This window comes from Procambarus clarkii, chromosome 54 (assembly GCF_040958095.1).
Source record: "Procambarus clarkii isolate CNS0578487 chromosome 54, FALCON_Pclarkii_2.0, whole genome shotgun sequence".
Lineage (NCBI taxonomy): Eukaryota > Metazoa > Arthropoda > Malacostraca > Decapoda > Cambaridae > Procambarus > Procambarus clarkii.
The window spans coordinates 20,552,150-20,693,867 of NC_091203.1; the positions used below are offsets into that span (position 1 = coordinate 20,552,150).

Consider the following 141,718-nt stretch of genomic DNA (forward strand, 5'->3'; position numbering starts at 1 on the left):
ACATATAATCTCTTCCCACAAACAAACCATCACCAGAGAAATCTTAGCAAACAACACAGAAATCATCGATAGATACAGCGATAGCAGGTGGCTTGACGTCTGCGAGGCACTACACATCAAGAAGTCAACACCAGCAGTCAACAGCCAATTAATGCACAACTATATTTTACCCACTTCAAGACTCCGCTCCAATATAGAAGCATCAAGAAATATGGACCAATAGGCTTTCTACAATTACTTCCATTCAATACCCATTGTTTCGTGTTCTGTCTTGTGTTGGAATTTAATACCCATTCAATACCCATTGTTGAAAGTTCGTTTTCACCTCATCCACCTCACCCAAATATAGATATAAACTCGAAAGATGTGTAAGCTCTATTTAGTTTCAGTTGTGTGTTTGTAAACTAAAGCCTTTGAAAATGTAATAAGTTTTACGAAACGCGCTCAAGTGTCGCGTCAGTCTAGAAATAAAAATTTAATTTTGGAGAATTGATCTTTGAATTACCATCAACAGTGAAAAGAACGTAAGAATGATAGAGAAAATTCGTGTTAGAATTATTAATCTTACTTTTTCGGTCATATTTAATAACATATGTCTACAGGAATGACTGCTACCAAAATATACTAATATATATATATAAATGTATATATATATATATATATATATATATATATATATATATATATATATATATATATATATATATATATATATTGTGACGGTAACGCGTTGGTGTTCGGCTGTTTAAGGCTAGGGGTATGGCCTCGTCACATAGTTATAAAAAAAAATAGAAAAACTGGAACTTCGTCTGTGGTAAGGTAAGGAGAAGACACACAAAACACAAGTAAACTTTAACAATGAAATTTTAATTACGTTAAATAAATCAAAACATGAAAATAATGCACAAACAAATTCTTATAATAAAATCAATGAATCAAAATAATAAGAATACTTAAATGACAAAATGAAAAGTTACGTTAAGGCAAAATAACAAGTGCAATACAAAAGTTAAGTGGGAGGTGCTGGAATATTGGCTTAAAGCCACCACCTCTCTCAGTACACGCTAGAGTCTAGCTGGGAGGTGTGATGGCCACGAAAGCACTGAACATTCTCAGGACTGATGTTGGGGCGACCCCAGACATCAGGTAGTATTGGGGGGGGCGAGGCAGGTGCAGCCAGACCGGCGACCAATCAGCGGAGCCGTAGCGATCAACGGGTAGTTTGGTGGTTGGAGTTCGAACAGGTGGCTGGCTGCATACGTTTTGCTCACCCTGGCAAGCCTTGCTGGTGTTGTTGTCGTTGTTGGACATTTCTTCCATAGTCTTTTTATATAATTGTGAAGACGTAATTATGGAGGGAAGAGCAGGCTCAATCTCTTGAAGGAGATTATCGTCACAACTCTCCCCCGAAGCCTGCGGTTCTGGAAGAAGTACGTCGTTATGTGGTGGAGTATTAGATGGAGTTGCTTCTACTTCATAAACTCTGGAGAGATCATGGGCTAAGATGTTGTCAGACTCTTGGTATAGCGTGTCTCCAGGTTGAATTTCTGCAGTTAGCAAGCCCATAGTAGAAGACGTTGAGATGAGAAGTGGGCGTGCTGCAGGAGGTGTAGGGTGGTGTGGTCCGTATTGATGGTGGACCGAGCACTTTTCAGGTGTGGAGTGAAGTGCTGAAGCTTCAGGATGAGGAAGAGTAGCTCCTTGCCAATTGTTCCGTCGTTCCTTGTAGCAGTAGTCGCTGACAGGTGTATTCTTCTCGCCTCGTTGCTGCATCACGACACCACCATCGTCGGTACCATTGGCGTCGACATGGAGGATGTAGGGCTTATCTGACGAGGTGAGAGTGGAATTAGAAGAGGGCATAGGAGCACGAGTATTATCCTGAAAGCATTTGGGAAGATCATTAAGGATTTTGGAATTAGAAAGCGCCGACTCCTTGTCAGTGCTTTCGGGAGAAGAAGCCGGGATGGTCTCACTGTGGATGTAGGGTTCTGTGAAGGTAGAACAATTAATCAAGACAGTGGGAGGAGTACCATTATATTGCTTCAGGAGGTTGACGTGTCACAGCTGGGTCTTCCGCCGCCTATCTGGAGTCTCTATGACGTATGTGTTGTTGCTTCTGCACTCTTTGACGCAGTAGGGTCCTGAAAATCTGTTTTGTAAAGGTGAACCTGGGATAGGGAAATAAGCAAGGACGAAGTCTCCCGGCTTGAATTTTCTTACTTTGCTGGTCTGGTCGTAATGAGTCTTCATTCTCACCTGGGCTTTCAATAGATTATCATGGGCAAAGCGGTGGACTCTCTCTAGAATGTGTTGAAGGTTTTGAAGAAACTGGGGCACATTCTGATGCTCACTGAAGGTGGCATCTCTGAGAGAGTCTTTGAAAGCCTTAAGGGGAGTACGGCACTTACGGCCGTAGAGCATCTCATAAGGAGATACTCCTAGGGACTCATTGGGGAGACTTCTGAAAATACACATTATTAGGTCAATCTGCTTATCCCAATCCTTTGAGGTTTCACTACAAAACTTTTTCAAGAGTGCTTTGATGGTCTGATGACTACGTTCAAGAGAACCCTGTGAAGCAGGATGATAGGGGCTGGACAATACCTGTTTGATGTTGAACTCCTCCAGTGTCCTTTTGAAGAGATCACTGGTGAAGTTGGTGCCACAGTCACTTTGAATCTCCCTGGGAAATCCGTATTGAGTGAAGATCTTCAGTAGATGTTTGATAACCGTAGCAGCCGTGATGTTCTTCACTGGAACTGCTATGGGAAATCTGGTGGTAGGACACAGGATGGTTAGGATGTAGGCGTTACCTGAACTGGTCCGAGGTAAAGGACCAACACAGTCTATTATGAGTCTGTGGAAAGGTTCCGCAGGCACCTGTATGGGAATCAGTGGTGCTCTGGGAATGGAGACGTTCGGTTTGCCTGCCATCTGACATGTATGACACTGTTTTACGTACTGTTTGACGTTGTTTACCATACCTGGCCAGTAGTAGTCTTGGCGAATCCCATGGTAAGTCTTGTTGAAGCCGTAGTGGGAGAATGCTCCGTGGGCCAGGTGTAGAATAGTGGGCCGCAGGCTGGTGGGAATCACAAGTTGTTCGGTGTTGGCCCAATCGTCCTCCTCCTTCAGTTTACTGGGTCTATATCTGCGGTAGAGCAAGTCGTTCTCTAGGAAGAACCCAGGAATACTGTCGGGTTGAGTCTCAGCCTGGAAAAACAATGGTGTTAAAGTAAGATCTTCCCTCTGCAACTTACGGAACTCCAACTTGGTCAGATGCGGGGGTAGTTTCTGAGGGTCTTGAGGGACAGCGGTAGCAGTAGAGTCAGCTGGCTGTGGACGTGCGGCTTGTGCACGGGTGGTCACGAGAACCGGAGGAGAAACTTCATCACTCTCTTGAACCTCTGCTGGAACATACTCAAGAATAGGATTTATTGGCACAGTGTTACACACCTGGGGTTTGTCCATGACGATCAGGTTGGTCGGTTGCAGGTCTTCTGCCAAGTCGTTGCCTAGGAGAAGTTGCACTCCAGGCATGGGAAAAGGCTTTTCCCTGACGGCGACTTGGACTTCCCCGTTCACGTAGGGACAATCCAGGTGGACTCTGGCGAGAGGGTATGGAGTGGTAGCAGTGAGGTCAGTGATGAAGACTGTTTCCCCGGTGTAGACTATGTTGGGCACAGCCGACTTCAAGATGATCGATTGTAGAGCCGCTGTGTCCCTCAAGATCTTCAATTTGAAACGTCCCTCCGGATTTGAACCGTTGGCAGAGACAGTTCCAGTATACAGGTGGTTACTGAAAAGAGAAAGATCATTAACATCAACACCAACATTCATCACAGGCTTACCGGACTTAGGAGGAGTTGGTTTGGGTCTTTGTTGGTCAGTGGTTCCCTTGTATTGAGACTTACCACATTTGTCTATGGTATGTCCATAGAGTCTACAATATTTGCAGTACAGTTGTGAACCAGCTTGATCGGGGCTCACCTTCTCGTAACTGTACCACGACTTCTTACTGGAGGATGGTTCAGGTGTCAGCCGGTGGATGAGGCTGTAAGTGTCAGCCGACTTAGCACACTTCAGGTAGTCGGTTTCTTCTTTATCTGCTAAGTAGAGGCGGACAGGAGGCGGCACACGTCTCAAGAATTCTTCAACAAGCATCAGGTTGACGAGTTCTGTAAAAGTAGAGACATGTGCTGCTTCCAGCCATTTCATGAAATACCTCCGTTTCGTGTTAGCAAACTCGAGGAAGGTAGTGGTACTTGCCTTCAGGTGGTCACGGAATTTCCTTCTATAACTTTCAGTAGAGAGGAGGTAGGCGTCCAACACTGCTTGTTTCAGAGTGTAGTAGTCATTCTCAGACGCCAAAGTACTGAGTGTGACTGCAGCTCTACCTGTAAGATGGACTCTGAGAAGTGTGGCCCATTGGTCGACAGGCCAACTGAGTTGATTAGCAAGGGTTTCAAAGGTGGTGAAAAAAACATCAACTTCTGCTTCTACAAAGGATGGCATTAACTTACTTGCATGTGATATATTAAAACTGACGGGAAGATTGGCAGTAGCTTGCTGGCGTTGAGCGAGGTGTGAAGTTTCCAACGTGTATTCCCGTTGACGACACTCAAGAGCCAGAGTCGCTTGTTGCTTGTCATGTTCGCGTTGTATTTCCAACTCGCGTTGTTTGGTTTCAAGCTGTAAGCGTTCCCGCTCCTGGAGTGTTTCAAGCTGTACTCGTTCACGTTCACGGAGCATTGCCAACTCACGTTCCTTGAGGGCGATCTCTTCCCTTCGTATGTCAGCTGCTTCCCTTTGCTGTTCACGGGCTTCCCTTTGCTGCTCACGTTCAATCTTGGCCAGCTCTAGTTTGAGTTTCAGCGTTGCCAAATCAGTTTTATCTGCAATATAGTAAGTTTCATGAGTTTCAGAGTCTATCTTACCTTGCTCTAAATAGTAATCCAGCAACAGGTTGTGTAGGTCATTTTTGTTGGCTTGGTAGGGAACTTCTAGTTGATACTCATGTGCAAGAGTTTGTAGTTCAGTCCTCTTGGCACGACTTAAAGTCCCTATTTCACCTGCTGGATTTGCACGGAAAGTTTGGAGACGAAACATGGTGAAATTAGCAAATAAAGGTACACGAATATTCAATAATGAAATGTCAGAAACAGGACAACGTGGCAACTGGTACCTATCCTGTGGGATCTTTAACAATTAACGTTAAGTGAAAGATATTAAATGATTAAATTAAATCAAGGGCGCAGGAAATCTTGTACCCGGTACTCATGTAAGAGAATAAGGGCAAGAAAATCCTACTAACAAATGAAACAAAGTTTCGAAAACAAATGAAACAGTTAAATGCTTCAAAAGTAAAATTGGTAGTCCAAGGATGTAGGCATACCTTGCCAAGTCTCTATAGGACATAAAGCAAGTTTTTCCTACTGAATTTAATATGATACTTACAGAATTAGCGAATTTTTGTGCTCTGAAAAAATAAGCTAATTCCCTACCGTTGTATGTATCATCATCTCTGACTGACGTGTAGGGGTGCGAGGTGTCAACTGGTGACGAGAACTGCTGCTGAGGTCCCAATTCAGCAACTAAAGTTCGAGCTAGAGGAACTATGGCCCTCTTTGTCCTCCTACAGTCAGATTGCAGAAGATTGGGTACTCTTGACCCGGGGCAGACCACAGTACCAGGGTACCAATATGATGATCTGTCAGAATGAGAAATATTCAAGGGACATAGATGGTAAATACGAGTAATAACATGGAGGGAGAGATGACCAATTAAGAGTATGACTGAGGCCTACAGTCACCACGTAATCCAAAGTTGTCTCACCTTCACTAATGTTACTCTCGTAATGCACAATACACCGCACCTTATAAAAAATGAAATTGAATGAAAAATAGTAAAGCTACGTTAACAAAGTTAAATACGCTTACCATAAATTACCACTTGGCACCAGTACCTGAGTGAAGCTCCTAGGACAGGCCCCCATATAACTTGTGACGGTAACGCGTTGGTGTTCGGCTGTTTAAGGCTAGGGGTATGGCCTCGTCACATAGTTATAAAAAAAAATAGAAAAACTGGAACTTCGTCTGTGGTAAGGTAAGGAGAAGACACACAAAACACAAGTAAAACTTTAACAATGAAATTTTAATTACGTTAAATAAATCAAAACATGAAAATATGGACAGACAAATTCTTATAATAAAATCAATCAATCAAAATAATAAGAATACTTAAATGACACAATGAAAAGTTACGTTAAGGCAAAATAACAAGTGCAATACAAAAGTTAAGTGGGAGGTGCTGGAATATTGGCTTAAAGCCACCACCTCTCTCAGTACACGCTAACGTCTAGCTGGGAGGAGTGCTGGCTACGAAAGCACTGAACATTCTGAGGACTGATGTTGGGGCGACCCCAGACATCAGGTAGTATTGGGGGGGGGCGAGGCAGGTGCAGCCAGACCGGCGACCAATCAGCGGAGCCGTAGCGATCAACGGGTAGTTTGGTGGTTGGAGTTCGAACAGGTGGCTGGCTGCATACGTTTTGCTCACCCTGGCAAGCCTTGCTGGTGTTGTTGTCGTTGTTGGACATTTCTTCCATAGTCTTTTTATATAATTGTGAAGACGTAATTATGGAGGGAAGAGCAGGCTCAATCTCTTGAAGGAGATTATCGTCACAATATATATAACTGAAAACTCACACCCCAGAAGTGACTCGAACCCATACTCCCAGAAGCAACGCAACTGGTATGTACAAGACGCCTTAATCCACTTGACCATCACGACCGGACATAATGAGGTGAGAGCCGAGGCTATTTGAACCACCCCACCGCCGGCACTCGGATAGTAATCTTGGGCATAGCATTTTACCAAATCACCTCATTCTTTGGGGCACACGTGAGGAACACAAATGCGAACAAGCCTGAATGGTCCCCAGGACAATATGCAACTGAAAACTCACACCCCAGAAGTGACTCGAACCCATACTCCCAGAAGCAACGCAACTGGTATGTACAAGACGCCTTAATCCACTTGACCATCACGACCGGACATAATGAGGTGATAGCCGAGGCTATTTGAACCACCCCACCGCCGGCACTCGGATAGTAATCTTGGGCATAGCATTTTACCAAATCACCTCATTCTTTGGGGCACACGTGAGGAACACAAATGCGAACAAGCCTGAATGGTCCCCAGGACAATATGCAACTGAAAACTCACACCCCAGAAGTGACTCGAACCCATACTCCCAGAAGCAACGCAACGGGTATGTACAAGACGCCTTAATCCACTTGACCATCACGACCGGACATAATGAGGTGATAGCCGAGGCTATTTGAACCACCCCACCGCCGGCACTCGGATAGTAATCTTGGGCATAGCATTTTACCAAATCACCTCATTCTTTGGGGCACACGTGAGGAACACAAATGCGAACAAGCCTGAATGGTCCCCAGGACAATATGCAACTGAAAACTCACACCCCAGAAGTGACTCGAACCCATACTCCCAGAAGCAACGCAACTGGTATGTACAAGACGCCTTAATCCACTTGACCATCACGACCGGACATACCAGTTGCGTTGCTTCTGGGAGTATGGGTTCGAGTCACTTCTGGGGTGTGAGTTTTCAGTTGCATATTGTCCTGGGGACCATTCAGGCTTGTTCGCATTTGTGTTCCTCACATGTGCCCCAAAGAATGAGGTGATTTGGTAAAATGCTATGCCCAAGATTACTATCCGAGTGCCGGCGGTGGGGTGGTTCAAATAGCCTCGGCTATCACCTCATTATGTCCGGTCGTGATGGTCAAGTGGATTAAGGCGTCTTGTACATACCAGTTGCGTTGCTTCTGGGAGTATGGGTTCGAGTCACTTCTGGGGTGTGAGTTTTCAGTTGCATATTGTCCTGGGGACCATTCAGGCTTGTTCGCATTTGTGTTCCTCACGTGTGCCCCAAAGAATGAGGTGATTTGGTAAAATGCTATGCCCAAGATTACTATCCGAGTGCCGGCGGTGGGGTGGTTCAAATAGCCTCGGCTATCACCTCATTATGTCCGGTCGTGATGGTCAAGTGGATTAAGGCGTCTTGTACATACCAGTTGCGTTGCTTCTGGGAGTATGGGTTCGAGTCACTTCTGGGGTGTGAGTTTTCAGTTGCATATTGTCCTGGGGACCATTCAGGCTTGTTCGCATTAGTGTTCCTCACGTGTGCCCCAAAGAATGAGGTGATTTGGTAAAATGCTATGCCCAAGATTACTATCCGAGTGCCGGCGGTGGGGTGGTTCAAATAGCCTCGGCTATCACCTCATTATGTCCGGTCGTGATGGTCAAGTGGATTAAGGCGTCTTGTACATACCAGTTGCGTTGCTTCTGGGAGTATGGGTTCGAGTCACTTCTGGGGTGTGAGTTTTCAGTTGCATATTGTCCTGGGGACCATTCAGGCTTGTTCGCATATATATATATGTCGTACCTAGTAGCCAGAACTCACTTCTCAGCCTACTATGCATGGCCAGATTTGCCTAATAAGCCTAGTTTTCATGAATTAATGTTTTTTCGACAACCTAACCTACCTAACCTAACCTAACCTAACGTTTTCGGCTACCTAACCTAACCTAACCTATAAAGATAGGTTAGGTTAGGTTAAGTAGGGTTGGTTAGGTTCGGTCATATATCTACGTTAATTTTAACTCCAATAAAAAAAAATTGACCTCATACATAATGAAATGGGTAGCTTTATCATTTCATAAGAAAAAAATTAGAGAAAATATATTAATTCAGTAAAACTTGGCTTATTAGGCAAATCGGGCCTCGCATAGTAGGCTGAGAAGTGAGTTCTGGCTACTAGGTACGACATATATATATATATATATATATATATATATATATATATATATATATATATATATATATATATATATATATATATTAGTATATTTTGGTAGCAGTCTTTCCTGTAGACATATATTATTAAATATGACCGAAAAAGTAAGATTAATAATTCTAACACGAATTTTCTCAATCTTTCCTACATTACGCTTCACTGTTGGAGGTAAATAAAAAATCACTTCTCCAAAATTAATTTTTATTTCTAGTCTGACGCGACACGGGCGCGTTTCGTAAAACTTATTACATTTTCAAAGACTTCACAAATACACAACTGATTAGAACTTACGTATCTCTGATTTTATATCTACATTTGAGTGAGGTGGGAGGGGTGATGTGGCATTAACACAAGACAGAACAAGAGGGGATATTAATAGGGTATTAAAAGTATCAACACAAGACAGAACAGAAACAATGGGTATTGAATAGAAGTGTTTGTAGAAAGCCTATTGGTCCATATTTCTTGATGCTTCTATATTGGAGCGGAGTCTTGAGGTGGGTAGAATATAGTTGTGCAATAATTGGCTGTTGATTGCTGGTGTTGACTTCTTGATGTGTAGTGCCTCGCAAACGTCAAGCCGCCTGCTATCGCTGTATCTATCGATGATTTCTGTGTTGTTTACTAGGATTTCTCTGGCGATGGTTTGGTTATGGGAAGAGATTATATGTTCCTTAATGGAGCCCTGTTGCTTATGCATCGTTAAACGCCTAGAAAGAGATGTTGTTGTCTTGCCTATATACTGGGTTTTTTGGAGCTTACAGTCCCCAAGTGGGCATTTGAAGGCATAGACGACGTTAGTCTCTTTTAAAGCGTTCTGTTTTGTGTCTGGAGAGTTTCTCATGAGTAGGCTGGCCGTTTTTCTGGTTTTATAGTAAATCGTCAGTTGTATCCTCGGATTTTTGTCTGTAGGGATAACGTTTCAATTAACAATATCTTTCAGGACCCTATCCTCCGTTTTATGAGCTGTGGAAAAGAAGTTCCTGTAAAATAGTCTAATAGGGGGTATAGGTGTTGTGTTAGTTGTCTCTTCAGAGGTTGCATGGCTTTTCACTTTCCTTCTTATGATGTCTTCGATGAAACCATTGGAGAAGCCGTTATTGACTAGGACCTGCCTTACCCTACAGGGTAAGGCAGGTCCTACTGCCTTACCCTGGTTTTTCTGGTTTTACTATAAAACCAGAAAAACGGCCAGCCTACTCATGAGAAACTCTCCAGACACAAAACAGAACGCTTTAAAAGAGACTAACGTCGTCTATGCCTTCAAATGCCCACTTGGGGACTGTAAGCTCCAAAAAACCCAGTATATAGGCAAGACAACAACATCTCTTTCTAGGCGTTTAACGATGCATAAGCAACAGGGCTCCATTAAGGAACATATAATCTCTTCCCATAACCAAACCATCGCCAGAGAAATCCTAGTAAACAACACATAAATCATCGATAGATACAGCGATAGCAGGCGGCTTGACGTTTGCGAGGCACTACACATCAAGAAGTCAACACCAGCAATCAACAGCCAATTATTGCACAACTATATTCTACCCACCTCAAGACTCCGCTCCAATATAGAAGCATCAAGAAATATGGACCAATAGGCTTTCTACAAACACTTCTATTCAATACCCATTGTTTCTGTTCTGTCTTGTGTTGATACTTTTAATACCCTATTAATATCCCCTCTTGTTCTGTCTTGTGTTAATGCCACATCACCCCTCCCACCTCACTCAAATGTAGATATAAAATCAGAGATACGTAAGTTCTAATCAGTTGTGTATTTGTGAAGTCTTTGAAAATGTAATAATTTTTACGAAACGCGCCAGTGTCGCGTCAGACTAGAAATAAAAATGAATTTTGGAGAAGTGATTTTTGAATTACCTCCAACAGTGAAGCGTAATGTATGAAAGATTGAGAAAATTCGTGTTAGAATTATTAATCTTACTTTTTCGGTCATATTTAATAATATATATATATATATATATATATATATATATGTCGTACTTAGTAGCCAGAACGCACTTCTCAGCCTACTATGCAAGGCCCGATTTGCCTAATAAGCCAGGTTTTCATGAATTAATAGTTTTTCGACTACCTAACCTACCTAACCTAACCTAACTTTTTAAGCTACCTAACTTAACCTAACCTATAAAGATAGGTTAGGTTTGGTTAGGTAGGGTTGGTTAGGTGTGGTCATATATCTATGTTAATTTTAACTCCAATAAAAAATATTTACCTCGTACATAATAAAATGGGTAGTTTTATCATTTCATAAGAAAAAAATTAGAGAAAATATATTAATTCAGGAAAACTTGGCTTATTAGGCAAATCGGGCCTTGCATAGTAGGCTGAAAAGTGCGTTCTGGCTACTAGGTACGACATATATATATATATATATATATATATATATATATATATATATATATATATATATATATATATATATATATATATATATATATCACTTTATTTTTAAATTTTATTCTTCAAAAAGGGTTACAACATTGGTCACATGAAGGGTACAAAGCTACTTATCACAAGTTGTAGAGCTCCTCTAGCTCCTCAGATGGTGGGCAGGAACTATAGATGCAGTGAGCATTTCTTCTCTGGATTGCCATACTAAGGCTCCGAAAGTGGAAACTGGCGGCTCTAGGGTTTCTAGTTGTTTTAATTAGCTTGGAACCCAGCTCCTTTAAAAAAACTAGCAGCACTTTTACCCCAGACACGAAGTGTCTCTGAGGCAATGGGGACAGAATTGTAGTGGTGATCAAGATATCTGTATTTATGTGACTTAGCTGCTTCCCGGTGATTGGCAGTACCACCTGCCTGTGCAGCATTGAAGTCAACATAGGTTTTGGCTAAAGTTGAAACGCAAGTGTATTCCCACACCAACTGTCTATGGGGCTTTCTCTCTGCTGGACAACCGGCTGTGGTAAGGTTTCTCTTCATAATGTCATAATCCTCGCTGTGTCTTTTCATGCCATCGTCCTGTCATTTTGCAGATAAGGCCGTACATCTGTATTCGGTGTGGTTTGGGGCAGCCAGGCGGGGAGAGCCACAACAATTCGAAGGGCCTGCGGTGTGAGACGGGTGCAGGTTGCTGACATTGGGGTTGCTAATAGGAAGTCACCTGCATGGGGAGCTGCTACAGCTCTAAGTCGGGAAGTGTCATGTAATGTTGTCACAGCTTCTAGGCATGTCGCAGCTTCTTTGTCGATAATGGGGCGATCCCAGCTGGATCGAGGGCTTCAGAAGGTGGTAGTTGTGGTGCTGGTCCTGCGAGAGAGACCCATTTGGTTGTGCAGACCGTACAGCTGGAATCATGTACCCCTGTCTGTTGAACTAGGTGATCAGGTAAGATTTCCCTCACCAGGTTGTCAGATGCCATTAAAGAGGACAGGAACGCTGGTACAACAATTTGTTTTTCTGTGCGAACGCCGAGGCCCCGGAGTCTGACAAGAAGGAAGGCATGTTTCCACTGTGAGTTGCTGAGAGAAAGGTTGAGGACTTTTTCTTGCATTGACTTCAGCAGGCTGTCATACTCTTGTAATTTAATATTAATGAAAGATTTCGAACATCTAAGAAAGTAGGTCAGCCTAGGCAGGGACAAGCATCTGGTGATGAAGTAAAGTGCATCATGAGCATCGATGTCTTCAATCTTCTCATTCGTCCTCTTCAGGTCAGAGATCTTCTTACCAAGGATCTCGTCGATGACATTTCCTCCAAGAGAAACTCCTAGAAGTGTGCTGTACTCAGCGTTGGTTATATGAATATCAGGCAAAACAACCTTTATTTGCTCTATTATGTGCTCGTTGGTGGAAGTTATTTCGCACTTGGAAGAGTTCAGGGTGAGGCCTAAACTGGCTCCTTGCTCCAGAATTATTCTTATGTCATCCAGGAGGGAGTCTGGGAAGCCAGCTAGAGAACCATCGTCCAAAAACCAAATGTTAAGCTCACTGGACAGGTTATCAGTGACTTTCTTGATGATTAGGCAGAAATGAAAAGGAGCATGGGGTTACCCTGTTGGACACCTTGTGATTCAATTTCATGTTCCCAACATTTCTAACCAGTTCGACGAATTCTTGTTCTAAACTGACTTCACCCATTCTTAACCTTTTTTGTACCAAGCTCTCTCTCTACCTATAAGGTTCTTCAGATCCTTTGTTATCCATTTCGGGTCATTATTATCGCGATCTTTTCAAGTTGTATAGTATATTAATCAGTATAATTAGTATACTGCTAGATGGAGTTGAGATTGCGAAGTCGGATTGTGAAAGGGATCTGGGAGTTATGATTAGTAAGAATTTAAAAAACTCTAAAAAATCAAATGAGACCAGAAGGCATGGCAGGATGTGCAGAATACCCCCCTTTGAAAAGCAGAGGTGCAACAGGTACTCTGAGAGAGAACTCTATCAGCATCAGAGTCGCGAGACTGTTCAACACCTTTCCACTACACATAAGAGGCATAACTGGCTAACCCCTGACAGTTTTCAGGAGAGAGAACTCGATAAGCACCTCCAAAGGATACCTGATCAACCAGGCTGGGATTCATACGTCAGGCTGCGAGCACCTGCATCAAACAGCCTGGTTGACCAGTCCAGCAATCGACCAGGTCACGGAAACACCTCAAGGTAAGGTACTACGTTCATGTGCTTTGCTTAGAATATTTTTAAATAAGTTATCTTGTGAATCCACATTGAAATCCCTTTTTACATCACCCATCGCTGGGTTCATGTCTCGTTGCAAGACCGCCCCCCAAAAAAATTTAGGCCCCTAAAATCAGCTTTTCCAAAATTTGTCACATTAACAGATTTTTCTCCTACAAATCTATTCCATTCTATACTAAATCTGATTTCTTTTTGATTACGCTTCCCTAGTTCACTCACTATTTCAATGTTATGGGCCAATTCCTATTACTGTCTCCTCTACTACACTTTGCTCCTCACCTCTCTCTAGCCTATTTATTGCCTACATCTAATTCCTCATCACAATCGACTTGAGAATGGTCCAGGACGGACCGAAACGTCGTCGTCCCTTCACCTTCTAGTGTGTGGTCTGGTCAACTTCAATGTCATTAATTTGCATTTCCCTGTTACATAAAACTTGGTCTAAAATATTATTTTCACGCATTGGTTCCTTAGTGTGTTGTTTAAGAAAACAATCGTCAATTAATTCTAGAAAATCTTTTTCTTCATTATTCCCTGTTGTGTTAGGCAGTTTATTCAACTAAAATTAAAGTCACCAATGACACGAATACTGTTTGACTTAGATGCTCTAGATATTTCATCTCATAGAGGCTTTGCTTCCATTCTGTATAAGTTTAGTGACCGGTATATAAATCCAATTATAAGATGTTTAGAGTTTTCGTTTAATTCTAGACAAAAAGTTTCTGTGTGTGGCTGTGTTCTGATTTTATCTTTGAGACTATATTTCAAATTTTCCTTAACATATATGGCTACTCACTCGTCTAAAATATCTATCTATGTGAAATAATTTAAATCCGTTTATATGTCCGTAAACACAATCACAGGTTTGTGTTCAAGGGATCTTCCGGCGTTAAGTGGTATACTTATTACTCGTGTGCATCTGTAGACCTATTAGTTCATTATTTGGACTTATGCTTTCAAGATCACAACCCTCTGCACGTTTGCTCATGCAAACATTTACAAAGCTCAATTGTGCAGATGTACACATGCGAGTACCGGCGAAGGCGTCCGACTTATTGCTTGATCACTATCAATGTCAGTGACTTACTGACACTGATAGTGATCAAGCAAAAGACCTTGCAAAAGGCAAAGTTTTGGAACGCCAATTTGCTTCCGAGCACCACGACTCCCTCCAACCTGCCAATCTTCATCCCGCACCTCCATTGAAGTCATCACGAAGGATGTAACATTTTTTTCGTGAACGAAAAGTAACTGAATCGTTGGCCAGTCCCTGCCGACACCTTGGAAAGCACCAACGAACGGAATTTTGCCTCTTGTGTTCAAAGCTGAGTTCAGCAAGAACGATCAAACTCGGATTCTGAATAAACGGACATCATGCAAGCATGCACAAAATATGCCTCAACTCTCAAGTAAGAAGAGAACCGGACCCTGGCACTGCTTGTGGTCAAAGATAAAATCAGGAAGAACAACGGATATTAATGTCTTACACAAAGTGCGACATTCTCTAACGTTACGGAAACAACTACATGCAGACCGGATCACATCACATTACACGGGAGCATACTTGTTAATTTCAGGCGCTGTCCAATTTAATAATATGTCAAAGTATTGGAGAATATGTACCCCTTTTATTTTCAGGGAAACCTGTTTGGTTTTTAATTGCATATTTGAGCATACAGACATTCATACAAGCCCCCAGAAAACTGCCTTAGCTCTCAAGAAAGAAAAAAGCTTTGAAACTAGCGGTCCCAAGGGAGATACACCTCTTACGCCACAGTCACACGAAGAGACTCCAAAACACTCATCACACCTAGTACTGAGGAGAAACCCCATCCCTCGCCATGGCTACGCATTTATGACAACATAGGCGGAACAGCTCTTTCAAGCGCTCTCTTTCACATCACCTGGTGGATACGCTAAGTTGGCTACCACTCAGTAAACAATCCTTGGTTCGCCGACCACATCTGTGAGGAGCGGTGAAGGCAAACGACATTCTGCTCCACACCATCAATATCGGTGCGAACTCATCCATACAATCAACAAAGCTTTGGAACAACTATTTTGCTCTAGAGCCCGTCGACGCCCTGCAACCAGCTGACCTTGCCCTCATCCCCCCAACGACGGTATCCGGGAGGGTGCAACATTTTCGTCAGGCACACCATCATCTTCATCATTGCCCAGCTTTCTCCGACATCTTGGTAGGCACCAATGGCTGGAACCCGACCCTGCTTGTGGTCAAAGCTGAATTCAGCAAGAACGACGAAATCCAATATACAACAGCAAGGGCAACATTCTCTTCCACAACGGAATCAACCACATGCATACCAGATTGCGACAAATTGGTCCCCTTTCAAGGGCTATATTCAATTACTAACATTTCCAAGTATATGAAAATTCTGTACCTTTTCCATTTTCAGGGAAAACTGTTTTGTTTTTAATGGTAGAGTTTGAATATATGGACATTCATGGAAGCCCGCAGAAAAATGCTTCAACTCTCAAGTAAGGAAAATGCTTACAAACCAGTTATACTTCTCTCTCCATGCGAACATAAACGAACATAAGCCCAGTCACATAAGGGGACTCCACATTCGCGTCACACCTGGTATTGAGGATACTTCACATCCCTCATCATGGCTACGCATTAAGAACAGCAAAGGGGACCTTCTCCACGACTCTCCCAAAGACGCTACGATCCGTGGAGAATCGTCAACTGAGTCACGGAGACTACAAACTTCAAGCGCTCTCTCCTTCAGACTTGTAGACACCCTAATGTTGGCCGCCACTCGAGAAACATCCACGATACGTTACAAATCCTTTGTCATTTACCGCCTGACCTACAAAGTCTGGGCGAGGAGTAGGTCGCTAAAAGAGCAACGCATAAAATATCCCCCTCAGGTAGAGGTCATTCAAGTCACTATTCTCATTTTGGAGCCGTGTTCTGACTGCATTGCAGAATAGGGGATTACACGACAGTTGTTCTGCTGGTGGGGGGAACCTCTGCAGGAACCCCCCATCGTGTAACCCACCTTACTATAATGTCTCATCTGGTCGTCGCTTTCTTCAAATCTCAACTCCCTTAGCTGGGCCTGCGCCTCTGCGTTATTCTTATAGACACCTCCTTTTGGACAGTAATTGGCAACTCTTATTTTACACAACAAGCCTAGACTCATTTATCGTTTCCACTGTTATACAACGTTTGTTTCAACTTAGGATTATTGTAAAATCATATTGTAAAATCATGTAAACATTAGCGTATTGAATTCTCACACGTTTTATATCACTTACAATTATTATTGCTAGCAAGGTTTTATTTTACACTACAAGCGTATGTTGTAATCCACAAGTTTGTTGGGATTATTAGCTAGAGGATCATTACTACAACACCTAACGAATGAGGATTGGAAGTACATGTTAAGTATACAGACAACGGTCACACATCCAGAAAAGGTCAAGGGATTAAGACAGCAGCTGCTTGGCCAAACTCATAATTCCTGGGAAGAGGACTCAGGCTTCTAGGAACAAGGTTACCGCTTCTAGGAACAAGGTTAATCGGATTATACCTTCCTTGAGAGGCGGGGTGAAATGTTTGAGGCTATGGCTGGCTGAAGACAGTCTGGTTGTGGGAGTGGAACTGGCAAGTTCTCCGGGTCTTCGTCTGTGGCAGCAACGAAGTGTAGCAGACAGCTATGCGGGAGCCTGATGTGATCTTAGTGACCAAGTTAAGCCTGCAGTATGTGAGTATTGAATGTAAGACTAACGGGGTATGGAGCGTTGTAGTAATCATTCAGTATTAGGGACTTAGGCGGAAGTTACGAGTGCAGGTGGTGACCGCGGAGGTCAAGTGGGTTATGGATATTTGGTGTTTATTTAACTAAATAGAGTATGTTAATATGTTATTATTTGTAAGAGTCTATTCTTTGTAATTAAATGAGAAAACCCGACGGCCTTTAAATACCTTTCATATGTTCCCTCATTGTGTTCCTGTACAAACCTAGGGTACACCTCAAGGGTCTGGTGTGTGTAGAAGTACACGGTAGTAGAAACGGTTGCTGAGGCAAGGTGTTATGTGTGGTGTAACCGCAGAGTTCGGAATGAACCGGGGTTCAGTGTCACGACACTTATACTTATTTATTATATTCACTGTTATTCAACGTTTGTTTCAACTTAAGATTTATTTTTATTACTAATTTCATATTGTTAAATCATGTAAATATTAGAGCCATGTGTGTCACACGATTTTGTATCATACAATTATTATTGTTAGCAAGGAAAACTAAAATAAAATGTAATAAAATATACAAACCCATTTTAGGCTTTTGCTCAAACCTCCAAAAATATTAATTTAAGCCCACAGTGTTATTTCTCAATATGTAAGTGTAAGTAAGTAAGTAATTATCAAAAGAAGGCACCAAACCGGGAAGGCTATGTAGCACCATCAAATACGCAAAATAATCAGAGGGCGCTAAATATCACCAAGGATGCCAATACGAGAACAAAAACGCATAAGGCGAACGATATCAAAAGTATCCGAGTCACCAAGAATTCTATCGAGGGACAGGTGACCGCGAGGGGCGGTCGGAAAGCAAGACACACGCTCGTCCTGGAAGTCAGGACATTCAAGAAGGACATGCACGACCGTAAGAAGGACAATGCAACTAGGACAATAAGGAGCAGGGCGGCGCTCCATCAAGTGACCATGGGTTAAGCGAGTATGGCCAATACGCAACCTCGCTAGAGCTGTTTCCCACCGCCGGTTACGGTGGAAGGAGGACGGCCACGAGGAAACACAACATTTAAGAGTACGTAGCTTGTTACCAGTAACAGACAACCAAGAAGCCTGCCAACGGGTAAGGACTGAGGAATGGATAACCGGGTAAAAGTCGGAATACGGAATGCCTTTACGAGAGATGGGACAAGAGCGGACAGCTTCCTTAGCGGCAGCATCCGCACGCTCATTTAAAGACACGCCAATATGGCTGGGAACCCAACAAAACTCAACCGACTTAAATTTACTGTGAACGAGAAACAGCCAATGCTGGATCTCGACAACTACCGGATGAACTGGATTAAAGCACCCGAGAGCCATGAGGGCACTACGAGAGTCAACAACAACCACAAAGGAAGACTGACAACGAGAAAGCAGGAGACGAAGAGCATAGAGAATAGCATAAAGTTCCGCTGTAAAGATGCTAGTCTCCGGAGGCAAGCGACACATATAAGTGCGATCAGGAAAAACAACAGAGTAGCCAACACCGTCTGCTGACTTAGACCCATCGGTGAAGACAGAAACGGAGCGGGAGTGAGAAGAAAAGTGCTCGAGGAAAAGGCGTTTTAGAACTGTAGGAGGGGTAAAAGCTTTAGTGATACGAGTCAAGGATGTACAAAACCGCGGAAGAGGGACCCTCCACGGGGGCAAAGAAGGAACAACACGAGGAGAAACATCAGAAATACGAACGGAAAGAGAATCCTGTAGGCGAGATAACCGGACAGAAAGAGGGAGGTGGTGAAGAGGAACAGGAACCGCAGGAGGGGTAAAAGTTAAAGCACGACAGAGACGAGAGGAAGGATGTTGCAAGGACCGCGCAAGATAGCGAAGACAGTAGCGATCACGGCGGTCCTGGAGGGACAGGAAGCCAGTGTCAACATACAAGCTAAGGACGGGAACCGAACGAAAGGCACCAGAACTGAGGCGCAACCCAGTATGGTGCAAAGCATCAAGACGGCGAAGAGTAGAAGGAGAAGCAGACGAGTAAGCAGGGCAACCATAATCGAGCTTAGACAGGACGAGAGAGGAATGTAAAGCAAGGAGAGTGCGCCTATCTGCCCCCCAAGAAGTATGGGACAAGACCCGAAGGAGGGTAAGGGACTTAGAGCACTCAACACGGAGGTAAGAGATATGGGGAGACCAAGACAAACGAGTGTCAAGGAATAACCCCAAAAGCTTCGCGGAATCTTTGTATTCAAGGGGATGACCATAAAGTGACAAAGAGGGACGAAGAACAACCCGTTTCCGCGTAAAAGTCATGGCACAAGTCTTAGAAGTAGAGAACTTGAAGCCATGACCTGTGGCCCAAGACGATACGGCATCAATCGCAAGTTGAAGCCGGCGTTGAAGGAGAGGCGAATCATCACCCTGACAACAAAGGGTAAGATCATCGACATAGAGAGCGGAGAAGACACCAGAAGGAAGAGAGGAAAGAAGACCATTGAGGGCAACCAGAAAAAGAGTAGTGCTCAGAACACTACCCTGGGGCACACCTTCGTATTGCTGAAAAGAGGGAGAGAGAGCGGTACCAAGGCGCACCCGAAAGGAACGACGAGAGAGGAAGCTGCGGAGAAAGAGAGGGAGATGACCACGAAGGCCAAAAGAATGAAGTTGAGATAGGATATGATAACGCCAAGTGGTGTCGTAAGCCTTTTCTAGGTCAAAAAGGACGGCAACAACGGAGGTCTTCGCAGCAAAAGCAGTACGTATATAGACCTCCAAGTTCACCAGGACATCTGTCGTGCTGCGGCACTTGCGGAAACCAAATTGAGAAGGGGAGAGGAGGTGATGGTGTTCCAGGAACCACATCAGACGAACGTTAACCATACGTTCAAAGAGTTTGCAGACACAACTTGTGAGAGCAATAGGGCGAAAGTCCTTGGGGGAAGTACCCAGAGACCCCGGTTTGCGAACAGGGAGGACAACGGCATCGAGCCAGTCCTCAGGGACTGACGACGACTCCCAGATCCGATTATACAGACTCAGTAAATACTGAGACGTGCTCGGAGGGAGATGGCGAAGCATCTCATAATGAATACCATCGGAGCCCGCCGCCGTAGAACCGCAGAGGGCCAGGGCAGAACGAAGTTCAGAGAGAGAGAAGGGATCATTATAGGGAAGCTGAAGATGAGTGCAGAAATCTAAAGGACGAGACTCAAGGACAGGTTTACGAAGAAGGAAAGATTGGGGAAGATGAAGACCAGAGCTAACAGAAGAAAAGTGGGAACCCAGTTCGGAAGCGACCTGCAACGGGTCCGCCACAAGAGTATCATGGAGGTGAAGGACCGGTGAAACATCGGGAACGAACTTACCCGCTATCTTGCGGATACGCTTCCAGATCTGGGCCAGAGGGGTTTCGGACGTAATTGTCGAGACATAAGATGCCCAACATTCACGTTTAGCCGTACGGATGGCCCTACGGGCCACCGCACTCGCTTTCCGAAAGAAAAGAAAAGAATCGGTCGTCTGCCTACGGCGGTGCTTCTTCCAGGCTGCACGCTTACAGCGGACAGCCCGAGCACAGTCCGCATTCCACCAGGGAACACACTTCCGTGGACCCCGAGAGGAAGAGCGAGGAATAGAGCGGAGGGCAGCGTCGAAGACAGTGTCATGAAAAAGGAGGAGAGCGCGAGAGAGGGGCAGAAGGGAGAGGTCAGAGAGAGTAGCACTGAGGGAAAATAGGGTCCAGTCCGCCTTAGCAAACTGCCACCTAGGGAAAGAGAGGGAAGGGCGAAAAGAGAAAAAGGAAACAAGGATGGGGAAATGATCACTTCCATGGAGGTCATCAAGAACCTGCCATGTGAAATCTAAGTAAAGAGAAGAAGAGCAGAGAGAAAGATCAAGACAAGAAAGGGTGCGAGTTCGAGAGTCCAAATGAGTGGGCTCACCAGAATTCAGAAGAGACAGGGAAGAAGAGAGGAGAAACGGCTCAAGGAGGCGACCCCGGGTATTCGTCAGAACGTCACCCCAAAGAGAATGACGACAATTGAAGTCACCCAGCAGGAGCACAGGCTCCGGCAAGGAGTCTAGGAGGTGTTTCAAATCAGGAAGAGAGAGCGGGACACTCGGGGGGAGATAAATGGAACAAACTGTGTACCATTTCCCCACAAAGATACGAGCAGCAGAACAATGGAGAGGCGAAGGAAAAAGTAAAGGAACAAAGGGAACATCAGCCCGAATCAAGAGAGCAGAAGAATTAGAAGCCCCAGCAATGGCTGGGGGGGGGGAGAGAAAGGAATAGCCACGAAAACGACCAGGACGAGCACCAAGCATCGGCTCCTGGAGACAGACACAAAGGGGCGAAAACCGCGAAACCAGAAGTTGGAGTTCGAGGAAATTGGCGTAATAACCTCGAACGTTCCATTGAAGAATGGACAACGACGAGAAGAGAAAGGACAAAAACAGAGAACAAGGAAGAAACAAAGGCGAAAGACCAACAGAGCACATTAAAGAATATCAGGGTCGGGATCAGGGTCAGCAAAGTCAGGGTTAGGGGGCATGGGTAAACTGAGCAAAGACGGAGGGAAGGAAACGGGAGAACAGATCAGAGGTGGGCGGGCAGGGTCCGGAGGAGGAGGAGGAGGAGGAGGAGGAGGAGGAGGAGACAACGGAGAGGAGCAGTCAAGGACAGCAGCAGGAAGAGGGGGAGTAGAAAGAGAGGAGCGCACCCCAGCAAGAGCAGCAACCGAAAGGGAAGCAGGGGCCAAAGAAACCTCCATAGCAGGAACAGGGGGCGCAAGCACTGAAACGGGAGGGGAAGGAGCAACAGAGCCAGAAGGAGGAGCTGAGGAAGAAAGCGAAGCCTTCTTACCCGCCGGGGAAGAGGAAGGAGAGGAGCCAGGCTTACGCTTCTGACTTAAAGAGACCGGTGTCCCAGCAACTACGTACCGGGCAACGGATTCCAGTGTCTCAACAGGAGAAGCCGAACGAGAGCACACACGACGGCCGTTAGGAGAGCGATGGACATCCGCCCGCACCGACAGGCGGCGGGGAGAGCCGATAGATGGAGGAAGAGGATGGAAAGGAAGATCGGAGGGGGACGAGGAAGGAGACACAGAAGACACGACAGACCGGGTAGAAGGAAGGGGAACCCCAGACAGAGGACCAGGAGGAGGATCCTTCGGGAGAGAACCCAAAGGGACAGAGGAGGGGGCAGTGGGCGCATCAGGGTCCAAGGCCTGGAAACGGTTGTGAGTCTGAGGAAGGCGGGAAGGACGAGGAGAGGAAGAGCGCAACACGAGAGCATAAGAGATATTAGCATAAGGCGGGAGCCGGCGAACCTGGCGCCTCGCCTCAGGAAAAGATAAACGCTCCCGGTGCTTCAAGTTGAGGACGGCTGCCTCAAGCTTGTAATGGACACACGCATGGGAGAAGGTAGGATGGGCCTCACCGCAGTTGAGGCAACGAGCCTGGGGAGAAGCGCACTCCGACTTAGAGTGACCTTCGCCACCACACAAAGGACAGAGAGAGACAGTCCCGGAGCAGCGGAGGGCACCATGCCCAAACCTCCAGCACTTGTTGCAGAGCCGAGGAGAAGGAATGTACTCCTGGACAGAGCACCTGGCACCAGCAAGAATGACAGAGGGTGGAAGGGTCCTACCATCAAAGGTAATCTTCACAACCCGGAGGTGTTGACGGCGACTACCACGAGGGGGACGAGTAAACGTGTCCACCTGGAGAATAGAATGGCCCTGGGCAGCGAGGATATGTCGAATATCGTCGTGGCAGTCGCGTAGGTCCCGAACACCGGTCGCAACATGGGGCAGGAGCAAAATAGTGCCAACACTGGCATTCAACTGAACGTTCTTCGAGACCCGAACGGGGATCTCGCCAAGGCAGGATAAGGCAGCCAAGCGGGAAGCAGCATCCTGAGAAGGAGCAGCAATGACACGTGTACCGAGACGAGTGGGGTTGAAAGTAATGGAGGCATCCACGGAATCAATGAGATGTCGATGGAGGGAGAAATCGTCAGGAGGCGCAGAATCAAGAGGGAGGAGATCAAAATATTTGGCCCACGAAGCGGGACCAAACAAGGCTTGATAGGTAGCAGAACTGGAAGGAATCGAGCGAGGGCGGCCGTGACGAAGACGGCGGTGAGAACCCCCAGAGAGAGAGGGGTTAAAAGGCGCAGTAGTTACAACTAGAGAAGGAGCCACGCCAGGGGACGAGGTAGTCACCACTGGGGGCTTGGGGCTCGACCCAACCACAGAGGAGGGAGGGGAGCCAGAGGAAGGAGTCAGAGAGGCCAAAGGAGGAGCAAGGTCGGGGCCCAATGCAGCGGAGGCTACAGAGCCCGGTCTTCCAATACGGACCGACTCGGGGGCTTGGTCGCCCACCCCACGAGCCTGAGAAGGTAAACCAGAAGAAGCCGAAGCAGGGGTAATCATCTTGACGAAAGAAAGAATTCACTCACGAATGTGCCCCCACACCCACCATGGAGCCACAATTAGAGGCAGGACACCCAACAAGAAGCTATCGCCGATCTTGTCGGGGCCTCCTAGGGGTGCGTCGCGAGTATACGCCCCACAAACGCCACCTTAAGAAACCGACAGTCCGTCGAGATCGGGTTCAGTGACGAAGTGGGGATTGACAATAAAAGGTTCCCCTCGCTCTCGACGTCGGGTACTGCAGTTCTACGGGTGCATGAGTATGCCTCCTCAAGCACCCGGGCGTCAAAATAGAAGAAGTCCAAGGGAAGAACCAGAACGAGCAAAAGGTCGGTAGGAAACGGCAAGCAGATAGGAGAAGAGGGGGGAGAAAAACGAAACAGAAGGAAAAGGAAAAGATGCCCAGCAGAATTGGAGAGGACGGCAGCAGGAGCACAAGGCTAGAAAAGGACAGAGGACCGTCCCAAGGAGCATCACACTCCGGCAGCCGCCCACTAAGCCCCCACACGGCGACAACGAGCTGAGCGGGGAGGGGGAATATGTAAGTGTAGACCTTGGTTGGTAAATATATACCTTTTAGGCCTACGGTGTTAGAATTACTCATAATCAAATAACTACCCAAATATTATAAGACAAAAGAAAATATTGTAAGCACAACTAATATTTTGGCTAATAATCAGTAACACAATAGAAAGCCTGCAAATAAATTAATATTTTAATATAATTATAAAATAGAAACAAAGAGAGTTAGTGAAAATGATTAAAATAAATACTGAAGCTCAGTGAGTCTTATCATCATTTTGCTCCACAGGGAGCGTAGCTGACGGTTTAGTCAATAGATGGCGCTGTTATAGTGGTCTTGGCAGCTTTTGTGGGGAACTTTCTACCTTTCCCATAAAGTGTTTGGTGTTGAGTCAACGAGGTGCCCAGCCCGCCGTTAACCCTCAGTCAGTCCACTGTTGTCTGTGTGGTACCTTCTCTCACACTTTAAGTGTTGTTAAAGGTTGGTTTTAAGTGAAATGTAAGAATAAGTTTATTACTGATATAGTTTTTATTGTAATTGGTAGTTTAATACTTATTAATTTTATTGTTATTGGTTAAAAGTAGTATATTATTAATAATTAATTTGTATGCTTAGGACATTATCCATTATCCATTCCCCACTCTTGTCGATGCCTTTCCAAATGGTCCCCCCTCCCCGCTCGGCTCGTTGTCGCCGTGTGGGGGCTTAGTGGGCGGCTGCCGGAGTGTGATGCTCCTTGGGACAGTCCTCTGTCCTTTTCTAGCCTTGTGCTCCTGCTGCCGTCCTCTCCAATTTTGCTGGGCATCTTTTCCTTTTCCTTCTGTTTCGTTTTTCTCCCCCCTCTTCTCCTATCTGCTTGCCGTTTCCTGCCGACCTTTTGCTCGTTCTGGTTCTTCCATGGACTTCTTCTATTTTGACGCCCGGGTGCTTGAGGAGGCATACTCATGCACCCGTAGAACTGCAGTACCCGACGTCGAGAACGAGGGGAACCTTTTATTGTCAATCCCCACTTCGTCACTGAACCCGATCTCGACGGACTGTCGGTTTCTTAAGGTGGCGTTTGTGGGGCGTATACTCACGACGCACCCCTAGGAGGCCACGACAAGATCGGCGATAGCTTCTTGTTGGGTGTCCTGCCTCTAATTGTGGCTCCATGGTGGGTGTGGGGGCACATTCGTGAGTGAATTCTTCATTTCGTCAAGATAACCCCTGTTTCGGCTGCTTCTGGCTTACCTTCTCAGGCTCGTGGGGTGGGCGACCAAGCCCCCGAGTCGGTCCGTATTGGAAGACCGGGCTCTGTAGCCTCCGCTGCATTGGGCCCCGACCTTGCTCCTCCTTTCGCCTCTCTGACTCCTTCCCCTGGCTCCCCTCCCTCCTCTGTGGTTGGGTCGAGCCCCAAGCCCCCAGTGGTGACTACCTCGTCCCCTGGCGCGGCTCCTTCTCTAGTTGTAACTACTGCGCCTTTTAACCCCTCTCTCTCTGGGGGTTCTCACCGCCGTCCTCGTCACGGCCGCCCTCGCTCGATTCCTTCCAGTTCTGCTACCTATCAAGCCTTGTTTGGTCCCGCTTCGTGGGCCAAATATTTTGATCTCCTCCCTCTTGATTCTGCGCCTCCTGACGATTTCTCCCTTCATCGACATCTCATTGATTCCGTGGATGCCTCCATTACTTTCAACCCCACTCGTCTCGGTACACGTGTCGTTGCTGCTCCTTCTCAGGATGCTGCTTCCCGCTTGGCTGCCTTATCCTGCCTTGGCGAGACCCCCGTTCGAGTCTCGAAGAACGCTCAGTTGAATGCCAGTGTTGGCACTATTTTGCTCCCGCCCCATGTTGCAACCGGTGTTCGGGACCTGCGCGACTGCCACGACGATATTCGCCATATCCTCGCTGCCCAGGGCCATTCTATTCTCCAGGTGGACACGTTTACTCGTCCCCCTCGTGGTAGTCGCCGTCAACCCCTCCGGGTTGTGAAGATTACCTTTGATGGTAGGACCCTTCCACCCTCTGTCATTCTTGCTGGTGCCAGGTGCTCTGTCCAGGAGTACATTCCTTCTCCTCGGCTCTGCAACAAGTGCTGGAGGTTTGGGCATGGTGCCCTCCGCTGCTCCGGGACTGTCTCTCTCTGTCCTTTGTGTGGTGGCGAAGGTCACTCTAAGTCGGAGTGCACTTCTCCCCAGGCTCGTTGCCTCAACTGCGGTGAGGCCCATCCTACCTTCTCCCGTGCCTGCATCCATTACAAGCTTGAGGCGGCCGTCCTCAACCTGAAGCACCGGGAGCGTTTATCTTTTCCTGAGGCGAGGCGCCAGGTTCGCCGGCTCCCGCCTTATGCTAATATCTCTTATGCTCGCGTGTTGCGCTCTTCCTCTCCTCGTCCTTCCCGCCTTCCTCAGACTCACAACCGTTTCCGGGCCTTGGACCCTGATGCGCCCACTGCCCCCTCCTCTGTTCCTTTGGGTTCTCTCCCGAAGGATCCTCCTCCTGGTCCTCTGTCTGGGGTTCCCCTTCCTTCTACCCGGTCTGTCGTGTCTTCTGTGTCTTCTTCCTCGTCCCCCACCGATCCTCCTTCCCATCCTCTTCCTCCATCTATTGGCTCTCCCCACCGCCTGTCGGTGCAGGCGGATGTCCATCGCTCTCCTAACGGCCGTCGTGTGTGCTCTCGTTCGGCTTCTGTTGAGACACTGGAATCCGTTGCCCGGTACGTAGTTGCTGGGACACCGGTCTCTTTAAGTCAGAAGCGTAAGCCTGGCTCCTCTCCTTCCTCTTCCCCGGCGGGTAAGAAGGCTTCGCTTTCTTCCTCAGCTCCTCCTTCTGGCTCTGTTGCTCCTTCCCCTCCCGTTTCAGTGCTTGCGCCCCCTGTTCCTGCTATGGAGGTTTCTTTGGCCCCTGCTTCCCTTTCGGTTGCTGCTCTTGCTGGGGTGCGCTCCCCTCTTTCTACTCACCCTCTTCCTGCTGCTGTCCTTGACTGCTCCTCTCCGTTGTCTCCTCCTCTTCCTCCTCCTCCTCCAGACCCTGCCCGCCCACCTCTGCTCTGTTCTCCCGCTTCCTTCCCTCCGTCTTTGCTCAGTTTACCCATGCCCCCTAACCCTGACTTTGCTGACCCTGATCCCGACCCTGATATTCTTTAACGTGCTCTGTTGCTCTTTCGCCTTTGTTTCTTCCTTGTTCTCTGTTTTTGTCCTTTCTCTTCTCGTCGTTGTCCATTCTTCAATGGAACGTTCGAAGTTATTACGCCAATTTCCTCGAACTCCAACTTCTGATTTCGCGGTTTTTGCCCCTTTGTGTCTGTCTCCAGGAGCCAATGCTTTTGTGCTCGTCCTGGTCGTTTTCGTGGCTATTCCTTTCTCTCCTCCCTCCCCAGCCATTGCTGGGGGCTTCTAATTCTTCTGCTCTCTTGATTCGGGCTGATGTTCCCTTTGTTCCTTTACTTTTTCCTTCGCCTCTCCATTGTTCTGCTGCTCGTATCTTTGTGGGGAAATGGTACACAGTTTGTTCCATTTATCTCCCCCCGAGTGTCCCGCTCTCTTCCTGATTTGAAACACCTCCTAGACTCCTTGCCGGAGCCTGTGCTCCTGCTTGGTGAATTCAATTGTCATTCTCTTTGGGGTGACGTACTGACGAATACCCGGGGTCGCCTCCTTGAGCCGTTTCTCCTTTCTTCTTCCCTGTCTCTTCTGAATTCTGGTGAGCCCACTCGTTTGGAATCTCTGACTCGCACCATTTCTTGTCTTGATCTTTCTCTCTGCTCTTCTTCTCTTTACTTAGATTTCACGTGGCAGGTTCTTGATGACCTCCATGGAAGTGATCATTTCCCCATCCTTGTTTCCTTTTTCTCTTTTCGCCCTTCCCTCTCTTTCCCTAGGTGGCAGTTTGCTAAGGCAGACTGGACCCTATTTACCCTCAGTGCTGATCTCTCTGACCTCTCCCTTCTGCCTCTCTCTCCCGCGCTCCTCCTTTTTCATAACTGTCCTCAACGCTACCCTCCGCTCTATTCCTCGCTCGTCCTCTCGGGGTCCACGGAAGTGCGTTCCCTGGTGGAATGCGGACTGTGCTCGGGCTGTCTGCTGTAAGCATGCAGCCTAGAAGATGCACCGCCGTAGGCAGACGACCGATTCTTTTCTTTCGGAAAGCGAGTGCGGTGGCCCGTAGGGCCATCCGTTCGGCTGAACGTGAATGTTGGGCATCTTATGTCTCAACAATTACGTCCGAAACCCCTCTGGCCTAGATCTGGAAGCGTATCCGCAAGATAGCGGGTAAGTTCGTTCCCGATGTTTCACCGGTCCTTCACCTCCATGATACTCTTGTGGCGGACCCATTGCTGGTCGCTTCCGAACTGGGTTCCCACTTTTCTTCTGTTAGCTCTGGTCATCATCTCCCCCAATCTTTCCTTCTTCGTAAACCTGTCCTTGAGTCTCGTCCTTTAGATTTCTGCACTCATCTTCAGCTTCCTTATAATGATCCCTTCTCTCTCTCTGAACTTCGTTCTGCCCTGGCCCTCTGCGGTTCTACGGCGGCGGGCTCCGATGGTATTCATTATGAGATGCTTCGCCATCTCCCTCCGAGCACGTCTCAGTATTTACTGAGTCTGTATAATCGGATCTGGGAGTCGTCGTCAGTCCCTGAGGACTGGCTCGAAGCCGTTGTCCTCCCTGTTCGCAAACCGGGGTCTCTGGGACTGGGGTTAGGACTTTCGCCCTATTGCTCTCACAAGTTGTGTCTGCAAACTCTTTTGAACGTATGGTTAACGTTCGTCTGATGTGGTTCCTGGAACACCATCACCTCCTCTCCCCTTCTCAATTTGGTTTCCGCAAGTGCCGCAGCACGACAGATGTCCTGGTGAACTTGGAGGTCTATATTCGTACTGCTTTTGCTGCGAAGACCTCCGTTGTTGCCGTCTTTTTTGACCTAGAAAAGGCTTACGACACCACTTGGCGTTATCATATCCTATCTCAACTTCATTCTTTTGGCCTTCGTGGTCGTCTCCCTCTCTTTCTACGCAGATTCCTCTCTCTTCGTTCCTTTCGGGTGCGCCTTGGTACCGCTCTCTCTCCCTCTTTTCAGCAATACGAAGGTGTGCCCCAGGGTAGTGTTCTGAGCACTACTCTTTTTCTGGTTGCCCTCAATGGTCTTCTTTCCTCTCTTCCTTCTGGTGTCTTCTCCGCTCTATGTCGATGATCATACCCTTTGTTGTCAGGGTGATGATTCGCCTCTCCTTCAACGCCGGCTTCAACTTGCGATTGATGCCGTGTCGTCTTGGGCCACAGGTCATGGCTTCAAGTTCTCTACTTCTAAGACTTGTGCCATGACTTTTATGCGGAAACGGGTTGTTCTTCGTCCCTCTTTGTCACTTTATGGTCATCCCCTTGAATACAAAGATTCCGCGAAGCTTTTGGGGTTATTCCTTGACACTCGTTTGTCTTGGTCTCCCCATATCTCTTACCTCCGTGTTGAGTGCTCTAAGGCCCTTACCCTCCTTCGGGTCTTGTCCCATACTTCTTGGGGGGCAGATAGGCGCACTCTCCTTGCTTTACATTCCTCTCTCGTCCTGTCTAAGCTCGATTATGGTTGCCCTGCTTACTCGTCTGCTTCTCCTTCTACTCTTCGCCGTCTTGATGCTTTGCACCATACTGGGTTGCGCCTCAGTTCTGGTGCCTTTCGTTCGACTCCCATCCTTAGCTTGTATGTTGACACTGGCTTCCTGTCTCTCCAGGACCGCCGTGATCGCTACTGTCTTCGATATCTTGCGCGGTCCTTGCAACATCCTTCCTCTCGCCTCTGTCGGGCTTTAACTTTTACCCCTCCTGCGGTTCCTGTTCCTCTTCACCACCTCCCTCTTTCTGTCCGGTTATCTCGCCTGCAGGATTCTCTTTCCGTTCGTATTTCTGATGTTTCTCCTCGTGTTGTTCCTTCTTTGCCCCCGTGGAGGGTCCCTCTTCCGCGGTTTTGTACTTCCTTGACCCGTGTCACTAAAGCTTTTACCCCTCCTACGGTTCTAAAACGCCTTTTCCTCGAGCACTTTTCTTCTCACTCCCGCTCCGTTTCTGTCTTCACCGATGGGTCTAAGTCAGCGGACGGTGTTGGCTACTCTGTTGTTTTTCCTGATCGCACTTATATGTGTCGCTTGCCTCCGGAGACTAGCATCTTTACAGCGGAACTTTATGCTATTCTCTATGCTCTTCGTCTCCTGCTTTCTCGTTGTCAGTCTTCCTTTGTGGTTGTTGTTGACTCTCGTAGTGCCCTCATGGCTCTCGGGTCCTTTAATCCGGTTCATCCAGTAGTTGTCGAGATCCAGCATTGGCTGTTTCTCGTTCACAGTAAATATAAGTCGGTTGAGTTTTGTTGGGTTCCCAGCCATATTGGTGTGTCTTTAAATGAGCGTGCGGATGCTGCCGCTAAGGAAGCTGTCCGCTCTTGTCTTATCTCTCGTAAAGGCATTCCGTATTCCGACTTTTACCCGGTTATCCATTCCTCAGTCCTTACCCGTTGGCAGGCTTCTTGGTTGTCTGTTACTGGTAACAAGCTACGTACTCTTAAATGTTGTGTTTCCTCGTGGCCGTCCTCCTTCCACCGTAACCGGCGGTGGGAAACAGCTCTGGCGAGGTTGCGTATTGGCCATACTCGCTTAACCCATGGTCACTTGATGGAGCGCCGCCCTGCTCCTTATTGTCCTAGTTGCATTGTCCTTCTTACGGTCGTGCATGTCCTTCTTGAATGTCCTGACTTCCAGGACGAGCGTGTGTCTTGCTTTCCGACCGCCCCTCGCGGTCACCTGTCCCTCGATAGAATTCTTGGTGACTGATACTTTTGATATCATTCGCCTTATGCGTTTTTGTTCTCGTATTGGCTTCCTTGGTGATATTTAGCGCCCTCTGATTATTTTGTGTATTTGATGGTGCTACATAGCCTTCCCGGTTTGGTGCCTTCTTTTGATAATTACTTACTTACTAACTTACTTAGATTCGGGTTTGAGTAGCAACATTTGCAAATTTGCCGATGATACGAAAATCGGTAGGGAAATTAATTCGGAAGAGGACTCACTATCCCTTCAAGTTGATCTAGATAGGGTTTTGAAATGGTCAAAGGATTGGCAAATGCAGTTTAATGCTGATAAATGTAAAGTTCTGAGGCTAGGTAATGATGATAAAGTTACAAGTAAGTAATTATCAAAAGAAGGCACAAAACCGGGAAGGCTATGTAGCACCATTAAATACGCAAAATAATCAGAGGGCGCTAAATATCACCAAGGATGCCAATACGAGAACAAAAATGTATAAGGCGAACAATATCAAAAGTATCAGTCACCAAGAATTCTATTGAGGGACAAGTTACCGCGAGGGGCGATCGGAAAGCAAGACACGTTCGTCCTGGAAGTCGGGACATTCAAGAAGGACATGCACGACCGTAAGAGGGACAATGCAACTAGGACAATAAGGAGCAGGGCGGCGCTCCATGGGTTAAGCGAGTATGGCCAATACGCAACCTCGCCAGAGCTGTTTCCCACCGCCGGTTACAGTGGAAGGATGACGGCCACGAGGAAACAACATTTAAGAGTATGTAGCTTGTTACTAGTAACCGACAACCAAGAAGCCTGCCAACGGGCAAGGACTGAGGAATGGATAACCGGGTAAAAGTCGGAATATGGAATGCCTTTACGAGAGATGGGACAAGAGCGGACAGCTTCCTTGGCGGCAGCATCCGCACGCTCATTTAAAGACACACCAATATGGCTGGGAACCCAACAAAACTCAACCGACTTAAATATACTGTGAACAAGAAACAGCCAATGCTGGATCTCGACAACTACTGGATGAACCGGGTTAAAGGACCCGAGAGCCATGAGGGCACTACGAGAGTCAACAACAACTACAAAGGAAGACTGACAACGAGAAAGCAGGAGACGAAGAGCATAGAGAATAGCATAAAGCTCCGCGGTAAAGATGCTAGTCTCCGGAGGTAAGCGACACAAGTGCGATCAGGAAAAACAACAGAGTAGCCCAACCCGTCCTCGCAAATTTAATAAGTCAATATTGGCTTATTAAATTTGCGAGGACGGGTTGAGTAGCCAACACCGTATGCAAGACTTAGACCCATCGGTGAAGACAGAAATGGAGCGGGAGTGAGAAGAAAAGTGCTCGAAGAAGTAAGTAATTATGAAAAGAAGGCACCAAACCGGGAAGTTTATGTAACACCACCAAATACGCAAAATAATCAGAGGGCGCTAAATATCACCAAGGATGCCAATACGAGAACAAAAACGCATAAGGCGAACGATATCAAAAGTATCCGAGTCACCAAGAATTCTATCCAGGGACACGTGACCACGAGGGGCGGTCGGAAAGCAAGACACACGCTCGTCCTGGAAGTCAGGACATTCAAGAAGGACATGCACGACCGTAAGAGGGACAATGCAACTAGGACAATAAGGAGCAGGGCGGCGCTCCAAGTGACCATGGGTTAAGCGAGTATGGCCAATACGCAACCTCGCCAGAGCTGTTTCCCACCGCCGGTTACGGTGGAAGGAGGACGGCCACGAGGAAACACAACATTTAAGAGTACGTAGCTTGTTACCAGTAACAGACAACCAAGAAGCCTGCCAACGGGTAAGGACTGAGGAATGGATAACTGGGTAAAAGTCGGAATACGGAATGCTTTTACGAGAGATGGGACAAGAGCGGACAGCTTCCTTAGCGGCAGCATCCGCACGCTCATTTAAAGACGCACCAATATGGCTGGGATCCCAACAAAACTCAACTGACTTAAATATACTGTGAACAAGAAACAGCCAATGCTGGATCTCGACAACTACTGGATGAACCGGGTTAAAGGACCCGAGAGCCATGAGGGCACTACGAGTCAACAACTACAAAGGAAGACTGACAACGAGAAAGCAGGAGACGAAGAGCATAGAGAATAGCATAAAGTTCTGCTGTAAAGATGCTAGTCTCCGGAGGCAAGCGACACATATAAGTGCGATCAGGAAAAACAACAGAGTAGCCAACACCGTCCGCTGACTTAGACCCATCGGTGAAGACAGAAACGGAGCGGGAGTGAGAAGAAAAGTGCTCGAGGAAAAGGCGTTTTAGAACCGTAGGAGGGGTAAAAGCTTTAGTGATACGGGCCAAGGAAGTACAAAACCGCGGAAGAGGGACCCTCCACGGGGGCAAAGAAGGAACAACACGAGGAGAAACATCAGAAATACGAACGGAGAGAGAATCCTGTAGGCGCGATAACAGGACAGAAAGAGGGAGGTGGTGAAGAGGAACAGGAACCGCAGAAGGGGTAAAAGTTAAAGCACGACAGAGGCGAGAGGAAGGATGTTGTAAGGACCGCGCAAGATAGCGAAGACAGTAGCGATCACGGCAGTCCTGGAGAGACAGGAAGCCAGTGTCAAGATACAAGCTAAGGACGGGAGTCCAACGGAAGGCACCAGAAATGAGGCGCAACCCAGTATGGTGCAAAGCATCAGGACGGCGAAGAGTAGGAGAGGCAGACGAGTCAGCAGGGCAACCATAATCGAGCTTAGACAGGACGAGAGAGGAATGTCAAGCAAGGAGTGCGCGCCTATCTGCCCCCCAAAAAGTATGGGACAAGACCCGAAGGAGGGTAAGGGCCTCAGAGCACTCAACACGGAGGTAAGAGATATGGGGAGACCAAGACAAATGAGTATCAAGGAATAACCCCAAAAGTTTCACGGAATCTTTGTACTCAATGGGATGACCATAAAGTTAGAGGGACGAAGAACAGCCCGTTTCCGAGTAAAAGTCATGGCACAAGTCTTAGAAGTAGAGAACTTGAAGCCATGATCGGTGGCCCAAGACGACACGGCATCAATTGCAAGTTGAAGCGTATGCTGAAGGATAGGCGAATCATCACCCTGACAGCAAAGGGTAAGATCATCGACAGTGTGTGCAGAAGACACCTGAAGGAAGAGAGGAAAGATGACCATTGAGAGCAACCAGAAAAAGTAGTGCTCAGAACACTACCCAGGGGCACCCCTTCGTATTGCTGAAAAGAGGCAGAGAGCGCGGTACCAAGGCACACCCGAAAGGAACGACGAGAGAGGAAGCTGTAAAGAGGGAGATGACCACGAAGGCCAAAAGAATGAAGTTGGGATAGAATATGATATCGCCAAGTGTCGTAAGCCTTTTCCAGGTCAAAAAGGACGGCAACAACGGAGGTCTTCGCAGCAAAAGCAGTAAGAATTTAGACCTCAAAGTTTACCAGGACATCTGTCGTGCTGCGGCATTTGCGGAAATCAAATTGAGAAGGGGAGAGGAGGTGATGGTGTTCCAGGAACCACATCAGGCGAACGTTTACCATACGTTCAAAGATATTGCAGACAACTTGTGAGGGCAATAGGGTGAAAGTCCTTAGGGGCAGTACCCAGAGACCCCGGTTTGCGAACAGGGAGGACAATAGCATCGAGCCAGTCCTCAGGGACTGACGACGACTCCCAGATCCCATTATACAGACTCAGTAAATACCGAGACGTGCAAGGAGGGAGATGGCGAAGCATCTCAATGAATACCATCGGAGCCCGCCGCTGTAGAACCGCATTGGGCCAGGGCAGAACGAAGTTCAGAGAGAGAAGGGATTATTATAGGGAAGCCGAAAACGAGTGCAGAAATCTAACGGATGAGACTCAAGGTCAGGTTTATGAAGAAGGAAAGATTGGGGAAGATGAAGACCAGAGCTAACAGAAGAAAAGTGGGAACCCAGTTTGGAAGCAACCTGCAGCGGGTCCGCCACAAGTAAGTAATTATCAAAAGAAGGCACCAAACCGGGAAGGCTATGTAGCACCATCAAATACGCAAAATAATCAGAGGGCGCTAAATATCACCAAGGATGCCAATACGAGAACAAAAACGCATAAGGCGAACGATATCAAAAGTATCCGAGTCACCAAGAATTCTATCGAGGGACAGGTGACCGCGAGGGGCGGTCGGAAAGCAAGACACACGCTCGTCCTGGAAGTCAGGACATTCAAGAAGGACATGCACGACCGTAAGAGGGACAATGCAACTAGGACAATAAGGAGCAGGGCGGCGCTCCATCAAGTGACCATGGGTTAAGCGAGTATGGCCAATACGCAACCTCGCCAGAGCTGTTTCCCACCACCGGTTACGGTGGAAGGAGGACGGCCACGAGGAAACAACATTTAAGAGTACGTAGCTTGTTACCAGTAACAGACAACCAAGAAGCCTGCCAACGGGCAAGGACTGAGGAATGGATAACCGGGTAAAAGTCGGAATACGGAATGCCTTTGCGAGAGATGGGACAAGAGCGGACAGCTTCCTTGGCAGCAGCATCCGCACGCTCATTTAAAGACACGCCAATATGGCTGGGATCCCAACAAAACTCAACCGACTTAAATTTACTGTGAACGAGAAACAGCCAATGCTGGATCTCGACAACTACTGGATGAACCGGATTAAAGGACCCGAGAGCCATTAGGGCACTACGAGAGTCAACAACCACAAAGGAAGACTGACAACGAGAAAGCAGGAGACAAAGAGCATAGAGAATAGCATAAAGTTCCGCTGTAAAGATGCTAGTCTCCGGAGGCAAGCGACATATAAGTGCGATCAGGAAAAACAACAGAGTAGCCAACACCGTCCGCTGACTTAGACCCATCGGTGAAGACAGAAACGGAGCGGGAGTGAGAAGAAAAGTGCTCGAGGAAAAGGCGTTTTAGAACCGTAGGAGGGGTAAAAGCTTTAGTGATACGGGTCAAGGATGTACAAAACCGCGGAAGAGGGACCCTCCACGGGGGCAAAGAAGGAACACGACGAGAAACATCAGAAATACGAACGGAAAGAGAATCCTGTAGGCGAGATAACCAGACAGAAAGAGGAGGGTGGTGAAGAGGAACAGGAACCGCAGGAGGGGTAAAAGTTAAAGCACGACAGAGGCGAGAGGAAGGATGTTGCAAGGACCGCGCAAGATAGCGAAGACAGTAGCGATCACGGCGGTCCTGGAGAGACAGGAAGCCAGTGTCAACATACAAGCTAAGGATGGGAGTCGAACGAAAGGCACCAGAACTGAGGCGCAACCCAGTATGGTGCAAAGCATCAAGTAGGCGAAGAGTTGAAGGAGAAGCAGACGAGTAAGCAGGGCAACCATAATCGAGCTTAGACAGGACGAGAGAGGAATGTAAAGCAAGGAGAGTGCGCCTATCTGCCCCCCAAGAAGTATGGGACAAGACCCGAAGGAGGGTAAGGGCCTTAGAGCACTCAACACGGAGGTAAGAGATATGGGGAGACCAAGACAAACGAGTGTCAAGGAATAACCCCAAAAGCTTCGCGGAATCTTTGTATTCAAGGGGATGACCATAAAGAGACAAAGAGGGACGAAGAACAACCCGTTTCCGCGTAAAAGTCATGGCACAAGTCCTAGAAGTAGAGAACTTGAAGCCATGACCTGTGGCCCAAGACGACACGGCATCAATGGCAAGTTGAAGCCGGCGTTTAAGGAGAGGCGAATCATCACCCTGACAACAAAGGGCAAGATCATCGACAGAGCGCGGAGAAGACACCAGAAGGAAGAGAGGAAAGAAGACCATTGAGGGCAACCAGAAAAAGTAGTGCTCAGAACACTACCCTGGGGCACTCCTTTGTATTGCTGAAAAGAGGGAGAGAGAGAGCGGTACCAAGGCGCACCCGAAAGGAACGACGAGAGGGGAAGCTGCGGAGAAAGAGGGAGATGACCACGAAGGCCAAAAGAATGAAGTTGAGATAGGATATGATAACGCCAAGTGGTGTCGTAAGCCTTTTCTAGGTCAAAAAGGACGGCAACAACGGAGGTCTTCGCAGCAAAAGCAGTACGAATATAGACCTCCAAGTTCACCAGGACATCTGTCGTGCTGCGGCACTTGCGGAAACCAAATTGAGAAGGGGAGAGGTGGTGATGGTGTTCCAGGAACCACATCAGACGAACGTTAACCATACGTTCAAAGAGTTTGCAGACACAACTTGTGAGAGCAATAGGGCGAAAGTCCTTAGGGGAAGTACCCAGAGACCCCGGTTTGCGAACAGGGAGGACAACGGCATCGAGCCAGTCCTCAGGGACTGACGACGACTCCCAGATCCGATTATACAGACTCAGTAAATACAGAGACGTGCTCGGAGGGAGATGGCGAAGCATCTCATAATGAATACCATCGGAGCCCGCCGCCGTAGAACCGCAGAAGGCCAGGGCAGAACGAAGTTCAGAGAGAGAGAAGGGATCATTATAGGGAAGCTGAACATGAGTGCAGAAATCTAAAGGACGAGACTCAAGGACAGGTTTACGAAGGAAAGATTGGGGAAAACGAAGACCAGAGCTAACAGAAGAAAAGTGGGAACCCAGTTTGGAAGCAACCTGCAGCGGGTCCGCCACAAGAGTACCATGGAGGTGAAGGACCGGTGAAACATCGGAAACGAACTTACCCGCTATCTTACGGATACGCTTCCAAATCCGGGGCAGAGGAGTTTCGGACAATTGTTGAGACATAAGAAGCCCAACATTCACGTTTAGCCGTACGGATCGCCTTAAGGGCCACCGCACTCTTTCCGAAAGAAAAGAATCGGTCGTCTGCCTACGGCAGTGCCTCTTCCAGGCTGCACGCTTACAGCAAACAGCCCGAGCACAGTCCGCATTCCACCAGGGAACGCACTTCCGTGGGCCCCGAGAGGAAGAGCGAGGAATAGAGCGGAGGGCAGCGTTGAAGACAGTGTCATGAAAAAGGAGGAGAGCGCTAGAGAGAGGCAGAAGGGAGAGGTCAGAGAGAGCAGCACCGAGGGTAAATAGGGTCCAGTCTGCCTTGGCAAACTGCCACCTAGGGAAAGAGAGAAGGGCGAAAAAGAGAAAAAGGAAACAAGGATGCGCGTGCTAGTGGCTTTACAAGACTAATTACCATATTTGTATCCTCACATTCCTTATGTACATTCTTTTATATGCGTAAATAAATAAATAAAGATGGGGAAATGATCACTTCCATGGAGGTCATCAAGAACCTGCCACGTGAAATCTAAGTAGAGAAGAGCAGAAAGAAAGATCAAGACACGAAAGGGTGCGAGTTCGAGAGTCAAAATGAGTGGGCTCACCAGAAGCTAGAAGAGACAGGGAAGAAGAGGAGAAACGGCTCAAGGAGGCGACCCCAGGTATTCGTCAGAACGTCACCCCAAAGAGAATGACAATTGAGGTCACCCAGCAGGAGCACAGGCTCCGGCAAGGAGTCTAGGAGGTGTTTATAATCAGGAAAAGAGCGGGACACTCGGGGGGGGGGGGGGAGATATATGGAACAAACTGTGTACCATTTCACCACAAAGATACGAGCAGCAGAACAATGGAGAGGCGAAGGAAAAAGTAAAGGAACAAAGGAAACATCAGCACGAATCAAGAGAGCAGAGGAATTAGAAGCCCCCAGCAATGGCTGGGGAGGGGGGAGAAAGGAATAGCCACGAAAACGACCAGGACGAGCACCAAGCATTGGCTCCTGGAGACAGACACAAAGGGGCGAAAACCGCGAAATCAGAAGTTGGAGTTCGAGGAAATTGGCGTAATAACCTCGAACGTTCCATTGAAGAATGGACAACGACGAGAATAGAAAGAACAAAAACAGAGAACAAGAAACAAAGGCGAAAGAGCAACAGAGCACGTTAAAGAATATCAGGGTCGGGATCAGGGTCAGCAAAGTCAGGGTGCATGGGTAAACTGAGCAAAGACGGAGGGAAGGAAACGGGAGAACAGATCAGAGGTGGGCGGGCAGGGTCCGGAGGAGGAGGAGACAATGGAGAGGAGCAGTCAAGGAAAGCAGCAGGAAAAGGGGGAGTAGAAAGAAGGGAGCGCACCCCAGCAAGAGCAGCAACCGAAAGGGAAGCAGGGGCCAAAGAAACCTCCATAGCAGGAACAGGGGGCGCAATCACCGAAACGGGAGGGGAAGGAGCAACAGAGCCAGAAGGAGGAGCTGAGGAAGAAAGCGAAGCCTTCTTACCCGCCGGGGAAGAGGAAGGAGAGGAGCCAGACTTTCGCTTCTGACTTAAAGAGACCGGTGTCCCAGCAACTACGAACCGGGCAACTGATTCCAGTGTCTCAACAGAAGCTGAACGAGAGCACACACGACGGCCGTTAGGAGAGCGATGGACATCCGCCCGCACCGACAGGCGGTGGGGAGAGCCGATAGATGGAGGAAGAGGATGGGAAGGAGGATCAGAGGGGGACGAGGAAAAAGACACTGGAGACATGACAGACCGGGTTGAAAAAAGCGGAAGACAGAAGACCAGGAGGGGGACCCCTCGGGACAGATGGGGCAGTGGGCGTATCAGAGTCCAAGGGCCGGAAACGGTTGAGAGTGAGGAAAGGGGGGGGGGGGGTGGGAAAGGACGAAGAGAGGAAGAGCGCAACACGCGAGCATAAGAGATGTTAGTACAAGGCGGGAGCTGGCGAACCTGGCGCCTCTCCTCAGGAAAAGATAAACGCTCCCGGTGCTTCAGGTTAAGGACGGCTGCCTCAAGCTTGTAATGGACACAGGCACGGGAGAAGGTAGGATGGACCTCACCGCGGTTGAGGCAGCGAGCTTGGTGAGAAGTGCACTCCGACTTAAAGTGTCCCTCACTCCCACACAAAGGACAGACAGTCCCAGAGCAGTGGAGGGCACCATGCCCAAACCTCCAGCACTTGTTACAAAGTCGAGGAAAAGGAATATACTCCTGCACAGAGCACCTAGCACCAGCAAGAATGACAGAGGATGGAAGGGTCCTACCATCAAAGGTGATCTTCACAACGCGAAGGGGTTGACGGCGATGACCACGAGGGGGACGAGTAAACGAGTCAACCTGGAGGAAAGAATGGCCTTGGGCATCAAGGATATGCCGAATATCATCGTGGCAATCCTGCACATTCCGAACACCGGTTGCAACATGGGGTGGGAGGAGAATAGTGCCAACACTGGCATTCATCCGAACGTTCTTCGAGACCTGATCAGGGATCTCGCCAAGGCAAGATAAGGCAGCCAAGCCGCATCCTGAGAAGGAGCAGCAACGACACTTGTACCGAGACGAGTGGGGTTGAAAGTAACAGACGCATCCACGGAAACTACAAAATGCCGATGGAGTGAGAAATCGTCAGGAGGTGCAGAATCAAGAGGGAGGAGATCAAAGTATTTGGCCCATGAAGCAGGACCAAACAAGGCCCGATACGCATCAGCACGGGAAGGAATCGAGCGAGTGCGGTTGGGGCGCGAACGGCGTTGAGAACCCCTAGAGAGAGGTCAAAAGGCGCAGTAGTCACAACGAAAGACTTAGCCACACCAGGGGACGAAGTGGTCACCACCGGGGGCTGGAGGCTCGACCCAACCACAGAGGAGGGAGGGGAGCTGGGGGAAGGAGTCAGGACGGTCAAAGGAGGAGCAAGGTCGGGGCCCAACGCAGCGGGAGCTACAGAGCCTGGTCTTCCAATGCAGGCCGACTCGGGGGCTTGGTCGCCCACCCCAGGAGCCTGAGAGGGTACAACGTAAACATTCAACGACAGAGACGAAAAGTGATAAATTCACCCACAAATGTGCCCCCATACCCACCATGGAGCCACAATCAGAGGCAGGACACCCAACAGGAAGCTATCGCCGATCATGCCGGGGCCCCCTAGGGGCGAGTCGTGAGCATACGCCCCACAAACGCCACCTTAAGAACCGTCAGTCCGTCGAGATCGGGTTCAGCAACGAAAGGGGGATTGACAATAAAAGGTTCCCCTCGCTCAAGACGTTGGGTACTACAGTTCTACGGGTGCAAGAGTATGCCTCCTCAAGCACCCGGGAGTCAAAATAGAAGAAGTCCAAAGAAATAATCCAAAACAAGCAGAAGGTCGGCAGGAAACAAGCAGATAGGAGAAGAGGGGGGAGAAAAACGAAACAATGAAAAGGAAAAGCGATCCGGCACAATTGGAGAAGACAGCAGCAGGAGTGCAAGGCCAGAAAAGGACAGAGGACTGCCCAACGGAGCATCACACTCCGGCAGCCGTCCACCAAGCCCCCTCAAGACGCCAACGGGCCGGATGGGGAGGGGGAATGTGCCAGAAAGTTATGGTGAGGGAAGAGGTTCAAGAGGAAACTTAAAGACGCCATTGCTTCTAGTAATTTGACGAATAGCAACCAGAGGTATTCCATAGTTACGAGGGAGTCTACAACTAATCAAAGATTCTATTTCACTTTGAATTCAAATCCAAACACTTTCTATTATTAGACAAAACACTTTACCGTTTTAAAATGTTTATTACAATACTTTGTGCCAATTATCTATAATCCATCTTTAAGCATAGTATCTGGCGGTGGTGGAAGTAACCGTAGTAGTTACTATTTGCGTAATGGTAGTTACTATATCCTGCACAAGTTCTTGTGTAGATACCACAGGGACCGTCTGGATCTGTAATTACAAACATTATTGACGTTTGTGTAATAAATTTAGAGAACACTTGCCCAAGTTCAAGACTACATAGTTACCTCGTGAGTGACAGCCACGTGGGTGATGGTCTGCCAGTATTTAACAGTATCTGTTGTGGTGACGAATTGACTGTAAACGGAGACCATTGTGCTCACTGGGTAGACCCCCACCGTAGCCGTCACCAACACTACCGGTGTGGAGGTGACCCTTATCACAGAGGTCACCGTCTGTGGCTGCTGGGGAACAAACTCCCATTGGGTGGTGGTCTGGGTGACTGTCAGGGTGATCGCTGTCTGCTCAGTAACCCAGACGTCAGAGGTTGTAGTCTCCCGCAGAGTGTGGGTCAGGGTAGTCTGCAATATTACACACCATTACGAAGTGTTAATGTATGACAGGTTGGTTAAGAAGGGTAATGTCATTGTTACCAACCTCAGTGGTGATGGTGGAGGTTGTGGGGGTGACGACTGGCAGGGGCGCGTGGGTGCCGTAAGGTTGGTACGCCTGACCCTGGATCTGTTGGGGAGCAATTATTAGTCTCCTACAATTTTTTTATTATTTGAGAATACGGTATAATATAGTAATTACCTGGGCGATACAACCGAGGAAGAGTAGAGCAAATACCGCCATCTGTACAGAAAAAAAATGCAGTTTTTAATCAAAAGTTACAATAGTGTCATTAACCACCATGATCAAAAATCATCAGATTTACTTTCGAATTTTTAACATGACTGACGTTATAACACCGAGAAGTTCATCAATAACTGACAACGAGAGGCATGTTTGGAATTTGTCACTAGTAAAGCAATTTTAGTTAAATCAAGATTTATGAAGCCGGACAATAAAGATGGTTGGGAAGGTAGTTAGGGAAAGATTATGGAACACCGAGGCGTCCATAAGGCAAGCTATCTAGGTGCTTCAACATTAGACAATTAAGAGACTTAAATGTTAAGCAATTTATGAACTCCCAGGCACACTTTCCACATTAGATATATAAAAGCATGAAACCATGTTTAAAGACTAGTTTATTAAAATTCATAATTTGAATTAGGCAAAGATAAGTATTCAGTTCTATTAATAGTTTAACCTGAAGTGTAGGTACAAATTAACGTCCCATTTAGATATCGTTAGAGGCCTTGGTAATAACTATTGAATTAGTTATGTTTAACTAGCAGTACCCGGCCACACGTTGGTGTGGCTCAGCAACCTTACCTGTCAAATTCCCCCCTCCCCTTGGCCACCCAACCATTCCCCACTCCATCCCCTCTTCCTTCCCACCATGCCCCACTCCCGTGTCCCTCTGTCCTCCCCACCCTTCTCCATTCCCCCATCCCCACAATCCCAAACTCCTGTCCCCTCATCCTTCGCACCATCTCACTTCTGTCATCATCCCCCACTCGTCCGATGCCTTTCCAAATGGTCTCAAGTTCACATAAGAAAATTGGGAACATCAAGTGGTCTGATGTTCATCACTGAGAGAAGTAGTAACAAATTTAATGAAGATGGAAAAAAAGTATTCGCATGAAATGAGCGGTCTAGTAAACAGACCAATTCCAATGCAATTCATACAAAATAATTAAATCAAAATACATCAAAATCTAGGAAAATTCAAATTATCAGTGCAATCTTAAACACTGAAATTGAATTTTAACATTTAGTGAAGCATTTGTGTTGCTCTTACATTCAACAGATGGCACTTTTTTTTCCAAGAAAAAGTTTTACCTGTCACATGTGGCATCTATACTTAGGAATTGAACTGTAGGGTAAACAGCTCTATTCCCACACAATGTCACAATAACTAATAATTAAAATAAATTGAAATCTATGAATAGAATTTATCAATGCAATCCAAAACATTGAAAGGCAATTCTCGACATCTATTATAGCGTGCATGTTGCCATTATGTGCAACAGATGGCACAGTTTTTAAAAAACCATGAAATATGCCTTTACCTGTCATAGGGGCGGTATCTAAATAAAAATATAAATGTTCGTTTGTTCAAAATCTCTACTCTCCGAAAGTTCACCGATTGCCTTTAAATTTTCATACAAAATATCTTTTGCATCCGACCAGGTTTTAATATACATACTGTATAGATGTCATGTCTGTGACGGGGAAAAAACACGCTTTTGTTTTGAAAATCTGTTTTCCAATGCGAGGGAAATCTTTGAAATCTCTTTACCGATTGCTTTGAAATTTTGACAACATTGCATTCAAATAGGCTTGTGTTTTTATATACACCTACTATATACACGTCTCGCCCATGACAAAAAAAAAAAAAAAGTTGGAAAAACTGCACTATCTGTAGGATGTAAGAGCAACAATATATACAAAATATGTTTCGATTCCATTTCAATGTTTCCAATTGCATTGATAAATTGAATTTTCGTAGATTTATTTTCATTTTTATTTAATTACTTTGCGTGACGTTGGGATTGATCCGAGTTTACCATACCGTTCATTTTGCGAGTAGCTTATTTGTTTCTTTTTTCATTGTTTTTCATTTCTTTTTTTAACTTCTTATTTTTTAGTGCAATTGGTGGCGAAATTGAGCCGTGTCTATTTATCTGCGTTTGAGTTTAAATAGTTCCCAAGTATTATGTTTGTTTTGAAAACAAGAAAATGGACAACACTTATTTTACAGTTGCAAATGTACAACAGCCATGAATCCACCGGCTACGACGTAAACTGCTCTCTTAACGTTATGTCAAAATGATGAATTTGCAAAAACACTGCTCTGAAGCGCATACGTATTACACATGGGATGTCAGTAGAAAATCATTTGAACGACAGAAACCAGGAGACCGTCGACCAGGTTGTCGACGGACAACCTGGCATATTCAAATAAACTAAGATAGACAGACTACACTGTGCATCCTAATCAAGATGAATGCTTCTTGACATGCTGTTGGTAAATGTGCCCGGACCAACTTCTTTCCAGCCATTGAGATTTGTCAACAGCGAAACACGTGCCAATTTCCGTAGTGCATGTCATGCTCCGAATTTATTGAAGAACGACCAACACTGGGATGTATGCATTAATGACGCGTCCAACACGTCACATCCAAATTTAATTCGTGCGTTGTTTGCAATCATTGACCACCGGCTTTCCATCTCCAACAGTTATGGGAGAAATAGCACATGGCTGAAAATATTCATCGAATATGAAGGAAAAATCAAATATGAACATTGATTTCACAGTAAAAATCGAAAACGAAGCATTGATAATGATTGAAGATTTGTGCTTAGAAATCACGAACAAAGTTCTAAATCAATTGGAAGTGCCATTACCGACTATCTACTACCGTTTCGTTCGAATGTAGAATTGCGTCGTGAACAAGATCACAACATCAGTGACCCGTTATGTGTGCAATCAAATATTCTTAAGCTAACGCTCGAGCGAAAAAGCTTTTACAATCAAATAATTAAAACTGTCAATAAAGAGTTTTGAGACATCTTAGGTGCGCCAGGAGGAACTAAATCCTTCCTAATTAGATTTATTCCAGCAGGATTTAGATCCCAAAATGTCATACCCTAGCTCTTGCATCATCCGGAATAGCTACGACATTGTTACCAAGCGGAAGAACTGCTACTTCGAAATTGCTATTGAACATGCAATTCAGTGAAATGCCCACGGGCAACATTTCCAAAGCATCCGGCATGGGTAAACTATTGCAGAAATGTAAACCGTTTGGGATGAATGCATAATGGCCCACAAAAAATCGTTAGAGACTATCGATCATTACAAGATTTGCATTGAAACAGACCAATTTGGGAACTAATATTTCTTGCAGGAGATTTCAGGCAAACATTACAAGTAATTCCTCGATACAAGTCCGTCGACACTGTTGAGGAAGCAGTTAGCGAATTCAAAAATTGTTGGATAACCATCTATCAGGGATACCATCACGCGTACGGCAATTTAAAATCTGCGTGCCAATTTTCATGTGAAATATCAATCAACTAAAGCTTTACAACTGCACGCGCCTTGCAGTAAAAAAAAATAATCGGCAACGTCGTAGAAGCAACAATCTTTACAGTACCTTTCAAAGGTGAAGAGGTCCTCATTCCTCGCATTCCTACCATTCCAACAGATATGTCATTTCAATTTAAGATTGAAACTTAATTCGACTGTCGTTTGTAATCACCATCAACAAAGTTCAGGGCCAATCTTCAGAATTGTGCAGTTTATATCTAGACACGGAAGGCTTCTCATAAAGGACAATTATATGTTGCGTGTTCTAGAGTCTGTAAACCAGACAATCTATCTACAGATAATGGAACAAGTAAAAATATAGTATACCCACAAGCATTATGAAATTAAACATGTTAGGAACGTACACTTTTCTATTTAACCAGACTGAGCCACAGCAACGAGTGGCGGGTACAGGTAGGATATATATAAAAAAGACACCCATTTGAATGGGATGGGTCAAAATTTGAAAGCAATTGGTGAAGAGGTTTTGAAGATTTCCCCCACATGAAAAAAAAATTTTTTTTTACAGTCACAAACGTGACATCTATAGTATGTATACTGAAACCTGCTCTGATGCGAACTAAACGTTTTTTGAAAATTTTCAAAGCAATCTGTGCAGTACTTTCGGCGATTAGAGATTTTGAAGAAACGAACATTTTTATAAAGATTGTTAACCTTTGAATAATACCTGCCAATGCTAAATCTATACAAATAAAAATGGAAAAGTTTGTTTAAATTCGCTAATCTCTGAAAGTTCTTTACCGATTGCTTTGAAATTTTGACAATGTTGCATTAGAATAGGCGCATCTATATACCTACTATATAGATGCCACCCCTGTAACTGGTAAAAACATGCGTTTTTGAAGAATGTCACTATCAGTTACACAATAGCAGCATTCATGCTACACAAAATATGTCACGAATTGCATTTCAATGTGTCCGATTGCATTGATCAAATTTTTAGGTTTACTAACTTATTTATAAAATTATTAAATTTAAAGTATTAATTACACTGATATTTTATTTATCTTTTGTGCGACATTGTGTTGGAATCTAGGCGTGTTTACCATACCGTTCATTTTGTAAGTAAAAGTATAGATGCCACACCCGTGACCGGTAAAACTATGCTTTTCTTCACAAACAGCACCTGTTGCATGCAAGAACAACACTTTCTATATTAAATATGTTAGTTCCCTCCGTTTCCCATTGCTTTGATACATCTTTCATTTATTTTGTGTGATATCTGTTGGAATTCAGTGTTCACCATACCGTTTATTTCGCGAGTATAGTTTATTTTTATTTTCTTCATATTTCATTCAACTTGTATATTAGTGATGGGAACATCAGACCATTTGGAAAGGCATCGGACAAGAGTGGTGAATGGTGGGGATGAGGGAATGGTGGGTAGGACAAAGGGACAGGGAAGGTTGCAGAGTCACAGCAATGCATGGCCACGTACTGCTAGTAGTTAAAGCATACTTTGGTATATTAAAAATAAAAAGCTTCAATTCAATTATTAACTGCCGAGGCTATAATTTGTGAAGCTTAATACTATAGAATTTTCATTCTATTAAGGAGTTTAACTTAATATAATGGATATTTGAAGCACAATCATTTGATTAAACTGGCCATCATGAACTGACTAAAGATATTTCAGGTCTTCATAACAAAGGCGATATATTTTAGTTACATATGGAATTACCTTCAGTAATTTAATTAAAGTATTTTTCTTAAAGCATTACTACTTTATAAATAGATTTCACTTTATGTTTCACACCAAGTCTGGGGTATAGTCAGGTATACCACGCTTAAAATACTTCATTTTATACTTATAAGCCTAGTAGTGGTTAAGCCTAAATTATTCCATTAAACGAATATAATATCACTAAATTTAAGGATCTGACGAATCTCCACCTATTAGATGCTTCTACCGTATTCTTTCAACATCACTAATAAGATATCCTGGATAATGTCCTAAGCATACAAATTATTAATAATATACTACTTTTAACCCATAACAATAAAATTAATACGTATTAAACTACCAATTACAATAAAAACTATATCATTAATAAACTCAATCTTACATTTCACTTAAAACCAACCTTTAACAACACTTAAAGTGTGAGAGAAGGTACCACACAGACAACAGTGGAATGACTGAGGGTTAACGGCGGGCCGGGCACCTCGTTGACTCAACACCAAACACTTTATGGGAAAGGTAGAAAGTTCCCCACAAAAGCTGCCAAGACCACTATAACAGCGCCATCTATTGACTAAACCGTCAGCTACGCTCCCTGTGGAGCAAAATGATGATAAGACTCACTGAGCTTCAGTATTTATTTTAATCATTTTCACTAACTCTCTTTGTTTCTATTTTATAATTATATTAAAATATTAATTTATTTGCAGGCTTTCTATTGTGCTACTGATTATTAGCCAAAATATTAGTTGTGCTTACAATATTTTCTTTTGTCTTATAATATTTGGGTAGTTATTTGATTATGAGTAATTCTAACACCGTAGGCCTAAAAGGTATATATTTACCAGCCAAGGTCTACACTTACATATTGAGAAATAACACTGTGGGCTTAAATTAATATTTTTGGAGGTTTGAGCAAAAGCCTAAAATGGGTTTGTATATTTTATTACATTTTATTTTAGTTTTCCTTGCTAACAATAATAATTGTATGATACAAAATCGTGTGACACACATGGCTCTAATATTTACATAATTTAACAATATGAAATTAGTAATAAAAATGAATCTTAAGTTGAAACAAACGTTGAATAACAGTGAATATAATAAATAAGTATAAGTGTCGTGACACTGAACCCCGGTTCATTCCGAACACAGCGGTTACACCACACATAACACCTTGCCTCAGCAACCGTTTCTACTACCGTGTACTTCTACACACACCAGACCCTTGAGGTGTACCCTAGGTTTGTACAGGAACACAATGCGGGAACATATGGAAGGTATTTAAAGGCCGTCGGGTTTTCTCATTTAATTACAAGGAATAGACTCTGACAAATAATAACATATTAACATACTCTATTTAGTTAAATAAACACCTAATATCCATAACCCACTTGACCAACGCGGTCACCACCTGCACTCGTAACTTCCGCCTAAGTCCCTAATACTGAATGATTACTACAACGCTCCATACCCCGTTAGTCTTACATTCAATACTCACATACTGCAGGCTTAACTTGGTCACTAAGATCACATCAGGCTCCCGCATAGCTGTCTGCTACACTTCGTTGCTGCCACAGACGAAGACCCGGAGGACTTGCCAGTTCCACTCCCACTACCAGACTGTCTTCAGCCAGCCATAGCCTCAAACATCTCACCCCGCCTCTCAAGGAAGGTATAATCCGATTAACCTTGTTCCTAGAAGCGGTAACCTTGTTCCTAGAAGCCTGAGTCCTCTTCCCAGGAATTATGAGTTTGGCCAAGCAGCTGCTGTCTTAATCCCTTGACCTTTTCTGGATGTGTGACCGTTGTCTGTATACTTAACATGTACTTCCAATCCTCATTCGTTAGGTGTTGTAGTAATGATCCTCTGGCTAATAATTCCAACAAACTTGTGGATTACAACATACGCTTGTAGTGTAAAATAAAACCTTGCTAGCAATAACAATTGTAAGTGATATAAAACGTGTGAGAATTCAATACGCTAATGTTTACATGATTTTACAATATGATTTTACAATAATCCTAAGTTGAAACAAACGTTGTATAACAGTGGAAACGATAAATGAGTCTAGGCTTGTAGTGTAAAATAAGAGTTGCCAATTACTGTCCAAAAGGAGGTGTCTATAAGAATAACGCAGAGGCGCAGGCCCAGCTAAGGGAGTTGAGATTTGAAGAAAGCGACAACCAGATGAGACATTATAGTAAGGTGGGTTACACGATGGGGGGTTCCGGCAGAGGTTCCCCCCACCAGCAGAACAACTGTCGTGCAATCCCCTATTCTGCAATGCAGTCAGAACACGGCTCCAAAATGAGAATAGTGACTTGAATGACCTCTACCTGAGGGGGATATTTTATGCGTTGCTCTTTTAGCGACCTACTCCTCGCCCAGACTTTGTAGGTCAGGCGGTAACTGACAAAGGATTTGTAACGTATCGTGGATGTTTCTCGAGTGGCGGCCAACATTAGGGTGTCTTCAAGTCTGAAGGAGAGAGCGCTTGAAGTTTGTAGTCTCCGTGACTCAGTTGACGATTCTCCACGGATCGTAGCGTCTTTGGGAGAGTCGTGGAGAAGGTCCCCTTTGTTGTTCTTAATGCGTAGCCATGATGAGGGATGTGGAGTATCCTCAATACCAGGTGTGACGCGAATGTGGAGTCCCCTTATGTGACTGGGCTTATGTTCGCTTATGTTCGCATGGAGAGAGAAGTATAACTGGATTGTAAGCATTTTCCTTACTTGAGAGTTGAAGCATTTTTCTGCGGGCTTCCATGAATGTCCATATATTCAAACTCTACCATTAAAAACAAAACAGTTTTCCCTGAAAATGGAAAAGGTACAGAATTTTCATATACTTGGAAATGTTAGTAATTGAATATAGCCCTTGAAAGGGGACCAATTTGTCGCAATCTGGTATGCATGTGGTTGATTCCGTTGTGGAAGAGAATGTTGCCCTTGCTGTTGTATATTGGATTTCGTCGTTCTTGCTGAATTCAGCTTTGACCACAAGCAGGGTCGGGTTCCGGCCATTGGTGCCTACCAAGATGTCGGAGAAAGCTGGGCAATGATGAAGATGATGGTGTGCCTGACGAAAATGTTGCATCCTCCCGGATACCGTCGTTGGGGGGATGAGGGCAAGGTCAGCTGGTTGCAGGGCGTCGACGGGCTCTAGAGCAAAATAGTTGTTCCAAAGCTTTGTTGATTGTATGGATGAGTTCGCACCGATATTGATGGTGTGGAGCAGAATGTCGTTTGCCTTCAACGCTCCTCACACAGATGTGGTCGGCGAACCAAGGATTGTTTGCTGAGTGGTAGCCAACTTAGCGTATCCACCAGGCGATGTGAAAGAGAGCGCTTGTAAGAGCTGTTCCGCCTATGTTGTCATAAATGCGTAGCCATGGCGAGGGATGGGGTTTCTCCTCAGTACTAGGTGTGATGAGTGTTTTAGAGTCTCTTCGTGTGACTGTGGCGTAAGAGGTGTATCTCCCTTGGGACCGCTAGTTTCAAAGCTTTCTTCTTTCTTGAGAGCTAAGGCAGTTTTCTGGGGGCTTGTATGAATGTCTGTATGCTCAAATATGCAATTAAAAACCAAACAGGTTTCCCTGAATATAAAAGAGGTACATATTCTCCAATACTTTGACATATTATTAAATTAGACAGCGCCTGAAATTAACAAGTATGCTCCCGTGTAATGTGATGTGATCCGGTCTGCATGTAGTTGTTTCCGTAACGTTAGAGAATGTCGCACCTTTTGTAAGACATTAATATCCGTTGTTCTACCTGATTTTATCTTTGACCACAAGCAGTGCTAGGGTCCGGTTCTCTTCTTACTTGAGAGTTGAGGCATATTTTGTACATGCTTGCATGATGTCCGTTTATTCAGAATCCGAGTTTGATCGTTCTTGCTGAACTCAGCTTTGAACACAAGAGGCAAAGTTCCGTTCGTTGGTGCTTTCCAAGGTGTCGGCAGGGACTGGCCAACGATTCAGTTACTTTTCGTTCACGAAAAAAATGTTACATCCTTCGTGATGACTTCAATGGAGGTGCGGGATGAAGATTGGCAGGTTGGAGGGCGTCGTGGTGCTCGGAAGCAAATAGGCGTTCCAAAACATTGCCTTTTGCAAGGTGTTTTGCTTGATCACTGTCAGTGTCAGTAAGTCACTGACATTGATAGTGATCAAGCGATAAGTCGGACGCCTTCGCCGCAACTCGCATGTGTACATCTGCACAATTGAGCTTTGTAAATGTTTGCATGAGCAAACGTGCAGAGGGTTGTGATCTTGAAAGCATAAGTCCAAATAATGAACTAATAGGTCTACAGATGCACACGATTAATAAGTATACCACTTAACGCCGGAAGATCCCTTGAACACAAACCTGTGATTGTGTTTACGGACATATAAACGGATTTAAATTATTTCACATAGATAGATATTTTAGACGAGTGAGTAGCCATATATGTTAAGGAAAATTTGAAATATAGTCTCAAAGATGGAATCAGAACACAGCCACACACAGACACTTTTTGTCTAGAATTAAAAGAAAACCCTAAACATCTTATAATTGGAGTTATATACCGGTCACTAAACTTATACAGAATGGAAGCAAAGCCTCTATGAGATGAAATATCTAGAGCATCTAAGTCAAACAGTATTCGTGTCATGGGTGACTTTAATTTTAGTTGAATAAACTGCCTAACACAACAGGGAATAATGAAGAAAAAGATTTTCTAGAATTAATTGACGATTGTTTTCTTAAGCAACACACTAAGGAACCAATGCGTGAAAATAATATTTTAGACCAAGTTTTATGTAACAGGGAAATGCAAATTAATGACATTGAAGTTGATCAGACCACACACTAGAAGGTGAAGGGACGACGACGTTTCGGTCCGTCCTGGACCATTCTCAAGTCGATTGTGATGAGGAATTAGATGTAGGCAATAAATAGGCTAGAGAGAGGTGAGGAGCAAAGTGTAGTAGAGGAGATAGTAGTAGGAATTGGCCCATAACATTGAAATAGTGAGTGAACTAGGGAAGCGTAATCACAAAGAAATCAGATTTAGTATAGAATGGAATAGATTTGTAGGAGAAAATTCTGTTAATGTGCCAAATTTTGGAAAAGCTGATTTTAGGGGGCCTAAATTTTTTTTGGGTGAAATAGACTGTAAAGTCTATGGGGGGGGGGGCGGTCTTGCAACGAGACATGAACCCAGCGTTGGGTGATGTAAAAAGGGATTTCAATGTGGATTCACAAGATAACTTATTTAAAAATATTCTAAGCAAAGCCTATGAACGTAGTACCTTACCTTGAAATTACCTTAATGTGTTTCCGTGGCCTGGTCGATTGCTGGACTGGTCAACCAGGCTGTTTGATGCAGGTGCTCGCAGCCTGACGTATGAATCACAGCCTGATTGATCAGGTATCCTTTGGAGGTGCTTATCGAGTTCTCTCTCCTGAAAACTGTCAGGGGTTAGCCAGTTATGCCTCTTATGTGTAATGGAAACGTGTTGAACAGTCTCGGGCCTCTTATGCTGATAGAGTTCTCTCTCAGAGTACCTGTTGCACCTCTGCTTTTCAAAGGGGGGTATTCTGCACATCCTGCCATGCCTTCTGGTCTCATTTGATTTTTTAGAGTTTTTTAAATTCTTACTAATCATAACTCCCAGATCCCTTTCACAATTCACGATTGTTTCATCCTGAATGAAACAATGAAAGTGATTGTTTCATGTTTCACCCTGAATGAAACAATCGGGATGATAGCCGACAGAGTGTACCGTGATCCGGCCTGTACTCCTCTTGACATACCAGAAAACAGTCTAAGGAAACTACTACAAGCTTGCTCCAAGCAAGTAGATGGGGTCGCCATGGGTTCTCCCCTAGGTGTCCTGTTTGCAAACTTCTACATGGGTACCATCGAGCAAAAAGTCTTAGTCGACATGAACTTGAAACCGGCTATATACTGCAGGTATGTTGACGACATTTTGACACAGGTACCTGATGTCAGACATCTGCAGGAGCTGAAGGAGGCATTTGAGCAGAATTCTGTGTTGCGTTTCACTTACGAGATGGAGAAGGATGGGAAGCTGCCCTTTCTAGATGTAACAGTCATGGAAAGGAGCGGAGTTTTCCACACTGCAGTCTACACTAAGGAAACAAACATAGGAATGTGCCTGAATGCCAACAGTGACTGCCCAGACAGGTACAAGAAGAGTGTCTTTAACGCTTATGTCGACCGTGCTCTAAGCAACAGCTCAGGATGGAAGTAAGTCGATGAAGAACTCTGTAGGGTAAGGCAGGTCCTAGTCAACAACGGCTTCTCCAATGGTTTCGTTGAAGATATGATAAGAAGGAAGGTGAAACGCCTTGCAACCTCTGAAGAGACAACTAACTCAACACCTGCACCCCTTATTAGACTATTTTAGAGGAACTTCTTTTCCACAGCTCATAAAACGGAGGAAAGGATCCTGAAAGATATTGTTAATAAAAACGTTATCCCTACAGACAAAAATCAAAAGATACAATTGACGATTTACTATTAAACCAAGAAAACAATGAAAGTGAAACGAAACGCTTTGCATAATAATGGCTTTAGGCATTGTATGTACTAGCTCTACCTATAAGTCAACCAATCTTTGTAAAAATTTATTGTATGTATGTACCTTACCTAAATAAACATTTTATTTTTTATTTTTTTTAAAACGGCCAACCTACTCATGAGAAACTCTCCAGACACAAAGCAGAACGCATTAAAAGAGACCAATGTCGTCTTTGCCTTCAAATGCCCACTTGGGGACTGTAAGCCTCAAAGAATTCAGCGTATTGGGAAGACAACAACATCTCTTTCCAGGCGATTAACGATGCATAAGCAACAGGCCTCCATTAAGGAACATGTAATCTCTTCCCACAACCAGACCATCACCAGAGAAGTCTTAACAAAAAACACGGAAATCATCGATAGATACAGCGATAGCAGGCGGCTTAATATCTGTGAGGCACTGCACATTAAGAAGTCGACACCAGCAATCAACAGCCAATTAATACACAACTATATTCTACCCACTTCAAGACTCCGCACCAATATAGAAGCATCAAGAAATATGGGCCAATAGGCACTTTGCAGTTACTTCCATTCTTCCCTTTAACTTACAAAATATTATACCCATTGTTTCGTGTTCTGTCTTGTGTTGAAAGTCTGTTTTCACCTCATCCAAAACTGTTGTAACATATCACCTCACCCAAATGCAGGTATAAAATCGAAGCTGTTTAAACTGTGTTTAGTTATAGTTGTGTGTGTGTAAACTAGTCTTTGAAAATGTAATAAGTTTTACGAAACGCGGTCAAGTGTCGCGTCAGATTAGAAATAAAAGTGAATTTTGTAGAATTGATTTTTCAGTTACCATCAACAGTGAAAAGAAATATAAGAAACATTGAGAAAATTCGTGTTAGAATTATTAATCTTACTTTTTCGTTCATATTTAATAATATATGTCTACAGGAAAGACTGCTACCAAAATATACTAATATATATATATATTATATATATATATATATATATATATATATATATATATATATATATATATATATATATATATATATATATATATATATATATATATATATATGTATTAATAAGCGTTCATGTATGGAATATAACCTACATATTTAGTCATATTTATTCACCATAGAATTAAATTCCTGTCTGCCATAAGATTAATTAAATCTTAAAAAATCATAATTTATATATATATATATATATATATATATATATATATATATATATATATATATATATATATATATATATATATATATATTTTTTTTTTTTGTGCTTTATTAGTTATATATATATATATATATATATATATATATATATATATATATATATATATATATATATATATATATATAACTAATAAAGCACAAAATATATATATATATATATATATATATATATATATATATATATATATATATATATATATATATATATATATATATATATATATATATATAACTAATAAAGCACAAAATATATATATATATATATATATATATATATATATATATATATATATATATATATATATATATATATATATATATATATTAGTATATTTTGGTAGCAGTCTTTCCTGTAGACATATATTATTAAATATGACCGAAAAAGTAAGATTAATAATTCTAACACGAATTTTCTCAATCTTTCGTACATTACGCTTCACTGTTGGAGGTAAATCAAAAATCAATTCTCCAAAATTCATTTTTATTTCTAGTCTGACGCGACACGGGCGCGTTTCGTAAAACTTATTACATTTTCAAAGACTTTAGTTCACAAATACACAACTGAATAGAACTTACGTATCTCCGATTTTATATCTACATTTGACTGAGGTGGGAGGGGTGATGTGGCATTAACACAAGACAGAACAAGAGGGGATATTAATAGGGTATTAAAAGTATCAACACAAGACAGAACACAAACAATGGGTATTGAATAGAAGTGTTTGTAGAAAGCCTATTGGTCCATATTTCTTTCATTAAAATAAATTTTGGAGAATTGATTTTTGATTTACCTCCAACAGTGAAGCGTAATGTACGAAAGATTGAGAAAATTCGTGTTAGAATTATTAATCTTACTTTTTCGGTCATATTTAATAATATATATATATATATATATATATATATATATATATATATATATATATATATATATATATATATATATATATATATATATATATATATATACCCACACATACAAAAAGAATAGGGGTGGTAGGAGAATTCAGTGAGGATCCACGAGGCCTTCGCTGAGTTCTCTTTATTTGCTTCTCCGAGGCTATGGGTCCCTGCAATTTGACCAGAGGTGATACCCCCTTGTAGGTTATAAATACATATGTATACATGTGTACATGATATATGTCAGTGGGTCGGGAGGTTATTGCATAACATTAAACTGGGTTACGAACGAAAAAGAACGAAGCGCCGTCTAGAAGGACTGAGGTCAGTCCCGCGAGACTCGTTATTGGTTTCACTACATTGTGGACTCATTTATGTTTAATTTGCTTCTATATAAGAGCTTAATCATGGTAAAAAAAGTAAAACTTTGTAGTTAGTGAAGTTATTAACAATTTAGCACGACATAATTAAGAAACAAAGAACTTTTACAATAATTCAAGAAAGTTAGTGATGTAATGTTAATGGGAAGGGAATGAAATAGTACCACTTTCTCCTGTAGTTGGCGCACTCGTCAATAGATGGAGTTGTTAGGCAGGGCGAGCGTCGGGTTGGGTGATACAAGATCTATATATTTTATAGAGAGCTTTCCTATCCTTCTTCTATAGTCTCTTGTTAGTGCGAGTGTTTATAGTGTGTGGGGAAGGCAACGAGTCGGGCCACCTTCCTGCACTGGACATTCAATCCCTAACTTCCTGTGGTGATAACACTCACTTTGTCCTTCAAGGTTTGTGTGTAAATAGATTAGTTTATTGTTATTTGTTTAGGTTTAATAGTGTTATGAAAGTGGCGTTGGATAACGTTTCTTGGTATTTACCTTATTTCTTTTTTAACATTGAAGCTGGTATATGGGTGTTTATGTTCTATCCTGCTAATTTGCCACAGTTCCCCTCGTCAGTACTCTAGTTATTTACGAAGATGATAAACTTCTGCTTATGACTAATGCGTGCGAAAAAGAAACTAAGTAAAATTATCTTTGTCTTGCTACATTCATTTTTCGGTAAACATCCACCTTCCAGCACTTTGTGCAACTTGCCAAGCTTTCTTGTATGCCAATGTTAACTAGAACAAATTTGCCGCATTGGGGACGTTGTTATTGGTTTAACATAAACTACATTATTTGTCAGATGACCAACAGTTCCTGGCTAATATTGTGGACAACCCTGGTAATCTCCCAGGTGCTTGTCGTTGCCCAACTTGTTAACGTGAGTAAACGTGTTTTTTTTTTATTTCCTAAATATTTTAATTTTCCTATAAATGTGTAATTATTGTTAAACACTAGTTGTACCCGGCCATGTGTTGCCGAGCCACAGCCTCGTTTTCCCCACCATTCTACTCTCGTTCCCCAAACTTCCCCTTCCACCCTCTCCCTTCCCATTCCCGTTCTTCCAACCATTTCCCTCGCCCGATGCGTTCCCAAATAATTTGGTTATCAGGAAAATTGGAACGGTAAAGAAAAGGTAAAAGAAATGGTTAATACGGAAGAGATAAAGTACTCGCCAAATATGGCGTGTTAATCACAGCTCGCTTCAAAATGCCATGTCGGACAATAAGTCTTGCTTCCATGAAAATTAATTTCATCGATGCAGTCCGTAACATTGAAATCGAATTGTAATACTTCGTATAGTGTTGCAATTACGTACAACAGGTAGCACTAATATATATATTATATATATATATATATATATATATATATTAGTCACAAATGGGGCTGGTATATAAAAAAAACTCTTGCATATTCCAATGGAACGTAGTCAAAGTTTCAAAGCAATCGGTGAACTTTCAGATAAGGAAATTTGAAAATAACTTACATTTATACTATAAAATCTATATAGCGTGTCACGCAGGCGCTGTTGGACGACCTTGGCGAGTCTAAAAGTGTTTAGTTGTGTGTGCTAGTTTTTCTAACTATATAAAAAAGTTTAAACTTCCTTGTTGGGCATTAGCTGAAATTAATGAGATCGAATGTCAGATTTTAAATATTTAAGGGAAAGTAGCACTTGTATGAAAGATTACAATATAGCATGACTTCAGTCTGTCGTAACCCTTAATTGTCTAATTATTAAATACTATTCTGGTCTTGGGATCCTTACTAGCCGTCATTTTATGGGTACGGACTGACCTTTTAATTGTAAGATTACAAAAGATAAATCAAACGCTGGAATTTAGTAAACTAGCCTTGCTATTTTAAGGATGCCTTAGACCTTATTTTAACAATGGAACCATTTTAAATTATCTTTAGCTTTTACATGTAAAAGGTCTAAGTTTGTATAGCATTTTACACTTTTCGTCAATGGGTTTCCCTAGAGTTTCTTGTTTACAGTAAAGTTGACCAGATTCTACAATGAGTTGATGGGACTTAACGTTAATCTTGGTTACTGTATAGGGGCTCTACAGAGTGGATTAAAACGCCAATAAACCTTTTGGTTATTTAATAATTTTGTTCACTGCAGATTCTTAACTGATACTTTTATCTAAATTTAAAGTTAATAAATCTTGATGGCGGTAGCTTGGATACTTGGATGTCATCACTTCTCAAAGAACACATCAGGATTGTAGGGTTCTGTTTCCCCTAAAGTTTCTTTAACTCGATTAAAGTTGAAAAATTACCTGGTTGACTGTTTGGTACCTGACATTTAATCATTATTACATCATATCTTGCACAACCTCTTAAACCCACTAATCTTCACTTTCTAATAAAAAAGTTCTAGCGCAGTTTTCTGGTTTATTGCCATACTATAAAACTTAGTGCCCCTTAATAGTTAATTCTAACTTTTCAAATGCTTATTAATGTATTTAGTGTAGGTGCCTCGGACTTGAATTTTAAGTATTTTACAAATTAAAGTTTTCTAATGGCTCTTAAATATGCACTTCAAACTGTTTTCTTCATCCAACCCATCAGCCTGCCTCTCCTTATGGCAGTCAGACCAGAGGACCAGGAGGTGTGGGTAGTGCCAGCTCTCAGGGGTCATCAGATCAACATGGCAGCGGTTCAGTAGTACGTGGCGGCCTGGGCAGCGGTCCAGTTCTGGGTGCTGGAATAGGACTTGGCAGCAGTCAAGGAGTAGGTATTAACCTTGGCCAAGGAATCGGCAGCGGTCCAGCTGGCAGTTCTGGTCAAGGAATTGGCGGGAGTGGTGACAGGCCTGGACAGGTTAGCAGTGGACCTCTCGCTTCCTCTAGCAGTAGCGGTCCGGCTCCTTACGCTGGGGCTAGGTATGGCAGTCCACAAGTGAGTAGAGTTGACGCAGTATTTAACCCCACTGTCACCCAGCTCTTCACCATCGACCGCTTCGTCACCCTAACTGATCAGGCTTTCCAGAGTGTGGCTGTCACCCTCACTTCACTCACCGTTCAGACTGTCACCACTGGAACACGCGCGGTGAGTACTTGGTATGTATTGTGACAAACGATGGTCTGGAGGCTGAGCTTAGACTAGCCAATTGTTGTCTTACACAGGTGGTACAGACGCCGGTGGATGACCGTGTCGCCCTCCAGACAACGGTAGTTGTCAGACCTTCAACATTAACGGTCACGTACGTGCAGTCAGACTTCAGAATTGTGACTGAAAGATCTTTAGACTACGTGACCATCGCCCACACCTCTTACGTCATCATGCAGACTACCTATACTACTACTGCTACCCAAGTGTAAGTTCGATACTAAGTCTCAGTATTGTACTGCAACTTCAAATTCCCTTGCTTGCTTGTAAAGGTACTGGCTAATTGACAACTTTACTCCCCACAGGCTGTCGTACACGACAACGCTGGTGAGAACAAACATCAATACTAAGAGCACAGTGTTCACGGACTACCGCACAGTCACCGACACGGTCCTCGTCCCCGGAGCTCGCTACGGTTATAGACAGCTTTAGCACGTCCATCCATGCCAAGATTTTAAAGAACGAAATATAAAGTATATTCAATAAAATGGCTTCTGGGTGATCATATTTTTTTTCCCCCTTAAATGGCTAGATTAGGAGTCGTCGATAAAGATTTGCAAACATTATTGCAAAACGGTTCAATTCAGCAACAGCTGGTGGTCCAGAAGTCAAGCATTGTCAACCTGACTGACAGGTTCAGGTTGAATAAACTGAGGCATTGGGTTAATTATCTTGCAACCTCCTAACCAAATTTATTAACCAAGAAGTGTTGTCCTGGTGAGCACAACTCTCATAGGTTAATAAGCACTTCAATTAAATCTTGGTTCTATAATTGAAAATGTTGTGGGTGTGAAGTCTAAAACCCTTGCTGCTCATGCTCTCAAAGCATGATTCGGTACGTGTCTTCTCGGCGACGCGACATTATTGGATGCAAAATGTGAAAGAATTGCAAACTAGAGTGTAACCAACGATATTCGGAGGCAAAGTTGCCTGTGACGAAGTGTTAATTCGTAGTGAATAGTGACCCCTTGAGTGAAAGGGGGGGGGGGTTAGACTTGTCAACCATTGTCGGTAGACATTGATAAATAATTATTTAATTATCAGAGAATCTTGAACCAGTTGCATGAAGTACCCTCGTTTACCTGGCTTGCTCAGGAGTACTAAGACAGCTGAAAGCACAACGAAGACTCGTTCCATAAGACTGAGAAGAGTAAGACGCAGGAGAAAATTGTTCAGTGGGTCAAGAGTGCATCTCTTCCACCCGACAGTAGAAGATTGCGTGGAGTGGGTCTAAATGGTGTGGAAAATATGATTATTACTATCATCCATACGTGAGAACTTTTCAAAGTTAGACTTGAGGTATTGAGCAAGTTTAATTTAACTTTAGAGCTTAATTTAGTAAAACCAATTTTAATTTCGACGCCTGGGTACTTGGAGGCATACTTTTGCACTCGTAGAATTGTAGTACCCAACGTAGAGCGAGGGGAACGTTTCATTGTCAATCCTTTCGTCACTGAACCCGATCTCGTCGAACTGACGGTTATTAAGGTAGCGTTTGTGGGGCGTGTACTCAGGACGGGCCCCCCTCCCCGCTAAGCTCGTTGATGCTGTAAGGGGGGCTTAGTGGGCGGCTGCCGGAGTGTGATGCTCTTTGGGACAGTCCTGTCTTTTTCTAGCCTTGTGCTCCTGCTGCCGTCCAAGAATTGTGCTGAGCACCTTTTCTTTTTCCTTCTGTTTCGTTTTTCTCCCTCTTCTCCTATCTGCTTGCCGTTTCCTGCCGACCTTTTGCTTGTTTTTGATCTTAATTTGGACTTCTTCCCTTTTGACGCCCGGGTGCTTGAGGCATACTCTTGCACCCGTAGAACTGTTGTACCCGACGTCTCGAGCGAGGGGAACCTTTTGTTGTCAATCCCCCCTTTCGTCGCTAAACCTGATCTCGACAGACTGATCTAATTGTGGCTCCATGGTGGGTATGGGCACATTTGTGGATGAATTAATTTCTCTTCGTCTATGTCGATGAATGTTTCCGTTGTACCCTCTCGGGTGGGCGACCAAGCCCCCGAGTCGGCCTGTATTGGAAGACCAGGCTCTGTAGCTCCCGCTGCGTTGGGCCCCGACCTTGCTCCTCCTCTGACTGTCCTGACTTCTTTCCCCAGCTCCCCCTCCCCGCTCAGCTCGTTGTCGCCGTGTGGGGGCTTCGTGGGCGGCTGCTGGAGTGTGATGCTCCTTTGGACAGTCCTCTGTCCTTTTCTAGCCTTGTGCTCCTGCTGCCGTCCTCTCCAATTCTGCTGGGCACCTTTTCCTTTTCCTTCTGTTTCGTTTTTCTCCCCCCTCTTCTCCTATCTGCTTGCCGTTTCCTGCCGACCTTTTGCTCGTTCTGGTTCTTCCATGGACTTCTTCTATTTTGACGCCCGGGTGCTTGAGGAGGCATACTCATGCACCCGTAGAACTGCAGTACCCGACGTCGAGAGCGAGGGGAACCTTTTATTGTCAATCCCCACTTCGTCACTGAACCCGATCTCGACGGACTGTCGGTTTCTTAAGGTGGCGTTTGTGGGGCGTATACTCACGACGCACCCCTAGGAGGCCCCGACAAGATCGGCGATAGCTTCTTATTGGGTGTCCTGCCTCTAATTGTGGCTCCATGGTGGGTGTGGGGGCACATTCGTGAGTGAATTCTTAATTTCGTCAAGATGATAACCCCTGTTTCGTCTGCTTCTGGCTTACCTTTTCAGGCTCGTGGGGTGGGCGACCAAGCCCCCGAGTCGGTCCGTATTGGAAGACCGGGCTCTGTAGCCTCCGCTGCATTGGGCCCCGACCTTGCTCCTCCTTTGGCCTCTCTGACTCCTTCCCCTGGCTCCCCTCCCTACTCTGTGGTTGGGTCGAGCCCCAAGCCCCCAGTGGTGACTACCTCGTCCCCTGGCGCGGCTCCTTCTCTAGTTGTAACTACTGCGCCTTTTAACCCCTCTCTCTCTGGGGGTTCTCACCGCCGTCCTCGTCACGGCCGCCCTCGCTCGATTCCTTCCAGTTCTGCTACCTATCAAGCCTTGTTTGGTCCCGCTTCGTGGGCCAAATATTTTGATCTCCTCCCTCTTGATTCTGCGCCTCCTGACGATTTCTCCCTTCATCGACATCTCATTGATTCCGTGGATGCCTCCATTACTTTCAACCCCACTCGTCTCGGTACACGTGTCGTTGCTGCTCCTTCTCAGGATGCTGCTTCCCGCTTGGCTGCCTTATCCTGCCTTGGCGAGACCCCCGTTCGGGTCTCGAAGAACGCTCAATTGAATGCCAGTGTTGGCACTATTTTGCTCCCGCCATATGTTGCAACCGGTGTTCGGGACCTGCGCGACTGCCACGACGATATTCGCCATATCCTCGCTGCCCAGGGCCATTCTATTCTCCAGGTGGACACGTTTACTCGTCCCCCTCGTGGTAGTCGCCGTCAACCCCTCCGGGTTGTGAAGATTACCTTTGATGGTAGGACCCTTCCACCCTCTGTCATTCTTGCTGGTGCCAGGTGCTCTGTCCAGGAGTACATTCCTTCTCCTCGGCTCTGCAACAAGTGCTGGAGGTTTGGGCATGGTGCCCTCCGCTGCTCCGGGACTGTCTCTCTCTGTCCTTTGTGTGGTGGCGAGGGTCACTCTAAGTCAGAGTGCACTTCTCCCCAGGCTCGTTGCCTCAACTGCGGTGAGGCCCATCCTACCTTGTCCCGTGCGTGTGTCCATTACAAGCTTGAGGCAGCCGTCCTCAACCTGAAGCACCGGGAGCGTTTATCTTTTCCTGAGGCGAGGCGCCAGGTTCGCCGGCTCCCGCCTTATGCTAATATCTCTTATGCTCGCGTGTTGCGCTCTTCCTCTCCTCGTCCTTCCCGCCTTCCTCAGACTCACAACCGTTTCCGGGCCTTGGACCCTGATGCGCCCACTGCCCCCTCCTCTGTTCCTTTGGGTTCTCTCCCGAAGGATCCTCCTCCTGGTCCTCTGTCTGGGGTTCCCCTTCCTTCTACCCGGTCTGTCGTGTCTTCTGTGTCTTCTTCCTCGTCCCCCTCCGATCCTCCTTCCCATCCTCTTCCTCCATCTATTGGCTCTCCCCACCGCCTGTCGGTGCGGGCGGATGTCCATCGCTCTCCTAACGGCCGTCGTGTGTGCTCTCGTTCGGCTTCTCTTGTTGAGACACTGGAATCCGTTGCCCGGTACGTAGTTGCTGGGACACCGGTCTCTTTAAGTCAGAAGCGTAAGCCTGGCTCCTCTCCTTCCTCTTCCCCGGCGGGTAAGAAGGCTTCACTTTCTTCCTCAGCTCCTCCTTCTGGCTCTGTTGCTCCTTCCCCTCCCGTTTCAGTGCTTCCGCCCCCTGTTCCTGCTATGGAGGTTTCTTTGGCCCCTGCTTCCCTTTCGGTTGCTGCTCTTGCTGGGGTGCGCTCCCCTCTTTCTACTCCCCCTCCTCCTGCTGCTGTCCTTGACGGCTCCTCTCCGTTGTCTCCTCCTCTTCCTCCTCCTCCTCCAGACCCTGCCCGCCCACCTCTGCTCTGTTCTCCCGTTTCCTTCCCTCCGTCTTTGCTCAGTTTACCCATGCCCCCTAACCCTGACTTTGCTGACCCTGATCCCGACCCTGATATTCTTTAACGTGCTCTGTTGGTCTTTCGCCTTTGTTTCTTCCTTGTTCTCTGTTTTTGTCCTTTCTCTTCTCGTCGTTGTCCATTCTTCAATGGAACGTTCGAGGTTATTACGCCAATTTCCTCGAACTCCAACTTCTGATTTCGCGGTTTTCGCCCCTTTGTGTCTGTCTCCAGGAGCCAATGCTTGGTGCTCGTCCTGGTCGTTTTCGTGGCTATTCCTTTCTCTCCCCCCCCCCCCAGCCATTGCTGGGGCTTCTAATTCTTCTGCTCTTTTGATTCGGGCTTATGTTCCCTTTGTTCCTTTACTTTTTCCTTCGCCTCTCCATTGTTCTGCTGCTCGTATCTTTGTGGGGAAATGGTACACAATTTGTTCCATTTATCTCCCCCCGAGTGTCCCGCTCTCTCTTCCTGATTTGAAACACCTCCTGGATTCCTTGCCGGAGCCTGTGCTCCTGCTGGGTGACTTCAATTGTCGTCATTCTCTTTGGGGTGACGTTCTGACGAATACCCGGGGTCGCCTCCTTCAGCCGTTTCTCCTCTCTTCTTCCCTGTCTCTTCTGAATTCTGGTGAGCCCACTCATTTGGACTCTCGGACTCGCACCCTTTTTTGTCTTGATCTTTCTCTCTGCTCTTCTTCTCTTTACTTAGATTTCACGTGGCAGGTTCTTGATGACCTCCATGGAAGTGATCATTTCCCCATCCTTGTTTCCTTTTTCTCTTTTCGCCCTTCCCTCTCTTTCCCTAGGTGGCAGTTTGCTAAGGCAGACTGGACCCTATTTACCCTCAGTGCTGCTCTCCCTGACCTCTCCCTTCTGCCTCTCTCTCGCGCTCTCCTCCTTTTTCATGACACTGTCTTCAACGCTGCCCTCCGCTCTATTCCTCGCTCTTCCTCTCGGGGTCCACGGAAGTGCGTTCCCTGGTGGAATGCGGACTGTGCTCGGGCTGTCCGCTGTAAGCGTGCAGCCTGGAAGAGGCACCGCCGTAGGCAGACGACCGATTCTTTTCTTTTCTTTCGGAAAGCGAGTGCGGTGGCCCGTAGGGCCATCCGTACGGCTAAACGTGAATGTTGGGCATCTTATGTCTCAACAATTACGTCCGAGACCCCTCTGGCCCAGATCTGGAAGCGTATCCGCAAGATAGCGGGTAAGTTCGTTCCCGATGTTTCACCGGTCCTTCACCTCCATGATACTCTTGTGGCGGACCCGTTGCAGGTCGCTTCCGAACTGGGTTCCCATTTTTCTTCTGTTAGCTCTGGTCTTCATCTTCCCCAATCTTTCCTTCTTCGTAAACCTGTCCTTGAGTCTCGTCCTTTAGATTTCGTACTGCTTTTGCTGTGAAGACCTCCATTGTTGCCGTCCTTTTTGACCTGGAAAAGGCTTACGACACCACTTGGCGTTATCATATCCTATCTCAACTTCATTCTTTTGGCCTTCGTGGTCATCTCCCTCTCTTTCTCCGCAGCTTCCTCTCTCGTCGTTCCTTTCGGGTGTGCCTTGGTACCGCTCTCTCTGCCTCTTTTCAGCAATACGAAGGTGTGCCCCAGGGTAGTGTTCTGAGCACTACTCTTTTTCTTGTTGCCCTCAATGGTCTTCTTTCCTCTCTTCCTTCTGGTGTCTTCTCCGCTCTCTATGTCGATGATCTTACCCTTTGTTGTCAGGGTGATGATTCGCCTCTCCTTCGACGCCGGCTTCAACTTGCAATTGATGCCGTGTCATCTTGGGCCACAGATCATGGCTTTAAGTTCTCTACTTCTAAGACTTGTGCCATGACTTTTACGCGGAAACGGGTTGTTCTTCGTCTCTCTTTGTCACTTTATGGTCATCCCCTTGAATACAAAGATTCCGCGAAGCTTTTTGGGTTATTCCTTGACACTCGTTTGTCTTGGTCTCCCCATATCTCTTACCTCCGTGTTGAGTGCTCTAAGGCCCTTACCCTCCTTCGGGTCTTGTCCCATACTTCTTGGGGGGCAGATAGGCACACTCTCCTTGCTTTACATTCCTCTCTCGTCCTGTCTAAGCTCGATTATGGTTGCCCTGCTTACTCGTCTGCTTCTCCTTCTACTCTTCGCTGTCTTGATGCTTTGCACCATATTGGGTTGCGCCTCAGTTCTGGTGCCTTTCGTTCGACTCCCATCCTTAGCTTGTATGTTGACACTGGCTTCCTGTCTCTCCAGGACCGCCGTGATCGCTACTGTCTTCGCTATCTTGCGCGGTCCTTGCAACATCCTTCCTCTCGCCTCTGTCGTGCTTTAACTTTTACCCCTCCTGCGGTTCCTGTTCCTCTTCACCACCTCCCTCTTTCTGTCCGGTTATCTCGCCTACAGGATTCTCTTTCCGTTCGTATTTCTGATGTTTCTCCTCATGTTGTTCCTTCTTTGCCCCCATGGAGGGTCCCTCTTCCGCGGTTTTGTACTTCCTTGACCCGTATCTCTAAAGCTTTTACCCCTCCTACGGTTCTAAAACGCCTTTTCCTCGAGCACTTTTCTTCTCACTCCCGCTCCGTTTCTGTCTTCACCGATGGGTCTAAGTCAGCGAATGGTGTTGGCTACTCTGTTGTTTTTCCTGATCGCACTTATATGTGTCGCTTGCCTCCGGAGACTAGCATCTTTACAGCGGAACTTTATGCTATTCTCTATGCTCTTCGTCTCCTGCTTTCTCGTTGTCAGTCTTCCTTTGTAGTTGTTGTTGACTCTCGTAGTGCCCTCATGGCTCTCGGGTCCTTTAATCCGGTTCATCCAGTAGTTGTTGAGATCCAGCATTGGCTGTTTCTCGTTCACAGTAAATTTAAGTCGGTTGAGTTTTGTTGGGTTCCCAGCCATATTGGTGTGTCTTTAAATGAGCGTGCGGATGCTGCCACCAAGGAAGCTGTCCGCTCTTGTCCCATCTCTCGTAAAGGCATTCCATATTCCGACTTTTACCCGGTTATCCATTCCTCAGTCCTTACCCGTTGGCAGGCTTCTTGGTTGTGTGTTACTGGTAACAAGCTACGTACTCTTAAATGTTGTGTTTCCTCGTGGCTGTCCTCCTTCCACCGTAACCGGCGGTGGGAAACAGCTCTGGCGAGGTTGCGTATTGGCCATACTCGCTTAACCCATGGTCACTTGGTGGAGCGCCGCCCTGCTCCTTATTGTCCTAGTTGCATTGTCCCTCTTACGGTCGTGCATGTCCTTCTTGAATGTCCTGACTTCCAGGACGAGCATGTCTTGCTTTCCGACCGCCCCTCGCGGTCACCTGTCCCTCGATAGAATTCTTGGTGACTCGGATACTTTTGATATCGTTCGCCTTATGCGTTTTTGTTCTCGTATTGGCATCCTTGGTGATATTTAGTGCCCTCTGATTATTTTGCGTATTTGATGGTGCTACATAGCCTTCCCGGTTTGGTGCCTTCTTTTGATAATTACTTACTTAAGGTGGCGTTTGTGGGGCATATACTCACGACGCACCCCTAGGGGGCCCCCGGCATGATCGGCGATAGCTTCCTGTTGGGTGTCCTGCCTCTAATTGTGGCTCCATGGTGGGTATGGGCACATTTGTGGATGAATTAATTTCTCTTCGTCTATGTCGATGAATGTTTCCGTTGTACCCTCTCGGGCTTGTGGGGTGGGCGACCAAGCCCCCGAGTCGGCCTGTATTGGAAGACCAGGCTCTGTAGCTCCCGCTGCGTTGGGCCCCGACCTTGCACCTCCTTTGACTGTCCTGACTTCTTCCCCCAGCTCCCCTCCCTCCTCTGTGGTTGGATCGAGCCTCCAGCCCCCAGTGGTGACCACTTCGTCCCCTGGTGCGGCTAAGTCTCTCGTTGTGACTACTTCGCCTTTTAACCCATCTCTCTCTAGGAGTTCTCACGCCCCGGCCGCACTCGCTCGATTCCTTCCCATACTGCCGCGTATCAGTATGATACGCGGCAGTATGTTTGTTCCCGCTTCATGGGCCAAATACTTTTATCTCCTCCCTCTTGATTTTGCGCCTCCTGACGATTTCTCCCTCCATCGGCATCTTGTTGATTCCGTGGATGCGTCTGTTATCTTTAACCCCACTCGTCTCGGTACACGTATTGTTGCTGCTCCTTCTCAGGATGCAGCTTCCCACTTGGCAGCCTTTTCTTGCCTTGGCGAGATCCCTGTTTGGGTCTCCAAGAATGTTCACATGAATGCCAGTGTTGGCACTATTCTCTTCCCGCCCCATGTTGCAACCGTTGTTCGGAATCTGCAGGATTGCCACGATGATATTCGGCATATCCTTGATGCCCAAGGCCATTCTGTCCTCCAGGTTGACTCGTTTACTCGTCCCCCTCGTGGTCTTCGCCGTCAACCCCTTCGTATTGTGAAGATCACCTTTGATGGTAGGACCCTTCCATCCTCTGTCATTCTTGCTGGTGCTAGGTACTCTGTCCATGAGTATATTCCTTCTCCTCGGCTTTGTAACAAGTGCTGGAGGTTTGGGCATGGTGCCCTCCGCTGCTCTGGGACTGTCTCTCTGTCCTTTGTGTGGGGGTGAAGGTCACTAAGTCGGATTGCACTTCTCCCCAAGCTCGCTGCCTCAACTGCGGTGAGGCCCATCCTACCTTCTCCCGTGCCTGTATCCATTACAAGCTTGAGGCGGCCGTCCTCAACTTGAAGCACCGGGAGCGTTTATCTTTTCCTAAAGCGAGGCGCTAGGTTCGCCGGCTCCCGCCTTATGCTAACGTCTCTTACGCTCGCGTGTTGCGCTCTTCCTCTCCTCGTCCTTCCCTCCTTCCTCAGACTCGCAACCGTTTCCGGGCCTTGGACCCTGATACGCCCACTGCCCCCTCTGTTCCTTTGAGTTCTGTCCCGACGGGTTCCCCTCCTTGTCCTCTGTCTGGGGTTCTCCTTCTTTCTACCCGGTCTGTCGCGTCTCCTATGTCTTCTTCCTCGTCTTCCTCCGATCCTCCTTCCCACCCTCTTCCTCCATCTATTGGCTTTCCCCGCCGCCTGTCGGTGCAGGCGGATGTCCATCGCTCTCCTAACGGCCGTCGTGTGTGCTCTCATACAGCTTCTCCTGTTGAGACACTGGAATCCGTTGCCCGGTATGTAGTTGCTGTGACACCGGTCTCTAAGTCAGAAGCGTAAGCCTGGCTCCTCTCCTTCCTCCTCCCTGGCAGGTAAGAAGGCTTCGCTTTCTTCCTTGGCCCCAACTTCTGGCTCTGTTGCTCCTTCCCCTCCCATTTCTGTGCTTCCGCCCCCTGTTCCTGCTATGGAGGTTTCTTTGGCTCCTGCTTCCGTTTCAGTTGCTGCCCTTGCTGAGGTGCGCTCCCCTCTTTCTACTCCCCCTCTGCCTGCTGCTGTCCTTGACTGCTCCTCTCCGTTGTCTCCTCCTCTCCATTGTCTCCTCTTCTTCCTCCTCCTCCGGACCCCGCCCGCCCACCTCTGGTCTGTTCTCCCGCTTCCTTCCCTCCGTCTTTGCTCAGTTTACCCATGCCCCCTAACCCTGACATTGCTGACCCTGATATTCTTTAACATGCTGTGTTGCTCTTTCGCCTTTGTTTCTTCCTTCTTCTCTGTTGTTGTCCTTTCCCTTCTCGTCGATGTCTATTCTTCAATGGAACGTTCGAGGTTACTACGCCAATTTCCTCGAACTCCAACTTCTGATTACGCGGTTTTCGCCCCTTTGTGTCTGTCTCCAGGAGCCGATGCTTGGTGCTCGTCCTGGTCGTTTTCGTGGCTATTCCTTTCTCTTTCTTCCCCCCCCCCAGCCGTTGCTGGGGCTCCAAATTCTTCTGCTCTCTTGATCTGCGCTGATGTTCCCTTTGTTCCTTTACTTTTTCCTTTGCTTCTCCATTGTTCTGCTGCTCGTATCTTTGTGGGGAAATGGTACACAGTTTGTTCCATTTATCTCCCCCCCGAGTGTCCCGCTTTCTCTTCCTGATTTGAAACACCTCATGGTCTCCTCGCCGTAGCCTATGCACCTGCTGGGTGACTTCAATTGTCGTCATTATCTTTGGAGTGATGTTCTGACGAATACCCGGGGTCGCCTACTTGAGCAGTTTCTCCTCTCTTCTTCCCTTCTCTTCTGAATTCTGGTGAGCCAACTCATTTGGACTCTCGGACTCGCACCCTTTCCTGTATTGATCTTTCTCTCTGCTCTTCTTCTCTTTACTTAGATTTCACGTGGCAGGTTCTTGATGACCTCCATGGCAGTGATCATTTCCCTATCCTTATTTCCTTTTTCTCGTTTCGCCCTTCCCTCTCTTTTCCTAGGTGGCAGTTTACTAAAGCGGAATGGAACCTATTTACCCTCAGTGCTGCTCTCTCTGACCTCTCCCTTCTGCCTCTCCCTCACGCTCTCATCCTTTTTCATGACACTGTCTTCGACGCTGCCCTCCGCTCTATTCCTCGCTCTTCCTCTCGGGGTCCACGGAAGTGCGTTTCCTGGTGGAATACGGACTGTGCTCGGGCTGTCCGCTGTAAGCGTTCAGCCTGGAAGAGGCACCACCGTCGGCAGAAGACTGATTCTTTTCCTTTCTTTCGGAAAGCGAGTGTGGTGACCCATAGGGCCATCCGTGCGTCTAAACGTGAATGTTGGACTTCTTATGTCTCCACAATTACGTCCGAAACTCCCCTGCCACAGATCTGAAGGCGTATCCGCAAGATTGCGGGTAAGATCGTTCCCGATGTTTCCCCGGTCCTTCACCTCCGTGGTACTCCTGTGGCGGACCCGTTGCAGGTCGCTACCGAACTGGGTTCTCACTTTTCTTCTGTTAGCTCTGGTCTTCATCTTCCCCAATCTTTCCTTCTTCGTAAACCTGTCCTTGAGTCTCGTCCTTTAGATTTCGTACTGCTTTTGCTGCGAAGACCTCCGTTGTTGCCGTCCTTTTTGACCTGGAAAAGGCTTACGACACCACTTGGCAGTATCATATTCTATCTCAACTTCATTCTTTTGGCCTTCGTGGTCATCTCCCACTCTTTCTCCGCAGCTTCCTCTCTCGTCGTTCCTTTCGGGTGCGCCTTGGTACCGCTCTCTCTGCCTCTTTTCAGCAATACGAAGGTGTGCCCCAGGGTAGTGTTCTGAGCACTACTCTTTTTCTGGTTGCCCTCAATGGTCTTCTTTCCTCTCTTCCTTCAGGTGTCTTCTGTGCTCTCTTATGTCGATGATCTTACCCTTTGCTGTCATGGTGATGATTCGCCTTTCCTTCAGCGCCGGCTTCAACTTGCAATTGATGCCTTGTCGTCTTGGGCCACTGATCATGGCTTCAAGTTCTCTACTTCTAAGACTTGTGCCATGACTTTTACTCGGAAACGGGTCGTTCTTCGTCCCTCTTTGTCACTTCATGGTCATCCCCTTGAGTACAAAGATTCCGTGAAGCTTTTGGGGTTATTCCTTGACACTCGTTTGTCTTCGTCTCCCCATATCTCTTACCTCCGTGTTGAGTGCTCTAAGGCCCTTACCCTCCTTCGGGTCTTATCCCATACTTCTTGGGGGGCAGATAGGCGCACTCTCCTTGCTTTACATTCCTCTCTCGTCCTGTCTAAGCTCGATTATGGTTGCCCTGCTTACTCGTCTGCTTCTCCTTCTACTCTTCGCCGTCTTGATGCTTTGCACCATACTGGGCTGCGCCTCAGTTCTGGTGCCTTTCGTTCGACTCCCGTCCTTAGCTTGTATGTTGACACTGGCTTCCTGTCTCTCCAAGACCGCCGTGATCGCTACTGTCTTCGATATCTTGCGCTGTCCTTACAGCATCCTTCCTCTCGCCTCTGTCGTTCTTTAACATTTACCCCTTCTGCGGTTCCTGTTCCTCTTCACCACCTCCCTCTTTCTGTCCGGTTATCTCGCCTACAGGATTCTCTTTCCGTTAATATTTCTAATGTTTCTCCTCATGTTGTTCCTTCTTTGCCCGTGTGGAGAGTCCCTCTTCCGCGGTTTTGTACTTCCTTGACCCGTATCTCTAAAGCTTTTACCCCTCCTACGGTTCTAAAACGCCTTTTCCATGAGCACTTTTCTTCTCACTCCCTCTCCGTTTCTGTCTTCACTGATGGGTCTAAGTCTGCGGACGGTGTTGGCTACTCTGTTGTTTTTCCTGATCACACTTATATGTGTCACTTGCCTCCGGAGACTAGCATCTTTACAGCGAAGCTTTATGCTATTCTCTATGCTCTTCGTCTCCTGCTTTCTCGTTGTCAGTCTTCCTTTGTAGTTGTTGTTGACTCTCGTAGTGCCCTCATGGCTCTTGGGTCCTTTAATCCGGTTCATCCAGTAGTTGTCGAGATCCAGCATTGGCTGTTTCTTGTTCACAGTAAATTTAAGTCGGTTGAGTTTTGTTGGGTTCCCAGCCATATTGGTGTGTCTTTAAATGAGCGTGCGGATGCTGCCGCCAAGGAAGCTGTCCGCTCTTGTCCCGTCTCTCGTAAAAGTATTCCATATTCCGACTTTTACTCGGTTATCCATTCCTCCGTCCTTACCCGTTGGCAGGCTTCTTGGTCGTCTGTTACTGGTAACAAACTACGTACTCTTAAATGTTGTGTTTCCTCATGTCCGTCCTCCTACCACCGTAACCGGCGATGGGAAACAGCTCTGGCGAGGTTGCGTATTGGCCATACTCGCTTAACACATGGTCACTTGATGGATTGCCGCCTACCTCCTTATTGTCGTAGTTGCATTGTCCCTCTTACGGTCGTGCATGTCCTTCTTGAATGTCCTGATTTCCAGGACGAGCGTGTGTCTTGCTTTCCGACCGCCCCTCGCGGTCACCTGTCCCATGATAGAATTCTTGGTGACTCGGATACTTTTGATATCATTTGCCTTATGCGTTTTTGTTCTCGTATTGGCATCCTTGGTGATATTTAGCGCCCTCTGATTATTCTGTGCATTTGATGGTGCTACATAGCCTTCCCGGTTTGGTGCCTTCTTTTGATAATTACTTACTTACTCACGACGCACCCCTAGGGGGCCCCGGCATGATGGGCAATGACTTCTTGTTGGGTGTCCTTCCTCTAATTGTGGCTCCATGAGGGGTGTGGGGGGCACATTCGTGAATGAGTATTTTTCTCTTCGTACCTATGTCTAATTCTGTTCCTCATTTACTTTCTCAGTCTCGTGGGGTGGGCGACAAAGCCCCCGAGTCAGTCCGTATTGGAAGACCGGGCTCATTAGCCTCCTCTACATTGGGCCCTGACCTTGCTCCTGCTTTGGCCTCTCCTGACTACTTTCCTCGGCTCCCCTCCCTCCTCTGTGGTTGGGTCGAGCCCCAAGCCCCAGTGGTGACTACCTCGTCCCCTGGCACGGCTCAGTCTCTTGTTGTGACTACTGTGCCTTTTAACCTCTCTCTGGGGGTTCTTAACGCCGTCCTCGACACGGCCGCACTCACTCAATTCCTTCCCGTTCTGATGCATATCAAGCCTTGTTTGGTCCTGCTTCGTGGGCCAAATACTTTGATCTCCTCCCTCTTGATGCTGCACCTCCTGACGATTTCTCCCTAAATAGGGACCTTGTTGATAAAGTGGAGGCCTCTGTCACCATCAACCCCACCCGTCTCGATACATGTGTCGTTGCTGCTCCTTCTCAGGATGCGGCCTCCCGCTAGGCTGCTTTATCCTGCTTTGGCGAAACCCCTGTTCGGGTCTCCAAGAATGCTCGGTTGAATGCCAGTGTTGGCACTATTCTCCTCCCGCCCCATGTTGCGATCGGTGTTCGGAATCTGCAGCACTACTATGATATTCAGCATATCCATGAGGCCCAGGGCCATTCAGTCCTCCGGGTAGACACGTTTGCTCGTTCCCCTCGCGGTCGTTGCCATCAACCCCTTCGGGTTGTGAAGATTACCTTCGATGGTAGGACCATTCCACCCTCTGTCATTCTTGCTGGTGCCTGGTGCTCTGTCCAAGAGTACATTCCTTCTCCTAGGCTCTGTAACAAGTGCTGGAGGTCTGGGCAAGGTGCCCTCCGCTGCTCTGGGTCTGTCTTTGTCCTTTGTGTGGGGGTGAAGGTCACTAAGTCGGAGTGCTCTTCTCCCCAGGCTCGTTGCCTCAACTGCAGTGAGGCCCATCCTGCCTTCTCCCGTGCGTGTCTCCATTACAAGCTTGAGGCAGCCGTCCTCAACCTGAAGCACCAGGAGCGTTTATCTTTTCCTGAGGCGAGGCGCCAGGTTCGCCAGCTCCCGCCTTATGCTAACGACTCTTATGCTTGCGTGTTGCGATCTTCCTTTCCTCGTCCTTCCCACGTTCCTCAGACAAGTAACCGTTTCCGGGCATTGGACCATGATATGCCCACTGCCTCCTCCTCTGTTCCTTAGAGTTCTGTCCCGAAGTGTCCCCTTCCTGGTCCTTTATCTGGGGTTCCCCTTCTTTCTACCCGGTCTGTCATTTATTGACTCTCCCCGCCGCCTGTCGGTGCACGCTGATGTCCATAACTCTCCAAACGGCCGTCGTGTGTGCTCTCGTTTAGCGTCTGTTGAGACGCTGGAATCCGTTGCCCAATATGTGGTTGCTGGGACACCTGTGTCTTTAAGTGAGAAGCGTAAGCCTGGTTCCTCTCCTTCCTCCTCCCCACCGGGTAAGAAGGCTTCGCTTTCTTCCTTGTCCCCTACTTCTGCCTCTATCGCTCCTTCCCCTCCCATTTCAGTGGTTGTGCCCCCTGTTCCTGCTATGGAGGTTTGTTTGGCCCTCGCTACCCTCTCGGTTGCTGCCCTTGCTGAGGTGCGCTCCCCTCTTCCTACTCCCCCTTCCACCTCTTTCTGCTGCTGTCCTTGGCTGCTCCTCTCGGTTGTCTCCTCTTCCTCCTCCTCCGGACCCCACCCATCCACTTCTGGTCTGTTCTCCCGCTTCCTTCCTTCCATCTTTGCTCAGTTTACCCATGCCCCCTAACCCTGACTTTGCTGATCCCGACTCTGATCTTCTTTTACGTGCTATGTAGCTCTGTCGACTTCGTTTCTTCCTTGTTCTTTGGTGTTGTCCTTTCTCTTCTCGTCGATGTCTATTCTTCAATGGAACGTTCGAGGTTATTACGCCAATTTCCTTGAACTCCAACTTCTGATTTCGCGGTTTTTGCCCCTTTCTGTCTGTCTCCAGGAGCTGATGCTTGGTGCTCGTCCTGGTCGATTTCGTGGCTATTCTTTTCTCTCCTCCCCAGCTGTTGCTGGGGCTCCTAATTCTTCTGCTCTCTTGATTCGCTCTGATGTTCCCTTTGTCCCCTTACTTTTTCCTTCGCCTCTCCATTGTTCTGTTGCTCGTATCTTTGTGGGGAAATGGTACACAGTTTGTTCCATTTATATCCCCCGAGTGTTCCGCTTTCTCTTCCTGATATGAAACGCCTACTGGACTCCTTGCAGGAGCCTGTGCTCCTTCTGGGTGATTTCAATTGTCGTCATTCCCTTTGGGGTGATGCTTTGACGAACACCCGAGGTCGCTTTCGTGAGCCGTTTATCCTCTCTTCTTCCCTGTCTCCTCTGAATTCTGGTGAGCCCACGCATTTGAACTCTCGGACTCGCACACTTACCTGTCTTGATCTTTCTCTTTGCTCGTCTTCCCTTTACTTAGATTTCACGTGGCAGGTTCTTGATGACCTCCATGGCAGTGACCATTTCCCCATCCTTGTTTCCTTTTTCTCTTTTTGCCCTCCCCTCTCCTTCCCTAGGTGGCAGTTTGCGAAAGCGGAATGGAACCTATTTACCCTCAGTGCTGCTCTCTCTGAACCCTCCCTTCTGTCCTCCTTTTTCATTACGCTGTCTTCGACACTGCCTTCCTCTCTATTCCTCGCTCTTCCTCTCGGGGTCCACGGAAGTGCGTTCCCTGGTGGAATGCAGATTGTGCTCGGGCTGTCCACTGTAAGCATGCAGCCTGGAAGACACCGCCGTCGGCAGACAGCCAATTCTTTTCTTTCGGAAGGCGAGTAATAATAGTAATATTATTACAATATAATAATAGTAATTCAAATAAACTAATTTGAAACAATTTATTGAAAATAAAGAAAATAACTCGGCCTATTAGCCAAATCGGGCCTTGCATAGTAGGCCAAGAAGTGCACTCTGGCTACTAGGTACGACATTTATAAAAGTATCCTGGGCCTTACTTCTAAGTCTTCCCTGTAGGATTTAAACCCACTCTTCCTCTGGCCAGTTCATGGACATGGCCAAATCTCTGAAAATGGTTGAAAAATCTTACAGGGTCTGACTTTAAAAATTCAGGCAAGTTATGCTTTTTATCATAATGCCTGGCGTTCGAGTCTCCGGCAGGTGGTGGTACAACGGTATTTGCTCTAATTCTTTCCGCCTCATTTTTGAGCCTTTGTTCCTCTACTTTAGCATTTTCCTCTAACAATTTTGCCTCTTGCTCTGCTACTCCAGCCTTTTGCTCTGCCAGTCTTAATTGGTCTAGTTGTAATTCTAGCTCCATATTCCTACTAGCTACACTTTCCGCTGGACTGGCCTGGCATAAAAGTGCATCACTTGGCAATAGTTCTTGGTCTATGCAATGTTGTAAGATTTCATTCACCAAATCCACTTTTTATCAGTGTCTTGAGGCCAAATTCCTTGCCTAACAATACTAAATTAGATTTGGTGAGGTTCTTAATCTCTACCACTGAAGGGGTCACATTTGCCAGTTCCTGCAATTTTGCCGCCATCACCAATTAATCTAGCTCCTAGTCAAAGTAAAAAATTAAAAATAAAAATTAAGAAAAAAACAAAAAATTGCACGGCCCCTATCACAAGGCCACACTTACCTCAATCTTGAGGTGATCCAGCTGGGTGTCCAGTCAGTGCAAGATATATCCTTTGCTAGTTGAGCTGGACCCTAGGCTACCACACAACCTTTCTGCAGAAAGCAAGAATTTTAGTTTTGGCACTCAAACATCAAATTTTTTACAATTAAAAAGTTCCTCCCGGTCAGGCCAACCACTTGTTATGAGTTTGCTACTTGTTATGAGGTGTATGGAGTATTAATGAGAAGGGCCACCAACTAGAATCAAGATGTATCAAAAATAGTGGGGTAGATAGGTAGATAGTGTTATGACCTTTGGTTCTTAGTGGAAACCAGAGGTCAAACTGAGTTACAAATAATCTTGTGAGAAGGATAGTTACTTAACATAACGTTTATATTTGGAGCGTTTCATACCTTTGTTCAAGTCTTCCTTGCCAGACGTAAGACGAATCTTGTTTCTCTCAGAGCATTAAGACTCCGTGCTTGTTGATTATTAAATATTATATTGAACTAGTTATCAGCAATGTTTAGAAATGATTAAACTAAATAGTTAAGAATGTCTGAGTAAACTTGGAATGATGGCTGCTGTACTATCAGCTGAGTGTGCGGCCGGCAGTGATTAGAGTAAGAGGTAGCATGGCTACCTCATAACCATGCTACCTGGTAGCATGGTTATAACCCTGTGTAACCGGTCTTCTCTGGTCCGGCTGTGCTTGTGGCAACATCGTCCCTGTGTGGCTCTGTCTCCATTCTCCTCCTCCTCCTCCCCTTCCCTTACCTTAGTCTACAGTGTTTCTCTAAGTATAAACCTGTGTAACCGGTCTCTGGCAAAAGTTGTAGTTATTGAGTAGTCTAAGCCAGTGTTCTGGGCATCCCTAAGTGTATTGTGTTGTGACTAAGGTACCGTGTGGGGCTTAGCTACCCCAGGATGCTTCAAGCCTTTCATGTGCCTATCTTCAAGTAAGTAAGTAATTATCAATAGAAGGCACCAAACCGGGAAGGCTATGTAGCACCATCAAATGTGCGGGATAATCAGAGGGTGCTAAATATCACCAAGGATGCCAATACGACAACAAAATCGCATAAGGCGAACGATATCAAAAGTATCCGAGTCGCCAAGAATTCTATCGAGGGACAAACGACCGTGGGGGACGGTCGGAAAACAGGACACACACTCGTCCTCGAAGTCAGGACATTCAACAAGGATATGTACGACCGTAAGAGGGACAATGCAATTTGGAAAATAAGGAGCAGGGTGGCGCTCCATTAAGTGACCATGAGTTAAACGGGTATGGCCAATACATAACCTAGCCAGAGCCGTTTTCCACCGCCGGTTACGGTGACAGGAGGAAGGCCACTGGGACACACGACTTAAGAGTATGCAGTTTGTTACCAATAACAGAAAACCAACAACTCTGCCAGCGGGCACGGATGGAGGCATGAATAACTGGGTAAAAGTCGGAATAAGGAATACCTTTATGGGAGATGGGACAAGGGCGGATAGCGTCCTTAGCAGCAGCATCTGCACGCTCATTTAAAGAGATACGAACAAGGCTGGGAACCCCGCAAAACACAACTGACTTAAATTTACTGGAGATAAGAAACAGCCAATGTTGAATCTCGATGACCACCGGGTGGACCGGATTAAAGGACCCTAAAGCTATGAGGGCACTACGAGAGTCAACTACCAACACGAAGGAGGATTGACACCAGGAAAGCAGGAGACAAAGAGCATAGAGAATAGCATAGAGTTCTACTGTGAAGATGCTAGCCTCTGGAGGAAGGCGACACATATAAGTGTGGTCAGGAAATACAACAGAGTAGCTCACATTGTCAGCAGACTTTGACCAGTCGGTGAGGATGGGAACGGAGTGGGAGTGAGAAAAAAAGTGCTCAAGGAAGAGGCGTTTCAGAACTGTAGGAGGGGTAAAAGCTTTAGTGATGCAGGTCAGAGAAGTACAAAATTTGGGAAGGGGGACACTCCACGGGGGCAAGGATGGAACAATACGAGGAGAAACATTAGTAAAACATAACGAAAGAGACTCTTGTAAGCGAGACAAACAGACAGAAAGAGGAAGGTGGTGAAGAGGAACAGGAACTACAGGAGGGGTAAAAGTCAAAGCACGATAGAGGCGAGAGTGAGGATGCTGTAAGGATCGCGGAAGATAGCGAAGACTGTAGCGATCACCGCGATTCTAGAGAGACAGGATGCCAGTTTCAACATACAAGCTGAGGACGGGAGTCGAACGAAAGGCACCAGAACTGAAGCGCAACCCAGTATGGTGCAAAGTATCAAGACGGTGAAGAGTAGAAGGAGAAGCAGATGAGTAAGCAGGGCAACCATAATCGAGCTTAGACACGACGAGAGGGGAATGTAAAGCAAGGAGAGTGCGCCTATCCACTCCCCAAGAAGTATGGGACAATATCCGAAGGAGGGCGAGGGTCTTAGGCACTCAACACGGAGGTAAGAGATATTTGAAGACCAAGACAAACAAGTGTCAAAGAATAACCCCAAAAGCTTCGCGGAATCTTTGTACTAAAGGGGATGACAATAAAGTGACAAAGAGAGACGAAGAACGACCCATTTCTGCGTAAAGGTCATGGCACAAGTCTTAGAAGTAGAGAACTTTAAGGCATGATCGGTGGCCCAAGATGACACGGCATCAATCGCAAGTTGAAGCCGGCGTTGAAGGAGAGGCGAATCATCACCCTGACAGCAAACGGTAAATCATCGACATTGAGAGTGAAGACGATGCCTGAAGGAAAAGGGGAAAGAAGACCATTGAGGGCAACCAGAAAAAGAGTAGTGCTCAGAACACTACCGTGGGGCACACCTTCGTATTGCTGAAAAGAGGCAGAGAGAACGGTACTAAGCCTCACCCGAAAGGAACGACGAGAGAGGAAGCTGCGGAGAAATAAGAGGGAGATGACCACGAAGGCCAAAAGAATAAAGCTGGGATAGAGTATGATAATGCCAAGTGGTGTCGTAAGCCTTTTCCAGGTCAAAAAGGACGGCAACAACGGAGGTCTTCGCAGCAAAAGCAGTACGAATATTGATCTCCAAGTTCACCAAGACATCTGTTGTGCTACGGCACATGCGGAAACCAAATTGAGAAGGGGAGAGGTGGTGCTGGTGTTCAAGGAACCACATTAGACGAACGTTACCCTTACGTTCAAAGAGTTTGCAGACACAACTTGTAAGGGCAATAGGGCGAAAGTCCTTAGGGGATGTTCCCAGAGACCCTGGTTTGCAAACAGGGAGAACAATGGCATGGAGCAAATCCTCAGGGACTGACGACGACTCCCAGATCCGATTATAAAAACTCAGTAAATATTGAAACGTGCAAGGAGGGAGATGGCGAAGCATCTCATAATGAATGCCATCTCAGCCCGCTGCCGAATAACCGCAGTGGGCCAGGGCAGAACGAAGTTGAGAGAGAGAGAGAAGGGATCGTTATAGGGAAATCGAAGTCGAGTGCAGAAATCGAAAAGACGAAATTCAAGGACAGATTTACGAAGTAGGAAAAATTGGGGATGATGAAGACCAGAGTTAACAGAAGAAAAGTAGGAACTCAGTTCAGTAGCAACCTGCAACGGGTCTGCCACAAGAGTACCACAGAGGAGAAGGACAGGTGAAACATCGGGAACGAACTTACTCGCTATATTTGTGGATACGCTTCCAGATCTGTGGCAGAGGAGTTTCGGACGTAATGGTGGAGACATAAGATGCCCAACATTAAAGTTTAGCCATGCGGATAGCCCTATGGGCCACCGCACTCGCCTTCCGAAAGAAAAAAATTGGCTGTCTGCCGACGGCGGTGTCTTCCAGGCTGCATGCTTACAGTGGACAGCCCGAGCACAATCTGCATTCCACCAGGGAACGCACTTCCGTGGACCCCGAGAGGAAGAGCGAGAAATAGAGAGGAGGGCAGCGTCGAAGACAGCGTAATGAAAAAGGAGGACAGAAGGGAGGGTTCAGAGAGAGCAGCACTGAGGGTAAATAGGTTACATTCCGCTTTCGCAAACTGCCACCTAGGGAAGGAGAGGGGAGGGCAAAAAGAGAAAAAGGAAACAAGGATGGGGAAATGGTCACTGCCATGGAGGTCATCAAGAACCTGCCACGTGAAATCTAAGTAAAGAGAAGACGAGCAAAGAGAAAGATCAAGACAGGTAAGTGTGCGAGTCCGAGAGTTCAACTGCGTGGGCTCACCAGAATTAAGAAGAGACAGGGAAGAAGAGAGGATAAACGGCTCACGAAAGCGACCTCGGGTGTTCGTCAAAACATCACCCCACAGGGAATAACGACAATTGAAATCACCCAGAAGGAGCACAGGCTCCTGTAAGGAGTCCAGTAGGCGTTTCAGATCAGGAAGAGAAAGCAGAACACTCGGGGGATATAAATGGAACAAACTGTGTACCATTTCCCCACAAAGATACGAGCAACAGAACAATGGAGAGGCGAAGGAAAAAGTAAGGGGACAAAGGGAACATCAGAGCGAATCAAGAGAGCAGAAGAATTAGAAGCCCCAGCAACAGCTGGGGAGGGGGAGAAAGGAATAGCCACGAAATCGACCAGGACGAGCACCAAGCATCAGCTCCTGGAGACAGACAGAAAGGGGCAAAAACCGCGAAATCAGAAGTTGGAGTTCAAGGAAATTGGCGTAATAACCTCGAACGTTCCATTGAAGAATAGACATCGACGAGAAGAGAAAGGACAACACCAAAGAACAAGGAAGAAACGAAGTCGACAGAGCAACATAGCACGTAAAAGAAGATCAGAGTCGGGATCAGCAAAGTCAGGGTTAGGGGGCATGGGTAAACTGAGCAAAGATGGAAGGAAGGAAGCGGGAGAACAGACCAGAAGTGGATGGGTGGGGTCCGGAGGAGGAGGAAGAGGAGACAATCGAGAGGAGCAGCCAAGGACAGCAGCAGAAAGAGGGGGAAGGGGGGGTAGGAAGAGGGGAGCGCACCTCAGCAAGGGCAGCAACCAAGAGGGTAGCGAGGGCCAAACAAACCTCCATAGCAGGAACAGGGGGCACAACCACTGAAATGGGAGGGGAAGGAGCGATAGAGGCAGAAGTAGGGGACAAGGAAGAAAGCGAAGCCTTCTTACCCGGTGTGGAGGAGGAAAGAGAGGAACCAGGCTTACGCTTCTCACTTAAAGACGCAGGTGTCCCAGCAACCACATATTGGGCAACGGATTCCAGCGTCTCAACAGAAGCAAACGAGAGCACACACGACGGCCGTTTGGAGAGCTATGGACATCAGCCCGCACCGACAGGCGGCGGGGAGAGTCAATAGAAGGAGGGGAAGGATGGGGAGGAGGATTGGAGGGAGACGAGGAAGAGGACACAGGCGACATGACAGACCTGGTAGAAAGAAGGGGAACCCCAGATAAAGTACCAGGAAGGGGACCCTTCGGGACAGAACTCTAAGGAACAGAGGAGGGGGCAGTGGGCATATCAGGGTCCAATGCCCGGAAACGGTTACTTGTCTGAGGAACGTGGGAAGGACGAGGAAAGGAAGATCGCAACACGCAAGCATAAGAGTCGTTAGCATAAGGCGGGAGCTGGCGAACCTGGCGCCTCGCCTCAGGAAAAGATAAACGCTCCTGGTGCTTCAGATTGAGGACGGCTGCCTCAAGCTTGTAATGGAGACACGCACGGGAGAAGGCAGGATGGGCCTCACTGCAGTTGAGGCAACGAGCCTGGGGAGAAGAGCACTCCAACTTAGTGACCTTCACCCCCACACAAAGGACAAAGACAGACCCAGAGCAGCGGAGGGCACCTTGCCCAGACCTCCAGCACTTGTTACAGAGCCAAGGAGAAGGAATGTACTCTTGGACAGAGCACCAGGCACCAGCAAGAATGACAGAGGGTGGAATGTCCTACCATCGAAGGTAATCTTCACAACCCGAAGGGGTTGATGGCAACGACCGCGAGGGGAACGAGCAAACGTGTCTTCCCGGAGGACTGAATGGCCCTGGGCCTCATGGATGTGCTGAATATCTTAGTAGTGCTGCAGATTCCGAACACCGATCGCAACATGGGGCGGGAGGAGAATAGTGCCAACACTGGCATTCAACCGAGCATTCTTGGAGACTCGAACAGGGGTTTCGCCAAAGCAGGATAAAGCAGCCTAGCGGGAGGCCGCATCCTGAGAAGGAGCAGCAACGACACATGTATCGAGACGGGTGGGGTTGATGGTGACAGAGGCCTCCACTTTATCAATAAGGTCCCTATTTAGGGAGAAATCGTCAGGAGGTGCAGAATCAAGAGGAGATCAAAGTATTTGGCCCACGAAGCAGGACCAAATAAGGCTTGATATGCATCAGAACGGGAAGGAATCGAGTGTGTGCGGCCGTGTCGAGGACGGCGTTGAGAACCCCCAGAGAGGGGTTAAAAGGCACAGTAGTCACAACAAGAGACTGAGCCGTGCCAGGGGACGAGGTAGTCACCACTGGGGGCTTGGGGCTCGACCCAACCACAGAGGAGGGAGGGGAGCCGAGGAAAGTAGTCAGGAGAGGCCAAAGCAGGAGCAAATTCAGGGCCCAATGTAGAGGAGGCTAATGAGCCCGGTCTTCCAATACGGACTGACTCGGGGGCTTTGTCGCCCACCCCACGAGCCTGAGAAAGTAAATGAGGAACAGAATTAGACATAGGTACGAAGAGAAAAATATTCATTCACGAATGCGCCCCCCACACCCCTCATGGAGCCACAATTAGAGGAAGGACACCCAACAAGAAGTCATTGCCCATCATGCCGGGGCCCCCTAGGGGTGCGTCGTGAATAAGTAAGTAATTATCAAAAGAAGGCACCAAACCGGGAAGGCTATGTAGCACCATCAAATGCACAGAATAATCAGAGGGTGCTAAATATCACCAAGGATGCCAATACGAGAACAAAAACGCATAAGGCGAACGATATCAAAAGTATCCGATTCACCAAGAATTCTATTGAGGGACAGGTGACCGCGAGGGGCGGTCGGAAAGCAAGACACACGCTCGTCCTGGAAGTCAGGACATTCAAGAAGGACATGCACGACCGTAAGAGGGACAATGCAACTACGACAATAAGGAGGTAGGCGGCGCTCCATCAAGTGACTATGGGTTAAGCGAGTATGGCCAATACGCAACCTCGCCAGAGCTGTTTCCCATCGCCGGTTACGGTGGTAGGAGGACAGACACGAGGAAACACAACATTTAAGAGTACGTAGTTTGTTACCAGTAACAGACGACCACGAAGCCTGCCAACGGGTAAGGACGGAGGAATGGATAACCGAGTAAAAGTCGGAATATGGAATGCCTTTACGAGAGACGGGACAAGAGCGGACAGCTTCCTTGGCGGCAGCATCCGCACGCTCATTTAAAGACACACCAATATGGCTGGGAACCCAACAAAACTCACTTAAATTTAAATTTACTGTGAACAAGAAACAGCCAATGCTGGATCTCGATAACTACTATATGAACCGGATTAAAGGACCCAAGAGCCATGAGGGCACTACGAGAGTCAACAACAACTACAAAGGAAGACTGACAACGAGAAAGCAGGAGACGAAGAGCATAGAGAATAGCATAAAGCTCCGCTGTAAAGATGCTAGTCTCCGGAGGCAAGTGACACATATAAGTGTGATCAGGAAAAACAACAGAGTAGCCAATACCGTCCGCAGACTTAGACCCATCAGTGAAGACAGAAACGGAGCGGGAGTGAGAAGAAAAGTGCTCATGGAAAAGGCGTTTTAGAACCGTAGGAGGGGTAGATGCTTTAATGATACGGGTCAAGGAAGTACAAAACTGCGGAAGAGGGACTCTCCATGGGGGCAAAGAAGGAACAACATGAGGAGAAACATTAGAAATATTAACGGAAAGAGAATCCTGTAGGCGAGATAACCGGACAGAAAGAGGGAGGTGGTGAAGAGGAACAGGAACCGCAGGAGGGGTAAATGTTAAAGAACGACAGAGGCGAGAGGAAGGATGTTGTAAGGACAGCGCAAGATATCGAAGCCAGTAGTGATCACGGCGGTCTTGGAGAGACAGGAAGCCAGTGTCAACATACAAGCTAAGGACAGGAGTCGAACGAAAGGCACCAGAACTGAGGCGCAGCCCAGTATAGTGCAAAGCATCAAGACGGCGAAGAGTAGAAGGAGAAGCAGACGAGTAAGCAGGGCAACCATAATCGAGCTTAGACAGGACGAGAGAGGAATGTAAAGCAAGGAGAGTGCGCCTATCTGCCCCGCAAGAAGTATGGGACAAGACCCGAAGGAGGGTAAGGGCCTTAGAGCACTCAACACGGAGGTAAGAGATATGGGGAGACCAAGACAAACGAGTGTCAAGGAATAACCCCAAAAGCTTTGCGGAATCTTTGTACTCAAGGGGATGACCATGAAGTGACAAAGAGGGACGAAGAACGACCCGTTTCCGAGTAAAAGTCATGGCACAAGTCTTAGAAGTAGAGAACTTGAAGCCATGATCAGTGGCCCAAGAAGACACGGCATCAATTGCAAGTTGAAGCCGGCGCTGAAGGAAAGGCGAATCATCACCATGACAGCAAAGGGTAAGATCATCGACATAAGAGAGCACAGAAGACACCTGAAGGAAGAGAGGAAAGAAGACCATTAAGGGCAAACAGAAAAAGAGTAGTGCTCAGAACACTACCCTGGGGCACACCTTCGTATTGCTGAAAAGAGGCAGAGAGAGCGGTACCAAGGCGCACCCGAAAGGAACGACGAGAGAGGAAGCTGCGGAGAAATAGTGGGAGATGACCATGAAGGCCAAAAGAATGAAGTTGAGATAGAATATTATACCGCCAAGTGGTGTCGTAAGCCTTTTCCAGGTCAAAAAGGACGGCAACAACGGAGGTCTTCGCAGCAAAAGCAGTACGAAATCTAAAGGACGAGACTCAAGGACAGGTTTACGAAGAAGGAAAGATTGGGGAAGATGAAGACCAGAGCTAACAGAAGAAAAGTGAGAACCCAGTTCGGTAGCGACCTGCAACGGGTCCGCCACAAGAGTACCACGGAGGTGAAGGACCGGGGAAACATCGGGAACGATCTTACCCGCAATCTTGCCGATACGCCTCCAGATCTGTGGCAGGGGAGTTTCAGACGTAATTGTGGAGACATAAGAAGTCCAACATTCACGTTTAGACGTACGGATGGCCCTATGGGCCACCACACTCGCTTTACGAAAGAAAAGAATCGGTCTTCTGCCGACGGCGGTGCCTCTTCCAGGCTGAACGCTTACAGCGGACAGCCCGAGCACAGTCCGCATTCCACCAGGAAAAAGGAGAGGAGCCAGGCTTACGCTTCTGACTTAAAGAGACCGGTGTCACAGCAACTACATACCGGGCAACGGATTCCAGTGTCTCAACAGGAGAAGCTGAATGAGAGCACACTCGAAGGCCGTTAGGAGAGCGATGGACATCCGCCTGCACCGACAGGCGGCGGGGAAAGCCAATAGATGGAGGAAGAGGATGGGAAGGAGGATCGGAGGAAGACGAGGAAGAAGACACAGGAGACACGACAGACCGGGTAGAAAGAAGGGGAACCCCAGACAGAGGACCAGGAGGGGAACCCCTCGGGACAGAACGCAAAGGAACAGAGGAGGGGGCAGTGGGCGTATCAGGGTCCAAGGCCCGGAAACGGTTGCGATTCTGAGGAAGGAGGGAAGGACGAGGAGAGGAAGAGCGCAACACGCGAGCGTAAGAGACGTTAGCATAAGGCGGGAGCCGGCGAACCTAGCGCCACGCCTCAGGAAAAGATAAACGCTCCCGGTGCTTCAAGTTGAGGACGGCCGCCTCAAGCTTGTAATGGACACAGGCACGGGAGAATGTAGGATGGGCCTCACCGCAGTTGAGCCAGCGAGCTTGGGGAGAAGTGCACTCCGACTTAGTGACCTTCACCCCCACACAAAGGACAGAGAGACAGTCCCAGAGCAGCGGAGGGCACCATGCCCAAACCTCCAGCACTTGTTACAAAGCCGAGGAGAAGGAATATACTCCTGGACAGAGTACCTAGCACCAGCAAGAATGACAGAGGATGGAAGGGTCCTACCATCAAAGGTGATCTTCACAATACGAAGGGGTTGACGGCGACGACCACGAGGGGGACGAGTAAACGAGTCAACCTGGAGGACAGAATGGCCTTGGGCATCAAGGATATGCCGAATATCATCGTGGACATCCTGCAGATTCCGAACACCGGTTGCAACATGGGGCGGGAAGAGAATAGTGCCAACACTGGCATTCATCTGAACATTCTTGGAGACCCGAACAGGGATCTCGCCAAGGCAAAACAAGGCTGCCAAGTGGGAAGCTGCATCCTGAGAAGGAGCAGCAACAATACGTGTACCGAGACGAGTTGGGTTAAAGATAAACGCATCCACGGAATCAACAAGATGCCGATGGAGGGAGAAATCGTCAGGAGGCGCAGAATCAAGAGGGAGGAGATAAAAGTATTTGGCCCATGAAGCGGGACCAAACAAGGCCTGATACGCGGCAGTATGGGAAGGAATCGAGAGAGTGCGGCCGGGGCGTGAGAACCCCCAGAGAGAGATGGGTTAAAAGGCAAAGTAGTCACAACGAGAGACTTGGCCGCACAAGGTGACGAAGTGGTCACCACTGGGGGCTGGAGGCTCGATCCAACCACAGAGGAGGGAGGGGAGCTGGGGGAAGAAGTCAGGACAGTCAAAGTAAGTAAGTAAGTAATTATCAAAAGAAGGCACCAAACAGGGAAGGCTATGTAGCACCATCAAATACGCAAAATAATCAGAGGGCGCTAAATATCACCAAGGATGCCAATACGAGAACAAAAACGCATAAGGCGAACGATATCAAAAGTATCCGAGTCACCAAGAATTCTATCGAGGGACAGGTGACCGCGAGGGGCGGTCGGAACGCAAGACACACGCTCGTCCTGGAAGTCAGGACATTCAAGAAGGACATGCACGACCGTAAGAGGGACAATGCAACTAGGACAATAAGGAGCAGGGCGGCGCTCCATCAAGTGACCATGGGTTAAGCGAATATGGCCAATACGCAACCTCGCCAGAGCCGTTTCCCACCGCCGGTTACGGTGGAAGGAGGACGGCCACGAGGAAACACAACATTTAAGAGTACGTAGCTTGTTACCAGTAACAGACAACCAAGAAGCCTGCCAACGGGTAAGGACTGAGGAATGGATAACCGGGTAAAAGTCGGAATACGGAATGCCTTTACGAGAGATGGGACAAGAGCGAACAGCTTTTTGGCGGCAGCATCCGCACGCTCATTTAAAGACACACCAATATGGCTGGGAACCCAACAGAACTCAACCGACTTAAATTTACTGTGAACGAGAAACAGCCAATGCTGGATCTCGACAACTACTGGATGAACCGGATTAAAGGACCCGAGAGCCATGAGGGCACTACGAGAGTCAACAACAACCACAAAGGAAGACTGACAACGAGAAAGCAGGAGACGAAGAGCATAGAGAATATCATAAAGTTCCACTGTAAAGATGCTAGTCTCCGGAGGCAAGCGACACATATAAGTGCGATCAGGAAAAACAACAGAGTAGCCAACACCGTCCGCTGACTTAGACCCATCGGTGAAGACAGAAACGAAGCGGGAGTGAGAAGAAAAGTGCTCAAGGAAAAGGCATTTTAGAACCGTAGGAGGAGTAAAAGCTTTAGTGATACGGGTCAAGGATGTACAAAACCGCGGAAGAGGGACCCTCCACGGGGGCAAAGAAGGAACAACACGAGGAGAAACATCAGAAATACGAACGGAAAGAGAATCCTGTAGGCGAGATAACCTGACAGAAAGAGGGAGGTGGTCAAGAGGAACAGGAACCGCAGGAGGGGTAAAAGTTAAAGCACGACAGAGGCGAGAGGAAGGATGTTGCAAGGACCGGGCAAGATAGCGAAGACAGTAGCGATCACGGCGGTCCTGGAGAGACAGGAAGCCAGTGTCAACATACAAGCTAAGGATGGGAGTCGAACGAAAGGCACCAGAACTGAGGCGCAACCCAGTATGGTGCAAAGCATCAAGACGGCGAAGAGTAGAAGGAGAAGCAGACGAGTAAGCAGGGCAACCATAATCGAGCTTAGACAGGACGAGAGAGGAATGTAAAGCAAGGAGAGTGCGCCTATCTGCCCCCCAAGAAGTATGGGACAAGACCCGAAGGAGGGTAAGGGCCTTAGAGCACTCAACACGGAGGTAAGAGATATGGGGAGACCAAGACAAACGAGTGTCAAGGAATAACCCCAAAAGCTTCGCGGAATCTTTGTATTCAAGGGGATGACCATAAAGTGACAAAGAGGGACGAAGAACAACCCGTTTCCGCGTAAAAGTCATGGCACAAGTCTTAGAAGTAGAGAACTTGAAGCCATGACCTGTGGCCCAAGACGACACGGCATCAATTGCAAGTTGAAGCCGGCGTTGAAGGAGAGGCGAATCATCACCCTGACAACAAAGGGTAAGATCATCGACATAGAGAGCGGAGAAGACACCAGAAGGAAGAGAGGAAAGAAGACCATTGAGGGCAACCAGAAAAAGAGTAGTGCTCAGAACACTACCCTGGGGCACACCTTCGTATTGCTGAAAAGAGGGAGAGAGAGCGGTACCAAGGCGCACCCGAAAGGAACGACGAGAGAGGAAGCTGTGGAGAAAGAGAGGGAGATGACCACGAAGGCCAAAAGAATGAAGTTGAGATAGGATATGATAACGCCAAGTGGTGTCGTAAGCCTTTTCTAGGTCAAAAAGGACGGCAACAACGGAGGTCTTCGCAGCAAAAGCAGTACGAATATAGACCTCCAAGTTCACCAGGACATCCGTCGTGCTGCGGCACTTGCGGAAACCAAATTGAGAAGGGGAGAGGAGGTGATGGTGTTCCAGGAACCACATCAGACGAACGTTAACCATACGTTCAAAGAGTTTGCAAACACAACTTGTGAGAGCAATAGGGCGAAAGTCCTTAGGGGAAGTACCCAGAGACCCCGGTTTGCGAACAGGGAGGACAACGGCATCGAGCCAGTCCTCAGGGACTGACGACGACTCCCAGATCCGATTATACAGACTCAGTAAATACCGAGACGTGCTCGGAGGGAGATGGCGAAGCATCTCATAATGAATACCATCGGAGCCCGCCGCCGTAGAACCGCAGAGGGCCAGGGCAGAACGAAGTTCAGAGAGAGAGAAGGGATCATTATAGGGAAGCTGAAGATGAGTGCAGAAATCTAAAGGACGAGACTCAAGGACAGGTTTACGAAGAAGGAAAGATTGGGGAAGATGAAGACCAGAGCTAACAGAAGAAAAGTGGGAACCCAGTTCGGAAGCGACCTGCAACGGGTCCGCCACAAGAGTATCATGGAGGTGAAGGACCGGTGAAACATCGGGAACGAACTTACCCGCTATCTTTCGAATACGCTTCCAGATCTGGGCCAGAGGGGTTTCGGACGTAATTGTTGAGACATAAGATGCCCAACATTCACGTTTAGCCGTACGGATGGCCCTACGGGCCACCGCACTCGCTTTCCGAAAGAAAAGAAAAGAATCGGCCGTCTGCCTACGGCGGTGCCTCTTCCAGGCTGCACGCTTACAGCGGACAGCCTGAGCACAGCCCGCATTCCACCAGGGAACGCACTTCCGTGGACCCCGAGAGGAAGAGCGAGGAATAGAGCGGAGGGCAGCATTGAAGACAGTGTCATGAAAAAGGAGGAGAGCGCGAGAGAGAGGCAGAAGAGAGAGGTCAGAGAGAGCAGCACTGAGGGTAAATAGAGTCCAGTCTGCCTTAGCAAACTGCCACCTAGGGAAAGAGAGGGAAGGGCGAAAAGAGAAAAAGGAAACAAGGAAGGGGAAATGATCACTTCCATGGAGGTCATCAAGAACCTGCCACGTGAAATCTAAGTAAAGAGAAGAAGAGCAGAGAGAAAGATCAAGACAAGAAAGGGTGCGAGTCCGAGAGTCCAAATGAGTAGGCTCACTAGAATTCAGAAGAGACAGGGAAGAAGAGAGGAGAAACGGCTCAAGGAGGCGACCCCGGGTATTCGTCAGAACGTCACCCCAAAGAGAATGACGAGAATTGAAGTCACCCAGCAGGAGCACAGGCTCCGGCAAGGAGTCTAGGTGATGTTTCAAATCAGGAAGAGAGAGCGGGACACTCGGGGGGAGATAAATGGAACAAACTGTGTACCATTTCCCCACAAAGATACGAGCAGCAGAACAATGGAGAGGCAAAGGAAAAAGTAAAGGAACAAAGGGAACATCAGCCCGAATCAAGAGAGCAGAAGAATTAGAAGCCCCAGCAATGGCTGGGGGGGGGGGGAGAGAAAGGAATAGCCACGAAAACGACCAGGACGAGCACCAAGCATTGGCTCCTGGAGACAGACACAAAGGGGCGAAAACCGCGAAATCAGAAGTTGGAGTTCGAGGAAATTGGCGTAATAACCTCGAACGTTCCATTGAAGAATGGACAACGACGAGAAGAGAAAGGACAAAAACAGAGAACAAGGAAGAAACAAAGGCGAAAAAGCAACAGAGCACGTTAAAGAATATCAGGGTCGGGATCAGGGTCAGCAAAGTCAGGGTTAGGGGGCATGGGTAAACTGAGCAAAGACGGAGGGAAGGAAACGGGAGAACAGATCAGAGGTGGGCGGGCAGGGTCCGGAGGAGGAGGAGGAGGAGGAGGAAGAGGAGGAGACAACGGAGAGGAGCAGTCAAGGACAGCAGCAGGAGGAGGGGGAGTAGAAAGAGGGGAGCGCACCCCAGCAAGAGCAGCAACCGAAAGGGAAGCAGGGGCCAAAGAAACCTCCATAGCAGGAACAGGGGGCGCAAGCACTGAAACGGGAGGGGAAGAAGCAACAGAGCCAGAAGGAGGAGCTGAGGGAGAAAGCGAAGCCTTCTTACCCGCCGGGGAAGAGGAAGGAGAGGAGCCAGGCTTACGCTTCTGACTTAAAGAGACCGGTGTCCCAGCAACTACGTACCGGGCAACGGATTCCAGTGTCTCAACAGGAGAAGCCGGACGAGAGCATACACGACGGCCGTTAGGAGAGCGATGGACATCCGCCCGCACCGACAGGCGGTGGGGAGAGCCGATAGACGGAGGAAGAGGATGGGAAGGAGGATCGGAGGGGGACGAGGAAGAAGACACAGAAGACACGACAGACCGGGTAGAAGGAAGGGGAACCCCAGACAGAGGACCAGGAGGAGGATCCTTCGGGAGAGAACCCAAAGGAACAGAGGAGGGGGCAGTGGGCGCATCAGGGTCCAAGGCCCGGAAACGGTTGTGAGTCTGAGGAAGGCGGGAAGGACGAGGAGAGGAAGAGCGCAACACGCGAGCATAAGAGATATTAGCATAAGGCGGGAGCCAGCGAACCTGGCGCCTCGACTCAGGAAAAGATAAACGCTCCCGGTGCTTCAGGTTGAGGACGGCTGCGTCAAGCTTGTAATGGACACACGCACGGGAGAAGGTAGGATGGGCCTCACCGCAGTTGAGGCAACGAGCCTGGGGAGAAGTGCACTCCGACTTAGAGTGACCTTCGCCACTACACGAAGGGCAGAGAGAGACAGTCCCGGAGCAGCGGAGGGCACCATGCCCAAACCTCCAGCACTTGTTGCAGAGCCGAGGAGAAGGAATGTACTCCTGGACAGAGCACCTGGCACCAGCAAGAATGACAGAGGGTGGAAGGGTCCTACCATCAAAGGTAATCTTCACAACTCGGAGGGGTTGACGGCGACTACCACGAGGGGGACGAGTAAACGTGTCCACCTGGAGAATAGAATGGCCCTGGGCAGCGAGGATATGTCTAATATCGTCGTGGCAGTCGCGCAGGTCCCGAACACCGGTCGCAACATGGGGCGGGAGCAAAATAGTGCCAACACTGGCATTCAACTGAGCGTTCTTCGAGACCCGAACGGGGGTCTCGCCAAGGCAGGATAAGGCAGCCAAGCGGGAAGCAGCATCCTGAGAAGGAGCAGCAACGACACGTGTACAGAGACGAGTGGGGTTGAAAGTAATGGAGGCATCCACGGAATCAATGAGATGTCGATGGAGGGAGAAATCGTCAGGAGGCGCAGAATCAAGAGGGAGGAGATCAAAATATTTGGCCCACGAAGCGGGACCAAACAAGGCTTGATAGGTAGCAGAACTGGAAGGAATTGAGCGAGGGCGGCCGTGACGAGGACGGCGGTGAGAACCCCCAGAGAGAGGGGTTAAAAGGCGCAGTAGTTACAACTAGAGAAGGAGCCGCGCCAGGGGACGAGGTAGTCACCACTGGGGGCCTGGGGCTCGACCCAACCACAGAGGAGGGAGGGGAGCCAGGGGAAGGAGTCAGAGAGGCCAAAAGAGGAGCAAGGTCGGGGCCCAATGCAGCGGAGGCTACAGAGCCCGGTCTTCCAATACGGACCGACTCGGGGGCTTGGTCGCCCACCCCACGAGCCTGAGAAGGTAAGCCAGAAGCAGCCGAAACAGGGGTTATCATCTTGACGAAAAGAAGAATTCATTCACGAATGTGCCCCCACACCCACCATGGAGCCACAATTAGAGGCAGGACACCCAACAAGAAGCAATCGCCGATCTTGTCGGGGCCTCCTAGGGGTGCGTCGTGAGTATATGCCCCACAAACGCCACCTTAAGAAACCGACAGTCCGTCGAGATCGGGTTCAGTGACGAAGTGGGGATTGACAATAAAAGGTTCCCCTCGCTCTCGATGTCGGGTACTGCAGTTCTACGGGTACATGAGTATGCCTCCTCAAGCACCCGGGCGTCAAAATAGAAGAAGTCCATGGAAGAACCAGAACGAGCAAAAGGTCGGCAGGAAACGGCAAGCAGATAGAAGAGGGGGGAGAAAAACGAAACAGAAGGAAAAGGAAAAGGTGTCCAGCGGAATTGGAGAGGACGGCAGCAGGAGCACAAGGCAAGAAAAGGACAGAGGACTGTCCTAAGGAGCATCACACTCCGGCAGCCGCCCACGAAGCCCCCACACGGCGACAACGAGCTGAGCGGGGAGGGGGTACGGGTGCAAAAGTATGCCTCCAAGTACCCAGGCGTCGAAATTAAAATTGGTTTTACTAAATTAAGCTCTAAAATCGAATTAAACTTGCTCAATACCTCAAGTCTAACTTTGAAAAGTTCTCACGTATGGATGATAGTAATAATCATATTTACCACACCATTTAGACCCACTCCACGCAATCTTCTACTGTCGGGTGGAAGAGATGCACGCTTGACCCTCTGAACAATTTTCTCCTGTGTCTTACTCTCAGTCTTATGGAACGAGTCTTCGTTGTGCTTTCAGCAGTCTAAGTACTCCTGAGCAAGCTAGGTAAACGAGGGTACTTCATGCAACTGGTTCAAGATGCTCTGATAGATAATTAAATAATTATCTATCAATGTCTACCGACAACGGTCGACAAGTCTAACCCCCCTTTCACTCTAGGGGTCACTATTCACTACGAATTAACACTTCGTCACAGGCAACTTTGCCTCCGAATATCGTTGGTTACACTCTAGTTTGCAATTCTCACACATTTTGCATCCAATAATGTCGCGTCGCCGAGAAGACACGCACCGACTCATGCTTTGAGAGCATGAGCAGCAAGGGTTTTAGACTTCACACCCACAACATTTTCAATTATAGAACCAAGATTTAATTGAAGTGCTTATTAACCTGAGAGAGTTGTGCTGACCAGGACAACACTGTTAATAAATTTGGTTAGGAGGTTGCAAGTTAATTAACCCAATGCCTCAGTTTATTCAACCTGAACCTGTCAGGTTGACAATGCTTGACTTCTGGACCACCACCTGTTGCTGAATTGAACCGTTTTGCAATAATGTTTGCAAATCTTTATCGACGACTACTAATCTAGCCATTTAAGGGGGAAAAAATATGATCACCCAGAAGCCATTTTATTGAATATACTTTATATTTCGTTCTTTAAAATCTTGGCATGGATGGACGTGCTAAAGCTGTCTATAACCGTAGCGAACTCCGGGGACGAGGACCGTGTCGGTGACTGTGCGGTAGTCCGTGAACACTGTGCTCTTAGTATTGATGTTTGTTCTCACCAGCGTTGTCGTGTACGACAGCCTGTGGGGAGTAAAGTTGTCAATTAGCCAGTACCTTTACAAGCAAGCAAGGGAATTTGAAGTTGCAGTACAATACTGTAGACTTAGTATCGAACTTACACTTGGGTAGCAGTAGTAGTATAGGTCGTCTGCATGATGACGTAAGAGGTGTGGGCGATGGTCACGTAGTCTAAAGATCTTTCAGTCACAATTCTGAAGTCTGACTGCACGTACGTGACCGTTAATGTTGAAGGTCTGACAACTACCGTTGTCTGGAGGGCGACACGGTCATCCACCGGCGTCTGTACCACCTGTGTAAGACAACAATTAGCTAGTCTAAGCTCAGCCTCCAGACCATCGTTTGTCACAATACATACCAAGTACTCACCGCGCGCGTTCCAGTGGTGACAGTCTGAACGGTGAGTGAAGTGAGGGTGACAGCCACACTCTGGAAAGCCTGATCAGTGAGGGTGACGAAGCGGTCGATGGTGAAGAGCTGGGTGACAGTGGGGTTAAATACAGCATCAACTCTGCTCACTTGTGGACTGCCATACCTAGCCCCAGCGTAAGGAGCCGGACCGCTACTGCTAGAGGAAGCGAGAGGTCCACTGCTAACCTGTCCAGGCCTGTCACCACTCCCGCCAATTCCTTGACCAGAACTGCCAGCTGGACCGCTGCCGATTCCTTGGCCAAGGTTAATACCTACTCCTTGACTGCTGCCAAGTCCTATTCCAGCACCCAGAACTGGACCGCTGCCCAGGCCGCCACGTACTACTGAACCGCTGCCATGTTGACCTGATGACCCCTGAGAGCTGGCACTACCTGCACCTCCTGGTCCTCTGGTCTGACTGCCATAAGGAGAGGCAGGCTGATGGGTTGGATGAAGAAAACAGTTTGAAGTGCATATTTAAGAGTCATTAGAAAACTTAAATTTGTAAAATACTTAAAATTCAAGTCTGAGGCACCTACACTAAATACATTAATAAGCATTTGAAAATTTAGAATTAACTATTAAGGGGCACCAAGTTTTATAGTATGGCAATAAACCAGAAAACTGCGCTAGGACTATTAGTAAGTGAAGATTAGCGAGTTTAAGAGGTTGTGCAAGATATGTAATAATGATTAAATGTCACAGGTACCAAACTGTCAACCAGGCAATTTTTCAACTTTAATCGAGTTCAAGAAACTTTAGGGGAAACAGAACCACATTCCCGATGTGTTCTTTGAGAAGTGATGACATCCAAGTATCCAAGCTACCGCCATCAAGATCTATTAACTTTAATTTAGATAAAGGCATCAGTTAAGAATCTGCAGTGAACAAAATTATTAAATAACCAAAAGGTTTATTGGCGTTTTAACCCACTCTGTAGAGCCCCAATACAGTAACCAAGATTAACATTAAGTCCCATCAACTGTGGTAGAATCGGGTCAACTTTACTGTAAACAAGAAACTAGGGAAACCCATTGAAGAATAGTGTAAAATGCTATACAAACTTAGACCCTTTACATGTAAAAAGCTAAAGATAATTTAAAATGGTTCCATTGTTAAAATAAGGTCTAAAGGTGTAAGCTTTAGGGCATCTTCAAAATAGCAAGGCTAGTTTACTAAATTCCAGCGTTTGATTTATCTTTTGTAATCTTACAATTAAAAGGTCAGTCCGTACCCATAAAATGACGGCTGGTAAGGATCCCAAGACCAGAATAGTATTTAATAATTAGACAATTAAGGGTTACGACAGACTAAAGTCATGCTATATTGTAATCTTTCATACAAGTGCTACTTTCCCTTAAATATTTAGAAAATGACATTCGATCTCATTAATTTCAGCTAAGCCCAAGAAAGAAGTTTATACTTATATAGTTAGAAAAACTAGCATATACACAACTAAACACTTCGAGACTCGCCAAGGTCGTCCACCAGCGCGACATGCTATATAGATTTTATAGTATAAATGTAAGTTATGTTCATATTTCCTTATCTGAAAGTTCACCGATTGCTTTGAAATTTTGACTATGTTCCATTGGAATATGTAAGAGTTTTTTTTATATACCAGCCCCATTTGTGACAGACACATATATATATATATATAATATATATATATATATATATAATATATATATATATATATATATAATATATATATATATGCTACCTGTAGTACGTAATTGCAACACTATACCAAGTATTACAATTCGATTTCAATGTTACGGACTGCATCGATGAAATTAATTTTCATGGAAGCAAGACTATTATTGTCCGACATGGCATTTTGAAGCGAGCTGTGATGTTTAACACGCCACATTTGGCGAGTACTTTATCTCTTCCGTATTAGCCATTTCTTTTACCTTTTCTTTACCGTTCCAATTTTCCTGATGGGAACGAATTATTTGGGAACGCATCGGACGAGGGAAATGGTTGGAGGAACGGGAATGGGAAGGGAGAGGGTGGGAAGGGAGAGGGTGGGAGGGGAAGTTTGGGGACGAGAGTAGAATGGTGGGGAAAACGAGGCTGTGGCTCGGCAACACATGGCCGGGTACAACTAGTGTTTAACAATAATTACACATTTATAGGAAAAATAAAATATTTTACCAAAATATTTAGGAAAAAAAAATACGTTTACTCACGTTAACAAGTTGGGCAACGACAAGCACCTGGGAGACTACCAAGGTTGTCCACAATATTAGCCAGGAACTGTTGGTCATCTGACAAACAATGTAGTTTATGTTAAATAAATAACAACGTCCCCAATGCGGCAAAACCGTTCTAGTAAACATTGGTATACAAAAAAGCTTGGCAAGTTGCACAAAGTGCTGGAGGGTGGATGTTTAACGAAAATGAATGTAGCGAGACAATGAAGATCATTTTAATAGTTTCTTCTTCGCAGGCATTAGTCATAAGCAGAAATTTATCATCTTCGTAAATAACTAGAGTACTGACGATGGGAAGTCTGGCAAATTAGCAGGACAGAACATTAACACCCATATACCAGCTTCAGTGTTAAAAAAAAAAAAAAAAAGGTAAATACCAAGAAACGTTATCTAACGCCACTTTCATAACACTATTAAACCTAAACAGATAACAATAAACTAATCTATTTACACACAAACCTTGAAGGACAGAGAGAGTGTTATCACCACAGGAAGTTAGGGATTGAATGTCAAGTGCAGGAAGGTGGCCCGACTCGTTGCCTTCCCCACACACTATAAACACTCGCACTAACAAGAGACTATAGAAGAAGGATAGGAAAGCTCTCTATAAAATATATAGATCTTGTATCACGCAACCCGACGCTCGCCCTGCCTAACAACTCCATCTATTGACGAGTGCGCCAACTACAGGAGAAAGTGGTACTATTTCATTCCCTTCCCATTAACATTATATCACTAACTTTCTTGAATTATTGTAAAAGTTCTTTGTTTCTTAATTATGTCGTGCTAAATAGTTTGTTATTAACTTCACTAATTACAAAGTTTTACTTTTTTTACCATGATTAAGCTCTTATATAGAAGCAAATTAAACATAAATGAGTCCACAATAGAGTGAAACCAATAACGAGTCTCGCGGGACTGACCTCAGTCCTTCTAGACGGCGCTTCGTTCTTTTTCGTTCGTAACCCAGTTTAATGTTATGCAATAACCTCCCGACCCACTGACATATATCATGTACACATGTATACATATGTATTTATAACCTAAAAGGGGGTATCACCTCTGGTCAAAATGCAGGGACCCATAGCCTCGGAGAAGAAAATAAAGAGTACTCAGCAAAGGCCTCGTGGATCCTCACTGAATTCTCCGACCACCCCTATTCTTTTTGTATGTGTGGATATATATATATATATATATATATATATATATATATATATATATATATATATATATATATATATATATATATATATATATATATATATATATATTAGTATATTTTGGTAGCAGTCTTTCCTGTAGACATATATTATTAAATATGACCGAAAAAGAAAGACTAATAATTCTAACACGAATTTTCTCAATCTTTCGTACATTTCTTTTCACTGTTGGAGGTAATTCAAAGATCAATTCTCCAAAATTCATTTTTATTTCTAGTCTGACGCGACACGAGCGCGTTTCGTAAAACTTATTAAATTTTCAAAGACTTTAGTTTACAAATACACAACTGAATAGAACTTTCATATCTCCGATTTTGTTTATATCTACATTTGAGTGAGGTGGATGGGGTGAGGTGGCATTAATAGGGTATTAATTTCATCAACACAAGACAGAACAAGAGGTGGCATTAATAGGGTATTAATTTCATCAACACAAGACAGAACACGAAACAATGGGTATTGAAATGGAAGTGATTGTAGAAAGCCTATTGGTCCATATTTCTTGATGCTTCTATATTGGAGCGGAGTCTTGAGGTGGGTAGAATATAGTTGTGCATTAATTGGCTGTTGATTGCTGGTGTTGACTTCTTAATGTGTAGTGCCTCGCAAACGTCAAGCCGCCTGCTATCACTGTATCTATCGATGATTTCTGTGTTGTTTACTAGGATTTCTCTGGCGATGGTTTGGTTGTGGGAAGAGATTATATGTTCCTTAATGGAGCCCTGTTGTTTATGCGTCGTTAAACGCCTAGAAAGAGATGTTGTTGTCTTGCCTATATACTGGGTTTTTTGGAGCTTACAGTCCCCAAGTGGGCATTTGAAGGCATAGACGACGTTGGTCTCTTTTAAAGCGTTCTGCTTTGTGTCTGGAGAGTTTCTCATGAGTAGGCTGGCCGTTTTTCTGGTTTTATAGTAAATCGTCAGTTGTATCCTCTGATTTTTGTCTGTAGGGATAACGTTTCTATTAACAATATCTTTCAGGACCCTTTCCTCTGTTTTATGAGCTGTGGAAAAGAAGTTCCTGTAAAATAGTCTAATAGGGGGTATAGGTGTTGTGTTAGTTGTCTCTTCAGAGGTTGCATGGCGTTTGAAAGGAAAGTGAAACGCCATGCAACCAAGGTACTACGTTCATGTGCTTTGCTTAGAATATTTTTAAATAAGTTATCTTGTGAATCCACATTGAAATCCCTTTATACATCACCCATCGCTGGGTTCATGTCTCGTTGCATGACCGCCCCCCCCCCCCATAGACTTTACAGTCTATTTCACCCCAAAAAAAATTTAGGCCCCTAAAACCAGCTTTTCCAAAATTTGGCACATTAACAGAATTTTCTCCTACAAATCTATTCCATTCTATACTAAATCTGGGTTCTTTGTGATTACGCTTCCCTAGTTCACTCGCTATTTCAATGTTATGGGCCAATTCCTACTACTATCTCCTCTACTACACTTTGCTCCTCACCTCTCTCTAGCCTATTTATTGCCTACATCTAATTCCTCATCACAATCGACTTGAGAATGGTCCAGGACGGACCGAAACGTCGTCGTCCCTTCACCTTCTAGTGTGTGGTCTGGTCAACTTCAATGTCATTAATTTGCATTTCCCTGTTACATAAAACTTGGTCTAAAATATTATTTTCACGCATTGGTTCCTTATTGTGTTGCTTAAGAAAACAATCGTCAATTAATTCTAGAAAATATTTTTCTTCATTATTCCCTGTTGTGTTAGGCAGTTTATTCAACTAAAATTAAAGTCACCCATGAAACGAATACTGTTTGACTTAGATGCTCTAGATATTTCATCTCATAGAGGCTTTGCTTCCATTCTGTATAAGTTTAGTGACGCCAATTTGCTTCCGACCACCACGACTCCCTCCAACCTGCCAATCTTCATCCCGCACCTCCATTGAAGTCATCACGAAGGATGTAACATTTTTTTCGTGAACGAAAAGTAACTGACTCGTTTGCCAGTCCCTGCCGACACCTTGGAAAGCACCAACGAACGGAACTTTGCCTCTTGTGTTCAAAGCTGAGTTCAGCAAGAACGATCAAACTCGGATTCTGAATAAACGGACATCATGCAAGCATGCACAAAATATGCCTCAATTCTCAAGTAAGAAGAGAACCGGACCCTGGCACTGCTTGTGGTCGAAGATAAAATCAGGTAGAACCACGGATATTAATGTCTTACACAAAGTGCGACATTCTCTAACGTTACGGAAACAACTACATGCAGACCGGATCACATCACATTACACGGGAGCATACTTATTAATTTCAGGCGCTGTCTAATTTAATAATATGTCAAAGTATTGGAGAATATGTACCTCTTTTATTTTCAGGGAAACCTGTTTGGTTTTTAATTGCATATTTGAGCATACAGACATTCATACAAGCCCCCAGAAAACTGCCTTAGCTCTCAAGAAAGAAGAAAGCTTTGAAACTAGCGGTCCCAAGGGAGATACACCTCTTACGCCACAGTCACACGAAGAGACTCCAAAACACTCATCACACCTAGTACTGAGGAGAAACCCCATCCCTCGCTATGGCTACGCATTTATGACAACATAGGCGGAACAGCTCTTACAAGCGCTCTCTTTCACATCGCCTGGTGGATACGCTAAGTTGGCTACCACTCAGCAAAAAATCCTTGGTTCGCCGACCAGATCTTGTGAGGAGCGGTGAAGGCAAACGACATTCTGCTCCACACCATCAATATCGGTGCGAACTCATCCATAATATCAACAAAGCTTTGGAACAACTATTTTGCTCTAGAGCCCGTCGACGCCCTGCAACCAGCTGACCTTGCCCTCATCCCCCCAACGACGGTATCCGGGAGGATGCAACATTTTCGTCAGGCACACCATCATCTTCATCATTGCCCAGCTTTCTCCGACATCCTGGTAGGCACCAATGGCCGGAACCCGACCCTGCTTGTGGTCAAAGCTGAATTCAGCAAGAACGACGAAATCCAATATACAACAGCAAGGGCAACATTCTCTTCCACAACGGAATCAACCACATGCATACCAGATTGCGACAAATTGGTCCTCTTTCAAGGGCTATATTCAATTACTAACATTTCCAAGTATTTGAAAATTCTGTACCTTTTCCATTTTCAGGGAAAACTGTTTTGTTTTTAATGGTAGAGTTTGAATATATGGACATTCATGGAAGCCCGCAGAAAAATGCTTCAACTCTCAAGTAAGGAAAATGCTTACAAACCAGTTATACTTCTCTCTCCATGCGAACATAAGCGAACATAAGCCCAGTCACATAAGGGGACTCAACCTTCGTGTCACACCTGGTATTGAGGATACTCCACATCCCTCATCATGGCTACGCATTAAGAACAACAAAGGGGACCTTTTCCACGACTCTCCCAAAGACGCTACGATCCGTGGAGAATCGTCAACTGAGTCACGGAGACTACAAACTTCAAGCGCTCTCTCCTTCAGACTTGTAGACACCCTAATGTTGGCCGCCACTCGAGAAACATCCACGATACGTTACAAATCCTTTGTCAGTTACCGCCTGACCTACAAAGTATGGGCGAGGAGTAGGTCGCTAAAAGAGCAACGCATAAAATATCCCCCTCAGGTAGAGGTCATTCAAGTCACTATTCTCATTTTGGAGCCGTGTTCTGACTGCATTGCAGAATAGGGGATTGCACGACAGTTGTTCTGTTGGTGGGGGGAACCTCTGCCGGAACCCCCCATCGTGTAACCCAGCTTACTATAATGTCTCATCTGGTCGTCGCTTTCTTCAAATCTCAACTCCCTTAGCTGGGCCTGCGCCTCTGCGTTATTCTTATAGACACCTCCTTTTGGACAGTAATTGGCAACTCTTATTTTACACTACAAGACTAGACTCATTTATCGTTTCCACTGTTATACAACGTTTGTTTCAACTTAGGATTATTGTAAAATCATATTGTAAAATCATGTAAACATTAGCGTATTGAATTCTCACACGTTTTATATCACTTACAATTATTATTGCTAGCAAGGTTTTATTTTACACTACAAGCGTATGTTGTAATCCACAAGTTTGTTGGGATTATTAGCTAGAGGATCATTACTACAACACCTAACGAATGAGGATTGGAAGTACATGTTAAGTATACAGACAACGGTCACACATCCAGAAAAGGTCAAGGGATTAAGACAGCAGCTGCTTGGCCAAACTCATAATTCCTGGGAAGAGGACTCAGGCTTCTAGGAACAAGGTTACCGCTTCTAGGAACAAGGTTAATCGGATTATACCTTCCTTGAGAGGCGGGGTGAAATGTTTGAGGCTATGGCTGGCTGAAGACAGTCTGGTTGTGGGAGTGGAACTGGCAAGTTCTCCGGGTCTTCGTCTGTGGCAGCAACGAAGTGTAGCAGACAGCTATGCGGGAGCCTGATGTGATCTTAGTGACCAAGTTAAGCCTGCAGTATGTGAGTATTGAATGTAAGACTAACGGGGTATGGAGCGTTGTAGTAATCATTCAGTATTAGGGAGTTAGGCGGAAGTTACGAGTGCAGGTGGTGACCGCGGAGGTCAAGTGGGTTATGGATATTGGGTGTTTATTTAACTAAATAGAGTATGTTAATATGTTATTATTTGTAAGAGTCTATTCTTTGTAATTAAATGAGAAAACCCGACGGCCTTTAAATACCTTCCATATGTTCCCTCATTGTGTTCCTGTACAAACCTAGGGTACACCTCAAGGGTCTGGTGTGTGTAGAAGTACACGGTAGTAGAAACGGTTGCTGAGGCAAGGTGTTATGTGTGGTGTAACCGCTGTGTTCGGAATGAACCGGGGTTCAGTGTCACGACACTTATACTTATTTATTATATTCACTGTTATTCAACGTTTGTTTCAACTTAAGATTTATTTTTATTACTAATTTCATATTGTTAAATTATGTAAATATTAGAGCCATGTGTGTCACACGATTTTGTATCATACAATTATTATTATTAGCAAGGAAAACTAAAATAAAATGTAATAAAATATACAAACCCATTTTAGGCTTTTGCTCAAACCTCCAAAAATATTAATTTAAGCCCACAGTGTTATTTCTCAATATGTAAGTGTAGACCTTGGTTGGTAAATATATACCTTTTAGGCCTACGGTGTTAGAATTACTCATAATCAAATAACTACCCAAATATTATAAGACAAAAGAAAATATTGTAAGCACAACTAATATTTTGGCTAATAATCAGTAACACAATAGAAAGCCTGCAAATAAATTAATATTTTAATATAATTATAAAATAGAAACAAAGAGAGTTAGTGAAAATTATTAAAATAAATACTGAAGCTCAGTGAGTCTTATCATCATTTTGCTCCACAGGGAGCGTAGCTGACGGTTTAGTCAATAGATGGCGCTGTTATAGTGGTCTTGGCAGCTTTTGTGGGGAACTTTCTACCTTTCCCATTAAGTGTTTGGTGTTGAGTGAACGAGGTGCCCGGCCCGCCGTTAACCCTCAGTCATTCCACTGTTGTCTGTGTGGTACCTTTTCTCACACTTTAAGTGTTGTTAAAGGTTGGTTTTAAGTGAAATGTAAGATTGAGTTTATTAATGATATAGTTTTTATTGTAATTGGTAGTTTAATACTTATTAATTTTATTGTTATGGGTTAAAAGTAGTATATTATTAATAATTAATTTGTATGCTTAGGACATTATCCAGGATATCTTATTAGTGATGTTGAAAGAATACGGTAGAAGCATCTAATAGGTGGAGATTCGTCAGATGCTTAAATTTAGTGATATTATATTCGTTTAATGGAATATTTTAGGCTTGACTACTACTAGGCTTATATGTATAAAATGAAGTATTTTAAGCGTGGTATACTTGACTATACCCCGGACTTGGTCTGCAACATAAAGTGAAATCTATTTATAAAGTAGTAATGCTTTAAGAAAAATACTTAAATTACTGGAGGTAATTCCATATGTAACTAAAATATATCTCCTTTGTTATGAAGACCTGAAATATCTTTAGTCAGTTCATGATGGCCTGTTCAATCAAATGATTGTGCTTCAAATATCCATTATATTAAGTTCAACTCCTTAATTGAATGAAAATTCTATAGTATTACGCTTCACAAATGATAGCCTCGGCAGTTAATAATTGAATTAAAGCTTATTTTTTAATATACCAAAATATGCTTTAACTACTAGCAGTACGTGGCCATGCGTTGCTGTGACTCGGCAACCTTCCCTGTCCCTTTGTCCTCCCCACCATTCACTCATCCCCACCATTCCCCACTCTTGTCCGATGCCTTTCCAATTGGTCTGATGTTCCCATAACTAAAATATAAGTTGAATGAAATATGAAGAAAATAAAAATTAACTATACTCGCGATATAAACGGTATGGTAAACACTGAATTCCAACACAAATCACACGAAATTAATTAAAAAAATAAATGAAAAAGCTGTATCAAAGCAATGGGAAACAGAGGGAACTAACATATTTAGTATAGCAAGTGTTCTTGCATGCAACAGGTGCTGTTTGTGAAGAAAAGCATAGTTTTACCGGTCACGGGTGTGGCATCTATACTTTTACTTACAAAATGAACGGTATGGTAAACACGCCTAGATTCCAACACAATGTCGCAAAAAAGATAAAAAATATCAAAGTGTAATGAATACTTTAAATTTAATATCTTTATAAATAAAAAGTTAATCTATAAAAATTTGATCAATGCAATCGGACACATTGAAATGCAATTCGTGACATATTTAGTGTATTATGAATGCTGCTATTATGTGTAACTGATAGTGACATTCTTCAAAAACGCATGTTTTTACCAGTTACAGGGGTGGCATCTATATAGTAGGTATATAGATGCGCCTATTCTAATGCAACATTGTCAAAATTTCAAAGCAATCGGTAAAGAACTTTCGGAGATTAGCGAATTTAAACAAACATTTACATTTTTATTTGTATAGATTTAGCATTGGCAGGCATTATTCAAAGGTTAACAATCTTTATAAAAATGTTCGTTTCTTCAAAATCTCTAATCGCCGAAAGTACTGCACAGATTGCTTTGAAAATTTTCAAAAAACGTTTAGTTCGCATCAGAGCAGGTTTCAGTATACATAGTATAGGTGTCACGTTTGTGACTGTAAAAAAAAAAAAAAATCATTGTTTTTTTCATGTGGGGGGGGGGGAAATCTTCAAAACCTCTTCACCAATTGCTTTCAAATTTTGACACTACGTTCCATTCAAATGAGTCTTTTTATATATTTCCTACCTGTACCCGCCACTCGTTGCTGTGGCTCGGTCTGGTTATATGGAAAAGTGTACGTTTCTAACATGTTTAATTTCATAATGCTTGTGGGTATACTATATTTTTACTTGTTCCATTATCTGTAGAGATTGTCTGGTTTAGACTCTAGAACACGCAACATATAATTGTCCTTTATGAGAAGCCTTCCGTGTCTAGATATAAACTGCACAATTCTGAAGATTGGCCCTGAACTTTGTTGGTGATTACAAACGACAGTCGAATTAAGTTTCAATATCTTAAATTGAAATGACATATCTGTTGGAATGGTAGGAATGCGAGGAATGAGGACCTCTTCACCTTTTGAAAGGTACTGTAAAGATTGTTGCTTCTACGACGTTGCTGATTATAATTTTTTTTTTTACTGAAAGGTGCGTGCAGTTGTAAAGCTTTAGTTGATTGATATTTCACATGAAAATTGGCACGCAGATTTTAAATTGCCGTACGCGTGATGGTATCCCTGATAGATAGTGAATTAAAAAATTGTTGGATAACTGTTTCCTAAACAGTGTCGACGGACTTGTATCGAGGAATTACAGGTAATGTTTGCCTGAAATCTCCTGCAAGAAATATTAAAGTTCCCAAATTGGTCTGTTTCAATGCAAATCTTGTAATGATCGATAGTCTCTAACGATTTTTTGTGGGCCATTATGCATTCATCCCAAACGGTTTACATTTCCGCAATAGTTTACCCATGCCGGATGCTTTGGAAATGTTGCCCGTGGGCATTTCAATGAATTGCATGTTCAATAGCAATTTCGAAGTAGCAGTTCTTCCGCTTGGTAACAATGTCGTAGCTATTCCGGATGATGCAAGAGCTAGGGTTATGACATTTTGATCTAAATCCTGCTGCAATAAATCTAATTAGGAGGGATTTACAGTTCCTCCTGGCGCACCTAAGATGTCTCCAAACTCTTTATTGAGTTTTAATTATTTGATTGTAAATGCTTTTTCGCTCGAGCGTTAGCTTAAGAATATTTGATTGCACACATAACGGGTCACTGATGTTGTGATCTTGTTCACGACGCAATTCTACATTCGAACGAAACGGTAGTAGATAGTCGGTAATGGCACTTCCAATTGATTTAGAACTTTGTTCGTGATTTCTAAGCACAAATCTTCAATCATTATCAATGCTTCGTTTTCAATTTTTACTGTGGAATCTTATGTTCATATTTGATTTTTCCTTCATATTCGATGAATATTTTCAGCCATGTGCGATTTATTTCTCCCATAACTGTTGGAGATGGAAAGCCGGTGGTCAATGATTGCAAACAATGCACGAATTAAATTTGGATGTGACGTGTTGGACGCGTCATTATTGCATACATCCCAGTGTTGGTCGTTCTTCAATAAATTCGGAGCATGACATGCACTACGGAAATTGGCATATGTTTCGCTGTTGACAAATCTCAATGGCTGGAAAGAAGTTGGTCCGGGCACATTTACCATCAGCATGTGAAGAAGCATTCATCTTGATTAGGATGCACAGTGTAGTCTGTCCATCTTAGTTTATTTGAATATGCCAGGTTGTCCATAGACAACCTGGTCGACGGTCTCCTGGTTTCTGTCGTTCAAATGATTTTCTACTGACATCCCATGTGTAATACGTTTGCACTTCAGAGCAGTGGTTTTTGCAAATTCATCATTTTGACATAACGTTAAGACAGCAGTTTACGTCGTAGCCGGTAGATTCATGGCTGTTGTACATTTGCAACTGTAAAATAAACGTGTTGTCCATTTTCTTGTTTTCAAAACAAACATAATACTTACGAACTATTTAAACTCAAACGCAGATAAATACACGGCTCAATTTCGCAACCAATTGCACTAAAAAATATGAAGTTAAAAAAAGAAATGAAAAACAATGAAAAAAGAAACAAATAAGCTACTCGCAAAATGAACGGTATGGTAAACTCGGATCAATCCCAACGGAACGTCACGCAAAGTAAATAAATAAAAATGAGAATAAATCTACGAAAATTCAATATCAATGCAATTGGAAACATTGAAATGGATTCGAAACATATTTTGTATAGTGTTGCTCTAACGTGCAACAGATGGCGCTTTAAAAAAAAAACTGTTTTACCTGTTACAGGCGTTTCATCTAAATAGTAAATCTATAAAAACACGCACGTACTAGAATGGAACGTAGTTTCAAAATTTCAAAGCAATTGTGGAAGAACTTTCAGATTACAGCATGTTGCTCTTACATCCTACAGATGGTGCTGTTTTTCCAACTTCTTTTTTTTTTTTTTTTTTGTCATGGGCGAGACGTGTATATAGTAGATGTATATAAAAACACACGCCTATTTGAATGCTATGTTGTCAAAATTTCAAAGCAATCGGTAGAGAGATTTCAAAGATTTCCCTCGCATTGGAAAACAGATTTTCAAAATAAAAGCGCGTTTTATCCTCTCAGACATGACATCTATATAGTATGTATATAAAAACCTGGTCGGATGCAAAAGAAATTTTGTATGAAAATTTAAAGGCAATCGGTGAAGAACTTTCGTAGTAGAGATTTTGAACAAACGAACATTTATATTTTTATTTAGATACCGCCGCTGTGACAGGTAAAAGCATATTTCATAGTTTTTGAAAAACGCCGCCATCTGTTGCACATAATGGCAACATGCACGCTATACTAGATGTCGAGAATTGCCTTTCAATGTTTTGGATTGCATTGATAAATTCTATTTTCATAGATTACAATTTATTTTAATTATTATTAGTTATTGTGACATTGAGTGGGAATTGAGCTGTTTACCCTACAGTTCATTTCTTAAGTATAGATGCCACATGTGACAGGTGAAACTTTTTCTTGGAAAAAAAAAGTGCCATCTGTTGAATGTAAGAGCAACACAAGTGCTTCACTAAATGTTAAAATTCAATTTCAATGTTTCAGATTGCACTGATAATTTGAATTTTCCTAGATTTTGATGTATTTTGATTTAATTATTTTGTATGAATTGCATTGGAATTGGTCTGTTTACAAGGCCGCTCATTTAATGCGAATACTTTAATTTTTCATCTTCATTAAATTTGTTACTACTTCTTTCAGTGATGAACATATCAGACCACTTGATGTTCCCAATTTTCTTATGTGAACTTCAGACCATTTGGAAAGGCATCGGACGAGAGTGGGGGATGATGACAGAAGTGAGATGGTGCGAAGGATGAGGGGACAGGAGTTTGGGATTGTGGGAATGGGGGAATGGAGAAGGGTGGGGAGGACAGAGGGACACGAGAGTGGGGCATGGTGGGAAGGAAGAGGGGATGGAGTGGGGAATGGTTGGGTGGCCAAGGGGAGGGGGGAATTTGACAGGTAAGGTTGCTGAGCCACAGCAACGCGTGGCTTGGTACTGCTAGTTAAACATAACTAATTCAATAGTTATTACCAAGGCCTCTAACGATATCTAAATGGGACGTTAGTTTGTACTACACTTCAGGTTAAGTTATTAATAGAACTGAATACTTATCTTTGCCTAATTCAAATTATGAATTTTAATAAACTAGTCTTTAAACATGGTTTCATTCTTTTATATATCTAATGTGGAAAGTGTGCCTGGGAGTTCATAAATTGCTTAACAGTAAAGTCTCGTAGAATTGTCTAATGTTGAAGCAACTAGATATCTTGCCTTATGAACGCCTCGGTGTCGCATAATCTTCCCCTAACTACCTTCCCAACCATCTTCATTGTCCGGCTTCAAAAATCTTGATTTAACTAAAATTGCTTTACTAGTGACAAATTCCAAACATGCCTCTCGTTGTCAGTTATTGATGAACTTCTCGGTGTTATAACGTCAGTTATGTTAAAAATTCAAAAGTAAATCTGACTTTTGATCATGGTGGTTAATGACACTATTGTAACTTTTGATTAAAAACTGCATTTTTTTTTTTTTGTACAGATGGCGGTATTTGCTCTACTCTTCCTCGGTTGTATCGCCCAGGTAATTACTATATTATACCGTATTCTCAAATAATAAAAAAATTGTAGGAGACTAATAATTGCTCCCCAACAGATCCAGGGTCAGGCGTACCAACCTTACGGCACCCACGCGCCCCTGCCAGTCGTCACCCCCACAACCTCCACCATCACCACTGAGGTTGGTAACAATGACATTACCCTTCTTAACCAACCTGTCATATATACATTAACACTTCGTTATGGTGTGTAATATTGCAGACTACCCTGACCCACACTCTGCGGGAGACTACAACCTCTGACGTCTGGGTTACTGAGCAGACAGCGATCACCCTGACAGTCACCCAGACCACCACCCAATGGGAGTTTGTTCCCCAGCAGCCACAGACGGTGACCTCTGTGATAAGGGTCACCTCCACACCGGTAGTGTTGGTGACGGCTACGGTGGGGGTCTACCCAGTGAGCACAATGGTCTCCGTCTACAGTCAATTCGTCACCACAACAGATACTGTTAAATACTGGCAGACCATCACCCACGTGGCTGTCACTCACGAGGTAACTATGTAGTCTTGAACTTGTGCAAGTGTTCTCTAAATTTATTACACAAACGTCAATAACGTTTGTAATTACAGATCCAGACGGTCCCTGTGGTATCTACACAAGAACTTGTGCAGGATATAGTAACTACCATTACGCAAATAGTAACTACTACAGTTACTTCCACCACCGCCAGATACTATGCTTAAAGATGGATTATAGATAATTGGCACAAAGTATTGTAATAAACATTTTAAAACGGTAAAGTGTTTTGTCTAATAATAGAAAGTGTTTGGATTTGAATTCAAAGAGAAATAAAGTCTTTGATTATTTGCATTAGTAGTAGACTCCCTCGTAACTATGGAATACCTCTGGTTACTATTCGTCAAATTACTAGAAGCAATGGAGTCTTCTAGTTTCCTCCTCCTCTTCCCCCTGCCCGCGCAGCTCGTTGTCGCCGTGTGGGGGCTTAGTGGGCGGCTGCCGAAGTGTGATGCTCCTTGGGACAGTCCTCTGTCCTTTTCTAGCCTTGAGCTCCTGCTGCCGTCCTCTCCAATTCTGCTGGGCATCTTTTCCTTTTCCTTCTGTTTCGTTTTTCTCCCCCCTCTTCTCCTATCTGCTTGCCGTTTCCTGCCGACCTTTTGCTCGTTCTGGTTCTTCCCTTGGACTTCTTCTATTTTGACGCCCGGGTGCTTGAGGAGGCACACTCATGCACCCGTAGAACTGCAGTACCCGACGTAGAGAGCGAGGGGAACCTTTTATTGTCAATCCCCACTTCGTCACTGAACCCGATCTCGACGGACTGTCGGTTTCTTAAGGTGGCGTTTGTGGGGCGTATACTCGCGACGCACCCCTAGGAGGCCCCGACAAGATCGGCGATAGCTTCTTGTTGGGTGTCCTGCCTCTAATTGTGGCTCCATGGTGGGTGTGGGGGCACATTCGTGAGTGATTTCTTCTTTTCGTAAAGATGATTACCCCTGCTTCGGCTTCTTCTGGTTTACCTTCTCAGGCTCGTGGGGTGGGCGACCAAGCCCCCGAGTCGGTCCGTATTGGAAGACCGGGCTCTGTAGCCTCTGCTGCATTGAGCCCCGACCTTGCTCCTCCTTTGGCCTCACTGACTCCTTCCTCTGGCTCCCCTCCCTCCTCTGTGGTTGGGTCGAGCCCCAAGCCCCCAGTGGTGACTACCTCGTCCCCTGGCGCGGCTCCTTCTCTAGTTGTAACTACTGCGCCTTTTAACCCCTCTCTCTCTGGGGGTTCTCACCGCCGTCCTCGTCACGGCCGCCCTCGCTCGATTCCTTCCAGTTCTGCTACCTATCAAGCCTTGTTTGGTCCCGCTTCGTGGGCCAAATATTTTGATCTCCTCCCTCTTGATTCTGCGCCTCCTGACGATTTCTCCCTCCATCGACATCTCATTGATTCCGTGGATGCCTCCATTACTTTCAACCCCACTCGTCTCGGTACACTTGTCGTTGCTGCTCCTTCTCAGGATGCTGCTTCCCGCTTGGCTGCCTTATCCTGCCTTGGCGAGACCCCCGTTCGGGTCTCGAAGAACGCTCGGTTGAATGCCAGTGTTGGCACTATTTTGCTCCCGCCCCATGTTGCGACCGGTGTTCGGGACCTGCGCGACTGCCACGACGATATTCGACATATCCTCGCTGCCCAGGGCCATTCTATTCTCCAGGTGGACACGTTTACTCGTCCCCCTCGTGGTAGTCGCCGTCAACCCCTCCGGGTTGTGAAGATTACCTTTGATGGTAGGACCCTTCCACCCTCTGTCATTCTTGCTGGTGCCAGGTGCTCTGTCCAGGAGTACATTCCTTCTCCTCGGCTCTGCAACAAGTGCTGGAGGTTTGGGCATGGTGCCCTCCGCTGCTCCGGGATTGTCTCTCTCTGTCCTTTGTGTGGTGGCGAAGGTCACTCTAAGTCGGAGTGCGCTTCTCCCCAGGCTCGTTGCCTCAACTGCGGTGAGGCCCATCCTACCTTCTCCTGTGCGTGTGTCCATTACAAGCTTGAGGCAGCCGTCCTCAACTTGAAGCACCGGGAGCGTTTATCTTTTCCTGAGGCGAGGCGCCAGGTTCGCCGGCTCCCGCCTTATGCTAATATCTCTTATGCTCGCGTGTTGCGCTCTTCCTCTCCTCGTCCTTCCCGCCTTCCTCAGACTCACAACCGTTTCCGGGCCTTGGACCCTGATGCGCCCACTGCCCCCTCCTCTGTCCCTTTGGGTTCTCTCCCGAAGGATCCTCCTCCTGGTCCTGTCTGGGGTTCCCCTTCCTTCTACCCGGTCTGTCGTGTCTTCTGTGTCTTCTTCCTCGTCCCCCTCCGATCCTCCTTCCCATCCTCTTCCTCCATCTATCGGCTCTCCCCACCGCCTGTCGGTGCGGGCGGATGTCCATCGCTCTCCTAACGGCCGTCGTGTGTGCTCTCGTTCGGCTTCTCCTGTTGAGACACTGTAATCCGTTGCCCGGTACGTAGGTGCTGGGACACCGGTCTCTTTAAGTCAGAAGTGTAAGCCTGGCTCCTCTCCTTCCTCTTCTCCGGCGGGTAAGAAGGCTTCGCTTTCTTCCTCAGCTCCTCCTTCTGGCTCTGTTGCTCCTTCCCCTCCCGTTTCAGTGCTTGCGCCCCCTGTTCCTGCTATGGAGGTTTCTTTGGCCCCTGCTTCCCTTTCGGTTGCTGCTCTTGCTGGGGTGCGCTCCCCTCTTTCTACTCCCCCTCTTCCTGCTGCTGTCCTTGACTGCTCCTCTCCGTTGTCTCCTCCTCCTCCTCCGGACCCTGCCCGCCCACCTCTGATCTGTTCTCCCGTTTCCTTCCCTCCGTCTTTGCTCAGTTTACCCATGCCCCCTAACCCTGACTTTGCTGACCCTGATCCCGACCATGATATTCTTTAACGTGCTCTGTTGGTCTTTCGCCTTTGTTTCTTCCTTGTTCTCTGTTTTTGTCCTTTCTCTTCTCGTCGTTGTCCATTCTTCAATGGAACGTTCGAGGTTATTACGCCAATTTCCTCGAACTCCAACTTCTGGTTTCGCGGTTTTCGCCCTTTTGTGTCTGTCTCCAGGAGCCAATGAGGGGTGCTCGTCCTGGTCGTTTTCGTGGCTATTCCTTTCTCTCCCCTCCCAGAGCCATTGCTGGGGCTTCTAATTCTAATGCTCTCTTGATTCGGGCTGATGTTCCCTTTGTTCCTTTACTTTTTCCTTCACCTCTCCATTGTTCTGCTGCTCGTATCTTTGTGGGGAAATGGTACACAGTTTGTTCCATTTATCTCCCCCCGAGTGTCCCGCTCTCTTCCTGATTTGAAACGCCACCTAGACTCCTTGCCGGAGCCTGTGCTCCTGCTGGGTGTCTTCAATTGTCGTCATTCTCTTTGGGGTGCCGTTCTGACGAATACCCGGGGTCGCCTCCTTGAGCTGTTTCTCCTCTCTTCTTCCCTGTCTCTTCTGAATTCTGGTGAGCCCACTCATTTGGACTCTCGAATTCGCACCCTTTCTTGTCTTGATCTTTCTCTCTGCTCTTCTTCTCTTTACTTAGATTTCACGTGGCAGGTTCTTGATGACCTCCATGGAAGTGATCATTTCCCCATCCTTGTTTCCTTTTTCTCTTTTCGCCCTTCCCTCTCTTTCCCTAGGTGGCAGTTTGCTAAGGCGGACTGGACCCTATTTTCCCTCAGTGCTACTCTCTCTGACCTCTCCCTTCTGCCCCTCTCTCGCGCTCTCCTCCTTTTTCATGACACCGTCTTCGACGCTGCCCTCCGCTCTATTCCTCGCTCTTCCTCTTGGGGTCCACGGAAGTGCATTCCCTGGTGGAATGCGGACTGTGCTCTGGCTGTCCGCTGTAACCATGCAGCCTGGAAGAGGCACCGCCGTAGGCAGACGACCGATTCTTTTCTTTTCTTTCGGAAAGCGAGTGCGGTGGCCCGTAGGGCCATCCGTACGGCTAAACGTGAATGTTGGGCATCTTATGTCTCAACAATTACGTCCGAAACCCCTCTGGCCCAGATCTGGAAGCGTATCCGCAAGATAGCGGGTAAGTTCGTTCCCGTTTTTCACCGGTCCTTCACCTCCATGATACTCTTGTGGCGGACCCGTTGCAGGTAGCTTCCGAACTGGGTTCCCACTTTTCTTCTGTTAGCTCTGGTCTTCATCTTCCCCAATCTTTCCTTCTTCGTAAACTTGTCCTTGAGTCTCGTCCTTTAGATTTCTGCACTCATCTTCAGCTTCCCTATAATGATCCCTTCTCTCTCTCTGAACTTTGGTCTGCGCTGGCCCTCTGCGGTGCTACGGCGGCGGGCTCCGATGGTATTCATTATGAGATGCTTCGCCATCTCCCTCCGAGCACGTCTCAGTATTTACCGAGTCTGTATAATCGGATCTGGGAGTCGTCGTCAGTCCCTGAGGACTGGCTCGATGCCGTTGTCCTCCCTGTTCGCAAACCTGGGTCTCTGGGTACTTCCCCTAAGGACATTCGCCCTATTGCTCTCACAAGTTGTCTGCAAACTCTTTGAACGTATGGTTAACGTTCGTCTGATGTGGTTCCTGGAACACCATCACCTCCTCTCCCCTTCTCAATTTGGTTTCCGCAAGTGCCGAAGCACGACAGATGTCCTGGTGAACTTGGAGGTCTATATTCGTACTGCTTTTGCTGCGAAGACCTCCGTTGTTGCCGTCCTTTTTGACCTAGAAAAGGCTTACGACACCACTTGGCGTTATCATATCCTATCTCAACTTCATTCTTTTGGCCTTCGTGGTCATCTCCCTCTCTTTCTCCGCAGCTTCCTCTCTCGTCGTTCCTTTCGGGTGCGCCTTGGTACCGCTCTCTCTCCCCCTTTTCAGCAATACGAAGGTGTGCCCCAGGGTAGTGTTCTGAGCACTACTCTTTTTCTGGTTGCCCTCAATGGTCTTCTTTCCTCTCTTCCTTCTGGTGTCTTCTCCGCTCTCTATGTCGATGATCTTACCCTTTGTTGTCAGGGTGATGATTCGCCTCTCCTTCAACGCCGGCTTCAACTTGCGATTGATGCCGTGTCGTCTTGGGCCACAGGTCATGGCTTCAAGTTCTCTACTTCTAAGACTTGTGCCATGACTTTTACGCGGAAACGGGTTGTTCTTCGTCCCTCTTTGTCACTTTATGGTCATCCCCTTGAATACAAAGATTCCGCGAAGCTTTTGGGGTTATTCCATGACACTCGTTTGTCTTGGTCTCCCCATATCTCTTACCTCCGTGTTGAGTGCTCTAAGGCCCTTACCCTCCTTCGGGTCTTGTCCCATACTTCTTGGGGGGCAGATAGGCGCACTCTCCTTGCTTTACATTCCTCTCTCGTCCTGTCTAAGCTCGATTATGGTTGCCCTGCTTACTCGTCTGCTTCTCCTTCTACTCTTCGCCGTCTTGATGCTTTGCACCATACTGGGTTGCGCCTCAGTTCTGGTGCCTTTCGTTCGACTCCCATCCTTAGCTTATATGTTGACACTGGCTTCCTGTGTCTCCAGGACCGCCGTGATCGCTACTGTCTTCGCTATCTTGCGCGGTCCTTGCAACATCCTTCCTCTCGCCTCTGTCGTGCTTTAACTTTTACCCCTCCTGCGGTTCCTGTTCCTCTTCACCACCTCCCTCTTTCTGTCCGGTTATCTCGCCTACAGGATTCTCTCTCCGTTCGTATTTCTGATGTTTCTCCTCGTGTTGTTCCTTCTTTGCCCCCGTGGAGGGTCCCTCTTCCGCGGTTTTGTACTTCCTTGACCCGTATCACTAAAGCTTTTACCCCTCCTACGGTTCTAAAACGCCTTTTCCTCGAGCACTTTTCTTCTCACTCCCGCTCCGTTTCTGTCTTCACCGATGGGTCTAAGTCAGCGGACGGTGTTGGCTACTCTGTTGTTTTTCCTGATCGCACTTATATGTGTCGCTTGCCTCCGGAGACTAGCATCTTTACAGCGGAACTTTATGCTATTCTCTATGCTCTTCGTCTCCTACTTTCTCGTTGTCAGTCTTCCTTTGTAGTTGTTGTTGACTCTCGTAGTGCCCTCATGGCTCTCGGGTCCTTTAATCCAGTTCATCCAGTGGTTGTCGAGATCCAGCATTGGCTGTTTCTCGTTCATAGTAAATTTAAGTCGGTTGAGTTTTGTTGGGTTCCCAGCCATATTGGTGTGTCTTTAAATGAGCGTGCGGATGCTGCCGCCAAGGAAGCTGTCCGCTCTTGTCCCATCTCTCGTAAGGGCATTCCGTATTCCGACTTTTACCCGGTTATCCATTCCTCAGTCCTTACCCGTTGGCAGGCTTCTTGGTTGTCTGTTACTGGTAACAAGCTACGTACTCTTAAATGTTGTGTTTCCTCGTGGCAGTCCTCCTTCCACCGTAACCGGCGGTGGGAAACAGCTCTGGCGAGGTTGCGTATTGGCCATACTCGCTTAACCCATGGTCACTTGATGGAGCGCCGCCCTGCTCCTTATTGTCCTAGTTGCATTGTCCCTCTTACGGTCGTGCATGTCCTTCTTGAATGTCCCGACTTCCAGGACGAGCGTATGTCTTGCTTTCCGACCGCCCCTCGCGGTCACCTGTCCCTCGATAGAATTCTTGGTGACTCGGATACTTTTGATATCGTTCGCCTTATGCGTTTTTGTTCTCGTATTGGCATCCTTGGTGATATTTAGCGCCTTCTGATTATTTTGCGTATTTGATGGTGCTACATAGCCTTCCCGGTTTGGTGCCTTCTTTTGATAATTACTTACTTTCTTGCTTTCCGACCGCCCCTCGCGGTCACCTGTCCCTCGATAGAATTCTTGGTGACTCGGATACTTTTGATATCGTTTGCCTTATGCATTTTTGTTCTCGTATTGGCATCCTTGTGATATTTAGCGCCCTCAGATTATTTTGCGCATTTGATGGTGCTACATAGCTTTCCCGGTTTGGTGCCTTCTTTTGATAATTACTTATTTACTTGTAACTCTATCATCATTACCTAGCCTCAGAACTTTACATTTATCAGCATTAAAATGCATTTGCCAATCCTTTGACCATTTCAAAACCCAATCTAGATCAACTTGAAGTGATAGCGAGTCCTCTTCCGAATTAATTTCTCTACCGATTTTCGTATCATCGGCAAATTTGCAAATGTTGCTACTCAAACCTGAATCTAAATCATTTATATATTATAAGCAACAGAGGTCCCAGGACAGAGCCCTATGGTACTCCTCTAACAACATTATCCCACTCTGACTTGACCCCATTTATACTAACTGTTTCCATTAGAATAAGTAATTAATTAATTATCAAAAGAAGGCACCAAACCAGGAAGGTTATGTAGCACAATCAAATACGCAAAATAATCAGAGGGCGCTAAATATCACCAAGGATGCCAATACGAGAACAAAAACGCATAAGGCGAACGATATCAAAAGTATCCGAGTCACCAAGAATTCTATCGAGGGACAGGTGACCGCGAGGGGCGGTCGGAAAGCAAGACACATGCTCGTCCTGGAAGTCAGGACATTCAAGAAGGACATGCACGACCGTAAGAGGGACAATGCAACTAGGACAATAAGGAGCAGGGCGGCGCTCCATCAAGTGACCATGGGTTAAGCGAGTATGGCCAATACGCAACCTCGCCAGAGCTGTTTCCCACCGCCGGTTACGGTGGAAGGAGGACGGCCACGAGGAAACACAACATTTAAGAGTACGTAGCTTGTTACCAGTAACAGACAACCAAGAAGCCTGCCAACAGGTAAGGACTGAGGAATGGATAACTGGGTAAAAGACGGAATGCCTTTACGAGAGATGGGACAAGAGCGGACAGCTTCCTTAGCGGCAGCATCCGCACGCTCATTTAAAGACACACCAATATGGCTGGGAACCCAACAAAACTCAACCGACTTAAATTTACTGTGAACGAGAAACAGCCAATGCTGGATCTCGACAACTACTGGATGAACCGGATTAAAGGACCCGAGAGCCATGAGGGCACTTCGAGAGTCAACGAGAAAGCAGGAGACGAAGAGCATAGAGAATAGCATAAAGTTCTGCTGTAAAGATGCTAGTCTCCGGAGGCAAGCGACACATATAAGTGCGATCAGGAAAAACAACAGAGTAGCCAACACCGTCCGCTGACTTAGACCCATCGGTGAAGACAGAAACGGAGCGGGAGTGAGAAGAAAAGTGCTCAAGGAAAAGGCGTTGCAGAACCGTAGGAGGGGTAAAAGCTTTAGTGATACGAGTCAAGGATGTACAAAACCGCGGAAGAGGGACCCTCCACGGGGGCAAAGAAGGAACACGAGGAGAAACACCAGAAATACGAACGGAAAGAGAATCCTGTAGGCGAGATAACCGGACAGAAAGAGGGAGGTGGTGAAGAGGAACAGGAACCGCATGAGGGGTAAAAGTTAAAGCACGACAGAGGCGAGAGGAAGGATGTTGCAAGGACCGCGCAAGATACCGAAGACAGTAGCGATCACGGCGGTCCTGGAGAGACAGGAAGCCAGTGTCAACATACAAGCTAAGGACGGGAGTCGAACGAAAGGCACCAGAACTGAGGCGCAAAGCATCAAGACGGCGAAGAGTAGAAGGAGAAGCAGACGAGTAAGCAGGGCAACCATAATCGAGCTTAGACAGGACGAGAGAGGAATGTAAAGCAAGGAGAGTGCGCCTATCTGCCCCCCAAGAAGTATGGGACAAGACCCGAAGGAGGGTAAGGGCCTTAGAGCACTCAACACGGAGGTAAGAGATATGGGGAGACCAAGACAAACGAGTGTCAAGGAATAACCCCAAAAGCTTCGCGGAATCTTTGTATTCAAGGGGATGACCATAAAGTGACAAAGAGGGACGAAGAACAACCCGTTTCCGCGTAAAAGTCAAGGCACAAGTCTTAGAAGTAGAGAACTTGAAGCCATGACCTGTGGCCCAAGACGACACGGCATCAATTGCAAGTTGAAGCCGGCGTTGAAGGAGAGGCGAATCATCACCCTGACAACAAAGGGTAAGATCATCGACATAGAGAGCGGAGAAGACACCAGAAGGAAGAGAGGAAAGAAGACCATTGAGGGCAACCAGAAAAAGAGTAGTGCTCAGAACACTACCCTGGGGCACACCTTCGTATTGCTGAAAAGAGGGAGACAGAGCGGTACCAAGGCGCACCCGAAAGGAACGACGAGAGAGGAAGCTGCGGAGAAAGAGAGGGAGATGACCACGAAGGCCAAAAGAATGAAGTTGAGATAGGATATGATAACGCCAAGTGGTGTCGTAAGCCTTTTCTAGGTCAAAAAGAACGGCAACAACGGAGGTCTTCGCAGCAAAAGCAGTACGAATATAGACCTCCAAGTTCACCAGGACATCTGTCGTGCTGCGGCACTTGCGGAAACCAAATTGAGAAGGGGAGAGGAGGTGATGGTGTTCCAGGAACCAAATCAGACGAACGTTAACCATACGTTCAAAGAGTTTGCAGACACAACTTGTGAGAGCAATAGGGCGAAAGTCCTTAGGGGAAGTACCCAGAGACCCCGGTTTGCGAACAGGGAGGACAACGGCATCGAGCCAGTCCTCAGGGACTGACGACGACTCCCAGATCCGATTATACAGACTCAGTAAATACTGATACGTGCTCGGAGGGAGATGGCGAAGCATCTCATAATGAATACCATCGGAGCCCGCCGCCGTAGAACCGCAGAGGGCCAGGGCAGAACGAAGTTCAGAGAGAGAGAAGGGATCATTATAGGGAAGCTGAAGATGAGTGCAGAAATCTAAAGGACGAGACTCGAGAACAGGTTTACGAAGAAGGGAAGATGCAGACCAGAGCTAACAGAAGAAAAGTGGGAACCCAGTTCGGAAGCGACCTGCAACGGGTCCGCCACAAGAGTATCATGCAGGTGAAGGACCGGTGAAACATCGGGAACGAACTTACCCGCTATCTTGCGGATACGCTTCCAGATCTGGGCCAGAGGGGTCTCGGACGTAATTGTCGAGACATAAGATGCCCAACATGCACGTTTAGCTGTACGGATGGCCCTACGGGCCACCGCACTCGCTTTCCGAAAGAAAAGAATCAGTCGTCTGCCTACGGCGGTGCCTCTTCCAGAGCTGCACGCTTACAGCGGACAGCCCGAGCACAGTCCGCATTCCACCAGGGAACACACTTCCGTGGACCCCGAGAGGAAGAGCGAGAAATAGAGCGGAGGGCAGCGTTGCAAACTGTCATGAAAAAGGAGGAGAGCGCGAGAGAGAGGCAGAAGGGAGAGGTCAGGGAGAGCAGCACTGAGGGTAAATAGGGTCCAGTCTGCCTTAGCAAACTGCCACCTAGGGAAAGAGAGGGAAGGGCGAAAAGAGAAAAAGGAAACAAGGATGGGGAAATGATCACTTCCATGGAGGTCATCAAGAACCTGCCACGTGAAATCTAAGTAAAGAGAAGAGCAGAGAGAAAGATCAAGACAAGAAAGGGTGCGAGTCCGAGAGTCCAAATGAGTGGGCTCACCAGAATTCAGAAGATACAGGGAAGAAGAGAGGAGAAACGGCTCAAGGAGGCGACCCCGGGTATTCGTCAGAACGTCACCCCAAAGAGAATGACGACAATTTAAGTCACCCAGCAGGAGCTCAGGCTCCGGCAAGGAGTCCAGGAGGTGTTTCAAATCAGGAAGAGAGAGCAGGACACTCGGGAGGAGATAAATGGAAGAAACTGTACCATTTCCCCACAAAGATACGAGCAGCAGAACAATGTTGAGGCGAAGGAAAAAGTAAAGGAACAAAGGAAACATCAGCCCGAATCAAGAGAGCAGAAGAATTAGAAGCCCCAGCAATGGCTGGGGGGGGGGGGGAGAAAGGAATAGCCACGAAAACGACCAGGACGAGCACCAAGCATTGGCTCCTGGAGACAGACACAAAGGGGCAAAAACCGCGAAATCAGAAGTTGGAGTTCGAGGAAATTGGCGTAATAACCTCGAACGTTCCATTGAAGAATGGACAACGACGAGAAGAGAAAGGACAAAAACAGAGAACAAGGAAGAAACAAAGGCGGAAGAGCAACAGAGCACGTTAAAGAATATCAGGGTCGGGATCAGGGTCAGCAAAGTCAGGGTTAGGGGGCATGGGTAAACTAAGCAAAGACAGAGGGAAGAAAACGGGAGAACAGAGCAGAGGTGGGCGGGCAGGGTCTGGAGGAGGAGGAAGAGGAGGAGACAACGGAGAGGAGCCGTCAAGGACAGCAGCAGGAGGAGGGAGTAGAAAGAGGGGAGCGCACCCCAGCAAGAGCAGCAACCGAAAGGGAAGCAGGGGCCAAAGAAACCTCCATAACAGGAACAGGGGGCGCAAGCACTGAAACGGGAGGGGAAGGAGCAACAGAGCCAGAAGGAGGAGCTGAGGAAGAAAGCGAAGCCTTCTTACCCGCCGGGGAAGAGGAAGGAGAGGAGCCAGGCTTACGCTTCTGACTTAAAGAGACCAGTGTCCCAGCAACTACGTACCGGGCAACGGATTCCAGTGTCTCAACAGGAGAAGCCGAACGCGAGCACACACGACGGCCGTTAGGAGAGCGATGGACATCCGCCCGCACCGACAGGTGGTGGGGAGAGCCGATAGATAGAGGAAGAGGATGGGAAGGAGGATCGGAGGGGGACGAGGAAGAAGACGCAGAAGACACGACAGACCGGGTAGAAGGAAGGGGAACCCCAGACAGAGGACCAGGAGGAGGATCCTTCGGGAGAGAACCCAAAGGAACAGAGGAGGGGGCAGTGGGCGCATCAGGGTCCAAGGCCCGGAAACGGTTGTGAGTCTGAGGAAGGCGGGAAGGACGAGGAGAGGAAGAGTGCAACACGCGAGCATAAGATATATTAGCATAAGGCGGGAGCCGGCGAACCTGGCGCCTCGCCTCAGGAAAAGATAAACGCTCCCGGTGCTTCAGGTTGAGGACGGCTGCCTCAAGCTTGTAATGGACACACGCACGGGAGAAGGTAGGATGGGTCTCACCGCAGTTGAGGCAACGAGCCTGGGGAGAAGTGCACTCCGACTTAGTGACCTTCGCCACCACACAAAGGACAGAGAGAGACAGTCCCGGAGCAGCGGAGGGCACCATGCCCAAACCTCCAGCACTTGTTGCAGAGCCGAGGAGAAGGAATGTACTCCTGGACAGAGCACCTGGCACCAGCAAGAATGACAGAGGGTGGAAGGGTCCTACCATCAAAGGTAATCTTCACAACCCGGAGGGGTTGACGGCGACTACCACGAGGGGGACGAGTAAACGTGTCCACCTGGAGACTAGAATGGCCCTGGGCAGCGAGGATATGTCGAATATCGTCGTGGCAGTCGCGCAGGTCCCGAACACCGGTCGCAACATGGGGCGGGAGCAAAATAGTGCCAACACTGGCATTCAACTGAGAGTTCTTCGAGACCCGAACGGGGGTCTCGCCAAGGCAGGATAAGGCAGCCAAGCGGGAAGCAGCATCCTGAGAAGGAGCAGCAACGACACGTGTACCGAGACGAGTGGGGTTGAAAGTAATGGAGGCATCCACGGAATCAACGAGATGTCGATGAAGGGAGAAATCGTCAGGAGGCGCAGAATCAAGAGGGAGGAGATCAAAATATTTGGCCCACGAAGCGGGACCAAACGAGGCTCGATAGGTAGCAGAACTGGAAGGAATCGAGCGAGGGCGGCCGTGACGAGGACGGCGGTGAGAACCCGCAGAGAGAGAGAGAGGGGTTAAAAGGCACAGTAGTTACAACTAGAGAAGGAGCCGCGCCAGGGGACGAGGTAGTCACCACTGGGGACTTGGGGCTCGACCCAACCACAGAGGAGGGAGGGGAGCCAGGGGAAGGAGTCAGAGAGGCCAAAGGAGGAGCAAGGTCGGGGCCCAATGCAGCGGAGGCTACAGAGCCCGGTCTTCCAATACGGACCGACTCGGGGGCTTGGTCGCCCACCCCACGAGCCTGAGAAGGTAAGCCAGGAGCAGCCGAAACAGGGGTTATCATCTAGACGAAAAGAAGAATTCACTCACGAATGTGCCCCCCACACCCACCATGGAGCCACAATTAGAGGCAGGACACCCAACAAGAAGCTATCGCCGATCTTGTCGGGGCCTCCTAGGGGTGCGTCGTGAGTATACGCCCCACAAACGCCACCTTAAGAAACCGACAGTCCGTCGAGATCGGGTTCAGTGACGAAGTGGGGATTGACAATAAAAGGTTCCCCTCGCTCTCGACGTCGGGTACTGCAGTTCTACGGGTGCATGAGTATGCCTCCTCAAGCACCCGGGCGTCAAAATAGAAGAAGTCCATGGAAGAACCAGAACGAGCAAAAGGTCGGCAGGAAACGGCAAGCAGATAGGAGAAGAGGGGTGAGAAAAAACGAAACAGAAGGAAAAGGTGCCCAGCAGAATTGGAGAGGACGGCAGCAGGAGCACAAGGCTAGAAAAGGACAGAGGACTGTCCTAAGGAGCATCACACTCCGGCAGCCGCACACGAAGCCCCCACACGGCGACAACGAGCTGAGCGGGGAGGGGGAGGAAAAGGAAAAGCGATCCGGCACAATTGGAGAAGATAGCAGCAGGAGTGCAAGGCCAGAAAAGGACAGGACTGCTCAACGGAGCATCACACTCCGGCAGCCGTCCACTAAGCCCCCTCACGACGCCAACAGGCCGGATGGGGAGGGGGAATGTGCCAGAAAGTGATGGGGAGGGAAGAGGTTCAAGAAGAAACTTGAAGACGCCATTGCTTCTAGTAATTTGACGAATAGTAACCAGAGGTATTCCATAGTTACGAGGGAGTCTACTACTAATACAACTAATCAAAGATTTTATTTCACTTTGAATTCAAATCCAAACACTTTCTAATTTTAGACAAAACACTATACCGTTTTAAAATGTTTATTACAATACTTTGTGCCAATTATCTATAATCCATCTTTAAGCATAGTATCTGGCGGTGGTGGAAGTAACCGTAGTAGTTACGATTTGCGTAATGGTAGTTACTATATCCTGCACAAGTTCTTGTGTAGATACCACAGGGACCGTCTGGATCTGTAATTACAAGCATTATTGACGTTTGTGTAATAAATTTAGAGAACACTTGCACAAGTTCAAGACTACATAGTTACCTCGTGAGTGACAGCCACGTGGGTGATGGTCTGCCAGTATTTAACAGTATCTGTTGTGGTGACGAATTGACTGTAGACAGAGACCATTGTGCTCACTGGGTAGACCCCCACCGTAGCCGTCACCAACACTACCGGTGTGGAGGTGACCCTTATCACAGAGGTCACCGTCTGTGGCTGCTGAGGAACAAACTCCCATTGGGTGGTGGTCTGGGTGACTGTCAGGGTGATCGCTGTCTGCTCAGTAACCCAGACGTCAGAGGTTGTAGTCTCCCGCAGAGTGTGGGTCAGGGTAGTCTGCAATATTACACACCATTACGAAGTGTTAATGTATATATGACAGGTTGGTTAAGAAGGGTAATGTCATTGTTACCAACCTCAGTGGTGATGGTGGAGGTTGTGGGGGTGACGACTGGCAGGGGCGCGTGGGTGCCGTAAGGTTGGTACGCCTGACCCTGGATCTGTTGGGGAGCAATTATTAGTCTCCTACAATTTTTTTTATTATTTGAGAATACGGTATAATATAGTAATTACCTGGGCGATACAACCGAGGAAGAGTAGAGCAAATACCGCCATCTGTACAGAAAAAAAAAATGCAGTATTTAATCAAAAGTTACAATAGTGTCATTAACCACCATGATCAAAAGTCATCAGATTTACTTTTGAATTTTTAACATAACTGACGTTATAACACCGAGAAGTTCATCAATAACTGACAACGAGAGGCATGTTTGGAATTTGTCACTAGTAAAGCAATTTTAGTTAAATCAAAGATTTTTGAAGCCGGACAATAAAGATGGTTGGGAAGGTAGTTAGGGGAAGATTATGGGACACCGAGGCGTCCATAAGGCAAGCTATCTAGGTGCTTCAACATTAGACAATTCTACGAGACTTTACTGTTAAGCAATTTATGAACTCCCAGGCACACTTTCCACATTAGATATATAAAAGAATGAAACCATGTTTAAAGACTAGTTTATTAAAATTCATAATTTGAATTACGCAAAGATAAGTATTCAGTTCTATTAATAGTTTAACCTGAAGTGTAGGTACAAACTAACGTCCCATTTAGATATCGTTAGAGGCCTTGGTAATAACTATTAAATTAGTTATGTTTAACTAGCAGTACCCGGCCACGCGTTGCTGTGGGTCGGCAACCTTACCTGTCAAATTCCCCCCTCCCCTTGGCCACCCAACCATTCTCCACTCCATCCCCTCTTCCTTCCCACCATGCCCCACTCCCGTGACCCTCTGTCCTCCCCACCCTTCTCCATTCCCCCATCCCCACAATCCCAAACTCCTGTCCCCTCATCCTAGTCACCATCTCACTTCTGTCATCCCCCACTCTCGTCCGATGCTTTCCAAATGGTCTGAAGTTCACATAAGAAAATTGGGAACATCAAGGGGTCTGATGTTCCCATCACTGAAAGAAGTAGTAACAAATTTAACAAAGATGAAAAAATAAAGTATTCGCATGAAATGAGCGGTCTTATAAACAGACCAATTCCAATGCAATTCATACAAAATAATTAAATCAAAATACATCAAAATCTAGGAAAATTCAAATTATCAGTGCAATCAGAAACACTGAAATTGAATTTTAACATTTAGTGAAGCATTTGTGTTGCTCTTACATTCAACAGATGGCACTTTTTTTTCCAATAAAAAGTTTTACCTGTCACATGTGGCATCTATACTTAAGAAATGAACTGTAGGGTAAACAGCTCTATTCCCACACAATGTCACAATAACTAATAATTAAAATAAATTGAAATCTATGAAAATAGAGTTTATCAATGCAATCCAAAAAGATTGAAAGGCAATTCTCGATATCTAGTATAGCGTGCATGTTGCCATTATGTGCAACAGATGGCGCCGTTTTTCAAAAACTATGAAATATGCTTTTACCTGTCACAGGGGCGGTATCTAAATAAAAATATAAATGTTCGTTTGTTCAAAATCTCTACTCTCCGAAAGTTCACCGATTGCCTTTAAATTTTCATACAAAATTTCTTTTGCATCCGACCAGGTTTTTATATACATACTATATAGATGTCATGTCTGACAGGATAAAACACGCTTTTATTTGGAAAATCTGTTTTCCAATGCGAGGGAAATCTTTGAAATCTCTTTACCGATTGCTTTGAAATTTTGACAACATTGCATTCAAATAGACGTGTTTTTATATACATCTACTATATACATGTCGCGCCCATGACAAAAAAAAAAAAAAAAAAAAAAAGTTGGAAAAACAGCACCATCTGTAGGATGTAAGAGCAACATGCTGTAATCTGAAAGTTCTTCCACAATTGCTTTGAAATTTTGAAACTACGTTCCATTCTAGTACGTGCGTGTTTTTATATTTAGATGAAACGCCTGTAACGGGTAACAGTTTTTTTTTTAAAAGCGCCATCTGTTTCACGTTACAGCAACACAATATACAAAATATGTTTAGATTCCATTTCAATGTTTCCAATTGCATTGATAATTTCAATTTTCGTAGATTTATTTTCATTTTTATTTAATTACTTTGCGTGACGTTGGGATTGATCAGAGTTTACCATACCGTTTATTTTGCGAGTAGCTTATTTGTTTCTTTTTTCATTGTTTTTCATTTCTTTTTTTAACTTCATATTTTTTAGTGCAACTGGTGGTGAAATTGAGCCGTGTCTATTTATCTGCGTTTGAATTTAAATAGTTCGTAAGTATTACGTTTGTTTTGAAAACAAGAAAATGGACAACACGTTTATTTTACAGTTTCAAATGTACAACAGCCATGAATCCACCGGCTACGACGTAAACTGCTCTCTTTACGTTATGTCAAAATGATGAATTTGCAAAAACACTGCTCTGAAGTGCATACGTATTACACATGGGATGTGTGTAGAAAATCATTTGAACGACAGAAACCAGGAGACCGTCGACCAGGTTGTCGACCGACAACCTGGCATATTCAAATAAACTAAGATAGACAGACTACACTGTGCATCCTAATCAAGATGAATGCTTCTTCACATGCTGTTGGTAAATGTGCCCGGACCAACTTCTTTCCAGCCATTGAGATTTGTCAACAGCGAAACACATGCCAATTTCCGTAGTGCATGTCATGCTCCGAATTTATTGAAGAACGACCAACACTGGGATGTATGCATTAATGACGCGTCCAACACGTCACATCCAAATTTAATTCGTGCATTGTTTGCAATCATTGACCACCGGCTTTCCATCTCCAACAGTTATGGGAGAAATAAATCGCACATGGCTGAAAATATTTATCGATTATGAAGGAAAAATAAAATATGAACATTGATTTCACAGTAAAATTCGAAAACGAAGCATTTATAGTGATTGAAGATTTGTGCTTAGAAATCACGAACAAAGTTCTAAATCAATTGGAAGTGCCATTACCGACTATACTACCGTTTCGTTCAATGTAGAATTGCGTCGTGAACAAGAACACAACACCAGTGATCCGTTATGTGTGAAATCAAATATTCTTAAGCTAACGCTCGAGCGAAAAAGCATTTACCATCAAATAATTAAAACTGTCAATAAAGAGTTTGGAGACATCTTAGGTGCGCCAGGAGGAACTGTATATCCTTCCTAATTAGATTTATTCCAGCAGGATTTAGATCCCAAAATGTCATAACCCTAGCTCTTGCATCATCCGGAATAGCTACGACTGTTACCAAGCGGAAGAACTGCTACTTCGAAATTGCTATTGAACATGCAATTCATTGAAATGCCCACGGGCAACATTTCCAAAGCATCCGGCATGGGTAAACTATTGCAGAAATGTAAACCTTTTGGGATGAATGCATAATGGCCCACAAAAAATCGTTAGAGACTATCGATCATTACAAGATTTGTATTGAAACAAGACCAATTTGGGAACTAATATTTCTTGCAGGAAATTTCAGGCAAACATTACCTGTAATTCCTCGATACAATTCCGTCGGCACTGTTGAGGAAGCAGTTAGTTATCCAACAATTTTTGAATTCACTATCAGGGATACCATCACGCGTACAGCAATTTAAAATCTGCGTGCCAATTTTCATGTGAAATATCAATGAACTAAAGCTTTACAACTGCACGCGCCTTTCAGAAAAAAAAATTATAATCAGCAACGTCGTAGAAGCAACAATCTTTACAGTACCTTTCAAAGGTGAAGAGGTCCTCATTCCTCGCATTCCTACCATTCCAACATATGTCATTTCAATTTAAGATATTGAAACTCTTAATCCGACTGTCGTTTGTAATCACCATCAACAGTTCAGGGCCAATCTTCAGAATTGTGCAGTTTATATCTAGACACGGAAGGCTTCTCATAATGGACAATTATATGTTGCGTGTTCTAGAGTCTGTAAACCAGACAATCTCTACAGATAATGGAACAAGTAAAAATATAGTATACCCACAAGCATTATGAAATTAAACATGTTAGGAACGTACACTTTTCTATTTAACCAGACTGAGCCACAGCAACGAGTGGCGGGTACAGGTAGGATATATATAAAAAAGACACCCATTTGAATGGGATGGGTCAAAATTTGAAAGCAATTGGTGAAGAGGTTTTGAAGATTTCCCCCACATGAAAAAACAGAATTTTTTTTTTTTACAGTCACAAACGTGACATCTATAGTATGTATACTGAAACCTGCTCTGATGCGAACTAAACGTTTTTTGAAAATTTTCAAAGCAATCTGTGCAGTACTTTCGGCGATTAGAGATTTTGAAGAAACGAACATTTTTATAAAGATTGTTAACCTTTGAATAATGCCTGCCAATGCTAAATCTATACAAATAAAAATGGAAATGTTTGTTTAAATTCGCTAATCTCCGAAAGTTCTTTACCGATTGCTTTGAAATTTTGACAATGTTGCATTAGAATAGGCGCATCTATATACCTACTATATAGATGCCACCCCTGTAACTGGTAAAAACATGCGTTTTTGAAGAATGTCACTATCAGTTACACATAATAGCAGCATTCATGCTACACAAAATATGTCACAAATTGCATTGCAATGTGTCCGATTGCATTGATCAAATTTTTAGATTTACTAACTTATTTATAAAATTATTAAATTTAAAGTATTCATTACACTGATATTTTATTTATCTTTTGTGCGACATTGTGTTGGAATCTAGGCGTGTTTACCATATCGTTCATTTTGTAAGTAAAAGTATAGATGCCACACCCGTGACCGGTAAAACTATGCTTTTCTTCACAAACAGCACCTGTTGCATGCAAGAACAACACTTTCTATATTAAATACGTTAGTTCCCTCCGTTTCCCATTGCTTTGATACATCTTTCATTTATTTTTCTGCGATTTCTGTTGGAATTCAGTGTTCACCTTACCGATTATTTCGCGAGTATAGTTTATTTTTATTTTCTTCATATTTCATTCAACTTATATATTAGTGATGGGAACATCAGACCATTTGGAAAGGCATCGGACAAGAGTGGGGAATGGTGGGGATGAGGGAATGGTGGGTAGGACAAAGGGACAGGGAAGGTTGCAGAGTCACAGCAATGCATGGCCACGTACTGCTAGTAGTTAAAGCATACTTTGGTATATTAAAAAAAATAAAAAGCTTCAATTCAATTATTAACTGCCGAGGTTATAATTTGTGAAGCGTAATACTATAGAATTTTCATTCTATTAAGGAGTTGAACTTAATATAATGGATATTTGAAGCACAATCATTTGATTAAACAGGCCATCATGAACTGACTAAAAGATATTTCAGGTCTTCATAACAAAGGATATATATTTTAGTTACATATGGAATTACCTTCAGTAATTTAAGTATTTTTCTTAAAGCATTACTACTTTATAAATAGATTTCACTTTACGTTTCACACCAAGTCTGGGGTATAGTCAGGTATACCACGCTTAAAATACTTCATTTTATACTTATAAGCCTAGTAGTGGTTAAGCCTAAATTATTCCATTAAACGAATATAATATCACTAAATTTAAGGATCTGACGAATCTCCACCTATTAGATGCTTCTACCGTATTCTTTCAACATCACTAATAAGATAAACTGGATAATGTCCTAAGCATACAATTTATTAATAATATACAACTTTTAACCCATAACAATAAAATTAATACGTATTAAACTACCAATTACAATAAAAACTATATCATTAATAAACTCAATCTTACATTTCACTTAAAACCAACCTTTAACAACACTTAAAGTGTGAGAGAAGGTACCACACAGACAACAGTGGAATGACTGAGGGTTAACGGCGGGCCGGGCACCTCGTTGACTCAACACCAAACACTTTATGGGAAAGGTAGAAAGTTCCCCACAAAAGCTGCCAAGACCACTATAACAGCGCCATCTATTGACTAAACCGTCAGCTACGCTCCCTGTGGAGCAAAATGATGATAAGACTCACTGAGCTTCAGTATTTATTGTAATCATTTTCACTAACTCTCTTTGTTTCTATTTTATAATTATATTAAAATATTAATTTATTTGCAGGCTTTCTATTGTGCTACTGATTATTAGCCAAAATATTAGTTGTGCTTACAATATTTTCTTTTGTCTTATAATATTTGGGTAGTTATTTGATTATGAGTAATTCTAACACCGTAGGCCTAAAAGGTATATATTTACCAACCAAGGTCTACACTTACATATTGAGAAATAACACTGTGGGCTTAAATTAATATTTTTGGAGGTTTGAGCAAAAGCCTAAAATGGGTTTGTATATTTTATTACATTTTATTTTAGTTTTCCTTGCTAACAATAATAATTGTATGATACAAAATCGTGTGACACACACGGCTCTAAAATTTACATGATTTAACAATATGAAATTAGTAATAAAAATGAATCTTAAGTTGAAACAAACGTTGAATAACAGTGAATATAATAAATAAGTATAAGTGTCGTGACACTGAACCCAGGTTCATTCCGAACACAGCGGTTACACCACACATAACACCTTGCCTCAGCAACCGTTTCTACTACCGTGTACTTCTACACACACCAGACCCTTGAGGTGTACCCTAGGTTTGTACAGGAACACAATGAGGGAACATATGGAAGGTATTTAAAGGCCGTCGAGTTTTCTCATTTAATTGCAAAGAATAGACTCTGACAAATAATAACATATTAACATACTCTATTTAGTTAAATAAACACCCAATATCCATAACCCACTTGACCTCCGCGGTCACCACCTGCATTCGTAACTTCCGCCTAAGTCCCTAATACTGAATGATTACTACAACGCTCCATACCCCGTTAGTCTTACATTCAATACTCACATACTGCAGGCTTAACTTGGTCACTAAGATCACATCAGGCTACCGCATAGCTGTCTGCTACACTTCGTTGCTGCCACAGACGAAGACCCGGAGAACTTGCCAGTTCCACTCCCACAACCAGACTGTCTTCAGCCAGCCATAGCCTCAAACATTTCACCCCGCCTCTCAAGGAAGGTATAATCCGATTAACCTTGTTCCTAGAAGCGGTAACCTTGTTCCTAGAAGCCTGAGTCCTCTTCCCAGGCATTATGAGTTTGGCCAAGCAGCTGCTGTCTTAATCCCTTGACCTTTTCTGGATGAGTGACCGTTGTCTGTATACTTAACATGTACTTCCAATCCTCATTCGTTAGGTGTTGTAGTAATGATCCTCTAGCTAATAATCCCAACAAACTTGTGGATTACAACATACGCTTATAGTGTAAAATAAAACCTTGCTAGCAATAATAATTGTAAGTGATATAAAACGTGTGAGAATTCAATACGCTAATGTTTACATGATTTTACAATATGATTTTACAATAATCCTAAGTTGAAACAAACGTTGTATAACAGTGGAAACGGTAAATGAGTCTAGGCTTGTAGTGTAAAATAAGAGTTGCCAATTACTGTCCAAAAGGAGGTGTCTATAAGAATAACGCAGAGGCGCAGGCCCAGCTAAGGGAGTTGAGATCTGAAGAAAGCGACGACCAGATGAGACATTATAGTAAGGTGGGTTACACGATGGGGGGTTCCGGCAGAGGTTCCCCCCACCAGCAGAACAACTGTCGTGCAATCCCCTATTCTGCAATGCAGTCAGAACACGGCTCCAAAATGAGAATAGTGACTTGAATGACCTCTACCTGAGGGGGATATTTTATGCGTTACTCTTTTAGCGACCTACTCCTCGCCCAGACATTGTAGGTCAGGCGGTAACTGACAAAGGATTTGTAACGTATCGTGGATGTTTCTCGAGTGGCGGCCAACATTAGGGTGTCTACAAGTCTGAAGGAGAGAGCGCTTGAAGTTTGTAGTCTCCGTGACTCAGTTGACGATTCTCCACGGATCGTAGCGTCTTTGGGAGAGTCGTGGAGAAGGTCCCCTTTGTTGTTCTTAATGCGTAGCCATGATGAGGGATGTGGAGTATCCTCAATACCAGGTGTGACGCGAATGTGGAGTCCCCTTATGTGACTGGGCTTATGTTCGCATAGAGAGAGAAGTATAACTGGTTTGTAAGCATTTTCCTTACGTGAGAGTTGAAGCATTTTTCTGCGGGCTTCCATGAATGTCCATATATTCAAACTCTACCATTAAAAACAAAACAGTTTTCCCTGAAAATGGAAAAGGTACAGAATTTTCAAATACTTGGAAATGTTAGTAATTGAATATAGCCCTTGAAAGGGGACCAATTTGTCGCAATCTGGTATGCATGTGGTTGATTCCGTTGTGGAAGAGAATGTTGCCCTTGCTGTTGTATATTGGATTTCGTCGTTCTTGCTGAATTCAGCTTTGACCACAAGCAGGGTCGGGTTCCGGCCATTGGTGCCTACCAAGATGTCGGAGAAAGCTGGGCAATGATGAAGATGATGGTGTGCCTGACGAAAATGTTGCATCCTCCCGGATACCGTCGTTGGGGGGATGAGGACAAGGTCAGCTGGTTGCAGGGCGTCGACGGGCTCTAGAGCAAAATAGTTGTTCCAAAGCTTTGTTGATTGTATGGATGAGTTCGCACCGATATTGATGGTGTGGAGCAGAATGTCGTTTGCCTTCACCGCTCCTCACACAGATGTGGTCGGCGAACCAAGGATTGTTTGCTGAGTGGTAGCCAACTTAGCGTATCCACCAGGCGATGTGAAAGAGAGCGCTTGTAAGAGCTGTTCCGCCTATGTTGTCATAAATGCGTAGCCATGGCGAGGGATTGGGTTTCTCCTCAGTACTAGGTGTGATGAGTGTTTTGGAGTCTCTTCGTGTGACTGTGGCGTAAGAGGTGTATCTCCCTTGGGACCGCTAGTTTCAAAGCTTTCTTCTTTCTTGAGAGCTAAGGCAGTTTTCTGGGGGCTTGCATGAATGTCTGTATGCTCAAATATGCAATTAAAAACCAAACAGGTTTCCCTGAAAATAAAAGAGGTACATATTCTCCAATACTTTGACATATTATTAAATTAGACAGCGCCTGAAATTAACAAGTATGCTCCCGTGTAATGTGATGTGATCCGGTCTGCATGTAATAGTTTCCGTAACGTTAGAGAATGTCGCACTTTGTGTAAGACATTAATATCCGTGGTTCTACCTGATTTTATCTTTGACCACAAGCAGTGCCAGGGTCCGGTTCTCTTCTTACTTGAGAGTTGAGGCATATTTTGTGCATGCTTGCATGATGTCCGTTTATTCAGAATCCGAGTTTGATCGTTCTTGCTGAACTCAGCTTTGAACACAAGAGGCAAAGTTCCGTTCGTTGGTGCTTTCCAAGGTGTCGGCAGGGACTGGCCAACGATTCAGTTACTTTTCGTTCACGAAAAAAATGTTACATCCTTCGTGATGACTTCAATGGAGGTGCGGGATGAAGATTGGCAGGTTGGAGGGCGTCGTGGTGCTCGGAAGCAAATAGGCGTTCCAAAACTTTGCCTTTTGCAAGGTCTTTTGCTTGATCACTATCAGTGTCAGTAAGTCACTGACATTGATAGTGATCAAGCTATAAGTCGGACGCCTTCGCCGCTACTCGCATGTGTACATCTGCACAATTGAGCTTTGTAAATGTTTGCATGAGCAAACGTGCAGAGGGTTGTGATCTTGAAAGCATAAGTCCAAATAATGAACTAATAGGTCTACAGATGCACACGAGTAATAAGTATACCACTTAACGCAGGAAGATCCCTTGAACACAAACCTGTGATTGTGTTTACGGACATATGAACGGATTTAAATTATTTCACATAGATAGATATTTTAGACGAGTGAGTAGCCATATATGTTAAGGAAAATTTGAAATATAGTCTCAAAGATGGAATCAGAACACAGCCACACACAGAAACTTTTTGTCTAGAATTAAACGAAAACTCTAAACATCTTATAATTGGAGTTATATACCGGTCACTAAACTTATACAGAATGGAAGCAAAGCCTCAATGAGATGAAATATCTAGAGCATCTAAGTCAAACAGTATTCGTGTCATGGGTGACTTTAATTTTAGTTGAATAAACTGCCTAACACAACAGGGAATAATGAAGAAAAAGATTTTATAGAATTAATTGACGATTGTTTTCTTAAGCAACACACTAAGGAACCAATGCGTGAAAATAATATTTTAGACCAAGTTTTATGTAACAGGGAAATGCAAATTAATGACATTGAAGTTGACCAGACCACACACTAGAAGGTGAAGGGACGACGACGTTTCGGTCCGTCCTGGACCATTCTCAAGTAGATTGTGATGAGGAATTAGATGTAGGCAATAAATAGGCTAGAGAGAGGTGAGGAGCAAAGTGTAGTAGAGGAGATAGTAGTAGGAATTGGCCCATAACATTGAAATAGTGAGTGAACTAGGGAAGCGTTATCACAAAGAAATCAGAATGGAATAGATTTGTAGGAGAAAATTCTGTTAATGTGCCAAATTTTGGAAAAGCTGATTTTAGGGGCCTAAATATTTTTTGGGAGAATTAGACTGTAAAGTCTGTGGGGGGGGGCGGTCTTGCAACGAGACATGAACCCAGCGATGGGTGATGTAAAAAGGGATTTCAATGTGGATTCACAAGATAACTTATTTAAAAATATTCTAAGCAAAGCACATGAACGTAGTACCTTACCTTGAAGTTACCTAGAGGTGTTTCCGTGGCCTGGTCGATTGCTGGACTGGTCAACCAGGCTGTTTGATGCAGGTGCTCGCAGCCTGACGTATGAATCACAGCCTGGTTGATCAGGTATCCTTTGGAGGTGCTTATCGAGTTCTCTCTCCTGAAAACTGTCAGGGGTTAGCCAGTTATGCCTCTTATGTGTAGTGGAAACGTGTTGAACAGTCTCGGGCCTCTGATGCTGATAGAGTTCTCTCTCAGAGTACCTGTTACACCTCTGCTTTTTAAAGGGGGGTATTCTGCACATCCTGCCATGCCTTCTGGTCTCATTTGATTTTTTAGAGTTTTTTAAATTCTTACTAATCATAACTCCCAGATCCCTTTCACAATCCGACTACGCAATCTCAACTCCATCTAGCAGTATACTAATTATACTGATTAATATACTATACAACTTGAAAAGATCGCGATAATAATGACCCGAAATGGATAACAAAGGATCTGAAGAACCTTATAGGTAGAGAGAGAGCTTGGTACAAAAAAGGTTAAGAATGGGTGAAGTCAGCTTAGAACAAGAATTCGTCGAACTGGTTAGAAATGTTGGGAACATGAAATTGAATCACAAGGTGTCCAACAGGGTAACCCCATGCTCCTTTTCATTTCCGCCTAATCATCAAGAAAGTCACTGATAACCTGTCCAGTGAGCTTAACATTTGGTTTTTGGACGATGGTTCTCTAGCTGGCTCCCCAGACTCCCTCCTGGATGACATAAGAATAATTCAGGAGCAAGGAGCCAGTTTAGGCCTCACCCTGAACTCTTCCAAGTGCGAAATAACTTCCACCAACGAGCACATAATAGAGCAAATAAAGGTTGTTTTGCCTGATATTCATATAACCAACGCTGAGTACAGCACACTTCTAGGAGTTTCTCTTGGAGGAAATGTCATCGACGAGATCCTTGGTAAGAAGATCTCTGACCTGAAGAGGACGAATGAGAAGATTGAAGACATCGATGCTCATGATGCACTTTACTTCATCACCAGATGCTTGTCCCTGCCTAGGCTGACCTACTTTCTTAGATGTTCGAAATCTTTCATTAATATTAAATTACAAGAGTATGACAGCCTGCTGAAGTCAATGCAAGAAAAAGTCCTCAACCTTTCTCTCAGCAACTCACAGTGGAAACATGCCTTCCTTCTTGTCAGACTCCGGGGCCTCGGCGTTCGCACAGAAAAACAAATTGTTGTACCAGCGTTCCTGTCCTCTTTAATGGCATCTGACAACCTGGTGAGGGAAATCTTACCTGATCACCTAGTTCAACAGACAGGGGTACATGATTCCAGCTGTACGGTCTGCACAACCAAATGGGTCTCTCTCGAAGGACCAGCACCACAACTACCACCTTCTGAAGCCCTCGATCCAGCTGGGATCGCCCCATTATCGACAAAGAAGCTGCGACATGCCTAGAAGCTGTGACAACATTACATGACACTTCCCGACTTAGAGCTGTAGCAGCTCCCCATGCAGGTGACTTCCTATTAGCAACCCCAATGTCAGCAACCTACACCCGTCTCACACCGCAGGCCCTCCGAATTGTTGTGGCTCTCCCCGCCTGGCTGCCCCAAACCACACCGAATACAGATGTACGGCCTTATCTGCAAAATGACAGGACGATGGCATGAAAAGACACAGCGAGGATTATGACATTATGAAGAGAAACCTTACCACAGCCGGTTGTCCAGCAGAGAGAAAGCCCCATAGACAGTTGGTGTGGGAATACACTTGCTTTTCAACTTTAGCCAAAACCTATGTTGATTTCAATGCTGCACAGGCAGGTGGTGCTGCCGATCACCGGGAAGCAGCTAAGTCACATAAATACAGATATCTTGATCACCACTACAATTCTGTCCCCATTGCCTCAGAGACACTTCGTGTCTGGGGTAAAAGTGCTGCTAGTTTTTTAAAGGAGCTGGGTTCCAAGCTAATTGAAACAACTAGAAACCCTAGAGCCGCCAGTTTCCACTTTCGGAGCCTTAGTATGGCAATCCAGAGAAGAAATGCTCACTGCATCTATAGTTCCTGCCCACCATCTGAGGAGCTGGAGGAGCTCTACAACTTGTGACAAGTAGCTTTGTACCCTGCATGTAACCAATGTTGTAACCCTTTTTGAAGAATCGTACATCGTAAGCCAGAACATCGTACTCGGCCTACTATGCAAGGCCCGATTTGCCTAATAAGCCAAGTTTTCCTGAATTAATATATTTTCTCTAATTTTTTTCTTATGAAATGATAAAACTACCCATTTCGTTATGTACGAGGTAATTTTTTTTTATTGGAGTTAAAATTAACATAGATATATGACCAAACCGAGGTCGAGTCGAGGTCGAGGGTACCGTGCGCGCTCCGTTAAAATCGTGTCATTAACCAGGATTCTTAAGACTACTGCCGTGGATTACTGATTACAGACATAACAAAGTGCATAGTGACCCGCTGGAAAATTGAAAATAGTCATTAACAATAGAAATTTGTGCTAAATAGAGAATAAACGGGAGACACGTGTGAGCCAGTGAACGAGGCTTTGTGTACATGCGTGTATGAGGAAAAAATAGTGAACGGTGATTCGTGGAACAGTGATGTGGAACGGGTATCACAACAACATATAAGTTGGAAGTGAAGGAAAATCGTGCATAGAATATTATAAATATAGAATACTAGAAATATAGAATAGTGGCAAGAGGCGGCATCAGTGGTTATAAATCGGGTAACTGGAAACTGGTGACATCAACCTGAGACAACAAGAGGTCACCTGTATTCACCGGGGACCAGCTTCGCTACCCTACGCTAAGTACCTGCCATAAAGTTTGAACAAAATAACATACATAATATTACTAATATACGGTATACATATAATATTATAAATATTAAACATATAAATATATATACATATAATTTTATAAAGAGTTAAAAGGACTGACATCAACAAGTGATCCATACAGTGACTCAAATACAACACAATACACCAGACAATGGAGAGGTGTGGCGAGTGTTTGGGAGTACTGGGAAAACGAAATGCAGGCGTAACGTGCTGCATATGTAACATAAGATTCCACCTGGGCTGTACAGAATTAGCTCCAGGATGCATAAAAAGGCAAGGAATTTACTGGGTTTGCAAAGATGACAGATTAATGTTAGAGAACATAACTAAACTGATGAAAAACATTCCCGAGTCACAGAGATTATCATTCACAGACAGGCTACCAGTGATATATGCGGACTGCGAAAAGTCAACATTGGATAACGACCAAAACTCAGGAACAGATAGTTTAGAGAACCGCAGCAGTAGTGTGGAGGAGGAGACTATTGTGGTACAAAATAACAGCAATATTGCAGAGCCAGATAATGTAAACGATGAGAGCAACAGTGAGACAGAGTGCATAGATGAAGGAATTGGGACGAAAAACGGAGATGGCTCCAATAAAGAGGTAGACAAGACAATCACAGATATAAATACCTTGAAAAACGCAAAACCGGAACACATTTGCAAATTCTACGCTAAAGGAATATGCAAATATGGAAAATTAGGAGCAAAATGCCATTTTCTGCATCCTCGAAAATGCAGGAACATGTTGGAGAGGGGTACATGCCGTTTTGGAACAGGGTGTAGATACTTCCACCCTAAATTATGTCAATTTTCAATTAGGGACAAAAAATGCTACAATCTTCAGTGTCCGGAATTCCATGTGAGAGGTACAGAGCGTTATAGACGGGAAGATCAATATGACACTACTGGAAATTTTTTAGAGGAAGGCAGAAACAGAGTAGTAAATATAAGAGAGAGGAACAGTCAGATGGAACCACTACAGGATTACAGAGGGGAACGGAGATACCCACAAGACTGGAATTCAAATTACCAACAAGCACACAGGTACTACACCAGACAACACCCGTCCTACTACCAAAACTGGACGAATCACTTCCAAAACGACACACCCTGGACGCAAACACAGTGGCCTCCTTACCAGAGCCTCAGATATTAACACCAAGTAAGGCTTCCAGCACTTCCACTAACACGATAACATCATTTATATTTGCCAACATCCAGGGTATAAAAACACGCAAAACCAACAAAGTTCAATTTATAGATGGTCTCCTTCATGAGGCAAATGCAGTGTTTGCAGCCCTAACAGAAACCCACACAAAGGACTACCATGATGGTGAAATATGGATCTCAGAGTACAATCTTTTCAGATGTGATAGGAAACACCGGCATCAGGGTGGGGTCAGCCTCTACATAAAGACACACTCATCTGTACTGAGCTGCTAAACACCTCAAATGACATGGTGGAAGTGCTGATAATCAAAATAGAGATTTTAAATGTAGTTATTGTCCTTGTATATAAGTCACCGGAGGCAAACCCTCAGCAGTTTAAAGACCAACTAATGAAAATAGAACACTGCTTGGAAAACCTCACAAATCCAGCTCCGAACATCATCCTGCTTGGGGACTTCAACCTACGGCACCTGAAATGGAAGCACCTGGCTAATACAGTAATATCAGAAAGAATACCAGGAAGTAGCCTAAATGAACAGGCACATGCAAATGACCTGCTACGGATGTGCGACAGGTTTGCCTTAAACCAGCAAATAGTAGAACCAACTAGGAAGGAGAACACGCCGGACCTCATTTTCACTAATAATGATGAATTGATCAGGAACATAATGATTACAAATACCTGTTACTCAGATCACAACTTAATTGAAGTTATGACAACCATGGGGAGTAGACCTTCAAAACCAGTCCAGATTCCCGGTGGAGGAGATTTCAGCAAATTCAACTTCAATAATAAACAGATAAACTGGGAGCAAATAAACCAGGACTTCACAGAAATAAACTGGGAAGAACAGCTAGAAAATGCAAACCTGAACCAGTGCCTGGAAAAAATAAGCTCAGTAGCACTAGAAATATGTTCAAACCGCATACCTCTAAGAAAAAAGAGGAAGAGATGCAGATTGGAACGGGAACGTCGTTCCCTATATAGGCGAAGAAAACGAATCGCGGAACAACTTGAGAGTCGCACCCTATCTCAAGATCGGCGAAGAAGGTTAGGTAGAGAAATAGAAACAATTGAACGGAAGCTACAAGAATCATACAAAACCCAGGAGAGGCAAAGAGAGCAAAAGGCCATCAGTGAAATAGAAAGAAATCCGAAATATTTTTTCTCCTTTGCAAAATCAAGATCAAAAACCACATCTAGTATCGGGCCCCTGCGAAAGGGAGATGGAACTTTCACCGATGACAACAAAGAAATGAGCGAGCTACTGAGGACGCAGTACGACTCTGTTTTCAGCGAGCCATTAAACACACTAAAGATTGATAACCCAAATGAATTTTTCATGGATACGATACCAACATCAAATCATATATCAGACGTCACCCTATCCCCACTGGATTTTGAAGAAGCCATAAACAGTATGCCTATGCACTCTGCACCAGGCCCTGATTCTTGGAACTCCATATTCATAAAGAACTGTAAAAAACCACTATCGCAGGCCCTCCACATTCTGTGGAGACAAAGCCTAGATACTGGCGTTATTCCTGATATACTAAAAACAGCAGAGATAGCACCACTTCATAAAGGAGGAAATAAGGCAGAGGCAAAAAACTACAGACCGATAGCACTAACATCGCACATCATAAAAATTTTTGAGAGAGTGCTAAGAAGTAAAATCACAAAATACATGGAATCACAGCAACTCCATAACCCCGAACAACATGGTTTCAGAACAGGGCGCTCTTGCCTGTCGCAGTTGCTGGACCACTATGATATGGCATTAGATGCTATGGAAGACAAACATAACGCGGATGTAATTTACACAGATTTCGCAAAAGCTTTTGATAAATGTGACCATGGTGTTATTGCACATAAAATGCGTTCAAAAGGAATTACCGGAAAAATAGGCAGATGGATCTACAATTTCCTGACCAACAGAACCCAATGTGTAAATAATAGTCAACAAAATAAAATCCAGCCCATCAACCGTGAAGAGCTCAGTCCCTCAGGGTACTGTGCTTGCTCCAGTACTTTTTCTCATCCTCATTTCGGACATAGACAAGAACACAACCTATAGCACTGTATCGTCCTTTGCAGATGACACTAGGATCTTCATGAGAGTAGGCAACATAGAGGACACGGCGAACCTCCAGTCAGATGTAGATCAGGTCTTTCTATGGGCTACAGAAAATAATATG

At 45.7% G+C, this 141,718-nt stretch overlaps 5 protein-coding genes across 9 annotated transcripts; 2 read left to right on the forward strand and 3 right to left on the reverse strand.

Moving 5' to 3' along the window:
• The first annotated feature begins 24,600 nt into the window (after nucleotides 1–24,600).
• On the forward strand, nucleotides 24,601–110,699 carry LOC123771351 (uncharacterized). Of its 3 annotated transcripts, none has more exons than XM_069305176.1 (5): nucleotides 24,601–24,708; nucleotides 109,814–109,855; nucleotides 109,928–110,011; nucleotides 110,092–110,385; nucleotides 110,463–110,699. In XM_069305176.1, exons 2-5 carry the CDS (start codon nucleotides 109,814–109,816, stop codon nucleotides 110,574–110,576), a joined length of 534 nt encoding a protein of 177 aa, XP_069161277.1. In that variant the 5' UTR covers nucleotides 24,601–24,708; the 3' UTR covers nucleotides 110,577–110,699. The 3 variants fall into 3 exon arrangements, with proteins under 3 accessions (XP_069161277.1, XP_069161276.1, XP_069161278.1); XM_069305175.1 differs by lacking the exon at nucleotides 24,601–24,708 and adding an exon at nucleotides 104,034–104,150; XM_069305177.1 differs by lacking the exon at nucleotides 24,601–24,708 and adding an exon at nucleotides 104,093–104,168.
• Nucleotides 41,451–47,834, reverse strand: LOC138352641 (uncharacterized). 2 transcript variants are annotated; one of them, XM_069305173.1, is made up of 5 exons: nucleotides 47,718–47,834; nucleotides 42,225–42,266; nucleotides 42,069–42,152; nucleotides 41,699–41,992; nucleotides 41,451–41,621 (listed from the first exon to the last, which is right to left on the reverse strand). In XM_069305173.1, the coding sequence occupies exons 2-5, from the start codon at nucleotides 42,264–42,266 to the stop codon at nucleotides 41,508–41,510; spliced, it is 534 nt and encodes a 177-aa protein (XP_069161274.1). In that variant the 5' UTR covers nucleotides 47,718–47,834; the 3' UTR covers nucleotides 41,451–41,507. The 2 variants fall into 2 exon arrangements, with proteins under 2 accessions (XP_069161274.1, XP_069161275.1); XM_069305174.1 differs by having other exon boundaries at nucleotides 47,700–47,808.
• Nucleotides 48,847–59,995, forward strand: LOC123750008 (uncharacterized). Its single transcript, XM_069305178.1, has 5 exons — nucleotides 48,847–48,989; nucleotides 57,181–57,258; nucleotides 58,956–59,435; nucleotides 59,513–59,703; nucleotides 59,801–59,995. The coding sequence occupies exons 2-5, from the start codon at nucleotides 57,181–57,183 to the stop codon at nucleotides 59,925–59,927; spliced, it is 876 nt and encodes a 291-aa protein (XP_069161279.1). The 5' UTR covers nucleotides 48,847–48,989; the 3' UTR covers nucleotides 59,928–59,995.
• Nucleotides 94,573–97,980, reverse strand: LOC123771271 (uncharacterized). The gene is made up of 5 exons (XM_045763743.2): nucleotides 97,854–97,980; nucleotides 97,371–97,448; nucleotides 95,134–95,613; nucleotides 94,866–95,056; nucleotides 94,573–94,767 (listed from the first exon to the last, which is right to left on the reverse strand). The coding sequence occupies exons 2-5, from the start codon at nucleotides 97,446–97,448 to the stop codon at nucleotides 94,641–94,643; spliced, it is 876 nt and encodes a 291-aa protein (XP_045619699.1). The 5' UTR covers nucleotides 97,854–97,980; the 3' UTR covers nucleotides 94,573–94,640.
• Nucleotides 110,700–124,164: 13,465 nt separating the features above from the next.
• On the reverse strand, nucleotides 124,165–130,722 carry LOC123771350 (uncharacterized). 2 transcript variants are annotated; one of them, XM_069305046.1, is made up of 5 exons: nucleotides 130,606–130,722; nucleotides 124,940–124,981; nucleotides 124,783–124,866; nucleotides 124,409–124,702; nucleotides 124,165–124,331 (listed from the first exon to the last, which is right to left on the reverse strand). In XM_069305046.1, exons 2-5 carry the CDS (start codon nucleotides 124,979–124,981, stop codon nucleotides 124,218–124,220), a joined length of 534 nt encoding a protein of 177 aa, XP_069161147.1. In that variant the 5' UTR covers nucleotides 130,606–130,722; the 3' UTR covers nucleotides 124,165–124,217. The 2 variants fall into 2 exon arrangements, with proteins under 2 accessions (XP_069161147.1, XP_069161148.1); XM_069305047.1 differs by having other exon boundaries at nucleotides 130,588–130,698.
• Nucleotides 130,723–141,718: the final 10,996 nt, after the last annotated feature.

Coding starts and splice junctions, on each gene's coding strand:
- LOC138352641 (XM_069305173.1), bottom strand. CDS start 42,266: ATGGCGGTATTTGCTCTACTCTTCCTCGGTTGTATCGCCCAG. Junction 42,153..42,224: donor TCCTCGGTTGTATCGCCCAG/GTAATTACTATA, acceptor GCTCCCCAACAG/ATCCAGGGTCAGGCGTACCA. Junction 41,622..41,698: donor ACGTGGCTGTCACTCACGAG/GTAACTATGTAG, acceptor TTGTAATTACAG/ATCCAGACGGTCCCTGTGGT.
- LOC123771271 (XM_045763743.2), bottom strand. CDS start 97,448: ATGACCAACAGTTCCTGGCTAATATTGTGGACAACCTTGGTAGTCTCC. Junction 95,614..97,370: donor TCGTTGCCCAACTTGTTAAC/GTGAGTAAACGT, acceptor CCAACCCATCAG/CCTGCCTCTCCTTATGGCAG. Junction 95,057..95,133: donor TCACCACTGGAACGCGCGCG/GTGAGTACTTGG, acceptor TGTCTTACACAG/GTGGTACAGACGCCGGTGGA.
- LOC123750008 (XM_069305178.1), top strand. CDS start 57,181: ATGACCAACAGTTCCTGGCTAATATTGTGGACAACCCTGGTAATCTCC. Junction 59,436..59,512: donor TCACCACTGGAACACGCGCG/GTGAGTACTTGG, acceptor TGTCTTACACAG/GTGGTACAGACGCCGGTGGA. Junction 59,704..59,800: donor ACTACTACTGCTACCCAAGT/GTAAGTTCGATA, acceptor TACTCCCCACAG/GCTGTCGTACACGACAACGC.
- LOC123771350 (XM_069305046.1), bottom strand. CDS start 124,981: ATGGCGGTATTTGCTCTACTCTTCCTCGGTTGTATCGCCCAG. Junction 124,867..124,939: donor TCCTCGGTTGTATCGCCCAG/GTAATTACTATA, acceptor GCTCCCCAACAG/ATCCAGGGTCAGGCGTACCA. Junction 124,332..124,408: donor ACGTGGCTGTCACTCACGAG/GTAACTATGTAG, acceptor TTGTAATTACAG/ATCCAGACGGTCCCTGTGGT.
- LOC123771351 (XM_069305176.1), top strand. CDS start 109,814: ATGGCGGTATTTGCTCTACTCTTCCTCGGTTGTATCGCCCAG. Junction 109,856..109,927: donor TCCTCGGTTGTATCGCCCAG/GTAATTACTATA, acceptor GCTCCCCAACAG/ATCCAGGGTCAGGCGTACCA. Junction 110,386..110,462: donor ACGTGGCTGTCACTCACGAG/GTAACTATGTAG, acceptor TTGTAATTACAG/ATCCAGACGGTCCCTGTGGT.